Raw genomic sequence first — 121,896 nt, forward strand, 5'->3', positions numbered from 1 at the left:
TGCTGCGTAGACCAGCAACACAACTGTTTCTTGGCTGTTTTTTCAATCTGACCCCTGCAGGAGAAGTGCTACAGTACAAACGCCCCACAGCCGAGGCGACGTCGCTCCAAACCCAACGTGGCAGCTCGGACGCATGTTGATTTATGACGCCCCTCTCTCTTTGCATTTGCAAAGCGGGCGGCCGTTCTCCGTGAGTCCGCGCGCACAAGGTTGTGGATCGGCGCCGTTCCGGACTGGCCGGCCCACATGGTGCGACGCCTGTTGTTTCAGTATGAACAAGGCGAGGCGAAGGTAGTTCACGGTGATGGATTACGCGCTCCTCACTGCTCCCTGTCTTTTCTTTGGACCTTTTGGCCGGCAACACCGGGGCAGACAAATGCCTGCTTGTTGTCTCGGGTGAATGCGGTGTACTGTAGATTTCGGAGCAGTGGCCCCGAGCGAGCAGCTGTAGCTGAGATACTTGCTGCAGAGCATGAGGTTCATCCTCCGGGTCATTCCCAGTGTCGCAAATACAGCAACCGAGACAGAGTTTTAGTCATGTTAAGCTGTCGTTACAACGGTGGTTCTGTCAACCGAGATCACAAAGAAAGCTGCTGCTTGGCTATTTTTACTTCAGACAGATAATTAATAGCCGTGATTTGGAGAGTTATGCAACGTTTTAGGTCGTCAGTGGTGGGAACACACTGGAATGTCACCAGAGTGAAATCTCACCTCCACTGCCAAATGTATCAGCATCAGCAAACCCATTTGCTGTGAGCACAGCCTTGGCAGCTAAAGCGCTGCACGGTGGAGAAAACGGAGACAGATGATTTATTTATTTATTTATATGCTTTTTTTCCAGATGCTTTGAAGTATTTGTGGGAACTTAACAAAGCGCAGAGATTTTGGATTGCGCCCTGGTGGTCAGAGCTGCCAGTACAATATAGAATAATGTGTCTTTAGCTTGAGGTCACTGACGGTTGTGTTGTCCATTTGGTGCAAACACGCCCACCTTTACCGAACCAAGACCGTCCCTTTGCATCAAAATGTGGCCTGTGGGCTTCATACTTTGGCACAGACATGACAAATGGGTTCATTTCCATTTCAAATGATGCTGTTTTGTTGGGATTTAACCGTTGTTGGGTTCAGACACTGAGTCCAGACGGTTTGGTTTAGTTATTATTATTATTCCTCCTTACAAGCCTTAAATATAGAACGTGTGTCTCTTGACCACATATTTTAAACTGTGCTTGAACTGTGACCGCCTGTGGGGTGTGGGGGTGTTGGGGTCGTGTGTTTTGTCGAGCCATCCATCCTCCCCTACCCCCGTACCCGCGAGGACCCTATGAATAGCTGGACTTGTAATATTCTGCAGGAGCAAAAAAAGCGACGGCATGCTTCTTCAGAACAAGATGTTTCGGCAATTAGCCCATGTGGCGCTTGCCTGAACCGCTTCGCCGTTCTGCCGAGCACAGTGCCCTGTGGGTGCCGTCCCAGCAGGTGGGCGTGTGTCCTGTCTCTGTTATCTCGGCAGTAATTCATGGCAGCAGGTGCTCCCTCTGACATTTGTGGGGCAGGTCTTCAGCCTTTGTCTTGTGCGCCCCGAGGGAGTGCAGCAGCCATGACTCCACTGCACCTGATCCCCTGTGCAGCATATGCATTCGTCCGCTACTCTCCTCTCCTCCCTCCGGTGTCCAGGATTCTGATTATATAAGCCGGAGCCTGGGACGATTAGCATGCAGAGAAGCACAGGAAGCCCTTCTGTAGTTTCATATGAAAGAAACTTTCTGAAAAGTTCAACATGAGAGTGCTAGATTAATGTAATTTTCTGCTTTGATGTTTATGCTGAGCGTTCCTTGGAGACAACACTGGGCTGTGCAGGAAGAAGGGACTCCAGAGATGAGCTATTTGATTTATCCCACCACTTACAGTAACACGCTACTTCTTTATTGCACCACCACCGACTTGGGCCTTGAGTCTTTGTTTTCAGTTAGTACAGTGCATGCATTGTCTCACATGTGTGAATGTAAAGCAAATATGTTGGATCCTGATTATTATTATTTTAGAATTATTACGTTTCACAAACTGCAATTTTAAGTTACATTATGTTATTATTATTGTATTTGGTGTAGTAAATTAGATTGTTCTACAAAAATATTACAACAGGCTACAATTTAAACTGTATGTGTGCTCTGATTAGTGGTGTCGTGTATTTAATGAACACAGTGAGCAGTGAGGTCGTTATAAAGTAACATCCTCACATGTGTAAATACTTGTGCGTATGTGGTTAATTATTGTGGGGTTCATGTGTAGGTCTTTTCAGTCGTGGTCTGTGTTATTTATAAGCAGGGAATGGTGTGTTGGTTGTTGCTTAAAGGTATCACCGTGAGTGCAAGTGTCCTTTCTTGTAGTAACCTTTGCGGTGCTGCGATGCGTTCAATGTCGGTGTTTAGTGTGTGGAAAAAGGTGAGGTTGGGAAAGGACTAATCAAAGAAGAGCTCCCTCCGTTTTAAACCAAGCCATGAACCTCATCAGCTCCACGTGTCTTCCCATCGCTCCCATATCTTTCCTCCCTCTAGTGCTGATCCAGCATCTCAGCGACCCCCCCCCCCCCCCCCTTCCTCTGTCCACTCACCTCCATGCCTCCACGTCCCACTCCTCCATCCATGCCAGCTCCTCTGACACCCGGCATCACTCTAGCAGCGCTGGGCTTTGCTGTTGGACGGCTTCCCAGCACCGGACGTCCTCCAAGGGGAGAGCCGGCGTGTCACGGCAGATTAATGCCGCGCCCGCTGACTGATCAACTCCCGCCGGTACGGGTCCTGGAGTGCACCGTGGCGTGGCCCAGATAGGAAGGTGACGCTATCCTGACTCGGCGCCCCTCAGGTGGCGCGGCCTGGGAAGCCGCCGTGCGTACGTTTCATCTTCCACGCGTTGTCAGAGCGGAGCAGCGGGGTGATTCTCAGGCGGCGGGAGGCTCCGGCAGAGACGCGAGTGGGAGGTAATCAAGCTAAGTGGCTGTTTATGAAGACGGAAAACGGTGAGGTCACTACTTCTGCGCTTTAATTGCGAATGCAACATAAACATGGGGTGTTTGGTGTCAGTGTACGAGCCGCGCATTTATACAAGAAATATAACCTGCCTTTAGGCCGTGTTCTATTTTTACATCCACGCCTCTTATAACTTATTAGTAAGTACTTATCTGTTTGCGCCATCCTGCGTTTGAATATAGTAGTAAATCAACACCTGCGCAGTCTGTGAAATTAGCACCTGTGCAGGTCTTGTCTCCTCAAGACCCCTAATAACCATAAAGGGAAGTGACATGGAAAACATGGAAGTTCTCATATCTTAAAAGCGTCCACAATAATAAAATAATAGGGGGTCATCTATAATTGTGGCTCACCTCAGGATGATGATGATGTCTTTTCAAACTCAATTACACATTAGCAGGACAATTTCTTCCTTTATCTATCACACTTCATCAACTAGGGTCTGGCTGCATACTCGATCCTCCTCATTAGCAATCACTCCATCACTCACTAATAATGGCCTATCAGAACTGTCTCAATGACCAAAGATACAGCAGGGGAGAATGAAATATTAACTTATGATGTTAACCCAGGGTCATGTTTTAACACTGCGGAATTAGATCAGATTTACTCGAATTTAACCATAAGTCAGACATGAAGGGGACTTTTAAATGGTTGAAACGAGGAGGGAACAAAGAAAACACGACCCTTTGAGAGGCAGGAAGTGAGTCTCACAGCAGGCAGGACTTAAATATGAGTAAAACGGTTTTCATTTGTCAATTCGGAGACTAGGAATGACACTTAAAAGAATCATTTAAGGGGGAATTTAACGCATAGACACAGCGAGGGAGGAGGGGGAAAAAGGAAATAAACAAGACCTTAGGCAGGCATCTTGGCTTTTGTGTCTCGCCATTAACATAAATGGATGCTGACTGCCTGCAGTCAGGACCAATACACTACCTATAAGGGCTCATTTTGCTCAAATTCAGTTTGCCGCTGCTGTGATGGATGGTCGCCAGTGTTAGCAGCTTAAATCAGTTCACTTTCACATACCTCTTCAGGCGTGTGCACCGAAACCACAGGCGCATGCAATAGGTGCCACATCCTCATCCCCCCTTGTCCTTTCCTGTTACCTTCACAAATGCCACGGTAAATGGCTGACTTGAGGTTACAGACAAGGGTCCGCTGTTTTATATTCATGTCAGGATGGTGGAATATCGGGGGTATGCAGTCAGTGCGACTGCCACGTGAGAAATATTGCCTCGGGCTGGAGTAATGACGATTATAAAATGAGGTGAGGACTATTACACTGCCCCGTCTTTACTTCCCTCAACCCCCCTCTCTGAAACACCGTCGTGGGCGCGTAGTAAATGTTCACATCTGCCAAGAAAGCACTTAAGCAAGACTGGCATGTTGAATTTTGATAACACTTGATTAGTACTTTGCATAAGCACTGCATTTTGTCTTAAGGTCCACAACCAATGTCAAACACACACTTGAGGATCAACAGCCATTAGCAGGTCTCCTCACGTAACCCTGGCCTTCATCCGACCGCGGGACCGTCCTGCTTTACAGCAAATTAAACTAAGGTGATGTTTGAAAGTTGGGAAGTCTTTTTTTTTTTTTTTTACATTTGTACACGAAAAACGGATATATTTTCAAATTAAAGGGAATCAAATTAAATAAATTAGTTCAGTCTAACCCAAATCCAAAGTCTCGCTAATGAAATATACATGTTGTTGTGCGGCACAAATAAACCAGTTCCTAATTAATCTGCAGGCTGGGTCAGAGTCAGGCCTTTCTGTCCAATCCTAGATGTGATGATCCTGTAAGTAGTTTAAAGAAGCATTTGCTGTTTGGCGTTCAGTACTTGAAGATAACGGCAACATTGTCTGCATATTTTATCATGAGGAGTAAAAAGCCTGGGCATCATGTTGCAAAGGCAATTAATCTCTTCATAGTTAAAGCTGTTCATTCCTTTCAGACCGTTCAAAGGTGAACCTTCTCTTATGTGTGGGGGTTCTTGTTATATATTGACTAAACCAATGTGCCCAAGCTTTAATTCCAAAGCTGAATCAATCAAATGGGTTCACATTAGGTTTATCTCTCCGCGTGGATCGTTAATCTGCTACTGAAGCATCAAGGCAAAAAACTGCTTCCTCTGTGCTCCACTTTAAATAACTTCCTGTAAAAGTAGATGATGTTCTCGTTGTGTGTTGTTAGTTAGCGTATGTCAGGTGTAACAGTAAATCCGGGGCTTTCAGGTTGCTGTGTTTTAAATTGTGTTTAAAACCACATGTTCCACATTGTAGTGTTGTGGATTCAAAGACTGAATGCACCGTCGTACAGTTACTGTTAATGTGTCACTCGCATTGTCGCGGAGTTTCTCCGACCGAGTCATTATCTTTCTGATGAAGTGCATATATATAAAATATATATATTTTCTAGCAGAGTGGGCTGATGCTCAATAATGCAAATGCCCTCCCTTAAACAGGTAATTAAATCAGTGATATATAGCTGTATGAGAAGCAGCGGGACTGAACACAGAGTATCACATTTCTGGCCTTTTGGCTGGATGTGATGGGCTCCTTCAATAGTGCGTGTGAAACAGATCATCTGTCAGGGAGATTTCATTCAGCAAACTACCGCCAGCTGGAAATTTGCAGTGCAGCACGGTACTATTACTAACCCTACCACTACTTCATCCCAGACTTCCCAAACTGGGAGTTGTCTCCTATTTGAGCTCACCTTGTACTCTATTATGAGGTCAAGGCCCTGCACCTGCTTCACCAGGTGTGAAACCAGACCCCGATGATGCACTCCTAACGACTTGCCAGAAGGAGAGGGCACTCCATGCAGCTGCATACTTTACAGCTACACCAGGCCTGGTCATTACCATCCATCTTGGTATATGTCAGCGCTTGCTGTTAGGCACCGCTTGTTACGGGAGCGATGTGTAATAAACAAACAAAAAAAAAGTGTTGATCACTGACTAATGTCAACGGCTGTAAGTCCGTGAGGTCTTTGGTCCAATGAGGCATGACGCCGAGGAAAAAAATCAATCAGCAACGGAAGGAAACGCGCGTTATGAATAAACAGACCAGTCCATAAACACGCTGCATTCAGGGGCACGGTTTGACCCCACGACGTGTTACAGGTGCGTGTGTCAGGTTAATTTAGTCAGCGCTAAAACGACGCTAAAATCGAGAGCCCGTGGGTGTAAATCTACAACAAAACAAGTGAAAACCAGATTGGAGATCTCCCGTCACACCCATCGACTTCATGCTCGGACTGTCCTTCATCATAGTCGCACCTGACCTTCATGTCCTCATGTCACCAATAAAAAAAAAGGCTCCACGGCTTTTCTAGAGGACTGCAGCTATACTAATCCCGAGCAGGAAATCGATTCATGAATTAATTGTTGAGCATGTCTTGCAGATCAATCTTCCACTATTACCACAGCGAGGGAACAGTGGGAGCAGCTTGTCTACTCGCCACTGCCAGCAGCACAATTTGAATACTTTGAACTTCCATTTCTCAACTGAGCATCAAGTGTGATGCCAGCGTGTCCTGGATGGCACCAATGTGATAAATCACCTGAAACACTAGATACCGTATATATTAATTAGATCGGATGGTTGTAGTTATTGAATCACATCCATGGCAGATCCACTCCTGCACCAATAGGATTACAGACTATTCCACACATTGGGTTTGTTCAGAACAGGGACATTTAAAAAAACAAGAAAAATGAGAGATTTTAAGGTCACTCACTGTGTGAGTATCAGTCTTCGCAATCACTGATGGTTTTTGCTCACAGGCAGTTTGAAAGGAGAATAATTTCTAGAATAGATGGATTTAAGCCGGCTGAGTAACACCTGCTATTTTGTGCCACTTCAAACTTCATTCCATCATGGACTCAATCTTCAAAACATGGCTCGGCCAAGAGGAGGCAGTGCCACACGTCCTTAACCTACTGGTAGAAAGTCATGAAATCAATTTAATACTGTAACGTGCAATAAAAAAGAGTGATGTTACCATTCATCTGAGTTTTACTGTGCGTGTACAGTATCAACCCTTTATTTGTTTTCTTTACTTTCTAGGCTTTTGAATTAGCTCCTCAGGCACTCAGACTTACCTCCCTCACACTTAGCTCTGCCACTAGTGGTGCAGACTCTTGGCCACGCCCACACAAGCCCCTCCCCTTTTTCCAAAAAACACTGTACGTACCCTTTCAACACAACTCATCTATTCAACTCCAAACCTGTTATTACCTTTATTTTCCCTGTAGGCTTTTCGTCTGGGGCTGAGTTTAGTATTTTAATTGTCCTGTCATGTTTTCAGGTGTTTCTGTGTTTTAGCCCATGCTTAGGTTTTGTTTGTTGGTTTAGCGCAACCCATCATAGGTTTATCCTTATGCTCACGCATGCTCATATTTTGAAAGTATCTGTACAAAACTTTGGTAATTCAATTTCAGAAACTATCCTTGTGGAGGTTAAAGCATAAAACCATTTCACTTTTCTATCACACTGAACATTTCATTAGTGGGAAATGTTCAGTGTGTGTTCAACTTGAATATGTCAATTATTTAAATGTATTTTGTAAAAGCTGTAATTTATTTATGCCAGAACTACAATAAGAAAGACGTTCTGCATGTTTTTCACTGGAGACCTTCCTGTAACCAACACTTCATGCAATGCTTTGGGAAAAGCCATTAAAACGTCTCACTTTAAAGTCATATGAGAGAACCAGACTATGACATTTAAACCTTCTGAAGTTGTTTTTCTGTTACAAAAATAACTTCATCAAATGCGGGTCAAAAGTTCAGCCTGGCTTTAGTCATGCCTGTGATTACCACAGGGCAACACTTTGACTTTCATAGTTAAAATAAACCTCTGTTTTTTTCCCACCACGTTGTCTTTCCTCTGCTTTGGAGCCCAGTCCTCCCATATCACTGTCCACTTGTCAGCTTCTGACCCCGACAAGCTCCTCACACTTCTCCTCTCCATTTGCACCCTGACCCTTCGTCTTCAGAGCGCAGTCCTCCCCGGCAACATTAACTGACTGACACCAGTGACAGTATAGAATAGAACGATTAATTGAGACCAACTGTTCCGTGCGCGTTGCTCAGCACCATCTGCTGCACAGCACGAGTCCGGCTTCTAGAAATGCACAGTTGACATTGTGATGAACTTCCAGATCACATAGAAATGTCTTTTATAGAACGATAGTGAAAACAGCAGTCGCTAAACAGCTGCTATTAATTTAAAGTGTGAGACCAGCCTGACTGCTGAGCCTGATCTCATTTTATCTCACACACTGGCAGCAAGACACTTATTTACTGTAGATAATTGCTTTTGACTCTCAATTAAACCTTAACACATGACGTATTTGTAATGTAATATAATAATGCTGTGGTTGTTGACATCACTTCTGTGTTTGGGGTTAGCAAAGATCCTCCACATATCTGTCTGTGTTGGCGGGATCTCACAAACATTTACACCCACTATTGAAATATCTTCTGAATTTTGCCCTGATGCGGCTGATGCCTACCTCTGATGACAATATGCAGAACTCACCACATGCACCTGATGAAAGTTTGAAAATGGACTACTTGCAAGAAATGTAGCATGATGAAAGACCTGTGCTGATGAAAGGTCCAGCAATTTAGATTGTGCTTCCTTCACTCGGCTCCAAACTGGCTTTGCTCAAACAGCCACTATTACAATCCAAATATTTTATCAACAACAGCATTAGATTATTTTCAAAGAACTGCTTCACTTATAAACTCATACCACCTGCTGAGTTCTATGGGTAGAAGTTTATTAACGGCCTGGAAATTACAGTGAGATTTTATTTGATTTCTTTGGTGATTCCATTCATTCCAGACACTGAATGTGTGATTCTGCTACTGTGCTTTGCTTGCTACATAGCAAGAGCACAGGACATTAGACATTAGAAAGAAAGAAAGCCTTTATTGGTCATTATCACATACAATGTAACTACAAAATTGGTCTTCTTCTGCATTTAACCCCTCCCCTGGTGGAACAGTGGGCGGCCCTGGTGAAAGAAAGATAGAACACATAAGGAAACCATTAAAACAAATACAGTAAGGATCCAAAGTTTGTCATTTTGGCCAGACATAAATTTTGCTTTACTAAGGTTCATTTGTTGATGTCTTTTTATATTCAAAGCTATAAATATGTATGTTACTTAATTTGTGGTTTATAAAATGTGAAATGTGGGTAAATAATATGATGCTCTGTCTTGATTAGGTACCTGTCAACTAGAGCAGTCCAAACACAGCTGCAGGGTGTAAACTCTCAGCAAGCCCAGACAAGGCTAAGGTTGCAGGAAAACACACACACAAAATGATGACAAACATCTGAATATGGAGACTGGAGGGGATCTCAAACTCACTACATCTCTGCTTTCATTTCTCTCTGTTTTTGTCTCCACTGGGATTTTCCGCTTTGATCTTTGAACCTGTAAAATTTACACGCAAGGGCCGCTTGACAGTAAGAGAAGAGGCAAGAGTTGTTCTAAAAAGCAAATTGAGGGGGTGAGTGAAGGATTAGATATGCAGAACATGGATGTCAAGGGCAGAGGAAGGCAGATACAGCTGGAGGCAGCCTATCAGAACACGGGCAGCTTTGGAAAAACTAAACGAAACAACAGGGATCCTAATGATGACATGATAGAGTAAACATAGAATCATAAATAACGCAGAGACAATTACAGTACATCCCTATAAATACATGTAATTATTCAGGAATTAGGTGCAAGGTTTTAAGATATTTCCAACACATCTATGCAATTTGGTGCAAGAACCAACATGTTATTAAAAGCTCCATAAAAGTTATTTGTATTAGTCTTTATAAATTAACTCCCACTGACTCACTGTTGATTTTACATTTTAACTTATAGAAAAGTGTGAGATGTGCAGGACCTCCTGGATGACGCATGTGAACGAGCTGCCTTGGTCGGAGGAGCCCGACTGAACTTTCTCTGCTCCGGGTTGAAGTCAACCCGGCCATGAAGTCTCTCATCTGGATTCAGCGGTAATTGAACATTGTTCTTCATAGCGTTCCCTTAACGAGTCCGACTTCATAAAAAAAACAACTCCAGTCCCCGTCTGCCCGGAGAACGGAGCACACCTTTAGTACCGGTTGGGCTCAAATGACACGTTCTGTCGATTCCGTTGCTCAGCTTTTAGCACTGACTATGGCATTACAGCATAACCGGAAAATCCATTGAGCGTGCTGTGCCGGAGAATGCTGGAATGATCACCATTGAGAAGCATCATTGCACGCCTATTCTGCCATGCCTTCACTTTGTCTCTCATTCTTCCCTTCCTTATTGCCAGCGGATTAAGTGATGCCTTATACCCTACGCCAAGGCCTTTCTCCAAACAATCCATTCACAAACAGAAAAAGCAATCAGGAAAATGCAGTTAGCATACAAAGGAAACTGAATGCACCACTGTAGACACTGAAAAGACATTTTAAGACTCACAGCGCGCGCGATCTGGGGCATGAATATTCATTTAGGCAATTTTCCTACTGTGCTGTGTGTTTTATTCATTTTTCATATTATGTTTGTGTTGTGCAGACACAATAGCAAAACGCATCTCTCCCCGTCGCACTCCCCTTATCTTTTCACTACAACGACTGTGAGCACATTCGGGATCTCGCGTGCATGTAAACATCGCGTGCTGTTGATTCCTAATAACAGGAAGTCTCCCGCTCGCAGCCCTCAGCTTTAAAAAACACACACACACAAAGGCAGTCGATGGATGTCGCTCATCCGGTTTTCACAGTTCACAGATTCCAAGGGCAGAACTCAAGTGGGAGTGTTTAGCTCGGCGATGCTGCGAGGTGACGCACCGGCTCCAATGCCTCTCAACCCGCCACTGTTTCAATGACTGAGGCTGTTTTCACTCAGCTGTTGTTGCACCGTCACCTAATAGTTAATTTAACTTTATTATCTCAGATGAGAATTTATAGTATTTGCATTTTTTGCCTTTTCTTTTAGCTGAAGGCTCGATGTAACTGTTTTCTGTACCTTTACTATCATACTTGTTATTCAGTGTGTGATAATCTATTTAATGTGAAACAGACATATGTAACTAATGCTCAGTGTCCTCCTCTGAGCGCAGAAGCTCACTGACACGAGACTATTTGATGCAGGAAGAAGGCTACATATCCCCTGTTGGTTATTCGTAGGTGAATTTGACACATGTGATGAAAGAGCCTTTACAAATGTATGAGGTTAGAGACACTGGGAGAGAGGTGCCATGTTGAAAATTCATGAGGTACCCATCATGCGATCACGGATGTTTTCCCTGCCCGTCCATCCCGCATCTACGTTGTTAGATTATGGGATGACTTTTATTTTTGAGTTCGTCCATTGACATGCACTGATGCGCGCCAGCACCCAGAGGAGGAGCGCCGCTCACAGCTGTCTTTCCCTTTTCCTCCAGAGAGGCTCAGTTTGAGTGTTCCGAAGTTTGAACTTTTTTTTTTTCTTCTAAACCCCAACTTTGGCGAAATATGGAGCAACAGCTAATATGAATTTAAGCAAAATTATCTGGAACTGGAGGAGCAAGAAATGATAAATAGGGCAGTCTCACCTAGAATATGCAGAATGTTTGTGAAAGATGAAGAAAACTTTGAGTCAAATGGGATTGTCTGTCACATACTCAACTTCCTGCTTCACTTTTTTATCTGCCTAACTCATAACGATTAGGGCTTTGATTACTGCTAATGAGCATGAATGTGAGCTTCTACGTGACCGATGCTGCACCGTTAGCCGTAGTGCTCTGATTCAATCCAAGTAAAAGCTGAGACACGATGTGGAAACTGTCCTTCCTGAATTCAGCCCCTGTAAAAGATGCGTTTGATTTATTGCTCTGGGACGTTTTTCCCATGTGTCTGCCATTTATTTCCTAGACACTTGCTATATGTCATATGAAAGCAGTGCATTTTAGTGTGTTTGTGTGTGTGTCAGTCTTAAAAGCTTGTTTTCACAGTAGGATACAATCATCTAGAACCCTCCCTTCGTACGGGGATGCGCACACAAACATCCCCCCCCCCCACCCCCAGCGGTTTGTGGATGGAGCTGATGGTTGCTAAGCGCAGCGGTCATTAGGATGTCAAACCTGCCACCATCAGGGCGGATAAAAGCTCAGCCGCAACTGTCAGCGCCATTAACATTTTATCTGCAGTTTGCTCTCCAAGCATCGACTTGGCTTTAATTTGTTTGGGTTTTTTTTTTTCTGTGTGAACCATCTATGTGGCTGTCAATCCACAAGACAGGACATTTTTCATGTTTTGTCAAAATGAGGCTTTGACACAGTATTGGTTAAAAAAAAAAACATAATACCACGTGATTAAAGTTGTAGCTTAATAAGGAATTGGAATAGACGTGATGGCCACACGTTGGCAGCAGACTAAGACAGACACTGTTGGCTAAACACAATTTGGAAAGTGTTGCACTGGCGGCATCTGTCCTCGCTCAAGGCAAGAAAACACTTCATTTGGACGGTTTAATCCAGCCAGATAAGTGCGCGTTCTACTGAGCTGTGCAATCTTATATCTGAGACAAATATTAATTCATCTGTCAGAATAATAGGATCCAATCTATAGACATCTCTGTGAATTACAAAGCAAGGTCAGGTGCAGGTAAAGTCCAGCTGTGGCTGCTGGAGAAAGCTCTTTTTATCCATGCTGTCAGTTGTTTGCATTAGCACCTCTGGGTTGTGTTTTTTTTTTGTGCTCATGGGTGTCAAGCAGTTTCACCAGTGAAGTGACTTCGCACCCGCTCACACTGTCGACTTCAACAAATGCAAGGATTCCTACACACAAACACATGGACACACACGCACTGGCCGAGATTTTCTCACGTGTATCCATTCAGCCTGAATCTATAGTATGTGTTGTGTGCAGTGCAACGATGCTACAAACGCCGTCATCTTATTCAATAGAAAACTAACCAGCCCAGTTCCTCACGACTGATTGGATTCTTAAACCGAAAATTAAAGGTCCGTGTGCCTTATCCCAATCAAACCAAACCCTTGGATAATGAACGCTGAGCTCCCAGCATATTTTGGTATGAGATGGTGGTCATTAAAACCAAGGAAACCTGGAGTTTTTTCGCATTTGCTATGTTGATTATAGTGGAACATTTGCTTTGTAACCATTTTGTTGGAAAGTGCTTTACTTTCTCCTTGACAACATAAACATTAACATCAAGCTCTATACTACACTTATTCATTCATTCACACCATGCGTCACACTAAAACACCAGTATGTTAAAACAAAAGCCAAAATAAAACAAACCATGAACGCAACTAAACAGCAATTAAATAATCATTATTTTGAGAATAAATAAATAAATAACTATATAAAAAACGCACAGTGATGCTCTGCCATGGAAACGCTCGCCAGGAGGTTAAGCACGCACAAACAGGCAAAGGGCCTTATTAGCAAATGTAAATAAATGGAGTGAGATGAGGCAGACAGAGCTGAAGAGGACCACGGGCTCCTGTGTCATGCAAATATCCGTCCTGGCAAGACGAGCCTCATTGTGTTAGTATCAGCATTATCTACTTATTCAAGCCACAGAGGAATCTGTCAACACGTCAGACACAGGACATGTTGTAATTTTACGTATTATCAGTCTTCAAATTCATTAATCGCATAGTGTCACAAATAAGTAAATCACAAAATCAATTATAGCAATTATGCCAACGCTGTCATGTGCTGCACATGATTTGGGCGAAGCAGTATTTTTAATAAGTCGCTTTCTATTTTAGGTTCTGTTTTACTTTATTTGGAGTGCAACTGTTTCTTTAAGTAGTTGTGGGAGTAGATCCCCTCATTCATATTCATCCTGCATAAATTGTGGTATTCTTTAAAAAAAAAAAAAAAAAAAAAAGTGAAATGAGGAAAAATAACACAAGCGACTGCCTCACAGGACGCATAAATTGAAGGCTGGGTCACGTCGTCTTAATGAATTAAAGCTGCTTTTAATTGTGGAAATATCAGCTGCTTGGGTCTGTTCTTGTGAAGACGTGGGCTGTCTGTCAGTCTTTTGGACCCCCCCCCAGGGAACGCTCCCTCTGTTTGGGAGAATGGAGGCATATGGGAGTGTTCACGTTCCAGCATCATCTGCAGTCTCCCGTCGCTGATGGAATTATACGTCAGACGTCAGCTTGTGTACCGCAGGTGTGCTGTAATGCTCAACAGATCTCCGGCATCTTACAGCCGGATTAGAAGTTGTTGTGATTAAGGCAGCTTTAGGTAACTGAAGGAACAATAGTGTGCAGATGCCCTCTGCTTGCTTTCCATGTTTAGAAGTTGAGCGGCTGATGAGACGCTGCAAACACGACTGTAGTTTTTTTTTTTTTTTTTGCAGTGATTTAAATGGCTTACTGTCGCACGCACTGTGGAACTCTGAGTCACTCTCACCTTCGATTGCTGTTTAATACACCTCGGGACGGCGTTGCTCCGTAACGTGAGGGAAAGCTTTCAAGGTGAATCGTATGCGCGGTAGAATGTGAAGCGATAACTTCATAAAGTTGATTTATTTATTTATTTTATTGCTCCGCTTATCTTGACGTCAGTGAACTTCACAAGGTCGCGACAACCTCGCAGAGATACTGTAGCAGCGCAAGTGTTCGGCTCCCGTTAAAACATCATTAGGCTGAAAGTACAGAGACGCGCTGGGGCGTCACAAATCAAAGTTCCGAATATGTTTGGGACGTGATGCCAAAATATTATTCGGCAATAAAATGTTAGCAGCCAATCATCCTGTCGGGTCCGGCGTTTTACAAGGCTCTAGGAGCAAGTGTTCCGTAACCAATTAAAAGAGTGCAGAGTGACAACGCGCTTCTTTCTCCGTCGGAGGCCGCGCCCCCTCTCTCCGCTCGCCCGACGCGGGTGTTCGCGCTCCAGATGTTGCCTGGCTCCAGACGCACAGCTGTGGCTCCGGTCCCCATCCAACGGCTGAAGGAGCATCTGCCGCCGCTCACGTCGCAGCGAGGCGACAGGTGCCGCCTGACGTAACGTCCCTGCCTTTGTTTTGACAGTGGAGGCTTGTAATCAGTTCATTAGGAGGAGCGACGAACTTGTTGCCGGCTATTTCTGAAAACGATGCGGTCGGGCTGCATTTTATATGCGCGCTGCATACATTGTGCTGCTGCATGACATGGCCTGTGTAATTAGTGTAATTATCGGTGCCACTGTTTCCTGAAAGTGTCAGACGCCCTCTTATTTTCTAAATATATGCTGTGGTAGCAACATACCCCCCCCCCCCATTTACTATCTTTAACATCTCTGCTTCTACTACTGCAGCAAATGAGCAGACACGGGACCTGCATTGGGCTTACTGTAAATCAGACTCCACTGTGGTCCTCATTACAGATATAAATAGCGTTCATACGCAGGCTATGATTTGTGTATTCAATCCATTCTAGCACAGTCCCAAAGTGGCCCGCGAAGCATCTGCTGTTTAAATAGACTCTGACCTCCCCGGTCCGGGCTCTCCAGCGGAGCACGTCCGTTCACACGGCCCACCTAGCTGCTAATCTCTAAGCAGAAGACAAGGGGGTTATCGTCACATGCCATTTGACAAGCCGGCCCCACAGGCAAATCCCCCTGCACCCTCTTCCTGTCACTTGCAGGATACAATATGCTATTAATACATTGTCAAGCGGCTGCACAGCCAGGGTCTTTGGGGCATTTGATGCGTCTGGACAACAACAAGCCGACTGAAATAACTGCGGCGCGGACACGTGTTCGGCTTTGATTGTGCCGTAGCCTGTGCGAATCGTAAACTCGCCTCCGCGCAATCCCCACCGCTGATCATTAAAAATGGGAAGTAATGAGCGTAATTTGTCTCGATTGCGAGACGCTTTAAACGGCGGCACCGCTGCTTTCGCCTTAATGATCTTAAAACATCTGGCTCGGCGTCAGCGCGACGCCTGATCCGTGCCCGTCCTCTGCAGGCGGGCGGGGCCTCGATCCGCGTGTCGCTCTCCTCTGACCTGAATTCTCGCTCTCCTACAGCAGTGGTGTTAGTGGGTCGCATTTCCACCATTGCTTTGAACCTCTGATGTAATTAATTTAGAAAATGTGGGGCATGATGTATAAACTACTTAGGGGAAAATGTATGTGTCCTACTAATAAGTAATTAGCACAGGGAAAAAATAAAATAAGCATTTTATTCTGCCTACAGAGGTGTTTTTACAGTAATGGCTTGCCTGGCGGTGGCATGTTGAGGAAGTGCTTTGCCTCACGTACTATTTGTAGAATCCCTCAGAGGACCCAGGAGTACGATTTTAAAATAGACTCGTCTTAGAACGGGGGAAAAAAGGTGTGAGTGACAAGTGTCCGAGTTTGCCGTGCGTGCGTGTCCGTTTCAGCTTGATTGAATGTGAACAGAGTCGCTTGTGTTGTGTCTTAAATCCTCACCGTGTCAGAAAACCAAAGAGGGAGAAAACAGAGTCTGAGCAGAGGAACAGTAAACAAACAGGACTTCATGCATCTAATAATGTACTTGTACACTTTATTTCTTCCATTCTCTACTTTGCTGTATTCACTGGCAGACGTCCCCTTGGATGCACCGATGAACATATTAAAATATGGGTCTAGGGACTCCTGCGTGATTTGGACGGTGAAAGGTCAAAGTCCTGTCATGTGACCTCACATCTGTCCGATTCCCATCAGCGCTGCGTCTTAGAGACACCTGGAGGAAATGTCATCGCATCTGGCAGAAAAGGTCAAGATGGACCCGTGAGTCAACTAATTAAATCCAAGTCGGAAAAATGTAAATCACAATTTGATTGGTCGATAGCACGCAATTATAATAGGCCAAACTATAAAACATTTCTTTTTACTCAATGCACTTTTTCTTTGTGATGGTATTGACCAACATATTTGTTCTCTACGGATTCTAAACACTCATCCAGTAGATGCAGTTATTCAGCCCATGTTCTGCTCCTCTGCTGTGAGCAGGAAGACGAAGGCTAATAAACCGCAGACACGCGGGCGTGTCTCCGTCCGTCTGAGGCCTGTGAACCGCGCCAGACGTCTCCATTTCACCTCTGTCTCCGCTGGTTTTCGCCTGTCAAGCGCCGACCGCGCCAAAGTAAATAAGCCGCACATCCATTAATAATGCCGCCTGTCGTACTGTACCTGTGCTGCTTATTCCGCGGCACGTCAACAAAGACGTCTGTGCCGAATTAGTTCCGCTGAGGTCACTGGGCCCGCGTTGGTAATTAAGATCTGCCGCCTTGTATTCGCCGGGATCTTTGGCGTGTCTGACTTGGCACTAAATAAGTGTCTGATAAGCAAAAAACAAAGATGGATGCCTCACGTCAGCTGAAGCCCATTATTCAACGCAGCTCTCCTGGAACTTAATTTTGCACATGGATGCCATTTTACCGGCGTCGAGGCCGCGCACGGCTGCGCATTCAGTCTGTTAAATTAGACCTGTCCTCGGCAGCGTTTACAGGCTCGTTGGCACAAAGGCTGCGCCCGTCCCGATCCGAGCAGCCGTTGCGAACGCGGAAGTTGAGGGTATCAGGAAGTCTTCAAAAGCCCCCCCGTTAAAGTGTGTAACTACCTTCTGCCGCCGGTGTTTGTCGGCGTTTCAACTTATCAGCACTTCAGCAGACTTCCTCACGCACCACCGAGGGGCAATTACAGCTGCAGCCAGTACAAATGAGTAATGGGGATGGTTTGATAATGAGTAAGCTCAGTTAATTACTAAGCTAATTTTATTGGTCCAGCAAACTTTAATACTGTATGCTTCACTGATGCCACCATTTTCTGTGTGTCATTTACTGTACTATAACTTTTTTATGAAGAGATACACCTCCAAAATACTATTTACCCAGAATTCACTGTGACATCCTGACATCCTGACTCTGAAACTACAGTGGAGCATGAGAGGCTCAGGCTGCTCCAGCTTCAGCTGCATCAACTAACTAGTTCATTCGACAGTGTTTTAATGCTCATACTCCTTTTCAGCTTCTTAATATGAACTTCTTTGTAGCCTTACACACACATTCATGATGGAGACCTATTGTTTGTGTGACGTGAAATATCACTTAAAAATGACAATGAGAAAGACACTGTAAGTGGTAAACTCAGTCTATGTCCAGAGGCACAACAAAATAATTGGGAGCACATTTGCATGTTTTCTATGTATTTATGCTGATCACCTACAAATATATGAAGATATTCATAAATGTTGGACAGGGTTCTGCCATAAACATTTCATTTGTTGACTTCAGCACATCAAAAACAGCAGTGGAGTCAACTTTTTGAAACTTACAGTGCGGTGCATGTCAAACTTTTCTTTAAGCCATGAAAGATGCATAATCCCAACTGTTGATCAATAGTTGGTACAACTCTACTTGTTCTAATGCAGTGAGTTGCAGTAACTTTTCATCTATGTGTTCCTGCTTCCCACACGTGAACCCTGAGTGAACCCCGGCTGAAAACAGCAGGAGTTTAAATGCATGTAGGCGCAATCACAGGCAACGCAGATGCAGCCACACGAGAGTGGACGGGAGGGTCTGTCAGGAGCTCCTGGTGTGTCTGCTCCATCCGAAATTAGTTATAGTGCCTTTAAAAAAATCCAATATTGTCGTTTTGCTGCTTTTCCCCAAGTCTATTTATTCTGTAGCCTACAGTTGCTCGGTGGGTTTAATTCAGGTACAGAAATGCTTCTACTTTAAATTAGAGCATTATGCAGAGATCCATCATGTACACATCGTGCCTCAGGAGGTCTGAACTCTGGAACAAAGTCCTTAATCCTGCTTTTCCTGTTTCTCAACCATCTTTTCCGTTGGCAGTGGCAGAGTCATGGCAGCTCATTCCAATGGGGACAAGTCTGATCAAAGACAGTGGTCAAGTCAAGGATCTATGCAGAGATTACATTTACTCTCTCTATCCTCTCCTTCACTCTGGTTTAAAAAAAAAAATCATTAAATTCAAGGAGCACAATCATGTCTTTAAGGAAGACAGCTTATTTGTATTCCAGGCTCCCGCTATTTCTCCTCACATGTGACGGAGCACAAGTGAACGAAGGAGAGCGAGCAAGGAGGGAGGTCGGTAGGAAGGGGGAGGGAGGGAGAATATGAGAGAGAGGAAGGATGAATCTAATGCATTGCAGCAGAGAACTGTGACAGACCGGGCTTTTATCTGAGCAGAGACGGCTCCCGTGAGCGGAGGAGCTCGACGGTGGCGGCGGCAGCGCTCGGCACCGCTCTCCCACGAAGGAGCAGAGGCACGGGGGAAACCCAGCGGGAGCATCCTTTCCAATGCCACCAGCGGTTTGATGTCTGGAATAGCAGGACGGCCCCCGTCTTCGTCCCGACTACGGTCCGTCCATCCACTTTTATTTTTTGTGCCTTGATTTAAAGGTGTATCCGAGCCAAGGGGAAGCGTGGCTTGAGTGAGAATCCTCTCCGGTCTGTCCACAGGTCAGACTCTGACTCCTCGGGAGGACTCCAGAGGCATTCTGCACATCATGGCATCCTGAGTAATCCCGAGGTCTCATCACACCTCATCCCGTCTGGAATCTTATTGGAGTTGAGGAGCACTTAATGAGAAGTTGTGCTCCAAAGAGGCCTTAGCTTGATTTCTTCTTTTTTTCCTGAGTGACTGCTCAGTTTGTTTGGTCAATGGGAGACAGTCAATAAGGAGAATGCAGAAGAGTAGAAGTCAATTTTCTTCATAAGAAGAAACAGGGGGGGGAGAAATATTTTCCTCACTTCCACTGTTCTTGAGCGACGGCTGGACGAAGATGTGAAGCGCAGCGGTGAGCAACACAACTTCCATACACACATTGGCTCGCAGGCGTCTCCTCCCTGTGTTTGGCACATGATGCATCAATGTGAATCAAAGTGAGGCGCGGGTGCTGTTGGTGGTTTTTCCCAGAGCTGACCCTGGATTAGGCTCACGTTGCAGGGTTTTTGTTTTTACCATGCAGGGCCCCTCTGCAGCGCGAGCTCTGCCTCGGATTTACGCTAACATAAATCTGACAGGCTAACTGATGCATGATTATGCTTCCCGAGCAGCATCAACTTCTTGTAATGTCGTTGCTAAGCTACAGTTCTCTCCTGCAGGAGGGGTCGCGCTACTTGTCTGCAGTAGCACAGTTTGTGGCGCTCGGACACAGAAGTTCTGTGGTTAGTTGGTTCTTTCATCTAGCCTTGCATTCAGCATCTCCACTGCTTTGTGACAAATTGTTGCACATCTAAACTGTGTGACCTGCTACATCGCAAAACATCTGACTATCCACTATGCAAGGAAACGTACAAACAGTCTTACTTGATGAATTGATTTAGAAATTACTGCTTGTGAAGAACATCTGTGCCAGAAACACACTTGTGTTTCTCTTACATGTCTTAATAGCGTCATGGAAAGGCCAAGTCCTTTATATCAGGCCTCCTCTCTAATCGCTAACTGCATCAACTATAATTACAGATTATCGAAATTCTCAAGTGCCAAACAGACGGAGAATTACACACTGGTACCCTGTGTCCTGGAGGACTGGAGAACTGGTGGTGGGCGGCTTCTATTTACTGCAATCACACTCCTGTCACCCACATGCCTGTTGAGATAAGAGGGAGCGCTGCGCACACATTTAGATTACACTATTGTCTGTTTGGATGCAATCAGGGCCACCGAGACGCCGGACACGAGCACGTGGTGATGAGCTCCGTGCGCACACGACTCTCGCTGCCGCTCGCGAGCCTTGGAGCAGTAAGGTGCGATGAAAGGACGGTAATTGCTGCTGATTAAGATATTAGAAAAAGCATTCGCCCGTGCATAATAAAATTATATGCATCATCAAAATCAGCACAAACATACTCCAATTTGTTCAATTGATAAAGTCCTACCATCGAGACCAGGGGCGCTCGGGGAAAGTGAGCAGAACCCGATTGGTGAATCATTCATGAAAGCGTGTGCGCTGCACGTCGGCGTGGCTGAGCATCATCTGCTCCGTCTGAATACTTGGATGATTGTAGCAGTGTAGCACAATATTGCAATCACCGCACACGTTGTTATTCTCACGCTGCACTTATTAGCCGTGAACCAGAACTCGTCCCAATGTAGACATTGCAAAATAATACATGATTGCATAATATTAGTTCTTTCTTTTTTTTTTTTTTGCCTTACAAACCCCAAAACTGTGCTAAACCAGCAACTGCCTGGAGAACTGAGCAAGCCAGCGTTAAACAATAGACTGTCAGCCATTCTTTTGAAGCCTAATCCAGCACAAATCCCAAACCAGCTCCATTAGTCTCAGAAGCAAGCATATGTGCCATATATTATTGAATCAGGGAAACAACACGAACAGCATCAAAAACTAGTGCGACGCCGGTGGAGCCCTGGGGTGAAATGTACCTTAATCTACTGATGTGTACTCGTGTCGCGACACAGATAACTACAAAGCAAGTAGTGCAAGCGTGCAGCGACAGGTCAGATGCTGTGTTTTGCTGTAATCGTCAAGTGTTTTTGCTATTTCTAGAATATTAGTCTCACCTTTCTGTGATTGCATCCGTGCTGTTAGCATCCAGTCAATAACAAACTACAGGGGAAGTCTTGTGCCACAACATTAAACTCCAATCGCTGTCTGTCCAGCACCACTCTGCTCATTATCTGGCTGATCCAATCCTCATAGTGGAGTACTGTGAAGCTGCTGCAGCTTCTCAGCAGGACGGACCGAGCTGAGCAGCTCAGCACTGAAGGAAAGATGCTGATTTGTTGGTTTGAATAGATGGTGAATTCAACTCCACTCCTCCTTGCAGCCTGGGAACGAAACTTTAGAAATACTGTAGTCTAATATCGCAGGCAAATGTACATTACTGTACAGGCACACCTGTTGCATTCACACTGTAAAGCCTGGTTCGCTTCAGCAGAACATTTTCAGGCAGATTGCTGATTTTAAATCCGAACCAAACGACACATGTTTAGAATCCTTCCAGCGTATTAGGACAGGTCCTCCCTCTGCAGATTCAGACAGCTCTGGAAAAGGTCTCCTCCCCCGGCATCCTTTGTACCTGCTGCCATCTGGAGCAGACACCTGAGAGCGTGTGCATGTCTGCACAGGTCAGGCCTGCCCTAATTAGTATTTCATCATAATTACACCACGACTGCAGACTGACAGCTCTATTTAAAGTGCTGCAATGCTGCAGGTAGATAGTGACAGGAAGAATGGGACATATCAGCCTATCATAGAGGGAGGCATAATTTAATGGAGCTGCTGTAATGGCTCATTCCCTGATGCTAAAGAGGTTTTAGAGCTGTTCAAGATGTTTCACTGCAGCTGCAAATGAAAACCAGGACGTGCAGCTTGAGGTTAATGGAATAAAACAAAGAACGCAGTGTTTTGGTATTTCCCCTTGATATTGTATCATGAGATACTAGAGACCTGTGATTGTTGCTCAGCTTTTGACAAGCACTAAAGGAAGCGTCGAGAAACACATTACTGTAAGATGCAAAGGAAGAAGTAAGTGCTTTCTATGTAGTTTACAAACAGCGTGAGCCCCGGCAGGCGACTGCAGCAGCTCATATGATTGACTGTTTTTCATTCTAAACCTACACAGCGGTGTCACAGTAGGCTGAAATACAGTGTCGTCTAGTCTGTATGGGTGACACGAATAAATTATGGCACATGAATACTGGGCAGAGAATAAGCAAGCACGAACCTGGAGAACAAATGAATATGGCCACCAGAGTTAAGCACGATCCTGGACAAATGGGGGTGGATGCGTTATTGGGGGGAGGAATTTATTATGGGACCATGACGTTGGAGCAGGCTTTTATAGTGTCCGATCACATTAACTCCTCTCATCCCCTTTGAAAGCGTCTGACAGATTCCTAATTGGCAGGGGGACGGGTCCACGTCAGCTGGTGGAGAAAAAACGCCCAGGAAGCGCAGAAACACATTAACAACACCTTAAACGTGTTGGTACAAATGATTAGTCACATAAGACACGTAAAATGGTAAAGAGGCCCGAGGTGTGAATGTTGTGGGAGATTTTACACATTGCAGAGATTCATGTTTAATGAGGGGGGGGGGGGGGGGGGGTCTGACAGCTGAGCTAAATATTAAGTTCATTATGTCAGCATTTGTTTTCCTCTGAGAACATTATCACCCTTTTAAAGGTGGAATTTGTTTTTGTCGGTCCTGCCTTCATGTTGTTTGTAGGTCAGTTCACCATTCAATACGTCCTCATGCATCAATGCGATGATTGCATTGTTAATTACCTCGTACCCTCCAAAGAGCCTGTAACGAGCCGCTACGGCTGCTTTCTTGTTTATTCGGCTCAGTCCGCCACCCAGCAGCCACCTGTAAGTACTGTAAGATATTGTAATGACACTTAGAAAGTCATTCATTTCTCAGTAGAGGGCTCCTAACAGCTTGAAACATATGGAGGGAAAATCGCAAACCAGTGTTGCTGGCAATTCAGCAGTGATTATTAAGGAACACCTGTTTGGCTGGCTGGCAAGGCGACTCAGGGTCCCGCTGAATAGCAGCAGGCTAATGAAGGTCTTCTCAGCTTAATTGTTTGGGCTATAAATAGTGAAGGATGGAGGGCTAGGATGCGGTGCCACTCTCATCCATTTCCTTTGCCACGCATACAGCGAATGTGCTATTAGCGGTTTGCTGTGGGCTGTGAATAGGGCACGGGAGGTGAATGTGTAATTGCCAACGTTAGAAATTACTAAAGAGTCATTAATAGTAAACTTTGGTGAAGGGGACACATGCGGAGATTAGTGGAGCGCCTTCTGAAAAACGAGGGAGGCGGACTGATGTAAACACGCTGTCTGTCCGTCCCTTCAAGAAAAGATACCATTTAATTTGATTATGAAGGTGCGGAGCAGCTTTTAGGCTGCAGCCAGGGCTTGATAAATTAAACTAAGGGGATTTTGTTGTGCGGCTCTCATACACCTACTTCCATTTAAATGCACAGTGCACCAACAAAATTACGTTATTAGCCACAATTATATCTCGAACTCACTGAGTTCTAGTGTTTGTAGCATTGCTAGTGTGAGAGTGTGGCCTGCTGTTCTGGGGTCACCTTCATTGATGCTGTTCAGGTGTGTTTGGCTGCCAGTGGCGTCCAGGTCAAAGCCTTTGGAGAATGATGAGAGATGCATTAAAGTTTAACACCATGAGTTTTTTGTTTTGGCCAAAAAATAACTTACATAAACAATACGGTGCTAGACCTCACTGCTATAATAAATATTAGGTGATAGAAGCCACTAACGCGGAGCCACCGGTGACGGTATAGTTTTTTCTTGGGTGGTCAACCTCTGAGCTGAAAATCCATAAGATTCAGTGCAAGTCAGGCAGAAAATAGAGAAAAAAGAAGCTAGTCAAAGAGGGGCATCGGGGCCCGAGCAGAGGCGCAGGCGAGCAGCACTCCCACAGTAGCAGGAGCATGAATGATTAGTATAATATATGCAGGGCCTGCACTTGAATAGAGGCCAACTCGCCACTGATTCACCGGGAACTTCCACCGCTGTCGCACATTGCTACACAATAAATGAATATGCAACCAGCGCTAAGGCTACAGAGATATGCATTCGGGCTGCAGCCGGAGCTGTTGCTCGACGTTTGCATTCAGCACAGTGCTGCTTTTAAAGTGGCTATTTAGCCATAGAGATCGGTTCCACAGTCTCTCGTGTGTCGTGGACTAAGTATGAAGGTCGAAACAGGAGCAAAGGATTTAAGAAACAATTTGAAATCAGTTGGGGAATTTATTAAGACCTGCTTGATCATCCCGGACTGGCTGTGTTTCATCAAGATCTGTGGAATAATCAACCAAGATACTGCTTGATGGGATTATTTTCTGATGCTGCGACTACAATATGTACTGTATCGAAAGCAATGTTGGATGCGCTAGTAGAACGATGCAGCGGCTCTGTTCCAGTGGAGCTGATGCATTGCAGAAAGATAAACATGAAATCACGGCCATTTTCCCTGTTTGGCTGCCAGTTAAAGAGACAACAAAAGATTCAGTGTGTGGCTGATTTGCATTAGAGCCAAGGAGTCTGAAAACGGAGGAATAGTGAACCACAAGTTACTGATGTCAGGAAGAAATAAGTGTTAACAGGCTGAACTAGTTTATGTGCTACAGTAGGTGTCCACACCTGTGTTTGTATAGGATGTCGATGATCAGGCATTATCTACTGTAGTTTTATTGTTATTTTATATATATATATATATATATATATATATATATATATATATATATACTTGAACATCATCACATCATCACCACTGTCCCTATTTTGGATTCAAATTAAGTCAAATTAAATGAAAAAGAATTCACTGTTAACACACTCAACTGACTTTAAATATTTAATATACTCTACGAGAAATAATTAAAGTAAAATACTGTAGCAGCTGCATTGTTCTCCTGCCACCGTTGTATCCGTCAGACCTGCTGCGCACACGAGAACACCCAGTGAGGAGCAGGAGTGTGGGAAGCTGTGCCTCCAAACGCTGGTTCTGTTTCGGCCATGACCCCGAACGTTCCCCCACAGTCTTCAGGCTTTTGATGTGGTTTCGTGCATATGTTTCAACCATGCAGGGCTGCTTGAAGCCAGCCTGAGCACGCTCAGTTCCCCTCCTGTCCAAGTGTATTATCACCCCGCAGTTACGGATAGAAAGCATGCACAGACCTACTGTACCTCTGCAAACGGAACGCACCAACTACTGCTGTGATTTCAGTGAATTGGAAAAGGTGATTTCTCTTGAGAGGGCAATTTTGGTTTGCAAATTATCAGATGCTTTGAAAAAAGAAAAAGCTCACGCAGTGAAACCAAACCGTGGGAGACACTGTTTACACAATTGTTTTACAGTATTTATATTTTGTAGACCCTTGACTGCAAAAAAGACATTTAAGCAATTCAGTGAAGTAACATATTTAATTCAGTCATATTTCCTATATGACCAAAGCAGGTGAGAAACTCTGTCCTCCTCAGTTTGCTCGCTCCGTCTGTGGTGATACGTGTTTATGGAGCTGCTGGCAGGCAGTGGGAGTCAAACTCCGATTTAAAAATGGCCTCTGCCTTCTCTTCAAGCCCCGCTGTCAGACGAAAGAGTTCTGAAAAAAATGAAATACCGCAAATAATATGAAGCTAAGTGTCTCTGGCTTCTGTGTAGGAGAGAATAAATACATGGGAAATTGCAAAGTGTGCCACGGGGCATTTTCTGTCAGCCGTGGAGGAGGATGTGATGTTAAGCAAAATGCCCCAGGAAACCCGCAACACCAAACTCCAAACAGGGGTCCAGAAAGCCTGAGCACCAGCCTCTTAAGTTGTGCCACCACATGTGTCTTCTAATGCTGAACAAGAATTAAATCGCAATATTTTGCAGGAATTTTCAAAAGCGCGACTGAAGAAACGCTTGTTTAGCCGCGGGCGTCGCGGCACAATGACAGTTGCAGGGTTTCTGGCGCTGACGTTGTTGTGCCACTCTGTTAATGAACTGACTCATTAATAATACTGACATTCTAAACATGCTGCTGTAAAACCGGAATAAACAAGCTGCCTGCGTCCTCGGGGCGGTGGCGTCTTACGCGTTTGCACCGGTGCGGTTTCCTTCTCGGCGTGAACCGCTTTTTGCGTCTTTCGTTTCTCTTCTGTCGTTGGTTTTGCTCTGTTTAAATACACAGGAGTCGGTGAGGAGGAGAAACAAATAGTGCGGGCGGGGGCTTGTACAGTACAGAGCTGCTAGAGCCTTGACTAATTAAGCTTTAATCTGCACCCATTTCCACACTGAATTTACAGCCAGGCCTCCTGTCTCCAGGGAACCCGAGAGGTTTCACTGCTCAGCCAAAGACGGGCTTCACACATCATTACAGATAGTAAAAGCACCTATTGTGCTTCTAATAGTTTGTTTGTTTTAACTGTTCAATTATGAAATTATGAACCATAAGGATAGCCATGGGGTTAACAGTGGGTTCAGCAACTGGTCACGTCCATTTTCTCCCATCCAGGGATCCTGCAACTCTTTGGGACATAAAATCTGTTGCCATGTGGTCACGCATACATACCTTGCAATGGGCTTTGGGTCAATTCTTGTAAAACACGATCCCAGTGAGTAGCGTATTGGAATGTGAGCTGTGTATTGGGATCAGAGTTCCTGTTGGATTCATGTGAGAGAGTTTTGGAACGTTTCTGCCTTGTGGTGATGGTTTGGTTGGTGTTTGAGTCCGGCAACCTACTGAAACAATGATTGTTTATTTAGGTAAAGAAACCAATCACTTGTCATAATGTTGAGAGGATCCAGGTTATTAGTGTAGTGCGTCCTATGTGGCAAACTGTTGTTCTTTATACATATGTACAGTACAGTGCACCTTCACTGTATCAGACTCTGTTGTGCTTTTGTCAGATCTGTGTCACAAATCTTAAAAATATCCTTTCATCAGGGGAAAGCATTATTTGTAAACGGATCAACTCTAAGGAAGAGTGTCATCAGTTATAATTTTGCTGATAGACAGGTGCCTAAAGTCAGAGATTTCTGTTTTTAGAATAAACTTGTTTCCATCCATAAAACCGGGACTAGATCTACAGCGGAAAACCCACAAAGTGTGCCACTGAATTAATGAACTCTTTTGTTGTAAAACACAAAGAACCTCATTCAAGTCATTAATTAAAGCAGCAGAGGAGTGCTGAACTGACAGCACCTCTATTGACTTGAAAAGGTTGCGGGGATCTGCTCCATCTACATGAGCCGAAGTGGAACAATACAGGTAATCACCTTCATCCGTCTGCCGCCTCCTTTCTCTCCTTCCCAAAAGTTATAAATCAACCGTGCTGTAGTTTGACGTTTGTGCTTTGGAGAGTAAACCAACTTAGGTGCAGGTAAAATCACCCACAGCTTGTTGTCCCACTAGCTGCAGTATCGTCTTTAGTACCTGAGCCAGTGTAAGAGTGATTGTGACATCCCTGCTGTATATGTCACTGCCTGCAGCAAAGAACACAAGGCCAAGTGTGTTGCTTAAGGTTAGGCTGTCAAGCTCACTCTCGGTCCGCGAAACGAAGTCTATTTTCTCAGAGTTGAGATGGAACTGTATGACCTGATGCCCTGTACCTATTTTTCACCTAATACTCTGACATCTCAAATAAAGTAAAGTATGGATGAAACACTCCGTCCTCGCTGTCCCTCCGAGGGGATAAAACAGCAGCCGCATCCCTGCAGAAAGCTAAGCAGCTGACAGCAGGTGTTGTGATACCGACCCAGCTACAGTGCAGTGACAACGCTATAGCGGGGTCTCATAAATAAATCATGTAATGACTAACTTGGAAAAAAAAACTGCACTTTCCTGCAACTATGTTGCATAGATAACTAGCATGCAGCTAAGCAAATCCGAGCGGCAAGTTTAAGCTTAGCCGGGCGGAAAGCGCGGAGAGTTCTCTGCTCAAAGAAAACGGGGTCAAACGCTGCTCCAGCAGCAGCAACAACTCACGGCTCCGTGGGAAGCACCGCAGATGCTTCCCTCGCTGCTTGATGCCGCGTTCAGCACCACGGAGAGCTCCCGAGCACACGCTTAGGAGGCGTCCTGGTCTTGGAAAGCTGTGTAGTAATAATAATAATAATAATAATAATAGTCAGGGGTGCGGGGGTTGTGGGTGTTAATGGATGGGAGGTGGGCTTCACCCTGGACAGGTCACAGGAAATACAAATGAAAACAATGTGTTCCGCAGTCTGCTCACATGCATTGTCAGGTCTAAGCTACATTAGACATTAGATTTACTGTGCAAATAGTGAGGAGGTGCAGGTTAAGAAAAAGCACCTCATCGATAAAGATTAATCTCACTCACAGCACCTTCATTTTAATTCATTCACTTTTTTTCCTCCCCACATCCTCTGTGCCCATGGCAACGCCTACTGATGGCACTGAGCTGGGATCAGTCACTTTCCTCCTCTCAGACATATTGCTGAGCTGTACAGGCTGCTGTGTGTCGCTGCTTTGCTCAGTGCGGCTGCTCTGCCTCGTCCACAAGTGTATGTATGGGTTATGCAACGTGGAGTTCACCCCTTACAGTTGACTGCATTATGGGTGAAAACACGGTGGGGCTCATGCCGTACATTTTGGTGTAGTCCAAGCTCATCATACAGAACCTGTCACTGTTTCAAAGCAAAACGATGAAGCTAGAATTGATTGTGACATATAATAAAAAAAACAAAAGGCGTTTCTGTCTTCAAACTTTCATTGTAATTAGCTCCTTTTTCGTTTTGAGGCACACAATCTGTGTTGTTGCATGAAGCAATGAACTGGACTATGTAAGTGGGCCCGGGGCCTATACCTGTATGTGGGTCACCACAATTCTCTCGGCTCCTGTGGCCCTAGTTTCACGCAGGGACAACATGAGGCACAGCAAGAAAACTCACTTTCCACGCGCTGCCCGTTTCGTCTTTCGTGCACACAGAGACTTTTCATTTTCCAGGTGCTGCGATATGCTGGATGTGCCATTCACTTAACAGCAGCTCACAAAGGGTCAGCTTTTTTTTTTTTTTTTCCTGGCAGAAATGTGCGTAGACCCGGCTCCGGTAAACACTGCTGCACAAACACGCCGAGCAACTTGGTGGTTGTGGTGCATCAGTTGGACGGATTATACGGGAGTTTATTACGCCTCAAACAACTTGTTTTATGTTGTTCCTTCGAGTGGTTGAACATCTGCGATCATAACGCGCTTAAAGCCGTGTCAAAATAACCTGTCTGCTCCAGCAGACAACAGATGTAGAAGGTGAAACAGAATTGAGCGCCTGGGAAGATGTTGCATCAGAATGACTTCAGTCGAAGAAATGCTAGACGTGACTTGTAATTTAAGTTTTTGTCTGTGCCTTCCACAGTAATGAATGAACTCTTGTGTCCGGGGTTGCTGGTAAATAAGTTAAATTCCCTTTGAGTTCAAATGTAAAACGTATTCCTTCTACAGAAAACTGTTCATATGTTTGCTTTGCTTCTCTGGATATTAGATATATTTATACTTGGTGCAATTGGTGTATTTAGTTTGAAGCAGCTATTAAAATAAATAAAACATGTATTACAATTAAATAAACCAGAGACCTTCTGTTTATTTTAATGAAAGCTGAGAGCACTGACTGAATCCAGTCTCATTTCTAAGGCACCTCTTTTCTCGGCTAAAAGCACTTCCTGCCTTTTGTTTTTGGGACAAAGTGCTTTTAACAGTGTAGCCGGAGATCATCTTGCCACGAGACATTTGAAGAGAGTAGGTGAGTGTGCCTCATTATGCTCATGTTGAAAACACTAAAAGACTTCTCAATGCTTCATACTGTACAATGGGGTTTTAAGATGTAGACAAAACTTGTATGGATTTATTTGCTTTGGTGCTGCATCGTCCGGCTGTTTGGAAAGAACGAGTAAAAGCTTGAGGGCCAGTTGCATCCATCCATCCCCCTTGTTCACCACCGACCCGGTTAAAGGTCATGACGGGCTGTAGCTGAACCGAGCTAACAAGCAACTTGGAGTCACCAATTAACCTGCGTGTCTTTGGACTCTTAGAAGAAAGCTGAGTACGAGGGGAAAGCTAATTCGAACCCATGGCCTCCGTCCTGTGAACCTTCAGTTTCTCCAGTCCAAGTTATATTCTACACGGCTTCTGTTCCAAGCATTTATATCACCTTATTATTTCTTTTATAATAACTAGTGTAATTGCTTATTTTAACATGTTAGCTACAGTACAGTACATCATCTATATACTGTAAAACACCATGTCAGTCAAACCCCATAAAACCTCAGATTTGACTTTTATAGCACACACACACACACACAGTAGGTGCAGCAGCAACATGTACAGTATCACTTTACTTCACTTGTTGCTAATAAAAAGCTTTTGCCTCACGCCCAACCTGACACGAGCGGAGGACTAGTGGAGGATGTGTGCGGAACAAAGCAGCGACATCCAGCCAGTGGAAATGTCAGCGTCAGGCACTAACACAATACTCCCACATACGGGCGCTGATCCCAGTGGGCAATGTAATAAGGCGGAGACATTTAAAATACAAAGGCAGAGAATATCGAGCAGCCCAGATGCACTGGTCTGATCCGTGTAACTGTGGTCACATTATTCCGCCGCTGAGCAAAATGCTCAAAATGCTGCAGTGAGAGGGCCCTTCAGTTGTTGCTGCGGTGCTCGAGTTCTCAATTAAAGACACATTTCTGCCCGGTTTGCGTTTCCCAAGACTTTTTTTGTTCTCCTGTCTGCTTGTAATAAGACGCACAAAAGCACCATCAAGAGTGAACAATATCCATGTGACACGGATGAATAGCTTGTTTAAAAGCACCGAGAATACTGGCGTGCCCATGAGCAGGGCTCGCTCATGTGACGTACAATCAGTGTGGTGAGATAGGGGCTTAATTGCCACTAATTATTTGCCGAGCGCTGATGAAAACGAGCGCGTGGAGTCGTGATGATGTCGCGCGTTCCCCGCTGTCCTGCCCAAACAGCGATCCTGGGCGCGCGTCCGCCCGAGCGTGTGCACGGGAGTTGTTTTTGTTTGGAATATTAGAGGCCGGGAACAAGAATGCAACCATACATGAAAGGAACCTGCCGTCGCCATTAGCAGCTTTGCTCTCGCTGCCAACGTTATTGATAGCAGACCAAATGTCTCCGAGGCTCCGAGCTTCCAGGTGTGACAGAATGAAGGAAACAACGGTGTCTCTGGGGGGGAAAAGGAAAGAAAATACATATGGGTGTTCATCAGTGAGCACAGGAAGCCACAATAAAAGGCCTCCTATTACAGACTGTACAGTACTCTACATAAATAGCTGGGCGTCCTGTCTGCATCTCCTCTCACTGTCCCCTGTTGTCCCGTTCTGACAGAGGCGCTTGACAGATGGATCACAAAGACGCACAATCATTGCATGGTAGGGACTGGGATGGAGTGCGCCCATTATTCTAAAGCAAAGCTGTCTGGCGGGGCAAGGCCTGTGCGCCACATGCTACCGTGATAGATGGGGACCATTAATCAAGGCAGGACGGGGCCCTGAGATTGATGTGCAGAAATTCAAATGCTCGAGCAGCATTTGGAAGATTAAGGCTGTGTGGGCAAGGTTAGGAGGCCACCTTCCTGTTGTGGAGGAACAGGTGTGGTGCTGGTGGAGGCACTGCCCAGCGGTGACATAGGGTTGATGCAGGGGGGGTTCTGAGCTCACTTCCCATAAGGCTGTCCCACGTTTCCCACTGATCAGACATCCTGCATTTGTCATTGTCTCAGGGACTCCCTGTCCTGGTTGCTGAAGTCTCCTCAGAGACGAAACGTCTGCCTCAATCTGTACGTGCAACTTGTGGAGGATCAAGGAACATCCGGCTTTAACCTACATCGACCACTACCGCCAGCGTTTGAAGCGAACACCCTCTTCACCCTCGTTTCCTCTCACATTGCTTGGCGCTCATCACGTTTCGTCGTAAACCCGCAGCAGCCATTTCTAAATAGGCTACAGAAATGGATAACGTCTCCTGTGAACTTACTAGAAATAGTCCTTTTGTACCCGGTTCCCTCCTGCTGCAACTGGAGCAAACTGCACTAGTAACAGCAAGCTTGCATTGCTAGAATGAGGTTTAATTTAGTCATTATTCAAAGAAGCAGCAGAGACGACTTTGCACACAGACTAAAACGTACCTACTACAAAGCAATTGTGTCAAAGACTCCTCATCGGTGCGTTACTATAGCAACATAACTGCAAATCTTATTCCTCTAAATAATATTAATACAAACTATAATCATTCTCATTTTATAAACTGAAAGCTTAAACAGTTGCACATGCATTCTTATCATACATATGATAGATTTGTTATTAAGTCTTATATGTATTTAGCCATTTATTGACACAAAATCAACAAATGGCTGATGATATTTCAATATCTATAGTTAGATGGCAGCTTGTTTGCACATTAACGGGAACAGAATAGTCATAACTATTAAAGGTCACATAATAAGCATGAGTTGGCATCACAGAAAGAACTGAGCAGAGTGGAAATGACATCGAGAGACAGTTTAATGTCAAACCCAAGTAAGTCTTTTGGTAGAAGCCATTTAAAGTAAAACAAAGCAAAGTCAAACTGGTATTAAGGGCGTTAAAGATCCGTTATCATTCCTCGATACTCAGGGAAACAAGCGTTCTTTTGGTTCGGCTTGGCAGAAGTTGAGCAGTGAGTCATGCATTATATATGGGCAAAAATCAAAACAGTAAAAGCAAGAAGAACGCTTAAAGGGCAAAAATGAAGCGCCGAATAATAAGTGGGCCGGCCACTTCAGCCGGCAAGATGAAACACAGAGGGGAAAGCTTTAATCACGAATAAACCGCACTCAATTTGTCTCGCAGGGAGACCAGTGCATCGGAAAGTGGCTGAAAGAGAAACAAGTCCTGCATTTGATTCATTATTTCTTAGTACATCTGATTTAACAGCTCCAGTACAGCTGTAACTGTCAAATCAGGAGTGGGCGGAGCCACTGCTCTAAAAAGCTGGAGTGGCCGCGTGATTAACGCTGGTTCCTGCACGGAGGCGCGGGCAGCGTCCATCAGTCGCATCGCGTTTCCTTTTTGAATGATGACACAAAGACGGGCGGAAAGGAAAATATTTAGCTCGGTGACAAACGGCTCCAAACACACCGAGCTCCAGTGTTTTTTCGGGTTCGACAGCTTTCTGTGCCTTTTTCTTCAGGCTCTGTGAGTCACGCTGGAAAATACCTGCAGCGTTTTGTATCGCTGCAACTGTAGTACTACACGCTTTATTTATTTTTTTCGTACATCATTTCAGTGCGCGGCTCTATTTTTAGTCCACCGTTATATAAGATGTGAGGTGCTGCTGCATGATAGCAACCTGGTGACACGCGCGAGTTACTCCCTTCAGGTCGACAAAAACCAGAGTGGAGCCACCGCCACAGCATTTACTGACATAGACGCAGTGGATCATTAACAGGTAAAGGAGAATCCTGCTTGTTAGTGAGGCCGTATGCGGCTTCTCCCGCTGCTCTGTTGGTTTCCGTGACCTGCTTCGCCAGCCTCCACCACATTTCCAGTGTGACATCTCATTTTCTACCATCTACCGTGATGGATCGTCTGACTAATCAGCAGAGACGTCTGTAGCCCTGATCGCTTCCTGCCAATATGTTGATAACATGCTGCTAAATGTCCAGTAATAACAGTCACACACTTCCGCTACAGGATTTAACCTGCCTGTGTTGAGTTATGTCAAGCTGGCGAAGTGGAATGACTTGGAAATGTTTATTGTCCCATGAAGGATAGCTGCTGTTACCGTCAGACTGCTGGTCAAAATAAAATAATCTGAGAAATCATCATCCTGAAACAAAACACATGAGTTTACAATATGTCATTTACAAAACAATTCAATTTGAACAACATTGTTGCTTATCATTATCTCTGGGGTGTGAGAGATGTACAGATGAGAGGACCAGCCGTCCACTGGACCTGTTGCTGCACCACAACCTCCCCACATGTCACTATGCTACCAGGTTTGAGCCATAAACCATATCTAAACATCATATCCAGTAATAGTTTCTGATGTTTCCTTTTGTACAATATAATGAGAAATAACACTGTGCACCACTGTGAGAAAAGCCTAAATGTTTGAAAAGCGCTTCAAAAGATTCTAGTTGTGATCCAGCTAAGGCGCGAAGTAATACAGGAGATGCAATAAAGAACATGACAACTAGGAGAGACAGCTTGTGAATATAATTCAAAAGCAGACCAGGGCCATATCCAAGCAGAAAGCAGTCATCTGGCTTTGACAAAATGAAATACATCAAGAAAGCCCTGAAAAATCCAGCTTTATCATTTTTATATTGTCCCAATGACAAGAAAGACCTTGAGCAACTCTAAACCCATCCACAGAAACATCATCCCCGGCTATCTCTTCCCCCCGGGGGGAAACTTAAGCCATTAGAGGAGAGGGAGTGGGAGCAAAAGATGCAGGGAGCGAGATAGAGGGAGAGGTTATGAAGTGAAAGCAGCCAACACTTCTGATGAATATTTCCAAAGGGAAAGTGCAAGTAGAGGTACGAGCATCCATCTCTCACAAAAACAAGCCTGAGGGGATGTGAACAGGATAATGCCGCATTCGCCACAATGCGTCATAGATATATTTTTTTTCCTTTTTCATCACGGATGTGACAGAGTGCGATGGTGCCCATGGAGCAGGAGGCAAACAATGCGCTTGGCGAGTCCGCTGTGCCGAGCTCCCGCTTCGTTCATCACGTTGGCGCTGTTGTTTAAGACTCGCTTTTCATACGTAATAATGAAGCCGATGATGAAGTAATTAATTTCTGCGTGCGCCGTCACGCTTTGTTGTAGCTCAAACATTCTAGGGAGCAACGAACCCCCTCCCCAAAAAACCACAAGTCTGTGAAATCACGGTACTGGATGTTCTGACCCGAGCGTGTGTACGAGAGCAGCATCATCATCTCGTTGTCCCGTGGTGTTTTTTTTTTTTTGTTTTACGGACCTGAATCAGGAGCCTGAGAGAACAGCTCCCACACTCCCCAGAGGCGGAGATGCAGGTCGGTCTCCCCCTGCACCGCTGGAGGCTGGAGTCTGTTACATAATGAGCCGCTCGCATCCGTTTCACTTCCTTTAAAGGTTGGGCTGCTTTCATTTACGTCCAGTTAGTCGGAGGTAATGTGTCAGAGTGGAGATGCTACAGGGAGAGGCTGTGTGTGTGTGTGTGTGTGTGTGTGTGGTGTGTGTGTGTGTGTGTGTGTGTGTGTGTGTGTGTGTGTGTGTGTGTGTGTGTGTGTGTGTGTGTGTGTGTGTGTGTGTGTGTGTGTGTGTGTGTGAGTCGGTACTGTACGCGTCCATGCAGGTGTGGTTCGAGATGATTAACGCAGGATGCACGCGCTGCAGAAAGTGGACCGAACCGACTGCTGATGTACAGTCAAGCTGTCAGAACCAGCCCAGCGGATGTTGATTGTCAGAACCCGGATGTGTGTGTGTGTGTGTGTGTGTGTGTGTGTGTGTGTGTGTGTGTGTGTGTATGTGTGTGTGTGTGTCTGTCTGTCTGTCTGTCGGCCACAGTCGCTCTCTTTTACGATGCCATTACCAGATGCCCCGGACCTCTGCTAAGCAAGACAGCCCCGGCTCTGTTTGAAAGTGGGCCGCCGTTCATCAGGCCTCACTGTGACCCCTCTGTGCTCCCTCAGCAGTATCTAGTTAGTCCAAATTGCCTCTCTTTGTTTCGCCATTTTCTGCCCACATCTGTTGAAAGTAAACAATGCAGCATTGTAATGGGAAATGGCAAGCGGGGAGGAGAGGGAGGCACGGGACCTCAGAGACTGTAACCCCGTTGCTCTCTCTCTCTCTCGCTCTCCCTCTCTCTCTCTCTCTCTCGCTCTATTTCTGTGTGCGAGTGAGAACAAGTCGACTGCCAAAGGGAGAGGGCTCCCAAGAATTGCTTCTGTTGAATGCACTCCTGTGCCTTTATTGCTTCCTGTAATTGCTTCTGTGTGAGGTAACTGGGCTCCTCCTGTCCATTTTTGTAGCGCTGAAGAACAAAAAGCCTTTAAACAAGGAGCAGACCACGCCCTGATAATGAATAAGTGTGAATGGGTGGAGGCAATATTATACAATTATAGGATTTGAATTTGACTTTTAGATCCAGATCTGTTCTCCAAATCACTAACACTTGATCGTACCTCAGTGGAGTTTCTATCTTAATGTGAATAATCTTCCTTTCACAGATCCATACAACCTCCTACTCTTGTCTACTCCCATGTTGGCATATCTTACATTTTGAGCACGCAGCTTTGTGCTTCTACATAATAATGTGATAATATTAGGCCAGATCGTATTAATATGATAGACTACGGCTAACGTCTTTTTAAAGTTACGTACGTGTGTGTGTGTGTGTGTGTGTGTGTGTGTGTGTGTGTGTGTGTGTGTGTGTGTGTGTGTGTGTGTGTGTGTGTGTGTGTGTGTGTGTGTGTGTCAGCACCAGGGTTGGAAATGAAATCTCTGTTGGGAGCAGTGATGGTAATGATGCATGCGCTCAGCGAAAATAATGAATGCGCTAGAAGCTAAACACACAGAACGGGCACGCAGCGGCTGGACTCGTTTTGAGGAGAAGTTCCCCAGCTTGTCTCCAGGTGTTCAGTTTGGTAGAACACACTGATTTTCAGGGATTAGCGACTGCTGTCACCGCAGTGGATTTTCTGGGCCATCGTGCAGCCCTGGCTTTGCTGCCTCGCTCTCCAGGCAAAGTACATATTAAGGAAAAAGCCCCGTGGCCCCGGGCTACAACTGAAGTGTATTTGAGGCCAAAAGCAAAGGGCTGAATGGACGTGCAGGCAAAGGGTGCATTTGAATCTGACGACAACCCAACGAGTTGATTGACAGTCGCCTGCAGAATAATTTGGTTTTAAATAATGTTTAATTTATTTCAGCATCATTAGTCTTTTTCTTTTTTTCTAATGGATTCCTCACTAATAGTTGGACCTTCCAGCCAAAGCATTCTCCCAATATAACATTTATAGAAAGACAAATTGTGACCAAACATACTCTGAAACATCTGTACTGTATGTGGTTGACTTGACGTTAGTTATGTGATTCCACTGCTTTACAGTCAATGTAAACGGGGATGTCAAAGTGTAGGAAGGAGACGCTGGCGTCGCCACAGCTGCTTGTTTGGGTCCCTGCATACTGTACTGCAGGAATCAGCCAAGCATTGTGTCCTTAAAACGGAAAGAGGAGCCATACTAATATTTCCAGACACAAGATGCATTTAGAGTGAACAGAGCTTGTCAAGTAGATGAGCATCGCCAGGCAGTGCTCAGTGTGTCGGCCCGCGTTATCTTTTGCTTGCAATTTGTCCAAGGAACGAGTGTATTATACAGCGTCCTCCCAGACAGGTGCGTTTCAAGGTCTGCTTGGCGTTTGGGATAACTGTAATATCACTGTGGTAGATGCAGCGTAATCAATTTGAATTTGCTGTTTGCTCAAGCCTGGGCGCGCTGAAATATGGATGCCGCTTCGCAGCCGAGGCCCCCGGAGGGAGGCTAAACCTGCTGTTTTCCCCCGGATCAGTCAGTCAGAAGCTGGAGAACCAATTTGTCGTCCTCACCCTCATCTACTGTACTGTAAGTGCGGCTGCGTGGTCTCCTCCAGCTTCCAGCGGATGAGTGGAGCTGCATGGTGGTTAGCGTCGCGCCAGGCCTTAGCGGCTCCAAGCAGCGGCTTCAGAAGGAAAAGCGTGTGTGTGTGTGTGTGTGTGTGTGTGCGTTGTTTATTTTTATTTGTGTGTTGTGGGGATTTGCAAAGCCCGGAGTGGAAACTGCGGCGCACAAACCCTGTTTTTAGCAGGTGGTGTTTGCACAAAGAACACACACACACACACACACACATGCGTCTCTGGCTTCTTCTCCCCGCGTTTTCATGCCTGCGAGCGACGATCTACCCGACTCCTTTACCCACGCCTATCATTGCTGCTGTCACTCCAGCAGTTGCCTGTCGCATGCATTTTGCGGCCCCGAAGCTGTTAATTTATGCGTCTCTTCGTCGTCGGCCCGCGCTGCATTTCATTTGTTGTGAGAAAGTGGAGCAGGACGCGAAATGTTCCCATATTATGGTGACATAACACGGAGCCGTTTTCCTGTAACGTATGTATGAAAACCAAAGAGCCTTGTGGCACTTGAGGCGTTTATCAGCAGTTTTGCTGGAAAGGACACAAAAAAATGTGTGTCATGTTGACGACGGCTCCACAGATTCCACAAGCAAAGCTCTGCACACCATTGTTTTCAAAGATCATCTGTTTTACTCGTATCATCAGATTTTGCATGATTTAGCATTTTGCTTTAGTGCTCAGAGTATTTGTTTAACAGCTTCTTCATCTACTGGGTATAAGGTTTAGCTTTTTTTACTTCATTATAATAATGTGATAATATAATAAAAGCAAAAATCTCTAGTACATGACTACAGACCAGGGATAATATGTTAAAATCGTATCCTAAAATCTGAAACGACCTTAAGATTATGATTCATTTTAGCTAAAAAAACAAATTGTTCAAACAAACACATCATCTCAGAAAAAAGAAAAAAAAAAAAAAGAAAAAAAAAGAAAAATGACTTGTTAAAGCAGGATGGAGCCAAATCTCATGCATAAACTTGTTTTACTGTAGGTTGTTTCTGCTTGTCACACTAATTGAACCCGCTCCTGGAACGTCACCCTTCTCCTTCTACCATAACATTCGTCCCTGCAGCCACGCGCTCATACACACATCTGGAAATCCCCACAGCGCTGGAGTCTGTTTATGATTACGCTAGCGGGTGCATCCGTGTCGCATGCACACACACACACACACACACACACACACGCACACACACACACACACACACACACACGCACACACACACACACACACACACACACACACACACACACACACACACACACACACACACACACACACACACACAGATACGGCTCAGACATTCCCACCCTGTTCCCAGACGCCCTGCGAGGCCGATGCAGCACCTGTCGCCGGGTTGTTGTGCGTGTGTGCGTTTCCCCGGCTGAGGGAGAGGGCGACAGACTCGTTGTCATCCATAGACGCGACGTGAGCCAGTACATACTGTCTGAGCGCTCGGCCGCCTCCTGACATCTGTCCGGCTCCGCGACCGGCGGACCACCTGAAACACGCCGCGACTCTGTGCCCGTCGGCTTGATTAAACGCCTCCCCATCGTTGCGTGTCCTGTGTCACGTGACCGTACATGTGGACCGCGACGCGCTTCCATTGTGTTTGTCTGTCGTATCGCCGCACATTGCAGCGTGTCAGCGCTTGGTGAGGGGGCGCCGGGTCGGACCCTCTCAGCTCTGTGTACTCATGTGCACTAAGGAGTTGACAAATGCTTTTTGATGGGGGCAGTGAATGACAGGCTACGTTCCCCCGCTGCTCCCCGGAGTGGCCGGAGCGCGGCATTCACTGGAGTCCGTGCATTGGCTTCCCGTGCGTGTAGCTGCAGCCAGGGATGAGGAAAGTCTGCTCGGGACTATTTTTCTTTTGTATCGCGTGGCCTTGGGTGGTTGTAGCTCTTCAGCTGAATTCTCTTCCCCCTTTGATTCATCTGAGAGGAAAACGTAAAGCCACTCTTACAGCGCCGACTCTCTGGAACAGCAGGTTTATATTTTACAGCATGCAGATTATCCCTCCGTACTGTATGCGTTTAGGCCTCATATGAGCAAAGGCCTTCAACATTTGCTTAGTCATTTCAGAAAACGCCAACTCATCTGACTGAAAATGAAGCTAGTGGATGTGCTGACAGGTTGTTGTTAATTCAAGCTGCTCATTCTGCTGCAAATTCTCTTGTTTTTGCTTTTGATTGTGTTTTGTAATGTTGTGTGTGCTTTTTTTATAATTAAATTTGTGCAAAGTCACAGTTTTGGGGCTTTGTGTGATTTGCTGAAGTGGAGACCCAATTATTTTTACCGCTGCGTTCACATGGCAGACATTAATCCTGTTCAGCTCCACAGTAGCAGCGTAGCTCACCTTCATCCGTGATGATATCTCCCCGTTTCTGTGTAGGATTTTGTTATGCAGGTGGTTTCCCACCTAGGGAGCAGCCTCCACTCTAAGTGGTCTCCTCTGTTGGTCAGAGGGTAAATCTACATCAGCAAACATGTGCAGCCTGGTGAAACAACCTGGCCCCTGAGCCTCCCCTTCTTTTTTTTTCCAGCTCTGTTCCTCCCCCGCTACAATGTTGTTCTCTCTTAAATATGGATCAGAGCGCGGTCAAACACAGAGCGCTCCCTCATCAGCGCGTGCTTTCGGCGCAGAGGTCACGGAGGATTCGACGTAGCTAAACAGACCATCAGAAGATCCAGTCAAACGGTGGAGAGAAAGAAGTAATGCACTTACAGACCATAAACATTCAAGGAGGGATAATTTTAGGTTCTTGATCCACGCTCCACGGGAGTTTCTCAGAGTTTTCCCTCCTTCGCGCTGGGACCAAGAGAAACCCCATCGGTGTCCTCGAGAGGCGTTCTGATGCGTTGTGACAAAAAGGTCACAAAGAATCATCGTGACGCGCCGACCGGCGTCTCACTCAAGCGATCCAGCTGAAGCGCAGACACGCACACCTGCTCTCCGCATGTTGATCCAGTCGGCTCTGTTTAACTTCCCCAAACGCCTCCGTCTTCTCGCCCCTGTCCTATGACAGCAACGTTTGAGGCCTCGCTGCTGTGTCATGTGTGATCACACTCCCCCCCTCATTATTCACGCTGGGGTGGCCAAACCTCCTGCAACAGCCGCCCTGAAATGATCATTATCATAATTATGCATAATCTCTGTGGCCACATGTTTGGAAACGATACGAGCTGCTCACCGGTGTTTCGTAACACTCCCCCAAAGCCCCAAATTATAGTTCATTTACATTGGTTGCCCTCGACAACGCGTTGCTGCTTCACACTCTTCCAACTTCTGTTTTTGTTTAATATTGCACAAAAGGCAGAGCTACATTTCATACCATTACTGAGTAAATATGGGTTTACGTAACCTTTGGGTGACCTTAAGACTGCAGTGTCTTGGAAGCGAAGTGACCCATCATCATGATTAAGTTGGGATTGAAGAACAGTGAAAGCATTAAGAAGCAAAACGGGACGCCTCCCATTTGCATGGACGCACGAGTCGCCTTTGTTTGCCCGGCCGCACCCTGTGAAGCGCGATAAGCGGCGGCGGCGGCTAAAAACGGCGGGATTAGACGCGTCTCTCCTCCACTCAGATACGCGGCTCCTCACCTGTTTCGGTGCTCGCTTTGTTTACGCACCTTTGTCTGGGAAACGCTGCGAGGAACAAAGCGGGGAGCACAAAAACGCAGCTGCAATGCCGTGCGTCCTTGAGGCGCCCCATCCCACGGGCAAAGTTTGAACGAGAGGAGCGATGCTTTCAGGAGGCCGAGGATAATTATTGCAACTTTAGGATTTCTGTTGGTCCCTCATCCTGCGTATACAGAGTACACAGAGCTGCACAACCCAGGTTCTGTCCTAATTAAAGGGAATCATTTAGTGTTGGTGATAAATAAGCAGCCTCATTGATCGTGAAGCTCCGCGGGAGTTCCTTTTCCTTTTTGGACACCCATGTTGGCAGCCACCCAGTATTGATTCACACAACGGGGAACATACAACGGGATTATAGCGTCCGGTTTCACAGTGAGTGTTGAGAAAAGCCTCAGATGCATTAGGCTTATTAAGTAATCCTTTTATTTACCTGCATTCGGTCCCAAATAACAGTAAGAAAGAAGCAAGTATAAATAAACAGCCACAGGAGACTCCACTGAGGGTGAACGTAATCCCAGTGTTTTTGGAAAGTCTTCAATGCACGATAACCTTCCTCATAGAGGAAGAGGACGGCAAACTAGTGGAAGTGACCGCACGGCGTATGATAGGCAATATTCTCTAAATCCCTTGTTTAAGATGGGACGGTCGGTACAGGTACAGTACGCCGCCATGCACTTCATCACTCTTTATGAGGCGCCGAGGCCCCGTGATTTACGCCTGGTGAGGGAATGACGAGATCAACTATAAATACAACGTACAAGTGTTGAGCAGCGTTTGAAAATTTCGTCCGGGAGATTAACGTGACAGGCTATTGGTGACAGTCTTATCATCGTAAACAACTTCAAACGGTGGCAACATAAATCTGCAGCGTTTTCGGGTCATTTAAATACTTCCCAGACTTTGCTGCAGCGTCTGAAGGTTGTTTCCCGGAGTTCCCGTAGACACAGGCGCGTGGTTTCACTCAGGTTTGTCTCCCATGTCTGTGTGTGTGAACCAAAGCCACGCCGGCGCTTCTGCAGCATCAGACCATCACTAACCTGATTTATCCTTGTGCATAAATGCTCATCATGACAAATTTAACTTTATTTTCGCAGGATGCCACGTTATGAATATAAACAGCGCTTCAATGCAGGTAATAGTATTCTTTGGGGATAATTTTATTACGCACACATTTGGTGTCGACGATTCAGCTCGAGCGTTAATATCTCTAATCTGAGAGCGAGAGCGACGCGGCGGCGAAAATGTTTGCATTCATAACAGGCGGTTATTAATCTTTATTTCCTCTCACTATTTGTCTTCACTCATCAACTCAGTTTTCTATTCATCCTCCATCTGTGGGTGCCAGTCCCATTTGTGTCGTTGATAATTTGCTCGTCATTTTTCTTTTCTCTCACCCTCGTCGATGTTTTTTTTTTTGTTTTTTTTTTGCGATGGCTTCCTCCTGATTACAATCTGCCTGTTTCGTACATTAGAGGTGAACAGCTCCAGCGGCAGATACAGATCTGACCTTTTTGAGGGCGTACCTCCGAAGGAACGGGGGAAACGCACCTTTTGATTAGCAAGACGGAGACGTTGGCGGCCAATCAGAAGTTATCGCACCAACCGGACACTTCACTGTGCAGCAACGGGAGCCTCCGTCTGAACAGGGGTAGCCTTCCAGCTTTTCTGGGCCTCTCCTTAAATCTGCTTAGTGCTGCTGTGTAGACACTGTGCACACAAAAGCAACTCAAGAAGCTTTAGAAAGTGGATTTAAAGCCTGAACAGACCAGCGTGTAATTCATACTGTCGTTTTCTGAATTTGCTTGTTAAATGGAGCATCGAATGTAAAATGAGGGCATATTTGCAAACAATAAAGTTTATCACTTTGAACAGCGCAGTAAATATCCGCTCTGACAAACAATCCAAAGGGCAACGCAGCATCTAGAGTCAGTGTGTTATGTGGATGGAGGCGATCGTTTACATGTCGGCTGAAGGCGTGACTCCGCGACCCAGCGTGTGATCACACAGCGCCCGCCGTCGTGATAATGCTGAAAATCCACTCACTCTTCGGAAGCGATGGCTGGCCCGAAAAATGCAGCGCGCGGCAAACTGTCTGTTCCCCAAAATAAACACATCGCGCGCCATCGCCGCGGTGCATGGAGGTCAATTCAATTACAGGCAGGCAGCTGAACGCGGCGCTTAGCCCCGTGTTGGGAGGTGAGGTCTGCGGAGGGCTGAACTCGCTGCGGCGGCCGCTCCCCCGAGAGCGGCTGCTGCAGGGCCGAGCCCACGCCGGCCTCTCAGAGGAGGCTTCACGGGAAGTAAAAGTTTGCAATGACGTGGACTCTGAACGTTCGCACGGCTTAAAGCTCAATCTTAATAAATCGAAAAACAAGACTCCTGCTGCGCCATAGTCACGATCAAATGCACTGCAGCCTGCAAACGCTTCACGGATGGACCAATAGATATAGACCAATAGATCAGATACCTCACATTTTACATTATACCATGTGTATTATATATACTGTATATACAGAAGTAGTATCTGTATTAGTAGTAGAAGTACAGATTTGACAAAAGTCAAATTGTGCAGATTCTTTTAAAACTTAAAGATCATGCTGGGTTTCATAAAGGTCTCATAAAAGTGATTGTGTGTCATTGTGTGTCATTGTGTGTCCATATGGTCCCATCTCTGGATTCTCTGCTCTTGGTTTATTTTTACCATACTGTGACCTGCAGACACAGACTGATGCTGTATGAGAGTATTTGACAGTGGTCATACAGTAGTGTGAGACTGTGGCTATGAATGGGATCTATTTTAATATTTGGTTGCTGATCCTCGTTTTTTAATAAATGTATGAGACCCCGTATTGGTTTTATTGTTATGCCTCTCCAGGTGCAAGCGGCATCTTTCTGCAGCTGTTGTTTTCTTTGGATGCTTCCTCCTCAGATGAGGCCTACACATTATCCTGATGGAAGAGTTACCTGTCTGTCTAAATAATGAACTATTCAGCCGTTCCATTGGCGGTCATTGTTGATGGACCTGGCTTTCATACAGTGTGATTTAGTGATCCATAAGCATTTAAAACAGCTGTGTAGCTGTACTGTATATGCTGCACTTACTCCCACGAGGAGCCCGACGTCATGTCTGACATTTAAGTGGGGCCAGAAGGGTCTAAAACAACAAATAATAATTAAGGAAATAAAACTCAGTCGGTAAAAACAAGACAGAGCAGGAGAAGCAGAGAGCGAAAGACAAGTCTGAAGGCCAGTGCTCACTGACCTATGAAGTCAGACTTCATGGAAACCGATGGGAAGAGTTTAGTTTAGACTGAACTATTCATACGTGCCCAGGTGATGTTTAAATCAGACGCGGCGGCAGAGCTAAACAGAAAATGAATATCTGCAACGCGCCCGTGTGTACGTTCGCTGTGGAGTCTAAAAGGATGCAGGTCGGGTGAAACAGAGACTAAGTAGCTCAGTGGGAGCGGAGCGCGTGTACTATCCCCCGTCGATACGTCCGCCTCGCAGGAGGCCGCTGACCTGTTCATGATGATTCCCTGCCTTTCAGCCACACGACGCTCGGAGAGCCGTCGTCCGGCGAAGCGGCGATAAGTGATAGATGGGTTGTTTAGCGGGCGGGTGGACGCTCCGCAGGGCTCTGACTGCAGGAGCGCTGCTGTTTTGACTGCGGCCACTCACATCCGAGCTCGTCCACACGGTCCGTGCTTTTAAAGTAGCGCGTTTCCTAACTTTTAATTACTTTCAATCTATAAGCAAGTCTTGCATAGTTGATTGCAGCGGTGGGATATTGGCATTTTCCTGCGTGACCCAATAGATCATAGGGTTGGAAAATTTTGAAAAAGCTTCAATAAATAATCACTGAACATAGCTTTTATCGGGAAGACGCGACCTCTTAGCTTGATTAATGGCTTCATTATGATTAGAGACTTTGGTGTTGACAATGCAGATTAGATTATAGCATCCCCTACATCATCATTTTCATCATTGTTTTTAATTAATGTGAGTGTGCCTTCCTCCCACTTGATGTCTGGGGAAAGCAGGAAGCTGGGATGCTGGGGCTTAAGTTTGATGTATGCCACTGACATTCTGCTGTTTGTTGTGTTTACGTTGTTTTGATTTTGTGATTTACTTCACTTCAATTGCTCCCCAGATCTAAGTAGATTAATTACCTCCCGACGTGTATTTAAGCCTTTCATGCAGGTCTGTCCCTGTGATACACACGTTTAATTTGCTCATCCTCAATGCATCGGGATCAGAGCATCCTGCAGCCACTGCGTTCTACTTGCAGAACACGCTACTGCCTGCTACTACGAGGCTGTGACAATTGCAACACTTGAACCTGGCTCAAGTGAGCAGGGGTGACTTTGACAGAGACATCTCCGGGGTCGGGGGGGGGTGACTGAGGCTGCGGAGAATGAGATGCCAGCTGCAGATTTACACGCCTCCACTGGCTCACTGCACATCATTAAAGCGGGAGGCCGCTCGCAACTGGTTTCATCTCTGTCCCGGCCCACACAGGATGCAGCGGGGGCCCCACGCGCTGATTTATCTCAGCTGTCTCTCACAACAGCTTTTCCCGCCAACAGCGAGAGAGAGAGAGAGAGAGAGAGAGAGAGAGAGGGAGACGGAGGGCCGATGAGACTTCCACATGTACATGAGATGAAATTCATTTTGGTGGGAGAGCGCATGCTTCTGGTGGCTGAGACGAACCCCATCACGGTTTCCCACTACGCACGCTGTCGGTGAGGATCCGTGATGGATGTTCATGTTCCCAATGCCTCAAACGCTTCAGTCACACTCGAACCCACTACTGCTGTTATCTGTTGTTTTGCGATTTCTCAGTTTGTTCAGAGCATAACATGTAATCTGCTCCTTTATGTCATTTGTATGGCTGATTGTGGGCTGTAATATAATGAGCTTATTTTTTTTAATAGAAATAAGCATGTTGTTGTTTCTGATGCATCCTCCAGTTGTTTTTGATGTTCCGTCTTGTAAAACACATAAACAGACTGTGCACAAGTATTAAAAATGGCCGCATCAACTCAAATAATTTGAAATAGACAAGTGAGGAAGGAGCTTGGTAGAAAATCCGTCATTATCATGGCAGTAATGTTCCATCAGTCAGGCTGTTACGGTGGACGGGCAGATAGACGTAACATCCCGTCTGGCGGACACGAACATGAGGCGAAGGATTCTTTGGTCTGATGAGATGAAATTAAACTCTGTGGGCAGAACTCCAAGCTCTATGTCTGGCCAGGCATCGCTCATCATCTGGTTAATGCCGCGCCTATGGAGGAACACGCTCAGATTGAGAGATGGCGGAATATCAGAATATTCCAGAATATCAAAATAAGAGCCCGTCGCCTCCAGGGAGAGTCGTGGCCCTCGGAGCTGAAAACAGGTTGGAGTTTTTCACAGTTTTGTGCTAAACTAAGAAAAAAAAAAAAAAGCTAATTAGGAACTTCATTCATGCATACAGACTATTCCCGCACACGACGAGCGACTAATTTCAAAATGAACTTTGGAAACTGCGATAGTTTCAGATGCCCTGCAGTCCTGCGAGGCCTTTTAACGGCGCCAGAATCCAGCTGGGAAGGTGATTTCCACTCTGCGCTGTCCGCGGGCAGATTACCACAATAATGGCGTGGAGGGAAAAATGCTTTATGACTCCCCGACCGCCATAAATTATTAATTGGATGAGTAATATATTACTAGCACTTATGTCTGACTGACATTTTTAAACTCTGACCCCGAAGGACACGTCTCCGCCTCGCGGAACGTGGACATTAGAGTTCCGCTGTGATGACTGCTTGTATATCATCACCGTCATTGTTGTGCTCTTATTCAGTCGTGTGTCCACACTATTCGGAGACGGGGGCTTCACATCGACATCCACTCGTATGTAGCTGTGCCAAATATTTCATCCTCTAATTGGACTAATTGTTCCTGCGTAATTGCTGTTACTGAAATCCAGCTCATTGTGCTCATTTAGTGTCTGGGATAAAATGACAGTAAAACGAATGGCCAGGTAGCACTCAAGGGCCAGCTGGCACTGCTTTTATGGCGACGCACACCCGCTCTAATGAGAGACAGTCGAATGAGGCAAAGCAAGCGGAAACACTCCTGACCTCCAGTTTTTAACGTGAAGATGAAAGGGACCTTTTGCGGATGTATTTCAAACATGACCATGAAAATAATAAATTAGGAAGTTTTACATGGCTTTATATATAGCACCACCTCTTAGTGCGACTAGAGCTTGGCCTCTTTCTTTGCGTGTTAAGGGACGTTAAAATGACGACCCGTCAACTCCAACACTCACACATGCAAATTTGTTTCCTGAGCGGCTGTGAATATTTGAAGTTGGACCAACACAGACTCTGACACTTCCTATCTTGTACTTGTTCAGCAAGGCTAACTGCAATACTGCTGTTTTTACATTAATTACTCTCAGACTCTTGATTTAGCTGACAAATTACTTTCCCCCCCTTTACCACTGGTGACATTGTGCATTCAGGGTGGATAATACCACTCTCAGGGACGTGTCCCGCTTTTCTTCACCCGCTCTTCTCACTTTTTCCTCCCCTCCTCCCTCAGTTTCACTTCAGCTCAAAGTACAAATTGGAGCTTAGCGGTTTGATGGTAAATTGAAATTCATTGAAGCATTTACATGACATTTAGCAATGGTTGCATAATGCAGGAATAATAAAACGTGTCAAATTGAACAGATTTGCTCTCTGCCTTGTGCTATCTCATCATTAAGGTTGCGACAAAGTAGTTGTACAAACGAAGAGTGTTGTGTAGCAACATGCAGCGTTAGTGCAATACACAACTTATGCGCACATCGCGACTTCAACAAAGCTGAGTTCAAGTCTAACTGTCAGCATTCAGGGTTGATTGCGTCGCGATGATTATTACTGCAGAGTCCAGTTAATTGCTATTCTATGGTACCTTTAAAGAACGGAGCGGCTCAATAATGATGGCAGATTGGCAACCGGAGGTGGTAATCGAGTGGAAAAAAAATCTATGGGCCGGTCTCAAAGGCCGAGGACGTCGATAGGCTCCGCTGTCTGTCTTTAAACGTCCTTATTACTGCCAATGCCCAACCAGGCCGGCAACAAAACTACCGTCGCCCCGATCTGGTGGAGGACTGATTAACTAACAGCGTTCGTCAGATTTGAACTGTGGGAAACCCATTTGGCTCAAAGATGTTTTTGCTGTGTTCTGAGGAGTCGTCTCTGTGGGTGAGACGGACGTGAACGACATGAACAATGAATCAGTGAATTGGTGATTTGAAGGTTTTCGCAGGAACACAGGGCATTAGTTCACAATTGCATACTACTATATAGTCTACTACTACTGTACGCCCCAGACCATGAATGTGTAGAGGAATGAAAACCAAACGTTATCCCAGAATGATCATGTCATGTTTAATTTCTTTTACCGTGTTTACTTAGCATGTACTTGTTGTTTCCTCTCTAATAATTAAAAAAGTTTCTTTGACAAAGTAAAATCCCTTCATTGATTTAAGCATGAACATCATTTTTCAGGTCTAAGACCCACCGTGATTATAAATCGTAAACCCAAATGTGCCATTTATCAGAAGCCATAAAACTAGAAGCAAGAAGCTGACGTACCTTGTAAATTTATTTACTTCCCCAGTGATTGATAAATTGTAAGAAGAGTGACGTTTGATTAGACCATAGAGCCTAATTTCATTTTCATTGCAATTTATGTTGGATCAATGTTGAACGAATTTGGAGAGACGATATTTGCATAATTCTTTGTATCTTGGTGTGCGACTTATATCTGCATAGGAAGAAGACTCATCCATACTTGTACCGTAGCGCACTGACATACTATTCTTATCCTACATTAACGTTATGGCCCGAAATCTAACACAGATTAACTCAATCCAGTTTCTAAAGGACATTAATAACTTTTGAGGCGCCGCTAAAGAGGTGCAAGTGTCGTGTGTCTTGCATCCTCCATCAGTTCAACACGCAGCCACGACATTGATTGACATTTATTTTGGGGACTGTTTTTGAATGCATCATTCATGACAGTCATTTCGCCTCCCATTCGAATGGCCTTCAGAGAATACAGAGTGCGGAGGATTAGCATGAATTGTGGATCTTAACAGACAGAACGAAACAAAGCGCTGGTTTGTACGACTCTAAAAGTTGGACGCGCATAAACCCACGTACAGTACGACGCGCACGTCGGTTCAAAGCAATTTATACAACACGATTCCACAGCGTTTTTGTGGGGTTTTGAGCTGCAATTTTCAGAAAATGACTCTTGCTAAGAGAGGAGAACGCACTGAGGGCGTTCGGAGGGACGAGTAAAAGACACAGACATTAAAGCTGTCTGTATATTTTAGTGGGACGATCCAACGCCAGCATAAATATCTCATCAGGCAGCTCACCTACAGAGCTAGCAGGTGTTTGTGGTCTTATCAGGCTGGAGTCGTGCCACATCAACCGCCGCCTTTGAAACGCGAGATATCGTTGCGCGATAGCGAGCATTTGATGCTGAAATAGGCCGGTGGATGCATGCGGAGCGGAGCAAAGGAGGAGCCTTCCTAATTTGCATGTTGCATCCTGGAGATTAGGTTTAAGGCCTTCAACCATCTGCGATAAGTCTGCGCTGAAGCTGCTGAGGATTGTTATCTGTGGAATCCAATGCCGCTTTGTAAATTATTTGGATTGGTGTACTTCAATTATACGTTACGCTGTGCCTGCTTGACGGGTCTCCAGCGAAGTGTCAGTCAGTTTACCTCTTTCCTGAACTACATATTTAAAGACACAGTTTTATTTTACATGATTTTACATTCAACATGCACAAAAAAACGGGATGATTTTTATCCAAACTACAATTTTAACAATGTTCATTGTACAAGTCCAGATGTTTTAATGAGACAGATGTTGTAGAGTTACCAGTCAGATTATACAGTATGCTGTACAGTACACAGCGGAGGAGGGTTCTCCAACGCGCTTGTGCTCGGTTTTGCATCTGTCATTATCTGTAAACCCTATCAGAACCGGATCAGGAGCGCAAACTTTCTAAATAAAGCCTCGCATTGTGTGCAGCATATGCGCATGTGAGAGGATCCAGGTGTTTGGAGCTCGCGCGCGTGCGCATGTGTGTGCTCGCTGCGTTCGGTGCAGCTGGCTCGCTGCTGCATGCTCCTCTACACTGAGGCACTCGGACAGACCCCTTCAGCATTAATTACTGCGGCCATTAATCAGAGCAGCACAGATAGCTGTGTAATCCCTCCATAATGCAGTTTTCTGGAGGGGGGCACCAGTGTTAATTGGATTTGATTGGATACTGGTATGATGCTGCACATTGAACAGGTAATAATTAGAAGCTGGATCAATTGGTCATCTGTGACATTGATCCCAGTGTTGGCTGCACTGCAACCGTAAGCCCTGTTTGAATGAAGACCCTCATGTTGCCCTTAGGAGCAGTACTCACTAAGTACTGATAGTTAAGTACTTATAACTACAGTACTTATACTTGTATACCTCTATTTTGCTACAATATGAAGATGACTTTGGAAGTGGCGCTAAATGGGCAGATACTTTCAGATGTTTATTTATAATGATGGGATCTTATAGTGAATCATTGCAGACTTTAGTGATGGAGGAACTTTGTCTCCTTCAGTTTCTCATTGGTCCCAACACGATCTTTCCCAGACTGATTTCAGAACAGTTGTGAAGCACCATCCACACTGCTCTTTGAATAATGCACCGTATAATCGCATCATTGTGGCTTTCGAACTGTGAATAAATACATCAGCCAAAGTTGATATCAATTAAGTAAAACTCTTATTCACACACTTCTTCAGGGAGCCACATTTAGTAGTTCGTTTGGTTCCGTCGCTGAGGCAGTGAGTGACAGGGAGCGAGATTAGCTAATTGTTGCTTCACCTCTTGTGGAGCCGTTAGAGAAAAAGGCCGAGTGAGGCGAGGGGAAGGTCTGGCCATCTGGAGCAGGCTTTGTACAACACGGCCGTGGTTGTAGGGGACATTTGTGTGCAAGTTAAATCTCACGAGGACAATATTTTGTACATGATGACCTCAAAAAGTAAAGTTAACACATTACAATGAGTTTGCTAAAATATACAATTTATGATATAAACAAGAAGATGAATACATATAATTTTGAAACTGACAAATATTATTTTTATCACTGTTAAAAGCCTACACGTGTTGTTTTTAAGAACAGCTGCTCAGATACAGTAGGTGGAGAGATGAGACACTTCTCATTAAATCTTGTTTCCACCGTGTTCTTCGTCCACCTGTGGGAGGCTGTTGTTCCTGTTCAGATAATATTTGCATAGATGACCTTTTCAAGTCATTTAGCATTCGTTCTGACCTACGACTGCAGCAGGATTTAGATGCTCTGGTACACAAAGCAATGTAGCGCACATACATTTGCCCTTGATTTAATGTCGATGGTAATTCCACATGTACTGTGTTGTTTCCTCTGTCTTCCTTGCATTTATTGTATTTTTTTTCTCTGCAGCATCAATCAATGCAGAACAGTCTTTGTAATACACACACACACACACACACACACACACACACACACACACACACACACACACACACACACACACACACACACTCATTATGCATATAACCCAGAGTGAGCATAGACTGAAACAGCAGCAGACACAGAATGCATTTATCTGCTACCTCCCTCTATTGGTCCAATTGATTAGTTTGGTCTGTTTTTATTATTGTTGAACATGAGAGCAACACTGAAAAATTTGTACAACACAAATAGTTACAAATAGTTAACTATGTGTAGATCTTTATTTGATGTGTCTCACTCAGTCAAGTTTAGTGTCTTGTATGTGAAGAGTAAAACACTAATTATTATTATTATTTTTTATGTGGACCTGCTTAGTCTGGAATGTAATAACCTGAACAGCATCTGGTTCTATCCCAATCCAGATTCAGGTATTTTGTCATATGAAGGTCACACAATTACATGAGCACAGGGCTGGAAATGCTAAGCATTCCACATATTCTGTAGGAGGAGACTCCAGGGGAATCAGAGCCTGTCACAGATGTGCTACTGTATGTTGGAGCCTTTATTTCTTATTATGCTTTATAATCCATCATTTTCTGTTCCACACACATACACACACACACACACACACACACACACACACACACACACACACACACACACACACACACACACACACACACACACACACACACACACACACACCAGATTGCTGGTAGAGGGGAGAGCTGTGCTCGTTGAAGGACACGAGCCTCCTGCCTCTGCAGCAGTATGTCGTCTCTCAGGAAGGTGACAGGTGACGGTGATTACCAGCTTTGTTAGACAACTTCTACAACATCCCTTATCTGGCTAATGCTGAGCTGCAGATCAGTCTTTCGTGACTGGCTGTCCCCGCTGCTCTGTGTGCGTTACAACATCTGATGCTTTGCGGGATTAACAACTCTGAATTATAACTTCCTTGTGGACACGAAGCCCTGCACTGTTTCGCAGCCACAGCTGTAACACGTGGTGAGATTTTCCTCACATGCGATGCTTTTTATTAGTCTTTCGAGGAACCGCTGTGCATGTAAGAGCGGTGCACACACTGATAGTGATGTCAAGGGAGAAATTGCTTTTCTGGGACCCCTGCTGCACTTCAAGGGTTTTGCTCAGAGCTTATGTGATGTCTGTTTTGAAAGGATTGCCTCCTGTTTTCGGGGAATTTGGGGAAACCTGTAAGAATATTTTAGCTTACAGAATGTGTTTACTGAAACCTTGCTGAGGGCCTTTACTGCAGCCTAATGCAGGTCAGGCAATAACCTGTTCACTATTGTTACAGCATATCTTTATGCTGGTGCAGAATACTTACTTATATGAATGTCCTCCTGCTTTTATTTTGACTAAGCTCAGCTGGGTTGATGCCAGGATTCAAGATGTGCAGCCAAAGCACTAAATGAAGCGTTATTAAGAAAACACTTGTGCCTAATCACAGGATGAGGAGGTGAGCTTTGTCACCAGTGAAATCGTGAGGATCAACAACAAGGTTTCCAAGATTATCCTGGATGTTACTGCTGGGCTCATGCTGTGGCTTTGATGATCTGTTGATCTGCGCGAAATGATTTGCATTAGAAAAACCGACAGTGGAGCTCCTTCACCGACGCAGTCAACATTCCAGTAGGGTGCTTCAGTCCACTTCACCTACGCTGATACAGCGCATACAGGAGAAAATCACCTGATGATGTGTCCTTCATAAGCAGCTATTCCCTCCGCGACTGTTTGAAGGTAAACACAACTGAGGACACTCAGGAGGCTCTTGTTCATCATTCACATCACTGCTTTATTTGAAGCGGAGGCTCGTCCGCCCTGCACATCCTCAAGCCTGACTACTTTCTGTAAGAAAGATCTAAAACTCCACCGAGCATGAGCTGTAAATCCAAGACAAGATTTGGTATTATGCTGCCACGGATCTCCACAGACTTATGGGTTGGGCTGGATTTGTGCCAGGTACATTTAAGCTGGATTTAAGATTCCTGTGACCCGGGTTAATTGTGTTTCTAAATCAGTAGATGAGGTATTGTTCTAATACTAGATATTGGATATAATGCCCTGATCTTAAATGTTAGACTAGGCAGATTGTGGGTTCCGCCTCAGCAGACACTTGGTGTAAGAAACCTGCTCATCCCTGCTCTGTTCCCTCGGTTTACAAGCAGAAACTCCTATTCTGATTCTGTCCACCTAATATGTGTACAGTATAATCTTAACCTGTCGGTCTAATAGCTTTAATCAGCATTCAGTAGTGTTGTTATTGTGTTGTTTTATCAAGAATTGAATCATAGACACCGCTATCTATCTTATAATTAAAGCATTTCTCACTAGAACTGAGTATCAGCACCTTTACTGCTAAACATATTGTATTGTAAGGAATACAATGCATATAAAGGAAACTATTCTGCATTGTCACCATCGTGTCTTTAATACATGTAGCAGCATGAATCAGTCTTTGTTATTTACTGACAGCTTATCTAAAGTTTGAAAAAGTATAAAGGCATGATACATTTTTCACTGAATTACAAGAGAAAGGATCTAAATCGAAATACAAGAGCTTGTAAATTCAACACCCTGCCTTTCAGAGAGAAAAGAGCACTATTACTATTGTATACGGCTTTTGTTACAGCTCTCACGCTGTGCGTGTGTGTGTGTGTGTGTGTGTGTGTGTGTGTGTGTGTGTGTGTGTGTGTGTGTGTGTGTGTGTGTGTGTGTGTGTGTGTGTGTGTGCATATTGAAATCCAGTGTAGAAAAAGCTTGTGAACACTTTGACATACATTTAGATGCATCTGCTTGAAGCCGTACTGTAGGTGCAGTGTGAACTCGTGTGAGTTGTGACAGCCAGACCAGTGAGGGGAAAACCTGAAACCAAACCACAACTCATTCTGTAGCCTGTGTCTTCTAGCAAAACATGCATACAGTATATCATCATTGTTTGCCATTTTTATCTGTCTGCATCCAATAATTTCGATGAAACTAGATAAGAATATGAGTATTGGAACAATTTTTTTTAATGCTTGGGTAAAGTCAGTGTTTTTTTAGTTAGTAACAATGAGCTCCGCACATGGTGAGATTTTCTTTGGACAGCTAATAAATGCAAATCCAATACTCAGAACCACCTCCGGGCCACTTATGCACTTGATTAATCACGGGTTAATGACGGAAGAGACCGCCCCTCGGACATTTGGTCCATTGATTATCAGACACTCACATTTAGGTTAAAACTGTCAAATTCGCTCAGATCTCGAGTGTCCAAAACCACCAGATCTCCACGGCTTCAGTAAAGAGGTCGAGGTGTGACATCGTAAATTAAATGAAAGGCTCGTGGTGCACTCGTTGGAGTTGCCCACTTCTGACAGATTGAAGTGACATAAAATCCGGTGTACAGCGTCGTACTGTAATTATCACTGCTGAGTTCTCTTTAATTTATCTAACTCTCCATCATCATTCCTAAATTATCCCTGACTTCACCGAAGCTGATTCATTAGAACTGAGCTCAGCCTGGTCACAGGTTCAACAACTTCTATCCCTGCAAAGAAGCAGCGAAAAGTAACATTTGCTTTACTTTTCCTGTCACTTACTTTAGCAATCTCCTACGCCGTCATCCTTGAAGCCGTTATTAATCGTCCCCCCCTTCCTCCGATTTGCAAAGCTCCAATGCAGACGAGCGCCTCGTGCACATTACGGCGGGGTCTCGCTTTTTAACTTATCACGGGACATTTGTTGTGATGACAGATCTTAAAAAAGCGATTTTCCTTTACAGCGGCTTAAATCTCTGTCAGCCTTTTATTATGTTCAGGTTTGGAGACGCTTCCGCTTTGGTTCCTCTTAGAAAATCCTTTTGAAAGGCATAAGTATCAAAGCAGTGCATGAGTAAACACTGTAATGAACCAAGGCAAAAGGCCTCAGGGGAGCTGCAGTTCACAATATCTCAAATGATTCATTTGACAATGATTAGAATAATGTTTGTATAGTTAACCTTGATTCTGGTCATTCAGGCAAGTGATTACAGCTCAGTCATGATAAAAATGCAAGTGTGGCAACCCAGACAAACACAGACTGTAAAGTAACTTCATCCATCTGTCTGCAACACTTTTCTTTTGTGCCTTTGTGTGTATGTAAAATTCACTAAGTAACAATGTGACTATGATGATGATTGAATTGAACAAAGTTGCAGGTATTGTGTGTCGGCCTCTGTTAGGTGGACACATGCAGTACCTGTGTTGTGGATCATCACTACTGGCACATCTGTATCCATCCAGCAATTTATCATTTAACATATGCAAAGATCTCTTTTTTGTCAGTTTTCAACTCTTTGTTCATTTAGCATAATTCTCTCCCCCCTTTGCTCAACGCTAGCTCCTTCAAAGTTGCTTTGTATGGGCCTCGGCTCGCTGAAAGCCAAACTCGGGCCGACAGAAGAGGAAATCAACAGTCAGTCTGCCAATCACACACAATTAAACCAAAATGTCTGCAGTTCCCCGGGGTGGGCTGCTGCATCCATCAGTGAAAGATCAACAAGCCAAAGCAAAAAAAAAAAAAAAAAGAAAGAAAGAAAAAACAGGAATTGTTTGGAATTTAAATGTGGCTGTTGGAAGGATGCTGGATAACAACTTGGCTGTCCATTTATTTCGCCCTGGTGTCATTCCTCTGTTTGGATCCTCTGTGAACTTGTTGTTCCAGAGCAAGGTTTGAGGTTTAATAAATATTTATGGCGTGAGATAGCGAGTGTGACATGGAAAAACCAAAGGCTCTTAGCAAATTTTGCCCAAAGCACTATGAAAAGTATTATTTCATTTTAAGTAAAGCTGGGAGAAATCATATTTGAGTGTTACATACAGTATTCAAGCATAGATACATGTTGTTGTTTTTTTCTAAATAGGAACCTTTAAGATTACTTTAAGTAAAGTGCTGCTTCAAATACGTCAATGATCTCATAGATTCAAAACAAAAGGCTGCAAGTCAAAGTAGTGGCGTCGTCAAGGCTCCAACGTACAACTTGAAGCTGGTGCTATTGTGAGAAACAACCCTTTCCACTATTTTATTTTCATAAAGAAACTGCAAGTTATATGTCTCCACTTCCTTTTCCTCTGAGTTACAGTATTAGTAAATGTGCTGTAGACACTTTAAGCCTCTTTGTTTTACTAACACTGTGAACAACAAGCAGCAAAACTACAGAGACCAGAAAAAAAAAAAACAACAGAGTGCAGAAAATGGTTTTAAGCGCGGCCGTAGCGCGGCTCCGTTTTGCATGTTGACTGCTGCTCACAGGCCGTGGCTCTGCTAGCGCTCACACTGGGAGTAATTATCCGCAAAGCTCTTCTGGTTACGTTATTCCTGGAACGGGTTCACAGCCTCGTCATACATCCTCCAGGTGTCCGCCGCAAAACAATACGCTCGCTAACCGCCGCTACTGCCAAATAAGCAGATTTTGTTTTCTAAAATGTGTGCACACGAGAAATTGCTCTTTGTTCTGGCAGATTTAGTTAACAAAAACCAAAGCAGCTCATTTGCATGGGAACACTTTGCCGCCTCGTGTGAGCATCACATATTGGATAAACAGGGGCCCTTTAAGGTTCTGGTCGGATCGCGGCGCTAAACGCCAGTCGGCATAGGCTTTGTGGCCACGCTGGGCCTTGAAGAGCGTCCCGCTGTGTTGCAAGGATTCCCGCGTCGTGGAGCTATGGATGTATGTCATTAGAGCGCGCACGTGTCGAAAAGCACGCGGAAATGAAAGCGGGGCCTCCAGATTTGGGGTAAAACACTGTCATTTGGTTCAATCCTTCCCGCAGCTTGACAGGGAGGGAAAAGGCGCGGCGCTAACATATTTACACACGCCACCCGATAGCATCTGCGCCGATAGCGCTATCGCGGCACTTTATTGCATTTCGGCGCCGCAGCCCGTCCGAATGAAGCGGCGAGTGCGGCGGCTGTCGGGAATCAGCGGATAAGGAGGGAAACGCTAGCTTAGCGCGCCGCGGTCAGCAGAAGCGGCCGGCTTCCAGTTAATGCGTGCATAGACTCAGCAGTGCAGGGCTTAAGTTTTAGGATTAGCTCGTCTGAAACCTATTTTCTTTCTCAGGAGACGATAACCTGTGGAACCAGCATGTGGAGGGAAGCAGGTATGGTGTGATTACTGGACCAGTATGTGCGACTGCTGAACAGGTTGTGGGTCTGGACAGTGTCAGAAAAGAGAATTGTCTGTTTTACAACTCGTGGGCCAAACTAAACATGGTCTTTAATAGCAATTTGGTTAATTTTCACTAAATGGATTTTCAAATCCACAATTTTAAATGTTTCTCCTCTTTGACTATGAATTAAACATAATTTCAACTTTCGTCCCCACCGGCGCAACCCCGCTCTCCGCCTGAGCTACGAGATGATGAGATTTAGTGCAACTTTTATAATTCATGGTCTTTATCCCGTCGTCTCGCGCGGAGCGACTCGACTGTTAGAGGGAAGAGCAGGAGGCATTTCACGAAACAACCCCGCAATGAAACTTTCCCATTAAAACAAACCTTTCTGCGAACATTTTATCTCGCTCTATCTTCGGAGAGCAGTGATCTAAAAGTCATGAACACAAAATACACAAACCACAGAAGTGTAGATCAGAGGCATCGGAATTATGCAATTAGGGCAGAAGCAGCATCTCCCAGCATCCCCTGACAAATTTCCTTTCTTACTGTAGACAAACTGAAAGGCTCGTGACTTTGAGACATCCGTGAAAGCAGAACTACAGCCATGGGACGGGTGCGTTACATACATTGTATTAAAGACACTTTCATAAATCTGTTTTGTCAATTTGCTATTTACAGTATTTATATAATTATTACCAAAATGCGTGTAGTAAACAGGAAGTTCCCAGCCTGCACTGTTAAAACTTTCTTGCAATTTTTTTTTGAGTTGCAGACAAAATCAAAGCTCCTCCAGGATTAGAGGCTCTATTATTGCCTGCAGCTGAATACCGTTAAAAATAATAAACGCTGAACGCAAGAAACGCTGCAGCAGCGGGGCTGAAAAGAAACACAATGCAAGGCAACAGTTCCAATAAGACTGTGTTACGTCAGGAAATGGAAAGTGACAGGTAAAATAAAAAGGTGTTTGCACAGATTAATGTGGAATCTACTATTGAATGAAACCACTTTTACTTTTAGGTGTAAACGGTCTCCTCTGCTAACATGTTCGCTTAATATCTTCATTCATTCTATGCATTTTCCAGATGCTTCTTGGGTCTTTTGTCACTTGAAAAGAGAAAGTTAGTGTAAGAATGATCAGATTACATGGAAAGGCCAGTGCATTGTGAGGGATTAGATGACAGCAGGGACCCTTTTTTCAGCATTGCTTCGAAAGTTCTGCTGGTGAACTGGGATATAAACAATTTAAGTACGCCACTGCTCCCATTCACTCGTGTTTTGAGGCAAAAATGGAGTTCATGGTATTGATTGCCGCGCAGGTTTTCGAATGATTAAATTATTGTCTAGCAGTTGCTTATCTTAAAAGAAAAAACACCAGGATCAGTGGTGCCTGCAGGACTGTCTGAGGAGCTGTAGATTATCTCTAAAATGCTGTGGCAGGTCATAAAATGCATCAATGGTATCAGCGTTTTTCAGATTATTTTCTCTGAAATTGTGATGGAAAAGCGTATTAGGAGGCAGGACGCCTGTGGCTACTCACCGGGATGCCAGGGACAAACTTGCTTTATTAAATGTTAGGCAGTATCTTAAAAACCTAATGATGCAAAAGCGTTGATGTAAGTCACAAATCCAGTATTTGTGTAGATGGTTTTAAAAAAAAACGTATTGAGATGCTGCAGTGGTTTGGATAATAACACAATACAATAAAAACTATAGTACGTGAGTCACCTTTAATGTCTAGCTTTTACCAGCGGAGTCATATTTTTGAGTTTGACGCAGATCTGGACTGAGGACAGGTCAGTGAAGCGCACACGCGACGCTGCTCCATTATCCCGCAGCCTGCGCCGAACGGAACGTTCCAGGAGACGACGTTGCCTCGAGGGCAGCGTATGTGCCACAAAAAAACAAACAAAAAAAAAAACCAGCGCACGCCTACACAACGGTACCTTTACGTGGCTGCGAGGCACGCGCGCCGCGGGCACCGACGCGTCCCCACACGATAACAGGTTGGACGCGGAGCAACGGGAAGGAGCGTCTCCGCTGCCAGAGCCTTTGTTGGAGCCTCCTTTCAGACCCAATCGTGACACAACACACACCTCTCAGCGACTCACCTGCTAATTTTGGACACGTCCAGAACGTTCGAACTTCCCATCGCGCCTCGCTTTTGACTATTTTCAGCGGCAAAAAGGCAGAACGTGTTGGTTTCGTGGCTGTGTCGCTTAAATATATTTCCAATATATTGGCAAAGCGCAGATTGTTTTGGCGTTTTCACACATTCAAACAACAGCATGTTTGCTCCATTTTCCATCCTATAATGTAGGATTTTAAACATTCAATCAAAGCAGGAGCTTGTAATTAAAGCCAATTTATGAAATGACGTCTGTGTGTGTGTGTGTGTGTGTGTGTGTGTGTGTGTGTGTGTGTGTGTGTGTGTGTGTGTGTGTGTGTGTGTGTGTGTGTGTGTGTACAGTACGGTATCTGGCTTCCACCTGAGCTTTCTGATGACTGTTTGAGACAGATAATGAGTCAGCTCTAACTCCAAGGCCGCTTTCCTGCTGACAGGTACTGGGCACGGAGTCACGTCACCTCTTTGCAGAGCCTGCGGCATCAGAAGACGAAACACAGAAAAGGGGATTTTTGGATCACGGATGTGTGGTCCGGGTCAGGTCATCTCATGGTACCGTGGCCCGCCGAACGTCTTCAGCTCATTAAAGCTACGTTTCTGGGTTACGATGACCGACTCCGAGCCGAGCAGAGTAACGCTTCGCTCACAGACCAGACGGTGGCTGCATTCAGCCGTGCACGACTCCAGGGCTCTGCGCCGCTAAAGCCTCAATTTCTTCATCTGACAGAGAAAGTATCTGTGTTGATCTTTCTCAGTGACAGAGCTGGCTCTCGCTCGTCTCAAGGTCAGACTGGAAACCTAAAGCCTCACACTCTACTCAGAGGAGATTGGAGAAACTATTGTAGTACACAGAGCGCGTTGCTAAGTGCAAAAAATCCTATGTGTTTATCCATTCTCCCATTGTCAGCCAACAAACTAAACCAGAAATCCTTTAGCCTATAGTCACATCCACCACCTACTCATGGGGGATCCGGAATCATTTCCAAGCCAGTCTGGCTCTGCTGGAATGCCTCCACTGGGAGGTGCCTGGAAGGCATCCTAATCAATGGCTGATTCACCCCAACTGGCTCTTTTCAATGCAAATGAGCAGAATCTCTTTTTCTGAGCTATTTCAGGATGTTCACACTACTTCTAAGCAAAATCTCAACACATGCTTTGTAGGAAATAATGTTCAGGTGTGTGCATCCCTCACATTTCAACTCAACTGGGGCTTCTGGGAAGGACCTGCAGCTCTTTCCACACGTGTGATTTCCTGTAGTAACAGATCATCCGCATGGACCATTTGAAAGCATTTTCATTGTTTGGAAATTCTTAAGACACTATGTTTAAGTGGACATACTGCTGGGGAACCTTAAGGATGGACCTCTGTCTATAATCTCGTTCCCCAGAAGTTAGTTTTCTCTGTTTTAAAAATAGATTTTTTTTTGCATATTTTATTTTAAGAAACAGTTGCACAAAGACAAAACGACACCATATGTGCCTCATAACAACAAAGTCACATACTGTAGTAGCGTCGTTGGGCTGCTGCACAGCAACGCTGCTCTCCACCCCCTGATTGTGAAGCGCATGCACCAGCCCGCTCCAGTCTCAGATGTTTTTTTTGTTTTTTTACAGTAGAGACTCAACCTTTAGATTTGCATGGAGAGCATAGCTGCTTATTGATTTTCCTCCCTCCCCACAAAAGCCATGTAAAAGGTGAACGCAACATATCAGTGATTACACAGCAGACAGGCTGGAGGCCGGCGGCTTCCCCGCCTCGCTGCATCCTTCTCTTCTTGCCTGTCCGCCAGCAGACCGGACAGAAGGTCAGAGAGTTGATCTGTGCCAAAACTCTCAGGATTTTACCCCCCCCCCCCCCCCCCCCCCCCCCCTCCCCTTTCCTCCCGTTTTCACTTTCAGATATGCAGATTCTGGACCTCCTAATGAGAATATGTTCCTCCCCGATACCATCTGTTCAGCTCGCGCCCTGCACGGGAAAATAAAAGACATGTGACATCGTTCCAACGAGACTGATTAATCAAAGTCACGGGGTGGTTGCCCTTTGCGCGCGTGTGCCACGGTCTGTCTCCAGTCAATTTCCTGTGTCCAGCACGAGAACCCCCCCCCCATCATGCGCAGGTGCATCTTAAGCCTGTTTGCCTGTTGACAGCAGATGACATGTACAGCAAAGGTGCTCAAACGTCTCGCCAAGGTAAATGAGCTGTGCCAAGAATAATTAAACTTGAGGACTGAGGATCAGGTTAATAACGAAAGCAGGATTATAGTATGTATGATGATGATGATGATGGTGGTGATGATGAAGACAGCATCCTAGGCTGGATTCGCTTTGAACTCTGTGATTTACTATGAACACTGTACTTTCTTCATCAAACCAGCGACGTTGACTCTGCCGCACGGTCGCCTTCATCCCAGCAAGCGTCAGCACAGACGCTCCCGCGCGCTCATGCTCACGCAGTGATCAAAAATCAAATCAAATCTACTCTGTCTGTGGGCATGAGCGTCCTCGGTCCCAAACACGAAATGACAGCGGAGAGCGCTGCCGCGGCTGTGGCCGATCGACGCTCCGAGCGGCTCCAGGAGCCGGAAGGACCTGCTGCAGCGTGAGCGTCATGAACACAACGCTGGATGAGCGCATCAGTGCTGGACAGACTGAGGGTGGACGTGGAACCCGGGTTCATGTTTGTGAGTCGACTGTACAGCACTGAGGAGTAAAATGAGCAACACAGACCGATTGTATAACCTTTCAGCCGCTTAGACTCATTACTTCACAGTGAAGTCCCTCTTGTGACGTGTCTTAATGCACTGGGGGGAAAAAAGCCATTTGTAAAAGCAGTACTCAGAAGTTCTGACCTTGTGTCTTGTAAGACATGAAAGGATTTGCATTTCATTTTGTGACTTACGGTCGTACGGCGAAAGTAATTTATACATTATGACAAAAATTATTACAGTATTATTATTACGGCATGAAATACCAAGAGATGCAACCGCTGGCACTCGCGCCATTCATTCAGACTGTGTCATCTGAACGTAGCCATTTGGATTTGCAGTCTGGTGTAAACACCCCGTTTCCAGTTTCCAGTCCAGGATGCCGTGTTGACACCGGGACTGGATCAAAGTCTGCACGTCAGGCAGTGGAACCTTCGCTCTGCTGAACGCATTTGACAGAATGTCCTTATTTACCCAATTTAGGTTAGAAAGCAGATGTGTGCTTATGTGCTTATGGTGGCGAGGAACCACAGTTCACTTTGTCGCGTGATAAATCCTTCAATGAATTTTAATATTTTAAAAGCAAGCAACAAATTGCTAATGATGTGCCGACCTCGGGCTCAGGAATGTGGAGGACCTGCACGCGTTCCAGCCGTTAGACTGCAGTGTATTAAAATTCAAAATGTCTTAAACATTCTTCTCCGTTTCCCTTATTTTGTTGATGCACCGTTTTATGATTATCGCCTGTTTTGATGCGATAAGCGTTGCATGTGTCACTTCTCTGCAGGGATAAAACTGTTGGCCTTTTTGTTTTTGCCTGCGTGACACTGAAAATCCTTCAAAAATCTGAAAACGTTGGGTCGCTACCCATGATGCACTGTTAAAAGGAAACCAGTCGCACTGGTAATATAAAGGGGGTTGCGTGGTCGCTCTGCCTCAGTAAATTCATTATGTCGTCCAATCAGTGGCGAGGATCGCAGCTGTCGCTGAGCAAATGCGCTTAGACTCCATTATGTGTCAGACTCATTAGGAAGATTGATTTTATTTTGTATCCTTTATTTGCAGCACAAAAGCAGAAAAAGAAAAGAAGTTAACGCACAGTTGTGTTGTGTCAGGTAGACATGTCAGCTGCCAGGCACTGCTGCAGCACTGTACGCTCATCACTGGAGCAAACATCACACTACCTCTCCCAATCTGTCTACTGTCATTTACTGTCCCATAATCAGTGCAGCGAGGCACCTTCTTGCTGACAAAACTTGTGAAGCCTGGCGACAGTATCTAAGCAGGTTTGTGTTTTTAGGGGCTGTAACGCAGGAGCCTGGCGTTCTAACATGGCCCTGCTCTGCACCTACTGTACTGTTCTATCAGATCTGGGGGAGGAGTCGTCCTGAGCCGACGCTCCAACCTCGAGTGGAGGCCTCGATGGACGTTCGAGGTCATACTATAGCTAAAAGATAAAGGAGATGTTTAACTTTGATGGGTCTGACACTTTATAATGAACTGTGGCAAAGGGGGAACTCAATTAGCCACAATGGGAAGTGCACAGTATTTCCCATCAGCATAACTGTGTATTGATATATAGTGTGTCTGTTGTTCCATAGGAACTCCTGTATGGCTGTGTCATCTTTCTGAACTTGTACCTCTGCATTGACTCCTTTGTTTCCTCGCTCACATCACACGGCCTCAGCCCCTCCTCTGGGTCTGCACGCAGCACCTGGCAATAACATGTTTCCGTCCCGAGGACACGCGCCGCGTCAAATGAATCACGCTGATCGCATCTCAGGCTGCTCCGTCCCGCTATCATTCGTCGTTGAGCGCGTCACTTCCAACGTTTGCACAGATGCTGGATGTTTTCTTGATCAAATCCAAAACAACATTAATGAATCCTGTAATCTAATTCACGTTAGCGTATTATTGCCTCCGAGGGTTCATTTATAGCAGTGAAATGCAGAACAATGAAAATTATTCTAAAGACATTTTTTAAGTACCTTTAAATATGACTTCATCTTAACCTTTTACATTTCGACACTAGTGTAGGCAGGGCTTTCTTTACACAGGTAGAAAATGTGGGCTTATTTGTGCATTTTTTATTGCATAATTTTTGTTCTGAATAAAAATCAAGGAGCATCTCGTGTGAATGAAAGTGGCCGTAATTTCAAAAGAAGGAATAATTCATGCATTAGCTGGAAACCCACTTGTCAAACTTGAAACATGAAGGTCGTTTACTTGAAAGGGCAATATTGTAATGGGAGATGAAAGTGCTATGAATGCGAGCCCAGTTTGCTTCTCTTTAATAAAGACAGATTCAAATCCTTACCCCGAAGCTGAAATAAAAATAATAAAGAATAATGTTTGGAGCTCTACCAGTATAGTCACTACAGTATCCTACTGTGGCTCAGTGGAAACCAGCTCAACCACTGATTTTTTTTTTTTTCTCATTGTCATATGTAAAAATTCTAGCATGTGCAAGATTCATTCAAAAGTCGTAATACAAACACACTAAACTGGGTCCTAAACCCTGAAGGTTCTGACTAGAATGAGGCCTGTTTGAAGCCACAGCGCATGTGGATGTGAACAGCGCCGTGGTTCCAGGCGCGCGTCCTTTGAGCCAGAATTCACATAAACCGCGCAGAGCAGTTAAAAAGTTTCCCTCTATTCCCTGCTCCTTCCGATTCTATTAGTCAAAGCTTTTAGCGACCGGTTTGGAATGTTTGTACATGTCGCGGCGTGGGAGTCTCACACATGACTCGCTCTGATCTGAGCGCCGCAGCAAACGCGCTCGCAATGTTGACAACTGTTTTCCGAGGGGGAAAAAAAAAAAAAAAACCTGACATGAAGTCACCAGATGACATCATATATATAAAGTGATTTACATATCAGAGCTCCTCTGTCTCCGCTCTCGGAGGAGAGGAAGGCTGCGCAGGCTATGGAAGCCGCTGTGATCACTGTAGCTTAAGATTAGACATGACAGAACAAAACGGCATTAGCCGCGTGGATCAGTCTCCAAACGCTCATTCATCAAAACATGAACAGCTGAAAAGGGGAGATGTTTGGTCTCTCAGGAGTGATAATGAATCAGTGATCAGATCTATGATGCATGAATTCATACGTGTGAGAATTAGGAAAATTCAAAAGACAAACTTGAACTTGAACTGAATGTGGATGTCCATGTTCTTTATCAGCCACACATCAAACGTTCAAACTACTGTAACTTATTCCAGTTATTCCAGTTTTCCATGGTGATTAATAAAAAAATAATCTAAGATGATATGATTGGTTAGGAAATATAGATAAAAGTAGAAAGTTTAGAGAGTAGTCGACTTGTCGCTGTCTTCAGGTATAAGTTGGACTTGTTGCCAGTCAATCCACACTTGAGGCTGGAGTAGCAGCTCCTCCAGTCAATAGCGAATCAGTGCATGTTGGTGAAACATGGTAAGAGGGGGCGCGGAGGCGCTTGTTTAACGTCCGTCTGTCTGGGCGAGTGGAGCTCTCCTCCCTGTGTCTAATTACGTGGGATCCGCAAGCTGCCATTTGGTGCTATTGATCCGCGCTACCTGTTCCACACAAGGCTGTGGATCCTCAGGAGGACGTCCCACGGCGCACAAGTGATTATCGGCTCTCGGCCTCTGTTGTTGAGGATACGAAGCGTCCACATTAACGCGGAGCCGTTATCGTCCGCGATGTGGAGAGCGGAGAGAGAGAGAGAGAGACGAGCGCTGAAGCACGTTTCCAAGGGTTAACGTGTGAAGAGGGGACGCGGGCTGAGGATGAGAGGAGGAAATTAAGAAGTAATGTAGCGCAGATATCCGCCATATGTCGATCGTCACCTTGCGGGGGATGATTTCAGACGAACATCTTCTGGAGAGGCGTCATGCAGGACACGGTTCACAGTGTATAGCCTCCCTGCTGTGTGCGCGTCCCAGATAAACATGCGATAACTAAATCAAAGCGTGCCGACATTGTCATGACTCCCTGTTATGATTTAATAACACGCTTCACAGCGGGATTTGTGTCTTTTTTCTAATTATTTTCTACCGGTTGAAATGAATTTCTCTATTAAAGCTGCTTTCATTAGGATGTACAGGTGACATGGTGTAATACAAGACAAAGGCAGTCCACGTGGAGCTTATGACCTTACGGCAGGTTATTTGATGCACATGAAATAGAATGAGGAGCTGCAAAATGCATTGATAGAATTATAGAAATGCAGTTATACAGGATTAATGTAGGATTGAAGGAAAGACCAGCATGTTTCCCGTGCGCTGTGGGAATGAGTGAGTCTGTGTGTTCGCAGCTGGATTTGGGTGAGGGGGGGGGGATCAGGCTTCTGTTACCAAATGATTCAGTGTGTGTGTGTGTGTGTGTGTGTGTGTGTGTGTGTGTGTGTGTGTGTGTGTGTGTGTGTGTGTGTGTGTGTGTGTGTGTGTGTGTGTGTGGGTCCAGGATGTCTACTCCCTGCACTGTCGCTGTCGACCGTGCTTACAAACGCACCGACTCAGCAGCGATTTGCATAATGATAGTACTGTTGCACTTACAATAGTAACGTTAATTCAACAAAGGCGCAAATGCAGTCGTTTGAGCAGAAACAACAGCTAATATTAGGCAATGATTGGAGCAAATTTACTCTTGTACTGTATGCGCTGAATGTTTGTTAAAATGGTGGAATTAAAAGTTAATGAATGCAAAGCGCTGATTAAAGTCATGTGGTTTGAGCGGTCGATGCTGTGTCACAGATAATAGGTGGGAAGAGGTGGTCGTGTAAACCTTCATACTGGTTGTGAGACATTAGTTTGTGGCTTACGCTGGTTCCCTTGTTGCTCTCTGCCTTGTTTGTGCCAATGTGAAACTCTTGATTCTGACACTGGAGTCGGTGTGGCGTCGGCTCTGTTACCTACATGTGTTCTCCAGCGAGTAGCCAGGTTTCGCTGCCTTCAATTCCCAGGCTAACCCCCCCCCCAGCGACCCCCAGTCGAGAGGCGTTTGACGGGCGCGTCGGTACGAGGCTGTTTGTCCGTATCGGCCTCGTGCTTCTGATGCTTTACATCCTTCCCCTGAATGTGTGAGACTCGTCTTCACGTCTTCGCTCTGCGGAGGAGCCGGATCACTGAATGAGCCACAGACACATATAAATGATTCATTAGAGGGATACTGTAATATTCCACTAGTTTTGGCAGCCGGCAGAGGCGGCGTTCAGCTCCAGGCCAAACATCCTGGCACTGCCTCCGCATTAGAGACGGATTCAACGGAGCAGTGTTTTTCTCTTATTATTCTATTGTTCCTCAACTATCTGAGACTGTGGACGCTCAGGCCAGAGATAGTGACTATGTCTGATGTTGCCATCTTCCTTCACGTTTCTCCAGGGCCTTTCGTTAGCTTAATTAAATATAAAGCTTGGATTAAAAACTATTTGCTTATTGGCATAGAAGAATTGTGAAATTGATGTGCAAAGTGCACAAAAGTGTAAATCCTCTGTGGAGAAGCTGCCGCCGACCGGCCAAATTACACAGGACACATGCTTGGGTGACGCTTTATGCTTCATATGTAAATACGAGCTGGGAGAGCGCGCGGCGGCGCTTGTGCTGCACAGCGGCGTAAAGTGTTTGCTGATATTCTGTTACTGACTGAATGAGCCATCTCCACCCATTACTCCAGACTCACAGAGATGAAACCTAGAACACTTCAGGTCAAAACATCCTGACTGTCGCTCGGGGATCGCGGTCAAACGGCTCAGTGCTTGAGATCAGAGATAAACAATAACCGCTGGACAGCGTAGCTGAATTACTCAGCGGCCTTTAAACTTAAACCATTGATTTTTTTTCCGTATTTTTTTTCTATTTTATTTCCAAGACTGGAGTTTCAGGCTGTAGATGCATAACAATGCAATTACTTAAAACAAGGTAATCACAATTGCTTCATGTGCACAGGCTAGAGATGCAGTGGGTCTGGGAGGGACGGCAGCTAAAGGCCCAGCTGAGGTTCCGTAGGCTTCTGTGGGCTTCAGCACGATGCTGTCCACACAGGGTCAGTGGGACCTCCTCCACTCACATCAAATATAGAACACAAACTAGCCTCCACCATGCGTTTATGAGACACGCTGACGTCTCCCTGACTCATGTTCAAAGAGGCAGAAAACATCAGCCAACATCGCCTAATACGTTACAGTCCCGTGCACCTGCTCTGTCACTTTCTGTTTACCGTGGGGCTTCTTTTTGAACATTTTTCCAGAATTCCAGTTGAGTTCTTTGAAAAACAAGTCTAAGCTGGCTCCACGGTGTTCTTGTTTACTGCCGTTTGGTAATGACACCCAGCGGAGGTGCTGGAGCCCAGTAGGCGACAGCAGAGCTGGCTGGGTTGCACTAGCTAGCAGCTAGCACTCTAACCTAGCGCTAGCTAAGGGTGCATGGTACACCTTGTTCCAATGCTAACACACTAATGCCAGTGTGACAGGAGATCAATTGTGCACTTACTGTTTAGATTAATTATTTTTATTATGTTAAATGAATAGAAGAACTACACCAAACACGGAATTGCTATTTTTTCATTACAATCATCACATAAATGATGGCATTTATATACATTTAGGTCTGACAGAAGGTAAATGAAATTAAATCTATTCATAAAGCTGTTGCTTATAGGCAGTAATGATTGTTTTATGCCATTGTCAGATATTCTCTCCCTTGTGCTGCGTTTTATTGAGTCTTAATAGTCATAGTTAACCTGGTTGTAAAATGATCTCTCTGGAATAAAGATGTAGTTATTGGTAGTGAACCCATTGCCTTCCAGTTCTTTTTCCCCTTCAAGGTGATGCATAGCAGTTCCTGGACTCTTTCCCATTGCTTTTTTCAGAAGATAAGAGAATGGAATACAGCACTGTACTGTATGTTTACATGATGTGAGGATATCTTATCAAAGTTCAGCGTACGTACTGCATGTACTGTATGATCCGTGGTGGTTCGGGGATCTTAAGAAGTGTGTGTACAAATTGAAATCGCCTGCTCTGTTTTACCCACAACTCATAAACTCACAGACCTCCGCACATTCTAGTGTTTTTGTGAAACCAGCCTGCAGAGACACTTGCCTGCAGTAAATTTCGCCGGCTAACAAAAAGCGCACACAACCAATGGAATGTGCAATTCCTTACAATGCCCCTTATTGATTTTATTGCCATTTAAACTGCTTCCCTCTGTTCGTCTGCCCTATGGCAGGGAGGATGTGAAGGGACGGCTCGCTAGATCTCCCCTGTGTCTGAGAGGAAAGACAACGGCGCTGAGGATTAGAGGAACAGAGGATCGGCCGTCGCATCCAGATGCTGCAAATCTGCTCCCTGCCTCACATGTGAATAGGTATGCCATTGTCTGGAGCGCCGCTTGTTTTTGCATGAGCGGAGACACAGCCAAGGAGATAAACGCGGCGAAACCGAGGTTACACCAAGTGTAAATCTGCCATGATACGGGATTACAAGGTTTATGTCATGCTTAAAGCCTTTATCCGCTGATTGTCAGTCAAGATTTTCTCAGCAGCGAACTTTGTAAGCCTTTAATGACGCTACATTAATGGGCAGATCTAGCGAGAATGTGGGAACGGTTGCACATGCAGAATAGTGATGCTGAACATATAGCAACTCTGCATTGAAGTATTTACCTCCAAAAGACAGATTACACCTCTTCCTGCTTCCCTTCTATCCTAACTGTTTCTCATCAACAAGCTACTATAGGCCACATTGAAACCCCAAAACTAGGATGTGTACCATTATACCTCTTTGTCATTCATCCTGTCGCAACAATCTTGCAGGGCTGCATTCACCCACAGGGAAAACATCTGGTCATGCTTGACTCGAAGGGTCTCACTCTACTGTGGCAAAGCACATCTGCAGCGAATGCACTTTGGAGGTTCGATCATTTCCAAAAATACTCCCGTCGCCATGACGAGAGAGAGAAAGATGTTTGTTTGTAAGCAGGTCATGTTTGAGGCAGAAGAAGAAGTGGTGAGGACTCTGGCTTCAGGAACACAGTGTTTTATGTGCTCAGTGCTTCATTAAGAGTAAATAGCATGGGACGATTTTCTCTGCAATATGCATTTTATTATGGAGCTGATGGCACTATGTCCCAACATTCACCTTCAGACGTCTTTTTTTAAAAGGCTCGATCACCACCAGCTCATCTGAAACGATATGCACTGTACCTCTGAACTGTAAGTCCTGGAACGATCTGATGCGGTGGATAGTGTCTCCTCGAACTCTGCTCATTATGTCATCCATCAAAGGTGCAGTCAACCAGATGATCGAATTGTGGTGTTACTTAAAAGAAAGAACTTTTCTCTACGCAGACTGATTTCCAACGTTGGTGTTTTGGATTGAAAACAACGTTTTTTTAAAATGCTGGTCCACCAGCAAAGCGCCAAGCTTGCTAAAGCAAGCAGCCTTCCAATATATATTTGGGATAGGCCTTAAATTGTAATAAACTACATTTCATCAGGTTCCGTAGGACCAGTATTTTTTTTCCATTTGCCTCCCTCTCCCATCCAATTTTGCACAGAATATTTCAGCTGCCTACATCATCTTTGCATCACAAAATTTTGATACTTAGTCATGACCCACAAAAGTAGTTCCACACAGCCTGAAAGGAATACACAATTTCCTAATGCCCACGCGTTTCAGTAAACCGAACCTCGCGTGAATGTGTGCGAGCGCCTCAAAAGCCTGTCAGCCCAAGTTTGTTTGGGCTGCACTTTGCCATATGGCTGAACAATGGCAGGTTTTAAATGGCAATATGTCGGGCAGCATTATCTTTACTCACAGAACGCACTAGGGAATGTTTTCTCTTTGAAAAATGGTGATTTTCTACAATCACAAATCAATTTTTTACTTTATCTATTTGGACCATGTGTTTGGACCCGTCTCAAAACCAAATTGATTTATTTCTGTTTCTCCTGTTTGAAGAATAAGGGCAGAGGTACTGCAGCTCAATATGGTCGAACCAGTAAAAATGAATTATAGCTCTACACCCTCTAAAGCCTTTAAATAGAAACAGAAAGAAGTTCAACTTTTCTCCTTTTGGACTTAAAACAACTCAACTTTGACTCGTTAAAGCTTTACTGACGCAAATTTGGCTAATTACACTCTGTTATTAGAAGATTTCTTTATATTTTAAATCACATTTTAGATTCATTTTCCTCCAAACGCTGCTGTGAAACACATTTAATTTCAACTTTGAATAAACGCTACTTCAGAGGCAGAGAGGAAAGACCTACAGTACAGTAAACATTAAATCTCTGCATGAATGGAAAAGCTGAATCATCCTGGAGTTGTTTTTTTAAATGCAGAAACCGTTAAAATACATATCATAGTAAAAAAATGAGATAAGGGAAAATCTGAAATATGCCTGAATGATGATAAAAGACCTCAGTATCCAGCCTGAAATTATGCTACTTGTGTGTTCAAATGCCGATTTGGGTTTACATGTTAAAAGACACCGCTAGCGGAGATGGTGCTTCTTGATATGATAAGTAATATAGTGATTATATAATCATCATCAACTTACTCATCCTTCAGCGACAGCGGGGCCTTCTCATCTCTTGATACAGCTTTGAGTGGCAGCCAATATCCAATAACCAAGGCAGCCATCCAGTCACCTTCAGCACGATATCACGCTGAAGCAGCTTCGAAGGGTGTTATTAGGTGAAGCACGCTTTGAATGATTTTAATTCGCCTCAGACTCATGGGTGAATCCAAATCACCTGCCAGAAGTGGTCTAGAATGGAAACAAAACGTACACGGCCAAAGGCGGCCTCGGATGGAACGCCACAGTTATGATCAGAGCGGAGATTAACGGCGAGCACTTTGACGCGCCAAATTATCAGAACCCACTCGGGTTCTTCAAGCTAAGCTAATTGTGGGGCTTGAGACATGGGCCTGCGCCGAGCCGAGCGGAGCCTGGCTAAATATTACACAAAGACAAGCCCGCGTCGCTACACAACCCAGACCGATGGCGCACGGCGCAGACACATTTGCCGAACAGACCCGCTGCTCCATCTTCCTCGCGCACCTTGACTACATTATTTTATTGCCCCCGAGCCCTAAAGGATATCAGCAGTGATGTCTCATACCCTCCAAAACAACATCATGAATAATGAAAGCCGGGCCTCAAAATAAATAACACGCATTATTAATGCATACAGAGGCGCTATGAAGGCGGCGGCGGCAGGTTCCACGACGCTCTCTATCTCATTTAGTGTCGGAACAGGTGGATCCGTGCAGAACCTGAAGCTTAGCTTGCATATGTGACGTATGGAAGCATCAATGTGATGCACTCAGATGGAGCTAATTGTGTAAAAACGTCACTCTTTCACTGTGTCTCTCATCTCTGACTTCATCTTAGCCGAGCAATTCACTGTACGTGGCCTTGACTTGAGTGCAGCGCATTTGATATGTGATGCATTCCTTTTGATGGCTGGGCGAGACCTGCGTGCCATACTCAACATGATTATAACATTATCTAATTGCATCCCCGCACATTTATTATTCAGGCCCTGACAACATAATACGTCCGGGGAAAGACAGGGACACGTGCGCCTTAAGCCGCCTCTGAACGGCATCGTAAAGCGCTGATGCAGAGCGAAGTCTGGTGAAATTTAGAGCCTGCATCACCACAGCATCTTTGATTCCCAGTGTCCATGTCTTTATTTGTACTGATGCTGAGTGCATAAGCGTTCATCACAGTGGAGCCCTATCTCTTATGCTCCTCCCAGGGGTCCGGCATGCGTCGTGCCCTTTATGAACAAGGTCATATTGCGAACAATGGCAGCTCTGTACTGTATCTTCAGCAACAAGGCGCATCTTCACTACCTCTTTGTTTTGTTGATGACTTATGCTCACGTCAATAGGATGCAATTGCATGAGTAACTGCTTTGACAGTCAACAAATTAATACATGCAGTCCATCGATCCAGCAACTGAACATTTCACTTCTAGTGTCCTATGGTCTCGAACCTTGCATAAATCAAGATAAAGCCTTCGACCTCTGGTGACGGTTCCCGCGCACCAAACAAGAGCTTCGTTAGTGAGGAGTGGTCGCCTGACGTCCACCGGCCCCCGGCTGATGGGGAAGTGAAGGCTTTAATTGAAAGGCCTCAGACAAGGTCGCCATAAAGCAACATGGTATAAATTATGGAGCTGAACGCTCAAAAGCGACCTTAACAATTACATGTGAATGACATGGAAATGCTGCGCATTCAAAGGCTTTCAGACTAAAACACTATGCCACGAGCTTTAAGAGAGGAGTGGGTGTTAATAGGTTTCATTAGGCTGCTTGTCCAGAGACAGAGAAAACTGGAGACGGGGGGAGAGTGAGTGAAGAGTGAGTTATTTAAAGACGCCTCCTTCCAGTGGAAGGCGAGAGGGTGCTGCTCTTTTACTACCACACGTCCGGCACACAGAAAGGCCGGTCGACAGCCACGAAGACGGATGAATGATGCAGAGCCTTCAGCACAGAGGGAAATGAGATCAGATGTTGACAGCTAGATGGACAGGTCCCTGGCCTAGAATCCAGATGTGCTTCACATCTACTATGGCACACTCTGTAAATGCACACTCACCTACAGTACAGTACGCTGCTGCATGTGCAGATTCACCCCCCTCTTTTTTTTTTTTTTTTTTCTAAAGCTCCATTCTGAGCGTAGTATATTATGACTGAGTTTAGCATAATATGTGCAGTACAGCAGGTTGCCTGAGATAAACGCTTCCCGAGCAGTAATCTTCCTGAAGACCTGAAGTCTCCTGTGTCAGCCTCCATGCTAAAACTCTGCAACGCGTGTTTCATAATTCATAACACAGACACAGCATTTAAATTGGGTTTAAAGTGCTGAAGCACGGGGGGTTATATTAGACTGTTTTATGGATTTTTCAAACTCCTCGTGCTTTCGTTTATTCCATTCTGCGGCTGTCGCTGCGATCGCGCTGCATTGCATTTTTTTTTTCTTTTTTGCCAAAGTCAAATAGATGCCGCATGTGTTTCTATAAACGCAAAGCGGGGTTTGTCATGGGAGAGAAATCCGAGGCGACCACCAGCCCGAGGCCACTGTCCCCTCCACCCTCCAGCGAAGAGGAGAGGACAGTCGGTAGGTGGCAGTCGTGTCACATTTGCAGAGAACCCACACACGCGGGAGGAATCTCATCCTCCCTCTCCTCTCGTCTCCCGCGTCCATGTAGACCTCTATCTCTCCTCCGCGCGCGCGTGCACGCGCTTAGACAAAAATTTCTATTAGCTCTCCCCTCATTAAAACTGACTAATGGACGGAAATGATGGGCGAGAACAATCAGTGGTTTAACGCCGTGCCCTCCGCGTGGAGAGGCGACGGGGAAATGTTAGGAAGCAGGGGAAAGTTCAACATGAGCCGCGCGACGGCTGGAGGAGAGGGAAGAGCGTGTTTCCTGCTCTCGCTGCTTCAGTCCCGCTGTTGACGGCGGCGTAGCGGTCTCAATTGGAGAGAACGGCTTGTCAGTGGGAGGTAACCTACATGATGTTTCCCTCGTGCGCTTATCAATTCAGCGTCCATCCGCGCTGCGCCCCGCGTTTTACTCGGGCAGAGCGCGCCGTGCCTCAGTGAGGCGCGCGTGGATGCGGACTGCGTGCGCGTATTGGAAACGGAGTCATTCGTGATCACGTTTGAAGCAACTTGAAAAGCACGGTCCGGTCCGAGAACGGAGGGGAACGCGGGCTTGGACGCCATTCACTTTGTGGATAATCACCCTCGAGCAACACGATGGATGGGCGACGCTCGAATCACCGAAACGCACGCGTAGATGGAGCGAGGGCAGAGAAGTGATGACTGCCTTTGGTGAACTATAACTCCCTCCCTGCTTGGAAAACATGTAAAAGCTGAGCTTGGGTGTTACGCTCGAAGCCGCTGACTTAATTTCTGATGGGCTTTTAAAGGGCTTCTTGAGGATAACTGCTGGATTTTCTTTGCCTGTCGATGTTGCGTCCCCGATCAACGCGCCTTTTTCTTCCCGAAAATGGAGAACGGAGCCTCCTGATGAGAGAGATCACCAGATCCTCGTAAATCTGGCCAACTTCAGAAATGATCTCCTGTGTAGGATTTATGTTAAGTCATTGAACTTCTTTCGTCGACGTAACGGGGAGAAAAGGTAGATCTAAGCGTCTTGACATCCGCACTGGGTTGTGAGGTGAAATCTAATCAGATCCAACGGGGCAGATGAATACGAAGTAAGAGGGATCTGAATAAAAGTTTGAATTCGAGACATTGAAATAAGCCCACGTCTGCCCCTCGGTGCATGGTCTGCCGTAGGATGGGATGTATCTCTCTGGAAATTGATTATATGCACTTCAATTAAAACGTCGCGGAGAGGTTACGTTTTAAGCATTCCGTTTAGATTTGAGCTACAGTCAAAATCAGCCTCACTTCACATCCGCAAAACTCATCAAATGGAGAAAACCCGGGAGCGCAGTGGGCAGCGCTTCGCATCGGGAGAGTAGTTTCGACAATGGCACTTGTGGTGTACGCGTCCTGAAGAAAAAGAGAAAGTATTTGGATGCATTCTCGTCGCCATGAAGAGCACGCCACCCAGACTGATGTGTGGATTACATACCAAGTCGTTTTGAGAGCGGGGACACAATGTGTCTAACAAAAACGCATCAGCGCGGATTCTGCGAAATCGCCAGAGAATTGCGGATTTTTTTCGATGCAGTTTTTGGGGAGGGAGCCGAAGAAGGACCGTTCTCCGTCTGAAGCAGAGACTGCGCGGACCTCGACGTCTTGGTGAAAAAGTAAGTTATAGTGTTGGTGGCGTGAGGAAAACCTTGGTCTGATTGCCTGACTCGTCTCTGTAACATAACTACCCGTTCAGCTTGTCCTTCCAGCTGTGTTCCTTTTTATTCGTTTTCATTCGTTGAGTGCAGTCATGTAGTGTAAAGTAAATCATCGCCTCGGTGTTTTACCTTCAAATATCACGCAACCTTTCGGCAAAGATCTATAATCCTGCGCTGATTTGGAAGATAATGGAAAGATGCGCGCGCTCGCTCGGGTCTTGCGTTTCCGTGCGCGCCCTTGACTCCGGTGCGCGAGCATCAAGCCGAAATGTCAGGAACAGCAAAGCATAAAGACTTCAGCTCCGCCGCAACGCAAACGCGAGACACGTTCCCTTGAAACAAAGTGAAGCGAACGTGACTCGGCTTTTCAGACCCGATATGCTGATTTGGCACGAGGCGACTGCACGCCATCCATCTACAAACCCATCCATCCATTCATCCGGCCCACACCTGCCTGCTCACAGGTATCATTTCAGCAAAATCTGTCACATTCACAAACGCACATTTGCACCTTGTAACATTTGAGCCGCAGAACACGTCGCGGTCCTAAAATGGAAAGAATGGAGCATTACATGTTTGGCATTTGTGCCTGGTGCCTAAAAGCATCCCACATTGGCCTCTCTTCTTGTCTAGTTGGCTCGACTTACACAGACGCCGCTTGTTCACTGCCTCAGCGCGAGCCTGGGAGGGAGCTGTTCTTCTTACGTGGTGCTGAAATTCAAATCTGCCGTCTTTGCACTGCCTCTTCTCAGTCGGCGGCGACAGGGATGTTATAGTTCATGGTCTGAAAATCTGAGCAGCTAGACTGCAGAATATATGCAACCAGGCAACAGATGATACATCTCTGTCTGTCTGTCTGTCTGTCTGTCTGTCTGTCTGTCTGTCTGTCTGTCTGTCTGTCTGTCTGTCTGTCTGTCTATCTATCTATCTATCTATCTATCTATCTATCTATCTATCTATCTATCTATCTATCTATCTATCTATCTATCTATCTACCTATCCATGCATCCATCCATGCATTCATTCATTCATCCATCCATCCATCCATCCATCCATCCATCCATCCATCCATCCATCCATCCATCCATCCATCCATCCATCCAGCCATCCACTATGTTCACTATCCCCCTCTAACAAAGGTTACATTTTTCATTTTTTTTTTTAACTCTGTGGCAGGTGAGCTTAAAAATAGATGTCTGTCGTGTTGATGATAAACCAGTGCTGGCGGTACAGCATAAATAGAGGTGGCTGTCACCATTCAGACAAAGAATGAATTGCATCTCTCACCTGTGAAAGCGAGAAACATGGCAGACATTATTTACCCACTGAAAGAAAAGCCCTCTATATGATGAAATGGCATCACCTTGGGGAGACAAATTAGACTGCTGATTTTATGTTTTTGCCCCGTCAGAGGCTTTAGCGTGATAAATCCTTCCTACATATTCCCGAGATTGCAGTTGTTTGTCGGGAACTGGTGCAGAGTGATCCATAGTAATAAGTAAGGAGACAGTTCCTCCTCCCCATTTAACACCCCTCATACCCTCTCCAGACGGCTGAGAGATGGATCCGGCCTCTTGATTGGTAGGAGGTCCATAAGTGTGTCATGACAGTGGCCATACAAAGATCTAGGAAACAAAAGCAACAGAGGTTTTCCAAGCACAGTGTTTCACTGGGAAAACCGTGGCTCTGTTTGTTTATTTCTCTGTCCTAGAGAGACAACAGCTGTATCCCCAGTGTGTCCATATTAGTCCTTCCAAGCAGTGGGAAATAGCCTTAGAGCAGGTGCAACAGCGAGACCAATAGGGACCTCCTGCCGCTCGCACAAAGCCAGTCTTCACTTGATAATGTTGCTGCCGCAGACATCTGCCTTATGTCCAATTTCTCCGGCCATTGTTGTCTGACTTATCTGTTGAGAATCATTCCAAGCAGCCATGTCAGGAAATTAATGAACTTGTCAGCTGGAAAAGGGCAGTAACTGCAGCGAGCGTGCCAGGGTTGAGCAAAGCAACAGACTGTATACCCACGTTCCCCTTCCACACTCCCTTTGTCATTTTCCCTCCTCAGCCTGTGACTCAGTTCAGATCAGGCCAGCACTTTGTGCCATATAATAAAATGTTCATTTCTCAAATCGGATTAATCTCTGTAAAGCCCAGCTTAGGACACCATTAGCATTCATTTCTTTCACTGCCGGGGACTTGTATCAATAATGGAGCTACCCCTACGTTTTTCCATCATCTCTGGGTATAAAATCTCGCAGGGGCTTTTATTCAATGAGAGAATAGTTACACTCATGTGTTATCTACTCCATGGTCTATTGTATTGGAGACCATGGCAGCGAAACAGGGGGTCTGGAGCAGTCGGCCTGACAGCAGCTGCAAACTCTAATGGATAAGCTTGACCTATCAGCAGAAAACAATGGTTCATCGTAATTAGCGCTGTGAGGTTCAACCAATGTTCAGCAGGACTTCCTATGTTAATTCCAAAGGCTAATGTACACACACGAGGCCCTTCATTCCCCCACGTGTGAAGATTAACGCTCCTCCAACATCCGCGCTGTTTCAGGCGCTTCACGTCTTGTTAGCTGACAAAGTTCATGGCTATTTGTCACCGCTCTGTTACAATGGGCTCCGCCGCCGTTCCACACAGCCACCGGAACCAGACGCCGGGCGTCACGTGCTTCACGCTCGCATGATACAGTACGATCTGTCCCGCCCATCGGACGCGGCCGAGCGCCTCGGACGCCGCGCGCGCATACGGGCCGACGTGAGCGGTATCTGCAGTGGCCCCCGCTCATTAGTCATCCCCTCCAGCGTGTCTGTCTGAATGTTCTGTCGAGGGAAAGAACAGCTGAGCAGGGGATGGACGCAGCACATTCCACCAGTCGATGGATTAATCAATCGGTGTTCCAGCTCGGCCCATCCATCTCAGGGAATAATCTGGGAGACATCATAAAAGTGCCATTCTGTCATACTGGAGGCCAGGGAGCGCCGCTGCCTCCCTCTCTCTCTCCCTCTCTCTCTCTCTCTCTCTCCCTCTCTCTCTCTCTCTCGCTCTCTCTCTCCCCCTCTCTCTCTCTTATCGTGGGAACAGGAGTGGATTAGATGGAATATAGATAAGCGCGTTCACCGAGGCAACGTTGCCATGTGTTTTCAAGAGTTTCCCTTTTTTTTTTTTTTTTTGCTATTTTAAACACAGCTTGAAATATTCTTTGCTCCTGTGACTCACCGCTAAAAAGGAATTTTCTGACTCCATCGCCATCTCTCTATTTCCTTGGTACCTTTGTAAATTTCAGCAAAGAGCACTGACCTGAATTTAGAATGCATCATTACTCACTGCCTGCATTACATCACCCACCAAGCCAGTCCTGTTGATGGTGTCTTCTCCACTTAGGGATCCTCACCTCCCTTTCTGCTGCCGCTCTGCCTTGTTTTGTTTTTCTTGACCTTACCGGAATGTCACACGCTGCTAAAATAGCGACAACATCCAATATAACTGACTGATGTGACAGCTGGGTTAATAACAGCTTGCGCCGGTGCAAATACACACACTAGCAGACGTATACATATGCACCGCGGAGGAGGAGTCCTTTTTTTTCCTGCCTTTGGGGCACGTGGGCAGTGTCTGTTCAAAGTGATACTAGCCCCGGTCACCTCATTAATTCCTGCTGCTAAATTAAAAGGTTAAATGGCTGGGAAAGGGTGATGCGCTATCTCTCACTGCCTCCTTTTATTTTCCCAAACGGCGCCTCACGGAGGAAAGTTCCCTTTAAAAAGAAAAGGACAATAAAGAAGAAAAACGAAGGCGTAACGGTGAAGGAGCTCTTCCTCTTAAGAGCTGTCTTCTCGATCTTTTGTTGTTGACAGTAGAATTCAGAGCGAGCCGAGTGTGCCGGTGCTCTGTGCTCTAAACACTCAAACTTAAAAACATTTGATCTGGTGAGATGCCCTTCAAACAGGTTTTTAGTGGTCGCATAGCAACAGAGCCATGACTAGCGCATCCCCGGGCGGCTTACGAGCTGCTAGCTAAAATAGATGCTGTCGACGGACACCGAGCATCACTGACAAAACCACTAAACTATTCTGAAATAGACTTTAAGCACGGTTCATTAACGTAGTGCTACTAAACGCAGCCTGGGTGTTGTTGACCAAGAAAAACAGATTCCCTGTACTGGTCCTCAGGTGAAGCAGTGGAAACTTAGAAACTCAAGCTTTACAAGAAAGTGTGTAGACTCAGCAGAGATAAAGAATAAAATTCATGAGTAGTCTTTATCAGGCTTCACACTGAGACAAAAGGGAAATAACTGTCAGGAGCAGACAAGTATCATCACACTGTGGCTACAAAAGCAGGCAGGTGCTTAGGAAATTACAGCCGCACAAGTGTAGTTATGTGAAAATCATTCGTATAAAGGAAAAATTAAATGGGAGGTAAATGTTTATCTGATTTCAGTGGAGATGAGGACAGCATGCACACGGAGTTGATGAGCGTTCGGAGAAGCAAGCGAACATGAAATGCCACAGAATCAAAGACTACGTTGTCTGGAGAGTCAGAAGCGGGAGAGTGATCACAAAGAACGCATTAACGCACGTCTTTGTTCCGCGTGCGTGCGCATCCGTGCTTCCCCCTGAACCGTTGCAGCACGGGTGTCTGGAACCTGGACATCTGGGTCGAGCGCCGCCGTCTGTCTCCCAGATCTGCTTTTTAACCCATAAACCCAATCGGGCTGGCAATCAGATGGCAGCTGGGCTCGGCCTCGCAGCGGGCGTCCCGTCATCAGTCAGAGCCTCGCGTTACGCTAGCAGGCGCTAGCAGGCGCTAGCAGGCGCGCGCACGCCGCCAAGCTGTTCCAACTTTGATCATTTCATGGGGAAAGGAAACGTCCCCCGTGTCCATGAACTCGGATTCTCACACCTACGAAGACACGCTGCTCCAATAAATGACAGAGAAACACTCCCGCCGCTAAACAGGTGACTCACAAGAGAAGCCGGGCAGCAACACAAAAGAACAGCGAGGTCCAGGAGACACATAGTTCGCCATCCGCGCTTGCAGCCATTACTCATGCATGTGTATTTGTATTTCCCTCGCTACTGTATCCACTCGCCCTGACCTTAATGTGTCACTCATCCCAGCACCTGCATGTAGGCGAGGCTGCCCCGCTGTGATAGTTTTGATCTGACAAGCGTAGACTTACTTGATTTAATCCAAGTTGTCTCCGCGGAGTCTGCGGAGACACCGGCCTGTTTCGCAGATCAGGTCGGGGCTTTGTGACAGGACCTGTCAGTCGCCCGCTCGCTCGTGTACACGCGTGAGGGAGAATGGGAAGGCTTTGAGGTTGAAAATGTGAGCAGCAGAAGGGCCTGGACGAATTCAGAGAGCTCTTGCTTGTGTGGTTAATGGGTGAACCCCCCCACACACACACACACACACACACACACACAGATGCTGCATCGCAATAGAAAATTGCTGTAGTGGTTCCCTAACATGCAACTCATAAAAGCATCAAATAAAACAAATAAGCTCAAATATATTGAGATGCTTTTTATTAAATATTGAATGCTTCTACGTTTCTTAAAACTTATTAGGCTCACAGCACCTGCTCAGAGACCTCATTCATAGACAAGCGTTGGGCTGGGAGCCAGCAGGTGTTCATTCCTCATGAGCGAAAACATAAAATTAAGTGGATGGAGATACAGTAACTATTGAAGAGAGGAGTGGCGAGGCAGCCAATCATGTCTGATGGAAGGAGGGTGTGTGTGTGTGTGTGTGTGTGTGTGTGTGTGTGTGTGTGTGTGTGTGTGTGTGTGTGTGTGTGTGTGTGTGTGTGTGTGTGTGTGCATAGACCGATGGCTAGCCTCCTGCAGCCTGTGCCAGACTCCTCAGCATTTGGCTGCAGCCCGTCTGTCACCAAGGAGAGAAAGCGCTCACACAGAATCCAAAGCTTTGTCATATTCCACTTCCCTTTGGTGAATAAATTAACACAGTTTAACTTCTGACAGAGAGTATGTTTTAAAGGACACACACACACTACGCTACAGACTGTCAGATGTTCTGTCTGGGCGAGTGTTCCTAGCAGTGAGCAGGGTGAGAAGATATGAAAAACGTATGTTGCCGTTTAATATCCAGCTACTTTTCATGTAATGTTGAAAGTAATAATCTTACTCTTAGTAATAAAAGTCTTTCTTTGCAGTTCCTTGTGTCTGTTTGGTTGCTAACACCCTTGTTTCCCAAGAATCTGTCAGCGAGATTGGATTTGTCAAAGCCACATTTGTAATAACGTTCCACATACGAAGCAGATTGCAACACTAGCCTGCAGAAAAATCGCACTTGAGTGAACACAATCCCTGAAACGAGCTGACTTACATTAAAGGAAGTGCCCCGCGTGTTTAGGCGGCGTTCTGGGAAACATGCACACGCGCTCGTGGACGTGGGGATGCAAGAGTTTTACATCCAGGAGCAGCTTCTCCAGATCAGTGGTGAACTAGTTCAGTCTAAACCTGCAGTGCAGAAGTTTTCCTTTTACCTTCTCATGGTCATCTGACACCTGATTGGCCAGTTGTGCTAACATGACATCATAGTTTTTAGTAAATGAGACAAAGCCATAGCCTCTGCATTTTAAAGCATGATGGTGTGTAGCTAATATTTGTTTATGATGTGACTGTATATGGTTTAATCTGTCCTTTCGCTGGTGTTTGCTGCAGCGATGTGGTTATTATGTATAGTAACAGGGTGAAACTCCTGCCTCTATGTTGACTGCTAATTGGGCTCCAGTGTAACGACTGTGTCATATTAATGACCCAGTTCATGCTCATTGTAATATTCATGAGGTTTGAGGATTGCTTTTTCCTCTCTGGGACGGTGCAGAGGTTTATGAGCGTGTGCGTGTGATATAGTTTGCATGTCGATGCGGATGCATGTGTGCGTGGGTAAAAAGGGAACAAAGGCTGATCACCGTGTATAGCTTTTCTTCAATTTATCCCTTTGTGTTCCTGAAAAGCGGTTGGAGCGCTCGCAGCCTCGTCGCTATGATGTGGATTTCCCTCTGTCACAGTGCCATTGATATGAAAAGGTGTGTGTTGATTTAAATCTGCATCTCATCTGCAGACAAGTGTTGCGGGGTAATCGGCTCTCTTTGTGCCACGTTTTGCAGAATCAGAGACTGGAAAAACAGACTTGAATCCAGGTGGTCTGTGTTAAATCATCCATTTAAAAAAGAAAAAAAAAAAAAGCAAATCCAGAATGAGCTGTTTTTGCAGAGGATGACAAAGCCCTTTGGGGGAGATGTGTGTGTCTGAGTGTGCAGGCAGTTTTCAGGGCAGCATGGGCAGGTTAAAAGGGTCTTCTGTGCCTGATGAAACAGGTGGGACCCCTACAGTCACTGGCATGCCACACTCCCCCCTCCCCCCAATGTGCTCTGCATTAGCATAACACTAATCGGTGCATAAAAGAAAGCCAGATTCTTTCTGTATTCATTAGCTTCATTTCTAGGCTACTCTTTCTTCTGTAAAATCCCTGTCAAGTCTTGGCGATCATTTTGCATATTTTTTTTTTTTCATCTTTGAGCCAGATTTTTTTGCTGTGTTTTTATACAGACTTTTGTATATGAAAGAGGGCGTTTGAATGTCAGGTGTCGCTCACGGCTAAAGAGGCTAAAGCGCTTGACTGGGGAAGGAGGACAGAAACAAGTTCTTCCTATTGTAGTCGGGACAAGATCACAGTGGACGTACACGCTTCACTGAGAAGACAGGACAAGGTCTTTTGAAGGACAAATCAAGGCTATTTCCTGATCAGGGAGGTGCATAAGTCATGAACTGCTGCCTCATAGTTTTCTTATCAGAGTATTGAGGACACTTTACCGTGCTGTGCACTTTCCGATTGGGTTCTTTCCTTTAGTTTCAATTCATAGTTCAGATTTGAAAGATGAGCCTTAATGGCAAATTGTTCTCCTTTGTACAGAGTCAAAATGGCGCATTATGAAAACAGGGAGTGTCACGGCGGCTTCTGTCGTCCAAAGACAAATTAGATTTTAATGAAGACTGAGAGCAGCTCGGCAAAGACTCGTCATCTCGTCGGAACCGGCACCGTAACTTCTGTGCGAGGATGAGGCATTCATTACAGCCAGTTAGGAATGGCAGCTATCAATCTGCAAATGAGCTGTAGAAGTCATATAAATTATATGGCGAGTGTACGAATCACACCCATAAATGTCAAAAATGCAGATAGACTTCAATGGATGACTGGGCCAGAGGGAAGTGTAGACGAGGGGCTTTTTTTTTCCTTCCACGTCGAAAAGCTGCGAATCCCTCATCCTCTCATTTAATTTGACAATGGAGGATTTCATCATTGTGAGGGAAAAGAGATTCACTGACTTAGGGGAGATCTGCTTCTGAAATAGGAGAACAAATCTTCATAAGGCCGTTCTGCTTTTTTGTAGCCATTTGTTCCGACATCAAAGGATCTGCAGCACTGTGAATACAGCCGCCGTGAAGTGGACCCTGATCCAAATTAATTGACACAGCATTGACTGGAACATGCTAACAAGAAGTGCATTGTTTAGCAAAGGGGAGTGTCATCTGTCTAAACGCATGCTTTGCTCATAAGGATTAGCAATCGCGTCGCTTCTTCGAAAAAACTTGAGTAGAACTTGACGTGATGGTTTGTTTGATTTGATTGTGAAGCACGTCGCGCGCTTCCATTGACGCCACCTTCACCTTGAGACTGGGAAACAGGCCAGGGAGGCCGCTCCAAACCTGTCCCACGTGGAGACCCGCTGGTGAACTCGGACGGCCGGTCGACAAGCGGCCGCCTGCCAGATGCCTACTTACCTGCTGTCACGTGTGACATTGCAGTTCCACTTTCTCCGGCTGCGTCTTTGGCTGTCATTCAGCTCTGAGCGACCGGCAGCCCGTCTTTCTGTCTCTGTCGCTCTCCCGCTGCCTAATCAAGGATGTGTCTGGCATAGTGATGCACCTGCTTTCAGACCTCACAGAGAACCGGTCCTTCGAATGACTGGAAGAAGCCACACTACATCTCAGACATTATCCACAGTTTACGCTGTAGAGTAACCTCAAGGTGTGGGAAGGGAACATGCAGAAGGACAAATAAAGAAGCTTGAGGGAGTGTGTTAAAATGGAGGATTACACTTTGACATACCGTGGGGGGAGCCCTCCCCTTTTCCGTGCAGCTGAGGTCCAATGTAATTTGCCATGTTTTAAGCTCAATGCCCAGGGGCTGCTACAGGATTTAAAGACCTTACGAAATGTGCTAGACCACATATGCTTATAAATATCAAAGTAAACACAGGGCGTAAGAATGTGGAACTGAGAGACGCAAAGATCCTATCGCAGCTATCATGCAAATCATACACAGTGGAGGTGCTCAGATCAGATCCCACTTGGCAAAGGTAAATAAAGATACATATTCTGAGGGAGAAATTCAGTCTGTTTAAAACAGAGATAAAAAGTCAGTAGTAGAAATTGCAGAGATGCAGGTTTGCTGTGTGTGCATCATTGTGCTGTGATTTCAATTTTTTTTTTTGTAAATTATCTATAGACCTGATAGAATGCAGCCGAGCATACAACACATCTTACACTGCAACAATCCCCAAAAGAGCGTGGACGACTCCAGAGGGCCCGAAAAATGAATTTATCACGATGGAGCCAATGACACACTGAGCGTACAGTAATGCATTATCCTCACAATCCCATCAACCCACAGGTCATGTGATGGTTTGTGTTTACCGTAAACAACGATGACCCTGTGATACTGTAGCAGGATGTCGCCAGAAAGAAAAACAGGGTTCCAAGCAGTCATCTCCTTTTTAGCTGCCGTGAGTTAAACCCTTTGGCAAGGCAGCATTCCTGTGTTGTCAGCGCCACAGTGGAGGGCTGTTTGCCTGCTTTCAGAATAAATCTAAACATACTGCGCTCGCATTGTATAATTCCAGTCTGCTCGGTTTGTATTGTTTCTCTGCTGACTCACATTATTTTAAAACCATTTTCGTGCTACTCTGTCTCGCCCCTGAAGTCTGTTCCCTCTCTCCCATCCTCTCCACTCTGTTAAACACTAAGTATCCTATCTGTCTCTCCCATCTTTTCTATCCTGCTTCACTTTTTTTTCATTTTTTCTTTCTCCGTCGCTAATCTCAATGCGCTTTATGGGAAGTAATTGGTTTAGAGAACTGTTTATCCACATCCTCCACATTTCCCAGCTCATGTGAAGCTGGATCCGGTAACCTGGGTGCCTTCAATCACGCAGCCATTCCAGGGGACCGACAATACCCCGGCTGATTTCAGCTCTACTGTTCCCTCAGTAATGGGGAAGCTAAAGTAGGCTGGCTGCTGGGGCAACGCGCAAACAAGGCAGGCTCGGGGAGAGCAAAGCTCCTCCAGAAAGCAAGCACATCAGCGCTATTGTTAGCACATAGCGGGAGATTAGCGCCGATGGCTGCATGCGAGCTAGCGGGCTTGGCTGGTGTTCTGTGTCGGATGCTAACCCAGCCCACCCCTGCCGCCGCTGCCACCGTGTCACAATTAGCTGGAATAGCTGCAGACGTGATTGCTCGCCCCGGTGGCAATGCACCGAATCCATCTCCGGCCCCCGCGACATCCGAACTGTGGAGATTTCTATCAGCATAATGAGTCCTGCACCAACCACGCTGCACTGTAAACCTTAAAAAGTAATAAAGCCGGCGCTAAAATGATTTGGGAGGTTCAAAAGGTCATCACAGGCGCCGTTGTCCGGGATTAATCATCGGCTGCATTTTTGGGCCGCGGGGAAGCGCGGGTATAAAAGATCAGCCCTCGTTGCACATGCTGAATGTCACAGGTGATAGCGTGAACTTTGCGGCGCCCGTTGCTGTACTGTAGGAGCGCCACTCCGCCGCCGTCGCTGCGTGCGCGTCCCCGCGCCTTTTTTCCGGTGCCCCTGACTGATTACGCCGCGTGATTAATTAGCAGACAGGCTGCTAAACGGCGGTGAGCGCGGTTTGATGTGCAGAGGTAAAGAGTAGACTCCCCGCGGAGCACGGCAGCGTCCTCCATGCTCGCTCCCTTCCCCTCTCATCCCTCTCTCGCAGCTATTTCTTCCTCTCTTTTCTATATTAAGCTCTTCTGGGTTAATCATTCCTAGAGGACGACAGCACCACAGTGCCATGAGAAAAAAAAAAAAAAAAAAAAAAGCCACAGCTGTGCACAGTCAGGTTCCTGTGCACCCACTTCCAGTGATTACAGGCCCTTTAAGGAGAGGACATCCAGGGGGTGGACGCTGGATGTGAGGGGAGCTGCGCTCCTCTGTTCCTCTTTAATGGGACTCTTCCCTTGTGCCTCTGCTTTTCCTCCAGGGCGTTTGAAATACAGTACTTCACATTAAACTTACTTTAAAGTTCTTTAGTGCTTTTTTGTTCTCCGATCATTTCTAGTTGTGTGACTGGCATAAGTTCCTGATTCCAGTCCCACTGTACCTCATGTGCTGCATGTGAATGGTTCATTAAAATGTGCCAGCCTGTCTGGCAGCCTTTGATGTCACATAAAAAGCATCACCAGATCTGCTTTCTTCTCCGCGCCCTCACCTCGCGGCGCCGCTCCCGTCAGGCTCCGTGAGACATTCAGGTTCGCCCTCGTGGCCCGCGAGCGCCTCGCCCTCGGGTCACTCCCGCTGCGCTCGCCGGGCCTCGTCAGGAGCGTTGTTGTGCAGCCGCGGTTCCATATTTTAGTGATTTATGGAAATCAATTATGATGCGGCGACCTCGAGAACGGACACAGATGCTGCAGTCACACTGTCATCAAGCTGACAGTTTTAATGTCATGGCCTCATCTCACGTGACCTTATTCTTGCGTTAACTGGTCCTTTGTGTGTGTGTGTGTGTGTGTGTGTGTGTGTGTGTGTGTGTGTGTGTGTGTGTGTGTGTGTGTGTGTGTGTGTGTTCTGTGTTGCGGGAGGCCCTTTTAATTCATTTTGTTTGCATACGGAGGAGTCCAGCCCTGATGGATGGCTTCGGCGGCCGCGGTCCCTCAGTGACACTGGGTCCACAATAGACTCTGCTCGGAGTCTCTCAGAGGGCCGCGCGCTCAAACACAGAGAAATAAATAAAACCACCTACCGGCCCACTGTACGGCGCGATGACAGGCGCTTCCTCTAACTCAGCCACACGCGGCCGCGCATGCAGATTGTCACGCGGTTTGTATATTGAGCACATATATTAAAAGAATTAAAGATGCACAGGGTAAAAAAAAACAACAAGAGAGAGCTCAGCGTTGTCATTAAACGCTCCTGGCGTCCTCACATTAAATTAGTGGTTGGCAGTAATTGTTTCGTATGCTCCATGTCCAATTTAGTCTGCATGGTGACTCTCTTAATCAATGTGGCTGCAAACTGTGATGTGATGTGCCTGCTAACGCAGAGTCGCTCCCTCCCTATCTCTCTGTCTTACACCCTGACTATCTGTGCGGGTATGTGTGTGTGTGTGTGTGTGTCCCCCTCTCTCTCTCTCTCTCTCTATCTCTCTCTCTCTCTCTCTCTCTCTCTCCCTCTCCCTCTCTCTCTCTCTCCATCTCTCTCTCTCTCTCTCTCTCTCTCCCTCTCTCTCTCTCTCTAGCCGGGTCTAAGACTGCCAGCTGAGCTTGTCCCTCAGTCAGGCTTTTGTTCAGCTCCAGCTGAAGCTCTGTAATTTGCCCGCTCCTAATGTGTCAGGACTGAAGCTTCAGAGGCTGCACGCTTATTTTTATCTAAAATAAGGCACATTTTGGCTTTTTAAGCATGTGGCATTTATAAACTTTGGGCTAGGAAAGCAATTAAATGTCTGTGACAACAAAGACGCGGTGGGTAGTCGGGCGCCCGTCTCTGGTGCGCGGCGCTTGTGCGCGCGTTGTGTCTCTCCACACACGCAGCATGTAGGAATTCATCAGCGTCAGGAGTCGGGGCCTGATCGTCCACTGGTGCAGCTCCAGCGCTGAGTGCTGTGTACAACTTGTAGCACTTAGAGCTCTGGTAATGGGATATGTGTTCAAGTTCAAGCTGCAACAGCACCGCGTCTTGTGAGCAACTCTGAAAACAAAGCTGTGTACGCCGCTGTTTACATCCGCGCTTCTTGATGCCAAATTAAATGCACGAGCCCTCGAGACGTTGCTGCATCTGTGAAACCACAGAGGCCAAGACGCCCGTGACTCCGGCAGGGGGGAACGTCAGGCATGTGGCAGGGGGGAAGTGCTTCCTCGGTTCATTTCATTTTGCTACTCTCTCTCTCTCTCTCTCTCTCTCTCAGATTGACTCATTCTCAAAATAGAGCTACAAACCTGAGCACGGTTTCTTGGACAGGGAGCACCAGTAGTATTGTGGGAGAGCATTAGCGCACTCGTTCTATTATTAAATCCTGGTTATATAAACCACCGGGAGACGACACCAACGAATAATGATTCACCATAATTCAATTGTATAACAGGCCTATTTCAACAAGGAAATCAGAGGTGGTGCGTGTGTGAGAAAAGGGTTAGTGAGCGCCGCAATGGCTGATTCATTTCCTGTTCATTCAAATAGCATCTTTGGCGACCGTGGTTTCTGAGGTAATCAAAGAATATAAGATGAATGTCTTGTAGATAAACTGGTCCAATCTGTAAAGTATCAAATAATAAAATCACCTTGTCTGCGTGTGATCTGTCCCCCTGAGCTGCTGCTTTATCATAATGGCAGGTTTCTTGAACAAAATCACTCCATTTGTATATTTGGCGGAATTGATTTTATGTTATTGGATTTTCATGGTGGTGCGTCATGTTATTTGGTGTAGGGTCTCGTGCGTGCAGGAGTCTGTCCCAGTCACAAGTCACTGGTGTGTCCCAGTCAGGCAGCCAATCACGCTAGCAGGGTCCGAGTGATTCTGTAGATCTCTTTGTGATTAGTCTGTTTGGTCCTAAATACATTGAAATCTTCATATGTGTATCATACATTTCATTCTGCTTGATGTAATGGACGGAGAAACAGGGGCGTCCAGCTTTACTGTTGTGCTGTGCTGGTGTGAAGCAGAAATCATCATACTGGGAATATGTCTTTGTCCTGAGCCTGAGGATGAAAATCCATTCTATGAATCTATTTTTAGCACCTGTCTATGGAGGTTTTTATTTGATCTCCTCTCATCTGCCTCCCTTATCAGTTTTATCTTATGTACTCTTGTGTTGCTTCTTGTGCTTCACATCCATAAAGCGTCATAACTAGACAGTTGTTTGCATGATCATTACACGTTAAACAAATTAAAGGAGCAAAGTCATGGCTTTAAACAGTATGATCAGAAACCATCATATTGTGGAAATGTGGGGGTTTAGAGCTCTTCAGTCAAGACATACCTTCGTCCAGGTTAACTTTTGGAATTAATGTTGCTGGTGGCCTCCCACTCAGACCTTTCACATATTTCTCAGGCCACTACGGGACTGAATTTACGCTGCAACACCTAAAATAGCACAATAAAGCACCGGCGACCGGTAGTAACATTTTACTCAGGTCGGGCCGGACGTCGCCATCTGACCTGGCGCTCGTCCCGACAAAGACATAGAGGGGGATCGCAGCTGCTGTCTCACACTTCCTCTCCCCTCCCTGTGTCCCTTACGCTCCGTCTATACACTCCACATGGGGGGGGGGGGGGGGGGGGGGGCGACTGTATTTTCTGAGCAGGAAAAAGTGAAAGGGGAACGAGAACAGGGGGAAACGAGCTGATAGTTGTTAGCTGTTAGCTGTTACGACAAACAATTGCTCCTTTTTTTATCATAGGTGGACAAATACGAACGAGTGCTTTGTTGTACGCGACGGTGCGACTGAGCGGGTTCGATCAACCAACAGTGAGACTGCTCCTCTGATATTGGCATCTCTGAGCGGATCAAACCAACGGCCCCGAGCCAGCAGAGCAGTGGCCCGCACCCACGTTCTGCTTGGATAATTAAAGTCCGTCGCTTTCCTTTTGCGCTGCTTTTTTTTAATATTTTTTTTATTTATAGTGTAATTAAATTTGGCATGGAGGGGATAAAAATATAAAGTGCACTTTAAAGTCTAATTGATGCTGGTTTCTGCCCTGTGCTGCATCCTCAGCGATCTCTCTCTCTCCCACCAATGAAGTTAACTAGGCAGGGTACGGAGAGCCGAGGAGGAGAGCGAGGCGAGGGACGGGCAGAGGCAAGAGGAGGGAAATAAGGAGGTTATCGCGTGGGGGGGGGGGCAAATTTGATTTCTTCTACATCTATTGTTAGCTGATGGCTTTGAGAGGCAGTGAAAGCAGAGTCCATTTTCTCGTTACTGTTGTGAGGGAGATTAGCACCGACTGGGCTTGTTTCTATTTGAGGGATAATGAAGAGCGTGTCTGCACAAAGCCCGCCGCGGTCCGGTCCTGCAGCAGGCCTCTGATTAGCCCCCTCACCCCCTGCCCTCCGTCCGCCGCGCGCTTTTTTTTTTTACAGCGTAGACATGTTAAACGTGTCATCGTTATCGCCCTTCTTTTATTGACCTTCTGAAACGGGTCGCGGTGGCGCCGGCGCTCCCTCCGGGTGAGGCGTCCTCTCGCCGTGTTAATTACGCGCGTCCTGGAGAATCTGCGCTGACACCGGACCCGGACCCGGACCCGTCCCCGGGACGCGGCGGAGGGAAGGGGCAGTACCTCACACAGGTCCGGACGCGTGAACCACACTCTCCGCCGCGCTCGTATTTTTAGCAGCGCGACTTTTCGCATCTACGGGGGATCGTCCCCCAACGACCTGAATGTAAGGATTCATTTGACATCTTTGTTCATTAAGAGAAACAGGGAGCAGGACGGTAGCCTTTCCCCGGCTCCCATGACAACGGCGGATTGCCATAGAGAGGCAGCCTTACAACGCTCACGGAGCTCCACTTCTCTGCCTCCCAATAATTCACTCGGGTCCTGGTGGAGTAAAGGTGTCAGCCAAGGCGTTCACACCACCGGCTCATCCGAACAGAGGGCTGGAATGATGAAAGGGAAACACCGGAGGGGATGCGGGAGAAGAAGTGGCTCTTTTAATGACTCTGGAGTGTGATGGGAATGCTGTTAATGAGGAGGGCTGGGATGAGACGCTGCGCTTCCCACGTAGAGGCTGCCAGGCCTGGGAGGAGCCACTCTGGTTACAGGCAGAGCTCCGCAGACCGACGGGAGTGGGTGGAACAAAGTTAGTGTGGAAAAATGGCAACGCGCTGCTGCTCCCCCCCCCCGTAGAGAAGGTGGGAGAGGCAAAGCGAAAAGGAGAGGGAGAAAAGAGGGAGACGAGGAGCAGCAACCCCCGTGAGGGAACATCTCCAGTCAGCAATTCCACCGGGGCCCTCCTCCTCGCCGCTCTTCACTTTCCATCTCCAGATGAAAAATAAATAACCTCTTCAGACGGCCTCCCTCTCCGGCGAGAGGGAGCGGGAGCTTTCCCGAGTGCGGCGCTCACTTCCCGTGCAGTTGTCTCTCTCTGTCTTTGCTCTTGAAGTCTTTCTTCTCGTCGTTCTGCAGATGTGCACGGTCATGTTCAACATAAGAAGGCGCATTGCAATGAGTGACAAATTCGGGAAACAGCACTTAACACTTAACCTGCCTGGGCTTCATTGTTTCTTTATTGGTCTGTTTTGTTTCCTTCTGTGTAAAAACCTTCAGCTTCACGATGACTCACATACACATAGCGCGGCTCTCTCAGCATCCTTCCACTCAGTTCTGTCTGATCCCAGCCTTTGTCAAGGTAAATAGTACAACACCGCTTCATCCAATCAAATAGGAGACATTTACTCATCCTGTCTGCAGCGGAGCGTCCGCTCCTTGTGCAGAGCACAGCAGCTGCCGCTGCCAGGCGCTGAAGCTAAAGGCTAGTCTGGCGAGAGACGGCTCTGGAAAAGGCCCGCGATGCTGATGGCCTCGTCAGGAGAAAGCCTCACGGCCCAGCGCTCCCTGCCATCAGACGCTGCTCCCCGGGCTTTCAGACAAAGAGCCGAGCGAAGGAGACGATGACTCCCGCGTGTGTGTGTGTGTGTGTGTGTGTGTGTGTGTGTGTGTGTGTGTGTGTGTGTGTGTGTGTGTGTGTAGTGTGTTTGCAGAAACCAAATCGTGTGCAGCATTTCATTACACGTTTATACTTTGGTCACTGGGCCAAACAGCCAGCCATGCTCTGAAGGTTTACATATCTGGACCCGTGTGAGCATCGAATGAAAGCATTTCCCTCAGTCAGGTTTCTGACTTAGCACTTGGGTCTGAGTCGCACCCCCCCACTCTACTTTATTCCCTACCTTGATGCGATTAGGAGTTATTACTTATCTATCATATTGCTTTTCTGTGGCGCGTGTCAGCGTTTTCTGTCTTAGGGCTACTATCAACTTGAACTCCTGATTCCTGTAATGAACTCACTGCTTAGTGCTGATATCAGACTGTACTGTAAATCCACTTAGGATCCATAGCGTTGAGCCCAACAGGGAATTCTGGCGATGGATCTATTCGTTGCTCACTATCATTATGGTTTATAGCTGCACTATTACTAATATTATACATCATAATATTTAACTTTACAATTATAGTAAAGTAGCCACAGAAAAGCACGTAACTGTGTGGAGGCATGAATGGAGATGGTTACACATAAACACACTGAACATAAGTTTTTTTCCAGCATAAACACTAAGATAAAATATAATAAATAATCTCGAAAGGTAAATTCATGTTCACAATTCACCTGCATGTATTAATTACTGCGGGTTCAAGCGTGTGCAGTGTTTGCATAAGAACATGCTGTGATTCGATTGTTTTTTCTGATGGAAAGGCACATTTCCACTCACACTGAAGGTAATGATGTTGACACAGACACACAAACTAGCATCTAAAAGCATCAGTCCCTACAGCTGCAACCAGGAGAACGTTGTGTCCGTCTCATCGGGTTTCTTTGAAGTGCTTGATGAAAATGCTGAGTTTATCTGGGTGGAAGTGTGACAGAGAAGGTCATGGGATTATTAAGATTCAATGGCTTTATCCTCCTTTACATGATTATACTTAGTAAAACTCATGCTTCAAAGATTATGAGATTTTTTTATTTGCTAAGGATTCACATTTGATATTTTGTGAATACAAGTGCAAATATTTGCCTGATAGCAACAGAATTAATTAAAATTAACTTATTCAGGAAGTCACAACGAGATTAGAACACAAAGAAGAGATTGCGCTAAGGACCGCAATTACACAAAGCAGCTTATATTGAAATCAAACCATTTATGATTAATATCTTGCATTTACAGAAAACAGATTGTTAAATCAAATGGGAAAAAATGTTTATCCTCAGGTACCAAGGAAAGGTCAAAGGTCAAGATGGGTCATCAGGCCCAAGCTCTACAATCTCATCGTTTTTAAATATCCACATTCATTGTAACAGCATTCATACTAAACGAGCATCCAGCCAAAATCACCCAGTGTTGACACTGTGGCTCGCACAAGGAAACAAAGAATGGCACACAACTGACAACACAACAAGCTATTAAATATTTTATGCAGTTTAGCCACACGCTCCCGCTGCCTGGACTTAATGATCCAGATTTTCCGTGTTGGCTTTATAGCACAGTTAGATGTTGGCATTTCATCATAAAACAGTTTAACGCGACTGTACCGAGAAGTGAGTTTCTGCATCAAAGGGGACGCTAATTTAGCCATTTCACTACTATAGAAAGGGAAAAAAAATCTGCATGACTAGCATCTGAGCAAAGCACAGACGGGGACTTATGGAAGCTGGCTGTAATTTGTTTTCCAATGATCCTTTGACGGGGCTTGAGGCTCGGCTCTCCTCTTAGACGGACACACCCAGGAGCTGTCCATCCCACTAATGAAATGATTTATCAAGAAAGAGAGAAAAAATAAACACACACACACACACACACACACACACACACACACACACACACACACACACACACACACACACACACACACACACACCGCCCTCGCTTCTCCGTTTTTTCCTCCCTCCCTGCGTCTCTCACCTTCTTCGCTCACATCTCACACTCATTTGCCCAAAGATTTCTGTGTACCGCTCCGGCTCTTGTCCTTCATTTGTATTCTCCTTCTCTCCCGCTCCAAGGTTTTCATTTCTCAGTCTTATTTTACATTTTATTATTTGCCCTTTCATCTCATCTCACTCCATCTTTCTTATTACACGTTTTAAAGGGTGACTATCGCGCTCCTAAAGCAGCCAGTGGTGATCCCGGATCACTCACATACAGCGTCTGGCGTCTGGATGCACTTTACACAGGTACAGGTTTGCTTCTTGCTCATTTGCATCGCGTCTTCTTTTAGGCTCCGAGTGCCAGGCCTCCTCCACCACACTGGGGTAACACGGGATATTTTTTTGCTCTGAGGTTTTTGCCAGCCTTTCATACAGCCAGCCTTTTTGAGGGAGAGATGTCTTCTATGTAATTTTCTCGGCCCTCTCTCTCCAGGGCCAACCATGCGGTCTGTGTCTTTCATCTTCCCCGCTTCTTCCCAAACTACCTTCTCCGTCTTCCTTTTAAGTGTTCGCATTGTGTACCTATTAGCCTCCCTCTGTACAGCTCCCGCCTTTGTGTCATCTTTAATGTCTTCTCCATGTTTAAGCATCTTCATGTACATTGCTAATGACTAAAGCGTTCAAGAAAGCAAATCAATGCCTTCAAAGAGTTGTGGGTTGTTGTGTGTTTTTTTTTTTTTCATGCGGGCCAGACCAATTACCTCTCACATCATGAACAACTGGCAGCTGCTGTGTTCGCTGATGAGAGCCTGAGACAGAGGGGGCTAGGAACCCATTTCACAGGCAGATGAGTGGAAGGAACATTTCCCTGTCGAAAATAATTAATCAAAGACCGGCCGGAGTGAAACCAAGAGCAAAAGGAATGTTCTATGTGAAACCCTCACTGTCCACATCATAGTCGTTCCACCTCTATTCTTCCCCCTTTTCATCTTTATATTCCTCTCCTCTATATTCCTTTATGGTCCAATCTGTCAGCCTCCCTTCTTCCACGCCGAACCCCCCCCACATCCTCTCTGCTCAAAATCTCTTTGGACTCCAATCGCTAATTCTGTCAAGCACTTAATCAGACATATTAATTCCATATCCCTCCTGATTGCACTAATTCCACTCTGCGCCGAGTTTCTCTCCGGTGCCGCAGAATCCTGCCGCCCATAAAGCGCAAAGTGCACGGAGGCGTCCTCGCTCCGTCGGACCCGCGGACGCCTCTGTTTCGTGGAAAGGAACACATGACAACGTCCCATTAAAACAAACGGAGCTTGTTTGGCGCCCGCCTGCCAACGACAGAGGGAATCTGGCAACAATGTCCAGCGCTTTTTAAATCGCTCTGGCGAAGTGACACATTGTGGCAGCATATTTGTCGGCGTTTCAAGAAAGTCTGGACGCCAGTGGCGATGATTATTGACAGTAAATTCATTATAGTGGGCCGACACGAGCAAACACACATGCAGAGAGACACAGAATACGCCTGTAAGCCTGTAAGCTCTCATTCTGTCTACTGACAAATGTTGCACATAGCTGAGATGTGTATTAATTAAAATCATATTAAAGTACTGATTCTAATTTAATTAAGTCACAGATCATGTAATTGAGGGAATTACAAAATTGTATTCTTTGTTCCAGATAAGTGTATTCCACATTAAAGCCTGCTTTAAAGTCAGTTAATTTGCTTTATCTCCTCGCCATCGTCATCCTCGGACCTTTTTCGTAATCTAAAAATATGCGGCTTTGAATCCTGGTGAGGTTTGCGTCTATCTGTGTCTCCGCCGTCCATCTATCCTGTTTGGTCATTTAGTGGCCGGGCCTGGCAAGTACCAGGCACAGATGGATTTACCATTAGATAATGACAAATGGCAGCCAGGCTGAGCTGATCCCAGCGGTTACTGCTCCTTTGGGAGCCTCCACTCACCTCACTGCAAACCACACTGGCTGCTCCCGCCCGCCGTCCTAATTGAACGAGCGCCTGTGCAGCCAATTGATTTTGCCTGACATGCATTCCTTGTCATTTCCAACGGGTGAGACAGTATAATCCGCGGGTCAGAATATGCCGTGATCCGGACCAGAAGGTTGCTGCCATTAGTCTCGATTTGTTGGACTAATGTACGTTCGGACGGAGACTCTCTGTGAGCGAAGAAATAAAAAGAAGGGAGAAATGAGCCGGGGTTCATCAGAGTGAGCGACGGTGAAGATGTGATCTAATGCGATGAGATAACTGTGGCTGCATGGAGTCTGTGCAAACATGTGATACGGCTGCAGTTAAGGCACTGAATGTATTCGAGCATAGAGAGCTCAGTGCTTGTGGTTTGGTTTGTTGGAGTCCACATTTAACCAATAAGACCCATCAGAGGAAAACACACGTCAGACCAGGCTGTACTTCTCTGCATTGTTCTACTTAATTACAAAGAGCAAACTTCTTATAAACACATTCTGCAACTCTGACTCAAGTCTGCCTCCAACAATGTGTTGCTTAGTCGCAGGAGAAGAAAAGCGTGTTTGTGTGTGTTTGTGTGTGAGTGTGTGTGTGTGTGTGTGTGTGTGTGTGTGTGTGTGCGGACTACAAAATTGATGTTGTTGATAATGACAACAATGATAATGATTACAGCAGCTAAGCCCGTATCCATCATCGCTATCATGTACTTTGCGAGCATAATTTGTCATTCAAGTTTCCGCTGCACAGGACTGGATAATCCCTCCTCGACCGACTGCGCAGCACTTTGTGTTCTTTCACAGCGCGTCCTCGTCTCGTCCCCATGTACAGATTTTATGACACGTATGTACGTGCTGTGCGTCGGGGCGGCAGAATTCAGCGCTGTTAGACTTGAGACTGTCGTCGGGCTTAAAGGATCGGTCTTGTGATATTGTATATTTTGCCACCAATCCTACTGAACAGGCCAAAACAAGCAGCAAACTGATCCTTCGAACAAATGTTGACAACAAGATATACAGTAGCTTTTTTCATCCCGCGGTGCTTTTAGAGCTCCACATATTTTAACAGTGAGCCACACAGCAAAAGACTTCACTGTGTAAGCTTTATAGAGCAGGAGACAACAATAAAGATCAAATAGACAGATGTTCCAATTCTTAACTTCCATATTGTGCAGTTTCTATATTTGAAGTGGTGTCAGGATGTACAGCATCAGCAAACGGCCGATACTGTGGTTCTCATGGGCAACGTTACACAAATTAGACAGAAGCAGACAGAGCCTTATCTTCAGACTAGGGTTGGGGTCACCATATGCCCACAGTGTAATGTTGCTTTGGATCAAACACATGCTCATTCGCTCCCAAAGTCCCGCTCTGCTCTCGTGGACGGCCGTTTAGATCAGGAACCTTATCTCCATTTTGCCTTTGTCCCCCATAAATTATTCAGCGGGGTCCGTCCTCTGTTGTGCGCGCGCTCCCTTGTGCGTGCTGCGCGTGTGTTTGCGAGGCCGTTTGGCTCCGGCCGTCCCTGGGGACCGAATGCTTCTGATTTACTGTACGGTAAAATACTGTAAAGCTCCCCTTGTTAGAGATTCCCAAAGGCGCTGAAATATCAGCATCAGCAGAGAAAGCTGAGGAAGCAGTTGGAAGGAAAACTAACAAGATTGACTCAATGATTATTTAAGAACAGTAAAGAGAATTTTTAATCAGATCCACTCTATCCTGGGGGTTGTAAAATTGCAGTTTTTGGTAGTTCAGTAGATACATCATAACCTTTGCAAAGCACTGCTTTATGCTTAGTCTGTATTCCATCAGGCTGCGAAACAGAGGACTGCAAATTACAGCTTGGAAGTGCACTCAGTGTTTGTGTCTTGTGTCTTTTCAGGGTCAGGATTACAGCAGACTGGAAGTCAACATGATGATGTCCAGGACTCCTTGGAACTGGGATTGATTTGGCAGGTACGACACAGTGACAGACCACCAGCAGATGAGGCTGGATCAGCTTCTTCGTGCAGGGCTGAAATTTCACTGGGGAAAAAATCAATGGTGGGAGAAGGAGACTATTTTCTCCTTTCTAGCATTCAAAATGTTAAATTTGATCAAATTTGCTCGGTGACATTCAGGGTTTGAACTAAATAGCAAGCGTCTCACAAAGTAAACTGCGCCGTTGCCTGTCAAACGTTTCAGCATCTGAAATGTCACCGCGTGGAGCTGGGTTCAACGTGAGCGCCCGAACACCTCGAAGTCTTTGTTCAACCCATAAAGACAATCTGGAGACCACTCCCGAATTAGTTAAGCAGCTTGTCTGTAGAAATAATAATATTAGAGAATGGTGATATTATGAGGGGACAATATTTGCGGCGAAGGGCGCTTTAAAATAGCATCGGCGACTCGGGCTGCTTTTACGACTGCACAGAGCAATTACTGAACATAATGACTCCCACGAGATGGTTAACTACACCGATGCACATCCGCAGCCGCGATTAACAGGTGAGAATGGAAGCGTGGGCGCAGCGTGGGCACGCCGTGACATTTCCCCGACGAAGCCGCGCGTACCTGAAGGAAGTTAATGAATGACAAGGCTGCTTTATTAAAAAACTGTTTTAAAGCGAGGCCAAGTGCGGTAATTCAGCTCCAATCTGTGGAACGTATGTTTTTTTTTTTTGTTTTTTTTTGTTCAGGGTATATATTTTAAGCTATATTTGAAGTTCTATTCATGCACTGAATGCGTGTGCAGGTGGATGGCGCAGCCGTTCACGTGGTAATGAGTCATACATACAGCCCATAAATATCCACTGTCACAGAGCCAATAAAAAAAATGAAAGAAATACTGAAATTCAACCACTAAATTATAACTGCTGGTAAAACCTTAAATGTCAAATAAATGTTTTCCTCCTGAAGGATCAGCTATTAAGAATTCATTTGATTGACAGACAGGGACAGAGAAATAGTCAGACTTATGGACTGTACCCGATCACGGCTCTGCGCTGGATGAAAAATGACATGTGGCTGCTTTGATGCATGAGTAAGTCTGGAGAGAAAATGGAAAGAAAAGCACGACGCGAAGTTACCGAAGTGGAAAAATAAGACGAACTTTATGACTCTGGGCGATGTTTCTGTGCTGGTACCTCTGCTCGCATTGTAAGAAGTCTATTTTCACAAGGCATTTCTACTTTGTGTCAGCATTTTTTCCCCTTCAAAGTGGGAACACGCCTCTCGTGTGAACGGCCCCCGCTGCCACTCATGCATGTAACTTCACTACACTCCTGCTCTAGTTTCGGGTGCGAACCACTTCTGCAGCGTTTATCCGCAACCGCTGTTCCTCCGGGCTGGAGACACTGTTTGTCTGTGATGCGTACAGTGCTTTCTTACGCTCCTTGAGTGTATAATACCACAGCGGTGGCGAACGATTCCGGAGATGTCTCTCGTTTTTACAACCGGCGCAGCAGCAGCAGCAGCAGCGGAGCAGGTGCTGAGTCTCCGGCCCCTTTGAACCGCTGCTAGCTCCATCATGTTGCTTTGAAATCTCACATATAAAAGTGATGATTTCCAGAGCTCTTTAAACGCTAAATGGCATTCAACTTATTTGATATGACTCGCACGAATAGTTGCTTTTGTGACTCACTTACTTCAAAGCTCCTTTTCATGTGGTGCCTCTCTTATTTTATCCACCCTTTATATCCGCCCCAGTGGGGCGGGAGATTGGGTTTCATCATGGAAATGATATTGCATTTGTGCAATGGAATCAACTCGCATGTTTATATTTCCTCCAAAGTGAAGCTTTTTTCCTTTAGAAAGAAGCCAAACAACTGGTGTCATATATGATCTTGTGTGTTTGTGTACTCACATGTGGTGATGAGGTGCTGAAGGAACCCATCACACAGTATATAGTTCCCTTTTGCCTCTATAACATACTGTAATAACCCACTTTCTGCCTTTGCATCATTTAAGGATGCATCTAAACAATATGATGATAAAAGGGTTTTCCTCCCTTCGTTGCATTTCTTCTGTGTATTGCAGCAATTTTAAAATACTTGCAAATTCAGTTAGTTTTCCTTATTCTTATAATAAATTTACAAAATATACAGAAATCGTGGCCGTTGTGATGCAAGTTGGGCTCTTACTTGTGAAATGCATCCTCACTCGATGCGAACGCTCAGAATCTATTTGAAAACATATCTTTGTTATTATTTAAAGATAATCACATAAGACCCCCCTCAAGCCTCCAGCTCTGTGCACGTAATTAAGATGAATGATGACGCTGCTGGAATCTCTCTGGGTTTGTTGGAATGACGCGTTTCCAAACCACCAGAGGTCCCTCCGCTCTCATCGGTCCCTTTATAGGACGCAACACAATTTATGTGACATTTGTCTCTTTACGTCTGCCTTTCCATACTGTCAGTAGCTAATCTTCTCTTAGCAGATGCTATATAGCGCTGACCTTCAGCCTAACTGATATAACACAGGTACGCTGTCATCATCAATCAAGGACACATTACAAGCATGTGTCCTTGAATATGTCAACGCTGAATAGATGTTAAAATCAGTCATATGTTCAGAGAAGCAAAGCAAAGGCTCGGTGTTTGCTCTTTTAAAGCTTCTGGGGCAGAGTAAAGAGACTCAGGCACTTCATCTGACAGAAAAACTGAATTTTTGTATTTAAATCTGCCACAATTAACCAATAATTAAGTTTCTGTCGATATTGCATCAACAAAGTCTCACCTCCCAAGTTGCCCCGGAACCAAACTCGATCACACGGGCGCTGTGCTGCCAGGATGTCCGGGTCGGCTGCTTCACAGTAACCAGTGCACGCGTGGGTCAGACTGGGAGTGAAGCCTGATAACCCTGACCTCAACCAGACTGCGGAGTGACAGCACTATAACGGCCAGAGCCCTTTACGCTCCATCCTCGTAGAGTTGTTAGCGGCCGCTTTCCGCCCGTAGCCACTCTGACACGTTCGCGGGCTGAAGAATGCCTTTATCAATACTGCTTGTCACCCGTGAGCCCCCACCGCCCACAGGAAGCCTGTCACATACAGTACAGCAGCAGAGGCTAAAAGCAGCCACATGGACTCACCTGCTCCAAACACACGCCCTAGGAATTAATAATCAATTCATTGGAAAGAGAAAGTATAAAAAAATATGTTGTGCTTTCACATGGTTTTCTGCTTGGGCACGTTTTGTCTAAAGAGGGGTCAGGAGGGGTCACCGTTGGCGTGTGTCCTGTAGTAGCGTGCCTCAGACCAGCTGACGCACAATCTTTGCTTTTAGCTGACGGAACAGCTCATTAGATGAGCTTGCAGCTTGCTTTTCTAATGGCTCTAATGACTTCTCTCTCTCTTTCTCACACTCTTTTCCCTTCATTGTATACATTTCCAATTAGGACTGTTAATGTTGGTGAAATGGCAAAAAAAGCTAGAGTGCTTCAGAAAGGAGTCAAAGTCTGCATCAGAAAGCTCAAATAAAAAGCAGGAAACAGTAGAGATTCACCCAAATACACAGACTGTGTTATGTGGAAGCAATAACGTGGCCTTTTATTTCTAGTCATGTGCTGAATTAGAATAAAAACAGTCACATACTGTACAGTAAAGGCAACGAAGGACTACGTGGCTTCTCCCCGTTGTACTGTAACTTCCTGATACATTTTCTTGCAACAGTTTGTTGCGTCAGTGTTCGTTAGAGAAATCAAATTCATGGCGCCACGTTGTTATGGATGAGATGGACAAGCTGTGAATGCAGGAATTTCAGGCTGTGGGCAAGGGAGCAGCTGTCACTTTGTCTCACTTGGCCAGTTAGCACCAATTCAAAGTACTTGGCTTGTCTGTTTCACTTGGCCGCCTAAAACAAAAGGCACTGAATGGGAGCTGCGGTAAAACAGTGTTCGCATGCTTCTGCCACTTTATTATACGGAGGCATCAGATCAGCGCATCGATCTGTGTCTTAAGGAAGAAGGGGACGGCACGGCAATTGCACCATCGATGGTGGGTTCAGACGGTTGAACATGCGAAGGACGGACACGCGGCTGGAAATGTGTTCTAGTGCCGCTGGTTCTGGTTTTCAGGGAGTGTGGCCTAATGCAATGACTATTAGAAAGCGCTCTGAAAACAGACTTACCGGCAGCAGCAGTGCTCTGGCTAATTGGTGCATGTTCAGTGATCTCCCACATGATAAACAGCCTGTGTATATGTGACAAGAACAGAGGATTCTGCAAAGTAGGAGGTAATTATTGTGTTTTCATTACTGGAATTCACCTATAAAATATAGTGTTTACTGCCGGGAGCTGCACTGGATCATTTATGATGTTTGACTTACTGTATATAACGATTATAAAACTGCTCAGTGCGGTGCTAATTATGGAAAAGAGAGAAACGCACTGTATGAACATGAGACAGCCCTAAGACGACCGGCTGCATCAGTGACGACGGCGTGAGGAGAACAAGGAATCCTGGAGCTGGAGAAACGTGGAATCTAGGAGACAATCAAATTCATTAACAATGATTTGATTCACAAATGACGTCTCCTCTTCATCTTTATGCTAGCGAACACGCTCCTTAACATGGATGCTGGCTCCGTGTGCGTGCTTATCGCTGTGCGACCTACACAGACGCAGGACCCACGTCCGTCTAACGCGTCCGAGCTGTAGAGAAGCAGCGCGCGGTGGGTTTTTCCCGCCCCCACACGGGCAGCGAAGGCTTTTTTAGCTTCTATTCGGAGCTGTCGCAAGATTACTGGCATTATCAAGAAGTGACCTGATTTGATTTATATCTCATTAATCTTCCTCCGGCTCCCTCGCCGGCCCTCTGGAGAACAGCATCCACGCTGACCTTCGTCTGTCGTGCACATATCTCACTCTGCCATCGCGCCGCATCCTTCACGACGGCGCCGCGCGAAAGCGGCCCGGCCTCTGTCAGTCACTCTTCGGCTAAAAAAGTTCATCAGCAGGCACTCGAGCATTAAGTGACTGGAAAGCGCCCCGGGCGAGTGTCCTCTTGCTTTCCACACCTTCCACATGAAACCATGGACGTGTCTGCGAAGCCCGAGGACAGGAAGTATTTGTTGAGCAGAGCGCGAGCGAAAGCAAATCACAGCTCTATTCTTTTCTTCTTCTTCTTCTTCTTCTTCTTCTTCTTCTTCTTCTTCTTCTTCTTCTTCTTCTTCTTCTTCTTCTTCTTCTTCTTCTTCTTCTTCTTCTTCTTCTTCTTCTTCTTCTTCTTTTTTTTTTTTGTGGACGTCACCAGACCTATTTTAAGGGACTTCAGCCCCGCCAGAATTTCCTGTAGCCTTGCTAAATAATTAATTTTGCCTTTTCTGGCTGATTTAAAATGCAAAAAATACATTACAGTCTCCAGAATTACAGTAGTTATGAAAAGGCATGAGATCAGAAGTGGTGTGAAGCATAATAGCAATAATAATAATCATTTGTTGAGGTAGCTACAGGATGCAGACAGACTCGTTCATATAGGCTCAACTCAGATTCACAGACATAAGAACAGGAGAATTCATACTAATGCAAACAACTAACAACTATATTAAGGAGACTTGATTTATATTTCAGCAACTTTTTTCATCCAGTATTATTCTGCCTTCATCACATCTCTGAAAGAAGATTTGCCAGAGAAGAAAATTGATATTGATCAAAAAAAAAGGTCATGCACAAATCCATCACGGGTCACAGACGTATGGTACTTTTGCACATAATGAGTTATTTGTATACAGAATACGTGCACGTGCCTCCAGAATGCCAAACACGATTAACAAATGTGATCCTGGATCCCTAATTTAGATTCAGGACTACGAGGACTACTGTAGGTGGAAAGGTTATAGAAAAGGAAAGTACCGTGTTCCCAGCATGCACTGCTGTACTTGTTCTATAGGGTTGAAATGAAAGTGGATGTGATGTGATTTGATTTGGTTGCTGGTCATAAGCATGGACATTATATATAGTATATATATATATATATATATATTACATACTAGCACGTGGCTTGAGTTTGGTGCACTCCTTGGGAATGTGCCGCGTAATGGATTCCAAATGAAACACTGCATGCGAGTGAGGTCTAGACTTGTGGTGGCATTAAGCAGTCAGCACTTATCAGTGTCTGGGAGCTCATGACCAACGATATAACATAAACCCATTAAGACAATTAGATTAGATCGCTATTAAAGCAGCCAATTGCTCCGTTTCCTTCCCCGAGACGCTCTGCAGAAGATCACTTCAGCTGCTCAGGTCGCTGACTTGGCCCCGAGAAAGTCTCGAGCAGCTTTCGATATGTCGCACCAGTCGCATTCGTATTCGTGCTGATACTTTTATCAGCAGCCACGTGATCAACACCGGTGACCTATTTCCACTGGCAGCCACATACAGTACACTCCAACGCTGTCTCCTCCACGTTTGCCAGGTGATGTACCGTAGTGTGAGCTGCTCCTTTCTTTCTCATGGCGTTCATACAGTGTGATCCAATCAGTCCAATGACTCTAAATTCACTGATACTGAGTCAGAATCAGGCCTCTTTAAAGTCGAACCCAGCCATTTCCAGCATTTTACGCTTTGTGATTGCTGTAAAGCCTCCATATTTACATTCTTGACCTTCCACTTTAATGGTGACACATTCACTTCCTCAAGAAGGTTATTGACTTGATTATATGTTGCATGATCAGTAGCAGGTCCTGTGCTCAGTTGTCCTCTGTCCATCTGCTCTTACAGGTACCTCCTCCTTTATCTCCTCTCCTGCTTGATAACTTATAAATAGTATAGGAAGGAAACAGGCCTTTCATTTTTTTCATTATTAATAGACCTCAAATAATGTGTGTGTATCAAAGAAGTCATTTGTTTTATTACAAATATTCCCTAAATTGTTAATTTTTGTTACTGTTTTTTTTTTACTTTTAATGTAATTCCTTTACTGTAAATCCATCTTGTGGTGCACATTGTTTTGCTTTCTTCATCTCCGCGCTGCCATAATTTGGATTTGATTCCGCCGCATTATTGTTTATCTCTTTTCAAGGTTGAGCTGTAGAAAAGGAGCAAAGATAAACAGTGGAATAAGATACAGGGATTTTGTATCCAAGATGTGGGGATATTCGTAAATCCAAACTATGCGGCGTGTTCTCCACGTGCTCACAATAACAATGCAATTTCACCTTGAAATGCACTGCCTGAATATATACAGTTTAGTATATAATACAGTTTGACACATGCACCATAAACCTCATGTCCCGTCCTAAACGGCAGAGCGCTGGATTCACAGAATGCAGTGAATGCAATCGGCTTCTTATGGAATTCAAATTGCGGAACTGAAGAATTAATGCACGGCAGCAATCAAGCAATTAATCAGTAGTTACAGTAACAGTCCGTCATGCTAAGACTGTGACAACGCAAATTTCTCAAAAGGAGGTCGCGGGACGCTTCGTGCTGGTGTGCGTGCACGTTATATTGTGCTTTCTCAGTCTTAGGTGTTTCCGCAGTAATTAAAATTTGAGCAGCACATTGTTAATCACGTCTATTTATAGCAGCCCTTATCATCAAGTGACAATTAACTCAGTGTCAACAAATGCCGTTTGGTTTGGATGAGCTGATTTAAATATGACAGCTGTGACTCCCCGGGAGGACCCTCGTCTTCTAAAGTTCATGTGATTGCCCCGTGTGTCGATGCAAACTTGTTCCGCCGGCGTTCCGGGATGCTCCGCAGCCACTCGTGGCTCGATGGCGCACGCGGCTCAGCAGTCTGTGATCGCCCCCGTCGCTCCGCCGCGGGTTCGAACGCCGGCGCTTTTTCGTGTGAAGTTCACGTTTGTTTTTCCTTTTTCGCCTCGTGCGCTCATTGATTTTCCAAACGCGCTCCAGTTTCCTCCCACATTCAAAAACATTCAGGTCAGGTAGATTAGAGACGCTATAAATGTTTCTCTTTATCTGTGTTAGCTGTGTGACTCACTTCCGACCTGCCTAGAGTGTTTCCCTGTCTTTCACTTTGAGAGGAAAAAACAACTTTGTGTGAAAATGATGAGAAAATAACAGACACGTAGTCGCTGACCTTATTGTTGCTTTTCCTATTTTTTCCTTTTAAAGTCGGTGTCAGAAGTCATTAACGTTACATCTCTGTCTTGTGGACTTGCTAAACAGCCCGAACTCAACCGATTTTAATTATAAACAAAAAAAAAACTGCATTGTTGCTATAGCGACTTGTCACTTAATCGAGGGGTACGTTGTTTGTATTCCACGTTCACTGTTCCCTCTGGTGTATTACGCAGTTACACAAACAAATTCCCCAGCATTGCTCGGCTTGTTTGAGATTCCAGTCGCACACATGCCTCGGAGGAACAGTGAGTTGTAATCAGACGTTTCCGGATATCTCGACCCAATTGAAGGACTGGTGTGGGTGGTGAGCTTCCTTATTATTTATGTCCCCTCAGTCTCAGACATAAATCACACCACACAGCAGTCACAGAGGCTTTTCTTCCCTCCCTCCCTCCTCCGTCGTAGATACAGCCGAGGAGTCGGGGGCTTCATTGTGATTTTGTTTTATGTGCCTGGGATTGAGAGTGCAAGGACGGCGCGCCCAGGACCCCAAATGGATATGAAGCGCTGCAGCAGAGGCGCTAACGGGTGACTGAATGCATGTATATCCGCGCAGTCCATGGCGCTGCAGCGGAACTGTATGAAAGCATGAAACGCTGAAACCTCCATTCAATCATGTGACGCATGTCTTCTCTCGTCTGTCTCGTCTCGTTGCAGTTGCCCGAGAGTGGGAGCCCAGTCACTGAATTATGAATGTTAAACAAGATGACCTCCTCTCAGCAGCAGCAGATGATGAGAGGTCCTAGGTGGAACCGGGCCCTGTCCGACCCTTTGTTCGTGCTGCTCCTGGCTCTCCAGCTGCTGGTGGTGGCGGGGCTGGTGCGCGCCCAGACGTGCCCCTCCGTCTGCTCCTGCAGCAACCAGTTCAGCAAGGTCATCTGCACCCGCCGGGGCCTGCGGGAGGTGCCCGATGGCATCTCGACCAACACGCGCTACCTGAACCTGCAGGAGAACCTCATCCAGGTCATAAAGGTGGACAGCTTCAAGCACCTGAGGCACCTAGAGATCCTGCAGCTGAGCAAAAACCACATACGCAAGATCGAGCTGGGCGCCTTCAACGGACTGGCCAGCCTCAATACCTTGGAGCTCTTTGATAATCGCCTCACCACCATCCCGAACGGGGCGTTTGAGTACCTGTCCAAACTAAAGGAGCTTTGGCTGAGGAATAACCCCATAGAGAGCATTCCCTCCTATGCTTTCAACAGAGTGCCCTCATTACGACGGCTGGACCTCGGGGAGCTCAAGCGGCTCTCCTACATATCTGAGGGGGCCTTTGAAGGGCTGAGCAATCTGCGCTACTTAAACCTGGGAATGTGCAATCTGAAGGAAATTCCCAATCTCATTCCCCTGGTGAAGCTGGACGAACTAGAGATGTCAGGGAACCAGCTGTCCGTCATCCGCCCCGGCTCCTTTAAAGGGCTCATCCACCTGCAGAAGCTGTGGATGATGCACGCCCAGATCCAGACCATCGAGAGGAACTCCTTCGATGACCTGCAGTCGCTGGTGGAGCTCAACCTGGCCCACAACAACCTCACCCTCCTCCCCCACGACCTCTTCACTCCCCTGCATCACCTGGAGAGGGTGCACTTGCACCACAACCCGTGGAACTGTAACTGTGACATCCTGTGGCTGAGCTGGTGGCTCAAGGAGATGGTGCCCGCCAACACCAGCTGCTGCGCCCGCTGCAGCTCGCCAACCCAGCACAAGGGCCGCTACATCGGCGAGCTGGACCAGAACCATTTCCACTGTTACGCTCCCGTTATTGTGGAGCCGCCCGCGGACCTGAACGTGACGGAGGGCAGCGCCGCCGAGCTGAAATGCCGCGCCAGCTCGTTGACCTCGGTGAGCTGGATCACCCCCAACGGCTCCATCATGACGCACGGCGCCTACAAGGTCCGGATCTCCGTGCTGAACGACGGCACCCTGAACTTCACCAACGTCACAATGCAGGACACGGGCACGTACACGTGCATGGTTAGCAACTCCGCGGGTAACACCACGGCCTCGGCCACGCTCAACGTGTCGTCGACGGAGAACAGCAGCTTCAGCTACTTCACCACGGTGACGGTGGAGACCATCGAGACGCCGCATAACGAAGTGTTCACCACCACAGTGCACCAGAGGGTGGGCCCCACCTCCTCGGCGGGCACCTGGGAGTTCATCTCGCCCACCTCCACCACCACCACCACCACCACGGCCCGGACGCCGCTCTCCACCCGCGCCACCGAGAAGACGTACACCATCCCCGTCACGGAGCTGGGCGAGGGCTCGCTGAACGGCCTGGACGAGGTGATGAAGACCACCAAGATCATCATCGGCTGCTTCGTGGCCATCACGCTCATGGCGGCCGTCATGCTCATCATCTTCTACAAGATGCGCAAGCAGCACCACCAGCAGAACCACCACGCGCCCACGCGCACCATCGAGATCATCAACGTGGACGAGGACTGCGTGACGGGCGGCGCCGGCATGGAGGGCCACCTGACGCTGCCGCCGCTGGAGCACGAGCACCTCAACCACTACAACACCTATAAGACTGCGTACAACCACGCCTCCACCATCAACTCCATACACAGCTCGGCGCACGAACCTTTGTTAATCCGGGCCAGCTCGAAAGACAATGTACAAGAGACTCAAATCTAATACTTTTTTTTTTTTTTTTCAAAATAAGACGTTTGCTAAAGCGAGGGAGCTCCGCGAGGACGCGACTTCACAGGAAACTCCCGACGAGCGCTTGTGAAGACTGCAGCTCAAGCACGGAGACACAGACTCGTGTTTGGCGAATCAGTGGCTGATGATGTTTATTCAATGACTTTGGGAATTAGGGTACGTCTACTGTTTCAGAAGTGTCTTTACAAAACAGAAGTTATTTATTTAAGAAAAAACGCTATTGTGGTTAAATCAACAAAAAACTGTATTCTGCAATTATTTTTTCAGCACTTAATTCATGTCTTTTTTTTTTTCCTTCCGCTCATTTCATGGAATTGGTTTACTAATATGCTTTCAAACCCTGTTTGAAGACATCCGTCGAAGAAAAACTGATCACAAATTAGCTTCTTGTTTTCTTTTTGTCAACCGCTGACTTGGGATCAGATGAGATGGTGACCTCATTTCTCATGTCTCCCATGTATCACAGGAATGTAGAGCACACTAGTGAATTACTCCAGCTGTGGATTAAGTGATGAAATCTTTTGTGACCATCTGTAACCGAGATGAATTAAACCAATTGTTCATTATTTTACAGTGAGACACAGAACTTGTCAGCGATGAAATTTGATCACAAGTCACTGTTTAATTCCACCTGTCACACGCTATTATCGCTAGCGCGGCGCTGCTGTCTTTCCAGTAGACCAGGGATCCCAAACGAGGCAAACGTGACCCGCGTGTGCTGTTTGGAAAAGTACATTTAAATTCTGTTCAACTAGGGAAACAAATTTATGTTTGTCTTTGTGTTTCTAATGTATATGCAAATTAATTCTTATTAATTATATCCCCAATTACCACTTATCTTAAGATCTCAGCTCCTCAGAGTCTTCTGATTATTTTAACGAAAATCACTCATTTAGGTGTTCAACTATTCTATTTCCACTGTCTTGGCTGATCACTTGCTTTGATAGTAGCACTAGCACTGATGGCTATATAAATTACTAATAATAATACTGAATCCAGTTCTTCCCAACGTCGGCTCCCAGGTTTGAACCGTTATTCCTCGTTATTCCTGCGACTTCTTCACAGCCGCCTTGGTTTTGCTGCGATGCCTCATCTGCAGTAGAGCAGAAGGGAGCGCTGTCGGAGGCAGACGTGAACCTGAGGAACGAGCGCGAAGCCCGTTCTACAGCTGCGCCGACACGTTGCCCGTCGTCCACGCGGGCGGCGCCCAGGTTCACCCTGGCCAGACACACGACTTGGCTCTGAGAAGCAGGGCTCGCGGGCCAACGCGTAGGATCAGCCGTCAAGCAGATGTTTGGGTTGCACCTGTCTTTCTCCATCTCACTTGGACACGATTTGATGCCAGACACCAGAGATACAGAGGTCAGGCAGGGAAATGTGCCAAATGCTCTTGGTTTGCTCTCAGAACCTACATGCTCGGTTTAGCCATGTTTTTACATGAAAGGAGGATTATATGAAGAAAAGTGGCTCGTGAACATCACTGTTCATCCAAGTCTTCGCCACACACACTGACCTAAACGCTTGAAGTCAGTCAGAGAGGATTCCAGTGGGGGAAGAAGAAGATCAGCTCATCCATCCATCATTAACTTCACAACCTGCTCCTGCTGCACGTCATCTGCTGCTGAGTTACGTAGTTTTTAACATTTTACGTGCCCTGCATCCATCTAAGCAACGCTCCAAGTATCTCACATCCTTCAAACCACCCTTAACATACAACCTATAATTACCTAAATAAAGTGTGGGGCATCAAATGCTGTTCACAGATGAATACGTATGAGGAAATATTCACAAAAATATCACCAGGTCCAACATCTAAAAAATGGAGAAGGAAACAATTTGAACTAATAACCTGAGGATAAAACAAAGCGCTACTCACACCTGACAAATAACACAACAGCGTTATCAATTATACTTATAATCTATCAAGCAGGCAGCCTTTAATAAAGGTACTGTAGTGCTTTTAAATGGTATTAAACCCAATGCAATGCGTGATACTATTCATAAAATAGCATCATTGTTTCATTACATATGTTCAGTCAACTTTTCTTAAAATAATCTGAGGCTTTGAAGTGCAAATAAAATTCATAGACTGCGTCTCTCTATGGAGATGTGCTGTAGTTAGGATTGTCTAAATAAGCAAAATTATTCTGGAGATTCATTCAGAAAATGTGAGTAAACACTATGATTTATTGTTTGTTCATGTCGAACGTGCGACACGCGAGACCAACGTGGAGGAGAGCGTGCTGAACAAAGTCATGGGGCTCTTTGGCCACCGCTACGCCGCCAACACGCCGCCACACCTGCACTTCTGTGGCGTCTGAGTTCCTAGTGGTGGGATGTGGACAGTTCTGCTCAGCCGACACGCGCAGGTGTGACCATGTTCCCTTTTCTGCCTTAGTTGGAGGTAAATCGTCTGAAAATTTAAATGGTAATTTTATCACATTTTAGTCAAGCTGTCTCATGTATGTAAGATATCTAAATATTTTTTGGTCAATATTTGTTTTCCTTTTTTTTTTTTTTTTTTACATTTTTTAATTTTTTTTTCTGAGAGGGAATGCTGTTCTAGTGGTAGATTTATATAACGATAAATTTTGAGAATAAAACAAAAACAGATTTTTAAATTTTGATTTTACATGTGCCAACAACCTGAAAAAGAGAAACACGCTGTAAAAGAATACGATTGATTTTCATGTGAGCATTCTTTCATGACCTTTAAAAGATATGGAGATCAATTATAGAGACCAGAGTTTGTAGTTCATACAAAATATGGTTCAAATAAACTATTGTTGTTTTTCTGTATTGTCTGATTCTTGTTTTCATCCTGTTCCCGCAGGAATAACGATACAAAAACCTAAATGATAGATTTGATTTTGCAGATTGACATTTTTGACCCTACTAATTGTTTCTTTGGCTGATCGACACACAGGATGCAGCAACAGGAAACTGGTGAGATGTTTAATAGTGATTTTACAATGCTGATGATTTACAGTATGAACCTCGTTGCTCCTAAAAGTTTAATGTGTTCTCCGAGAACTCGTGCGAACTCGTGCGACTTCTGCACCCGTGTCGGCGCATCGTGAACACGCCGGAGTCGCCAGCTTCTTCTCAAGGAAACATTACATAGAGCTGTCGAATGCAACCGCTCTGCTCTTTCAAGTGTGTGACAGGTTGCTTTTCATAATAGGTGCCTATTCAAAACACAGCCTGCGGCCTGTTCCACTGGCTTCTCACTAATGCACCATTAAACTGCTCATTTTCTTATTTATTCTGCTCCTGAGGCTCGGGTAAATTAATGGACCCTTAATGCCAGCGCATTGTTTAGTATGCTGCTGTTTTGCTTATGTCTTTAATATATTTTGAAAAAACAGAACAAAGCTGCGTAGGAAATGTATGTCTCATTAGTGCAAGAAAAAAAAAAAGAGATGAAATTAATCATACAGTAGATGTGCATGTGCTGTGGAAAATTCAAGTTTGAATGAATAAGTAATTGATTTTTATGCGCTCATACACTCGCAGTCTTTACTCACTGCTGTCGGTGATTTATCAGGTGCGCTGAGGACAGAGACCGTTTCATTTCCTGAGGCGCCGTCCGCTCAGTCCTTGGCTGCAGACGCGCAACGCTACATGTAGCAGTGCAATTACAGCATCAGCAACACCACACACACACACACACACACACACACACACACACACACACACACACACACACACACACACTCCACCTGCTACTGTACCTGTCTGGGTCAAAGACAACTCTTACCTTAACTAACTACGCTGCTGAGGACGTTCCACCGTAACCACAGCCACTTAACCTACAGTACATGTTAGTTACGTCAGTGTGCGGTTTGAATGTGAAATGTTTGCTTTAAGCTGTATTCTCACATTCGCAGGAGAACAAAAGGGTGACGACATATCGATGACATGAGTGCACAAACGCTTCCCACAGCTTTTGTCTCTGACATCTACTGTTTAAGACAACTTCCTTTTTTTACTTAATGCAATATTTGGCTTTTTTATACTTTTAACCAGCTGCTCTGGCTTCACACATACTGTAGCATCAGTGCTGCGGCATGAGGTTCTGTTGACGCAGCTCCATAGCACCGGCTTGAATGTAAACCACTGTCCTTGAGTTGAAAAGCGTGTTTCAATGCACAGAGGATGGAAACAGTGTAACTGGGCAACAGGCAGCATCCAACAGCTTCTCCGTTCCAAGTGGGGGCAGAGGAAAACAACACCTTTGTAAATAAACCACAGCTCAAGCTCATTGACATCCATTATATTCATCCCAGCTCCATGGACAGAGTCAAGGGATGTCACTACATTGAACAACAGTTTACAGTACGTGAGCTTCTTGGCACCAGGACGTCTTTCTGGGGCGCCGTCATGTTCTGATCTGAGCACGACCAAGCTCTGAAAGGATAAGGATCATAGGATCATAAAAAGGACCGCACTGAGTCAGGATGACCCGGACTGAACCTCTCTGCAGAACCAACTGGGACCTGAAGCCGGCGCTGTCGCAGTTCACCTGCTTACTGCAGGCCGCTCACGTGCTTCGCGTTCAGCGCGTTCAAACCCAGCGTCGGTTTCATCGCAGCAGCTGCTCGGACTCGGACATATGAACGCGGGCCTCGCTCCATCGGTCCCTCGTGCTCCTCCTAAACCTGCGCCGTGTGTTGGAACAGTGTCTGAGCTTTATTCTGCGTGGGCGGCAACTGGAGGCGGCGTCGGCCGCTGCGGCGCTCTGTGTCTGTGTTCCCGTGGTAACTGTGATAGTGGGATGCACCGGCTGACCTTTTTAGCATGCCAAGAATTAGCTGTGCACAGAGGAGCTTTCTTTAAAATTCACACCTCTCACATTTCCCATCAGGTCTCTGGCAACTGTTTCATATTGTTCCTTTCATTTAATTAAATCAATACTTTAAGTGAACACTTGTTTAAAAGCAAATTTCCCGCAATGTAAAACATTTACAACACACTTTTGCGAAGGTGTGCTGCATCCAGTGTGAACTACTTCAGCGACAACATTACTGCACAATGTAACAGGCTGGGAAAATAGATGGACGGACAAACGGACGGACGGATGGATTATAAAATATGAAATTATTGACAGGTGACAACAAGTGACAGACGGCAGCAGCAGAGTCCATTCTGTAACTTTACTGTGTCACACATGTACATTTTCAGTGTGTCACAGTGTCATGGGTTATGTTAACAAAGTTCTATAGAAGACAGTTCTATATAGAAAAGTTCTATAGAGATAAAAGTTCTATAGAAGGAAGATACGGAATCTGGGCATTTGTTATGACTTAGGTGTTAAATCAGTGACTCTGTCTTTATCAATGCAAGATGGCGACGCTCACAGACGACTGCTCCTCCTGCAGTATCTCTCTGGGATTCGCTGCAATGCATCATTTTTAAAACATTGCGTCCATGGATTGGATGGATTTTTGACACAAGAAAGCTATTTATAATAAGTCGATATCTGTAAGTAATGAAAATGCCATTGATCGTTACACAAGCCGTTGTCTGCATGCCCAGTAACAATGAACGCGTTGAGTCATTTGTGCTCTGGTCACATTCAAACACCTGCAGCACACGAACATTCACACTAAGTCAACGTGCATGTGCAGTAATAATACTTATAGTTATTGTACAAAATTCTGATTTTTCTATAAGAAAAATGTGTTTCAGAAGGAGCCGCAGTAGCACAGCTTCAGGAGCTTGCAGCCATCCATAAATGCCATACGTTTAATGTGCTCCTTCTCTGGTTAAGTGTGTAATATACTGTGTGTGCCCCAGGCGAGAGATCTATGACGGCTGAGTCATTTATTCTTCATCACTGCTCGCGAATGTAAGTGTGCATTCCAAATGTAACCAGGGAGAGGATGATGTTTAGCATGAAAGTTCGGAGGCAGAAAGCGGAGTTCCTTCTTCCTGTCTTTGCCGTTGAGGAGTGGGAGGTCTAGTCTGAGCGGCGGCGGTGGCGACGTAGACGTTTGTAGAGCAGAGCAGCTCTGCCACAGCCGGTCCTAAGTCACTCGTCTCGCCGGGTCAGCTCTCCAGCAGCACGTGCTTAGCATTCTGTCCCCTCTAGTGTGATGGAAAAATCTGCACTAATGCGACTGAAAAATATGATTTCATTAGTCGTCGAGATCTTGCGAGAAATGTACACCAACAATAAAGGCCGTTTGAGAGTGATGAATTATTCAAGGGCAATGCATTCAACTTAAATGGCTCTCAATATGTGTGCATAATACTGCTGCATAATGCTACACGTTGAGTGATTTTATACTGTCGGTGCTTATTGCCGGTGCAAGACTAAAGAGAGACACCAGCGGAGACTGTGCTGATTTTATGGCCCGTAATGATGACTGGGAAAATGAGATGCTTAAAATTTCTGGGAGCCATTGTCCTGGATCTCTGCGAATTGGGATCAGTGATTAAATACCAGGTCCAAAGGAGGTGCTCCCTCTCCCTCTCTCTCATTTGAAGATTCCTACTAATAGCAGCCGGGGCCCTAAAATAAAAAGTAGTTACCCCATCTTGCCTTAAAGCACGCCATGCACTATTAACTGTAAAACCATCCTCCATTTTGCCTCCATTAGGCGGCTGAGAGGCGCAGATGAGATGCAATGTGACAGGACGGCCAAGAACTTGGAATTCAAATAAACACATGGGAGCCTCACGCCGCCGCCGTAAGGGCGGTTAATGAAAATGCAATGCAAATGTAACTGACGCAACTGGTCCGAGCCAGGATGCCGAGGAGGAGAAAACTTTTTGGAAGTTTCTTCATATAAATGACCAAGTCAGCAGCGGTTTGATTCGGGTTCGGCAGCTCTCTGCGGGAATAAAGGCCCCTCCAGCGGCCGCGGCCGCGGCAGCTCGCCGCCAACTTCGTCTGCTGTTTGGCGCTGGGCAGATTGCATGTGGTGGGCTTTTAAAGCCTTTTCACAGGAAACAGCTGGCCGCTGTATTCGGAAGTGACACTGATGAGAACAGTCAGAGTTGGCCGGTGAGTGAGAGTGGAAGCTGTCAAGCAAAGAAACTGTTAAAAAGACAACTGGACTCAATAAGCTTAAACAAAAGCACGCACCTACTTGTCATGTACATTATTTGAAAACATCTGTGTTGCTATGGCAACCTGATGTCCTGAATGGATTAATTGAAATGATCAAACCAGCACGTGGCAGTTCTACGCGTTGAGCTTCGAGGAGGAAATGACTTTTTGCGGTTGTAGGTTTTGTGATGTTGTGTTCATCATCAACAAATCCTGCTGATGGGAACTAAAAACATTCCTGTATTTGCAGTCTCCAGGTATGGCCCTGAAATTCCTTTATAAGTGCCAAGGTACATCAACTGCACTTCAGGTGAATTAATCACAGGTCGGTTCCCTCGAACATGCTAATTACATTTGTTTTGCCTTAAAACACACTCGTTAATATTCTGCGTGCTCTTATATAACGAGGAGCCGGCTGCAACTGGCAGGCGTGCGCTTGAAGGTCGGGTCTTAAGAGGGAGAAATCCTCCTAACTGTGCCAATTCATTAATCTTAGGCTCAACGCAGGAACAAAATGTATTTGGATGATGAATGTGCAGATCAAAGGTTTTTGCACCCCTCAGGGCATGAAGTTAAACTGAAGTAAACCTCGAACTCTTACTATGAAAATAATGCACCGCATGCTAGTGAAGCTGGTGGGTTTTTATTGTCAAATGCATTTCACCATCCATCATCTTTCCAAAGCGCACAACAACAAAAGGGAAGTGCAATCATTCCTGAGGGGATCGTGCAACATTAGAGCGGTTGTGACATGAGGACAGTCTACGGTGAATAATAAATATAATGCATGAGACTTATAAACAATGAGAAATAAAAGAACAGCGAACAGAACATTTAAACAATAGTAGAAGAATTCTTTACTATGCAACATGTACTTTTTTTCCTGGTAATTTAAGCATGATTACTAACAATGATACACAGCTTGACTGCAGCAAGAATCACTGGAATCTGATGGAAGCGGCTCTATATTGTATCTCCCAGATCTATACGCATCCTTTGATATTAAGGTAAGATATAAGGAGGAAATGAGAAGTTAAAGATCTCTATCAATGAAGATAAACGTTATCCTCCTCATACATGTATTTAAGGCCAAGTGTCTGTGTCACGGTTGTCCTTATAAAGCACAGAGTGATCACAGCGCAGGTTTGTGTAGATCACATCGTGTTCATCCAAACTCACCTGGTACAACAAAACCTTAGCACTTCGGACCAGATGTCCAGGCGCCGGCTGTAGAACGGGTAACATGGAGCGGTACCTCCCAGTCTCGAAGGGAAGCAGTGCATTGTTCTCAGCCATACTTTATTCAACAGTGCCCTGAATGTGAACTTTCAGACATGAGCAGAACATTGTGGTCCACGTGTAGGCGCTTGAAGGATGTGAACGAATCTCACGCTGCTATCTTACTGTGGAGTCAATGGTATTGTGCAAGCAAATCCAATTAACTGATGCAGTCCATTTCATCAGGACCTGGGAACCATTCATCACACTAAAGGGGACAAACAAAATGCAGTACTCATGTAAATTAAAGTCCTGGACAGCCTCTGGCTCAGGTTAGATTATTCATTTATTATTTTATTTAGAAAAACTTTTATCAGTGAGAGAACCACTCACGAGCTCAAGGGGAAATGCTGAGGCATTGTCTTAACAGATAGGTGCTTCCCTGAATGTTCCCTCTAAATTTAAAGGAGGTTGTCACGAATTATCTAGCATTTAAACTTGTGGAAATTGCTATAAATGAATCACAGTATAATTTATTGGCTTCGTTATGAACACTCTGGCATAGCTCTGCTCCACTGAAGCCAGCTGAAAAGGCCACACAGCCGAGCGCTCTCAACCAGTAAACAGCCACTTCATCCTGTTTAGCGCTGAAATTTTAAGTTGGTGTTTACAAGATCCTCTCTTAACCCCCGCTGCTTGTTTCAGTCAAAGAGCAGATTTGCAGGTTTTGGGAGGCAAAGATGAAAAATCTGGCTGTTGAAGAAGAAGTTTGTTTCAGTGAAATAATATACAGAATATCATATTTATATTCATTGTCTATACATATTTTTGTATATTGAGCCTGACATGTACAATAGTTTTAGTTAAAGCCATTATTCAGTTCTGCATATTTGCATATTCTCTTATTCACACACATATTTTCAGAGCGTTTCGGTCCCTGCAGTGTCGACGCGCACAAAACATCGGGTGGTTCTGTAAATGGAGGAACGGGAATGTGGGTCAGGCCAGGTGATTACAGCTAATCAGTACAAGGAGGATTCTAATTCAAGCGCAGCAGACAGAAAGTGAGAGGGAGGAGAAATCCACCGTTGACGCAAAGAAAAGGAGTGCGTTTACATAGAATTAGGCAAACTACTGTTTTCCCTGTCACTGCTCACTAAGCCGATCCAAACATCTGTACAGCACCTCGTGGAACAAAGCGGCTAATATGAATAAATAAGGTCCTTAAAGAGAGAAATACCTCCGTAACGTTGGCTTTTGGAGCAAACGACTCGGCCGTTAGAAATCCTGCAACAGATGATATCTGAAAAGTCCGGCGCGTCCTGGCAGACGCGCTCTCCTCCAGACACACAGACCTCACGGTGAAATCATGGCAGATGGTCCATATGAAGCGGAGGAAGCAGATGGCGTCTCAACGTCACGTCTGCGGCGTCGGCCCGGATGCTTTGAAGAATAGAGACGTGATCACAAAAGGCAAGAATTCACTTCGCTCCACGGAGACGTCGCGTGTTCCAGCGTCTCGCTGAAGCACGCGCGGCCTCTTTCCTGGACTTCTTTTCCTTTAATAGGTGTTATGTTGCACATCTGGATCTGAGTCACCTCCTGGGCAGGAAAACGAGACACACTCTCAAACGCAGAAGCCATGAAATGCAGCTTATGGGGTTATTTTCTGCAGTTCTACCACCAATAATTAAACAGTAACAATCACACTTTAAATTCCACTGCTGTACAAATTCAAATGTGACCAGATGACAGATTACCAGACTCACAAAGACGACCGCGGTCATCGTCCCACCGTAATCACTGGTTCCACTGTGCTTTATAACATGCATTTCATTCCTCGCTAATAGAATGAGCTGTTGCTTAAAGTGGTGCCTTGCGCTGACAAATGCATCCACGCGGACGTATTAATCCAGCAGCAGGCGACTTCAGCTGTTTATGTCTCACCGTGGAGCTCCGGGGTGCGTATGACTGCGTGCATTGGAACGTTGTTTCTTTAACATTGTCTGGAAAATCCTAAATGCGCGCTCGGACATTTAAGATCCACCGAAGCGAAGGGCTGAAGGTTTAAGTCATGCAGCATTTGTTGTGTAACTCTTGTTTATTTATTTATTTATTCTAATTTCCCAGAGCTAGCTTTGAAATATGTGCAGGCACAGTTATGGAGTGAAAGCAGGCGCTAGCTCGGGCAGGGATGCGGTAAAAGGGTTTTTTTCAGGCATCGTGTGTGCAGGCTTGGACTGCGCCTACACCAGTTGCCTTTATCTCTGCACTCTTCACAGATCTGTGCACTTAAAAGGATTTTGTCCGGGGCAATTATTACTGGTGGAGGCAAATGCTGGGAAGGGACATGGAGTGGAACAGGAACTTGAGACAACATGGCCCAGAAGGAGGAAGCGGGAGGGAGAGAGAGAGAGAGAGAGAGGGAGAGAGGAGAGAGAGAGAGAGAGAGAGAGAGAGAGAGAGAGAGAGAGAGAGAGAGAGAGAGAGAGAGAGAGAGAGAGAGAGAGAGAGAGAGAGAGAGAGGAGAGAGAGAGAGAGAGAGAGAGAGCGAGAGAGAGAGAGAGAGATTTGACTGCAGAGGCGAAACCAAAGAGGGAACGAGAGAGGTTTTAGCTGAAGCAGCAGTAAAGTCACTCGATCGTCTAGTCAGAAGGCCCTGAGATGCTTAAAGCACCAGCGTAATGTTTTTAATCTTCAAAAGGACGTGTGACTACAAATATTTTGACTTGTTGCAAAATTTCCAGACAG

General features: G+C 45.6%; 1 protein-coding gene across 4 annotated transcripts; it reads left to right on the forward strand.

Moving 5' to 3' along the window:
- The first annotated feature begins 19,152 nt into the window (after positions 1–19,152).
- Positions 19,153–113,669, forward strand: lrrc4ca (leucine rich repeat containing 4C, genome duplicate a). Of its 4 annotated transcripts, XM_029153131.3 has the most exons (5): positions 19,153–19,402; positions 19,504–19,841; positions 70,598–70,735; positions 100,012–100,085; positions 108,858–113,669. In XM_029153131.3, the coding sequence occupies exon 5, from the start codon at positions 108,894–108,896 to the stop codon at positions 110,841–110,843; it is 1,950 nt and encodes a 649-aa protein (XP_029008964.1). In that variant the 5' UTR covers positions 19,153–19,402; positions 19,504–19,841; positions 70,598–70,735; positions 100,012–100,085; positions 108,858–108,893; the 3' UTR covers positions 110,844–113,669. The 4 variants fall into 4 exon arrangements, with proteins under 4 accessions (XP_029008964.1, XP_055365895.1, XP_029008965.1 ...); XM_055509920.1 differs by having other exon boundaries at positions 19,153–19,841; XM_029153132.3 differs by lacking the exon at positions 70,598–70,735 and having other exon boundaries at positions 19,153–19,841.
- Positions 113,670–121,896: the final 8,227 nt, after the last annotated feature.

Source organism: Betta splendens, chromosome 6 (assembly GCF_900634795.4).
Source record: "Betta splendens chromosome 6, fBetSpl5.4, whole genome shotgun sequence".
In the NCBI taxonomy this organism is placed as follows: Eukaryota; Metazoa; Chordata; class Actinopteri; order Anabantiformes; family Osphronemidae; genus Betta; species Betta splendens.

Coding starts and splice junctions, on each gene's coding strand:
- lrrc4ca (XM_055509920.1), top strand. CDS start 108,894: ATGTTAAACAAGATGACCTCCTCTCAGCAGCAGCAGATGATGAGAGGT.